The following is a 144179-nucleotide window of genomic DNA, read 5'->3' on the forward strand; positions in this document are numbered from 1 at the left end:
CTCGGATGTTTTGAAGGCGATGAGGAGTGACGTCAAGCTCGGTGAACTCGGCGCCGACGTACGTCAAATAAGACGTACCCGGATGGGCGAGATGATACTCGAGCTGAAGCGGGGCGTCTCGCAAAAGGGCGCCGCCTACAAGAAGTTGGCGGAGGAGGTCCTAGGCGAGACGGTCAAGGTGAGGGCACTCACGACGGAGGTGAATCTAAGGGTTAAAGACCTGGACGAGATCACTGAAGTCGAAGAGCTCGTCACGGCACTGCGGCGACAGTGTGAAGTGGAGACGCCCACCGCAGCCGTTCGGCTACGGAAAGGTCCGGCAGGGACGCAGGTAGCATTGGTTCGGCTATCTGCAGCGGACGCCTCCAAGGTAGTCAAGTTAGGGAGCGTCAAGGTGGGATGGTCGGTATGCCCTGTGCGCATATACGAGCAACCCGAAGTTTGCTTCAAGTGCCTGGAACCGGGGCACAAGCAATGGGACTGCAAAGGCCCTGACAGAAGCAATCTCTGCCGACGCTGCGGATTGGAGGGACATAAGGCACAATGCTGCACGAACCCTCCCAATTGTTTGATTTGTTCCAGCAAAGCTGTGAACAGCAAGCACCCATGGGGGCTCGATGTGCCCGGCGTTTAAGCGTGCTGCAAAATCAAAGTGCAGGTAAAGCAGCTGGCTTGCTCGGCTTCGCCCGAGTGTTTGGTGTGCACAGGTTTAGAGGAAACGGCGGAACACGTGTTGTTCGTGTGCCCACGTTTTCGCGCAATGCGTGACCACATGCTTGCCACATGTGGTCTGGACACTACCGGACAACCTAGTTCGGAGGATGTGTAAAGACGAAGTTGGCTGGAACGCCGTTTTATCGGCTATCGCCCAAATCGTCTCGGAGCTACACAGAAGGTGGCGCGTGGACTCAAGGATGGCTAGTTCAGGCGCAAATAAGAGGTGGTCCAAGGGATCGGAGTCGGCTTCATGGGTCATACCGGTGGTCATGCTCTGTGGTCGAACTCGATCCTTTTATCGAGCAAGTGGCCGCGCGAATAACAACATGGTATCGTCGCTTTCGCGGCGTCGGTCAACAGGGCGGGTTCCGAGCCCGAGGACGGAAAGGGGTCCTCGTCAAGGCTGGGGCAGGCGTAGGCCTCGCGTCGGCAAGTCCCTCTGTGTGCTGGCGAATAGGCCCTATCGCAGAAAGGTCAATTTGGGGTGCACGCGGCATCATCATTCTTGATACCAGTCGTGCAGAGGGAAGCAGGCGCGAAGTCGACCCTGCCCACCTTCCGAGGACATAGGGCGTGGTAAGGCCACCTGGAAAGCCGGCAATGCGCTGGCACGATACCATGGTGTTCTTCTAAAAAGCGAGTCACGATGTTCGATGCTGCAAGGACACGCAGCTAACCTCGAGGGTGCGTCATGCACTGGCCCCCCTTTGAAGCATTACTTTCTGGTTGTACCGAAGGGACGATGGGCTTGGCGGCAATGGAAACGGTTTAGCTGGTCGGGGATGCAGCCCTGCCTCCCTCATTGGAGGTGGCCCCTAACCCAGCACTTCCTGGTCAACCCAGGATGTCTGTTGAGCAGATTCCCCCTCCATTGTTTAGGAAGAAAAAAAAAAAAAAAAAAACCAGTACAAAACAATGCGAAATGTAAAGTGGTATAGTACATATATATACACATCGCCTCCGCGTTTTTAGGTAAAAGACGATGTACATAATTCGTGCGCATGAGCTTCGTATAAGGGGTAAGCCATAGCAGACGTGACTGCACGATATGACGTGATGCAATGTTATTCCTTCGCGTGAGTCTCGTCGCGTACTCGTCACGGGAAGGTAGCCATAGGAGTAGCAATGAAAGGATGGTAGCAATGGACAGTAGGCTAAAGCCCCTTGATGGGATTTTTACACATATTATTCTTTAGGTTACATGAAATTCTAATAGTACGATATGCCCAGCAAGTATTTTATCGACTAGTACATGCCGTCAAATTATTCAAAAATACATAATTTAAAATAAAGTAGTGAGTATTACCACGATAAAGATCAAGAAGACCGCTTCATTTCTCTAACTTGTTATTAGTTAAAATTGACTTGTTGTGATCCAGAATTAAGGGCAAACCTTTCGTTGACACAGTGGTGTAATCTGGTCTCATAAAATAAAGTACAAACATTATTAAAAAACATAATCGAACGGGAAACGTGCTTAGTCATAATACACAATGATTTATTGTTCCTATTGAGTGGCATTAGCATCGAACCAACACAGTTCTTCGCAACTGTTGTAATCGTGCTCTGTAACAAAGTAGAAACACAAAAAAGACAATGAAACATTTCCATGCAAACGCAACTTCCCACCTTCCCAGCAGAAGTATAAACTATCCATCATCTGGGCATGATGCATGACTCATCATAACTCATGTGTGAGCTGGAAGGCATGATGGGCTCATTAATCACCTACTTGCACTTGGTTCTCCATTGTACTACCACGCGGTGGAGGAAGCTCGTTTCTTCTTTCACGTAGTTTACACTTCCACTTAACGAATGAATGGTGGATTGAATGACGCCTCCCAGTGTATTGGTCTTACCCACTGGCAACAACAGCGCCATAAAATCTAACCCACTCAAGTGAATCTTAGACAATAAAATTACATGCACGATATATTATTTGTGTACTGTGAATTATGATTGAGATAAAGGCGAAAATCTACCTGCAATTTATTATCATCCATACATCTTCCTCCCAGCTTGTGCATATATCAGGGCAGAGTTATTAGAGAACACTGTTATTACCTTCATAGGGGCGATTCTCCGAAGGCGGGTTACCTTACTCAAAATCTAAAGTGCCGTCAAGCTATCATTAGTATGGGGAAGCGGTCTAAACAGCATCAATTAGTATTTTTCTCGCAATTTTGAAAACACATGGGAACCCTTTTGAAGCGGAAAGAGGTGGTACCCCAACACACAGGACGCGACTGTCGTTGTCGCTTGGTGACTGCGATTGTCTATCACGTCAGGAACTTGAATGCAGCGACCCAGCGATAGAGTCGTGACGACAGCGACTGTCGCGATGCGTGTGTTTAACGGAGAAACAATTACAAAATTATTATCTGGTTTAATAATCAAGGGATTTAACATTAGGTTATCATTTTCTGTAATAAGGTGTATATTTTTTCGATATGCCTTTATTGAGAACTATTCATTCTATAATACGTGCTTAATGCTTTTATTTCAGTTGGCTGAATCTTTATAATCTATACAAAAATGATAATTATTTTATTTTATTCTTTTATGACAACAGTAGACATCGTTCCCGAAACAGGCCAATGAAAAGGCAATGCTTTTCTCCTTTGACGATTATAAAAATAATAAGTGCTATACTGCCGTGAATCGCATATTTGCCCCATATGAATAGGAAACCCTGCAAAGATAAAGTCTCCTTAATAAAGACATAAAAAAAACCTGCAAAAAGGGGACAGATATGCGATTCAGGGCAGTATAGGTACCTTAACTAGGATTCCCGTAAGTTTCCGTCATCAGTTGTTTCATGTGCTTACATATTATCATTGAGAGAAGTGCTCAAATTTGATAGTTAATAATTACTGCTTTGATTCGCTAAACTTGGCTCATCGCGAAAAACTGTAAAACCGCTAATTATGGGGCAGCCTGGTTTATATTTATGTGGCGCCGAAGAAATGATAATAATATACTTCTGACGGAGGAGTTGAAAAATGCCCTCACGAAGCTGTTATTTAGCAAGATCTGAATCGGTTGAAACAGTAATGGGTTTTTCACTAATGTGCCCTTCAACGTTCCGTTGATTGATCATTGTATAATTTCTCATTGCTTACCTTTCGCAAGAAATGTATTGATAGATTCTATTCTTCTGCTCTATGGTTTCATCATTTATTAAAAAAATGTGTCTAAGAAAAGCACCAAAGCGAATTTCTGATGATTGTGTTTTGTAAAACAATCGATAAATTTTCTTGTTTTTAGGTCTACTAAAGGAACGACTGTTTGATATTATGTTTTGAGAAAGTCTTTGTAATCTCTATGAATTGAGACAATATCATCGACTTCGCATAATCTGGGGGAACTCCTGAATGGCCATTTCATAAATGAGTCAATATAAGTCGTGTGACACACTGACACCTGAAACTTCATGATTGAACAAAACAATGACATTTTCAAAGTTACATTGGATATGGATACACTATGCCCAGGGAGTCAAGAATGTTTCCAACTCGGAAACATGCTGGACCGGACCGAGAATCGAACTCGCCATCTCCGGATTGGCAATCCTACGTCTTCGCATGCAAGGTCAACTGGAGATTGTGTGGTTCCTGGGCTACTCAGTTTCAATCCGGCCACAGTCCAGGGGACTTCCAGAATGACCGTTTCCTAAATTGAGTCAACATAAGTCGAGTGACACCTCAAACTTCATGATTTCACACACCAATGATAAAAACAAATCAAATTCCTTTTCATTGCTTTGTTTTCGTGGGAAGAATATCGGAGCTTTGAAATGAAATCCAGGAGCAGTAACCCTACATGATATACACAGTGTCTAGCCATTTAACCGAATACCATATGGTCGAAAGCTGTTTGGCGGACCTAGGTGGCATTGCGCATCTAGATTCGAATGAAATTCTATTACGACTTTCGATCTCGAAAACGAATTATCTTTCAAGGAGGTACAAGAATAGCGAGATGTTTTGGCATTATGAATACTCGATAGCACACTGGAAAACAACTCAAATCGAATGAAAAACGCTCGTCACCTTTATTACTTTAGAATGAAGCCCTATTTGCAGCTGCAATACGCCTTTTCACCTCGCGGGTAACATCATTATCGCACGTCACTAATGTTCCAATGAAGATTCACAAATTTTTCTACCACTTCAAATTTTTCACTATCCCCCACCATTTCGCTACCATCACCACAAGTGAACCCACGTTTGATTGCCAGCCAGTTTGATTGATCGTTAGTCCAATCCTCACTGTCTTCCTCTTAAAAGGCACAAAAGCCTCTTAAACGGCACGGCGATCAATACCGATAATATCGATATCGTCCGAAAATCCCAGGAGCATACGCGATCTTGTGATAATGGTACCGCTTCTTTGCACACCAGCTCTCCTTATCGCTCCCTCGAACGCGATATTGAACAGTAGATTTGAGAGTGCATCACCCTGCTTTAATCCATCTAAGGTAACAAATGACGTCGATATTTCATCCGCAACCCTTACACTTGATTTCGATCCGTCCAACGTTATACGAACCAGCCGTACCAGTTTCGCCGGAAAACCATGTTCAAATATAATTTGCCATAATTCATTTTGTTTCACTGAATCATACTTTTTACTCACTTATGAATCCTGTACACCTCCGGTGGTGCAAAGGGCCGACTTGAAAGATCTCCATCCTGAGCGTTGCCCAGCTATCGCTTCAACCTGTTGCCAGGTTAGATTTCGGTCGACTTATTTTATTTCTCTATTGAGGCTTCGCCGCCAAGAGCCTCTGGGTCTGCCTCTGCTGCGATGTCCCGCTGGGTTCCAGTCTAATGCTTGTTTACAGATTTCGTTTCCGCCCCTACGTAGAGTGTGGCCGACCCAGCCCCATTTTCGATCCCGAATTTCTGTTGCTATCGGCCTCTGGTGACAACGACGATGAAGCTCGTTGTTTGGGATCCAGTTGTGAGGCCACCAAGCCCGAATTATGTACCGCATGCATCTGTTGATGAACACCTGCAGCCGTTGAGTGTTCTCCACTGATACATACCATGTTTCGCTAGCGTATAACAGCACAGATTTCGCGTTAGAGTTGAAAATTCGTATTTTGCTGCGTTCACTTATCTGCCTGTTTTTCCAGATATTTCTTAAACTCTTAAACTCGCACAGGCAGCCCTTGCTTTCTTGATCCGTGCGCCTATGTCGATCTTGGCACCGCCATCTAACGCTATTTGGCTACCAAGATATTGGAATCTTTCACCATTCTCCACTGGTTGCCCGGAGGCCCTGGTTGTTTACATCCAACGATTTGGTTTTGTTGACGTTGATGACAAAACCTGCCGAAGAGGAGCGCTCGGCAAGGTTGTTGAGCTTATTCTGCATATCTGAGCGCCATTGCGCGAGGAGTGCAACGTCATCAGCCAATTCGAATTCGTTTAGGTGCTCCATGGTTATAGGCTGCCATAACATCCCGCGGTTTGGTTCACGGTCAATCACATCTACCAAAATCTCGTCGATTACGTTGATGAACAGTAGCGGTGATAGAATACATCTATAAGAAATAGCACGTACACCGCTCTTTTAGCAGAACAATAATCACGCAGAGTTTCATTGTCGCACGTTATAAAGCTGCAATTCATTAATCACATTAAAATACATATAAACACTATTAAATAATATTCACTTACATCTTCGGTGTTTCTGATACGGAACCGGACCGTTTTAGAAGTGCTATTGATCGTAACATGTCAACAACGCAGTGAAACAACACTTAGGCGAGCTTGGACACATACACAAGGAATAGATATTATACCAGGGGTTTGCAATACAATTCTTACGTAACAACATCCTAGCCTCACACCAGCTACGACCCGGATAGGGTCGGACAAGACTCCATTGTGCACCACTCTACACGAAAAGGCCTCGTACTGTGCCTCGATGAGGCCGATGATTTTCTCACACACTTAAAATACTATTTTCATCTCGGTAAAATAAATTGACGAACTTGGTCGTGAAAGCTTATGTTTACTGATATCTCGTCAATAAATATGACGTTTACATAAGTTACTGAAACTCGGCAGTCAAGTTTGCCATCGTCATCGGTAGTTTGGAGTTTGACTGAGTTTCGGCAAACCCATCTGTCAAACATTTAAGCTCTAGCGTGCTCTGTAAAAAAACACGTGAAGAAGCAAGAGCAATGGAAAATAGAATTTTCATCTTCGAGTTTTTTGGTAAGTATTCATTCTGATTTCAATTTTCCTGTTCGGGCAGGACACTAAAATCTGTTAAAAATTCACGCAACATTTTACGTCGATTTCAACAATGGAAATAATGAAAGTCATGTCCGTTTTAATTTCAGCTACAGCTGTAATTCTATAAAAAAAAAACAGAGATACTTGCTGTATCTGGATGGATGGATGGAAATTACTTACCCCACATGAAGGAGTCAACAAATAAACACATTAAACATCGTTGGAATAATCAGGAACCTACTGACTTGTTCTGTTCTTTATGGAATCGTGGAACAATAACTTTAAATGGCTGCCAAAAAGTATAGGTTTCATTTAGCATTTTCATATCGTTTTTCATACAAAAATGACCAAAAATAAAATCTACTTTCGTATTGATTAACGCTTTTTATTTCTATTTTGATTCATCTGAAAATAAATGAAAATAATTTATCACTGAGTTTCGGCAAATCTCTTTACCGAATTGATCGGCCTCGTACTACCGAATAGCACGGTAAATTTTGACAGCTGGGTAGTGTCGAACATTTTACGACCAATCGGTAATTCAAACTTCCACCGAGATTTTTACCGAGATATCAGCTGTTGGATTCTCGGCAATTTATTTTGCCGGCCTCGGCGAAAAAAATTAAGTGTGCAGGAACCCGCTTGCGTCTCAGGGCCCCCACATATTCTCGTGATTGAGACGGTCGAAAGCTTTTTCGTAGTCAATGAATACCAAGTAAAGGAACTCTTGGAATTCGTTGACCTTCTCCAGAATGATACGGAGCGTGGCAATATGGTCTACACAGGATCTTCCGACACAGAGTCTGGCCTGCTGCTGCCGCCGGAGAGTCGCATCGATCTTCTCCTGAATCCGAGCTGGGATAATTTTGCATAAAAATTTGAGAACGGTACACAGTAACATAATGCCTCACCAGTTATCGCACATAGTCTGGTCACCCTTTTTGGGCACATTCACTAAGATACCTTGCATCCAGTCGACCGGGAAAGTTGCGGTATCCCAGATTACGGAATAAACGATGCAGTAGTTGAGCGGACGTCATGGGGTCAGCTTTGAGCATCTCGGCTGATATGCTTCGACCCCTGGGGCGTTATTCGATTTCATGCTTTGGATGACTGTTGGAATCTCTAGCAGCGATGGAGCTTCGGTATTGACGCGTGTTATACGTCGGATCCTAGGCAGATCATGCCGAGGTGGTGATGGTCTCGCTGGCACTTGAAAAAGTTGCTCGAAGTGCTCGAACCAGCGTTTCAGCTGGTCAGTTGGATCGGTCAATAACTGATCATTCGCGTCTTTCACAGACATCGTTGCATTCATCTTCGCCCCGCTTAAGCGTCGTGAGATATCGTAGAGGAGGCGTCGCTCTATCGCGGCTTTGGCTTCTCTTAAGAGCAAATTTGCTCCTCTATCTTCCTCCAGGTCTCATCGGTGATCCATTGTTTTCTCTGGATGCGCAGTTCGCCCAGATTGTTCTCGCTGGTGGCGATGAAGGCATTCTTGATGGCGGTCCACTGGTCTTCCACCCCGGGCAGAAGTCATGAACAGAATAACAAAACATGATATGGACTTGATTGATAAAAGAGATAAAAGAACAGGCCACAATATCAAAATTTTGCACCGAAAAATCATTTAAATATCAAGATATGCTATGGATAAAAACAAACTAATGGCACATGATATTGATCACTTATTACAAATAGCATAACTTGATTTCTTCATGATATTTTAGTGCAAAATATTGATATTGTCGTCTGATCTTTTATCTCTTATATCAATCAAGTCCATATCTCATTTTGCTATCTTATTAACATTTGATATTATTGAGCTATTTTCATCTGCTCGGGACGCTGCCACCGGAATATCTGCAGCACGCGTCTCCAGTTCTTCAACGAAGGACCGTTTCACCGTGGCATCTTACAGTCGGCGTGTGTTGAATCGTCGTCCAACTCTTTCCTCCTGCCGACGAATCCGCGCAATGCGCAGGCGTATTTCGCCGATGAGGAGGTGATGATCAGACGCGATATCGGCACTATACGTTTATTCCGTACATCAAGAAGGCTCCGTTTCCATTTTCGGCTGATGCAGATGTGGTCACCAGTCAATAAAAATTTTACAAAAAAAGAAGGCATTTCCTCGTCTTCCTTCCTCGTCTTCCCATATTTTCGACATAATATGGTGCATAACTTCATAAAGCTGCTCACTGCCATGCTTGAGAAGTTTTAGTCAGAAACTGGTCCTTCCCCCACCAGTCTTATTGTTTTTGCAGCTCTTTTACAGCTTTTTAACCTCATCTAGTGTTGGCGACTCCACAACTTGTCCATCATCGCTTCAATAACTATTCTACTTCACCGATGCACCCGTCACTTCCACCTATTCAACAAAGTCTCGAAGTGTTTGCCTTCTACCCTAGCAACCACTTCGGTTTTACCATCTATCAAGCAAATTCCTTTGTTGGTCGTTAATACACTTTGTGACGGGAAATGACGCTGTCTTTCTTCGCACGCCATTGACAGACTCATAAAACCTTAACATATCGTTTCTGCTCCACATTTTTCCTGCGCCTCACTAATAACTTGTTCTTCATATTCTTTCTTCTTCCTTCAACGATCACCCCTATACGGGCTGCAAAAAGCACGGTGCGTCGTTTCCTGTGGGGAACTCCGCGTGTACTTTTGGGTAAATGCGTTAATACTTTTGCCGAAAACACCAAGCACCTAATTAATAAGGGTTCGAAGTTGTAGCTCTGTATCTTGGGTACATGGAAATGGAAGAAAGAATAGAACAGTGGCGGTACCTAGCGTATAAATGCCAATTATCCTAATTCATTGCTCATGGGTCAAATCCCTCTGAATAAATTTGCTGAAGAAATCATGTAAAATATAATGACCATCAAAAGAATAGCATCATTTTCAAAGTGCATCACACTCACATGAAGATTTTACTTAGTTCATAGTAAAAAGTTGTTATTAGTCAAGTCTAATATAAAGACTTTTCATAGTAAAACGTTGTCGAAGACATGTATCATTTTTGTGTTCAAATTTCTCAGCTATAACGAGCGACCTCAATGTTTTACTAATGTGTGAGTTTGCCACGAACATTTCATCACTATGCCGGCAAAAGATTCCGTTTTTCGCATGGTGAACTCTTCGTAAAGCAATAATAAGTCATTTTCAAAATTTCCTAACATGAAAGACTGCACCGAGTCTGTCACCGACCGTCTCGCTGTCGGCAAAGGCGCGCAAAGTATCACCGGAAAATTAATGCACATGCACTTCAGGAATTTTTGAGTTTCTGCATATTAATCTTTTGGCTCTTCTGCTCAGTGACGGACGGTGCAGTGTCGTAGTGTTTGTCAGTGACGTGGCCATGGACCGTGTTTTGGGGAAAACGAAACTTTAGCCTTGGGTTATCGCACATTAACTCGACATTAAAACATTCTGCCGCACTTAATTTATTGATGTATGTACTAATATTTTACAAACGTGAAATAGATTTTAAAACTATCGTAAGCTGTTTTCAAAATGGCACGATCCATGATCCATGAATACAATTTTTAAGCGGAATTCAACCGTGTGGGTTACAAATGCATAGACGGTTCTCCTTTGTTACGAGGAAGTCGTTCGCACTTGAATTGAAACAATTGGTTTGGAAAAAAAGTGTTAGCACTAGTCAATTTTATTCCCGCACTTTAGTAATTTGATTTGAGTCAGCTACACGTCATTTGTAAAGCTCAAGCTTAGCGATAACTACGTAGAGTTACAAAGTGGCGGAATCACTTGCAATTTCATTTACTAGTCTTATGACAAACAAAAATTTGATCTAGCAATTTTGTTTTAATTATGTCGACTGTCAACAATGTACTTTTTGGTGATTACTTGGCGTTTCAGTCTATATTTTAAATGAAAATCGTTTAAAAAATGTTTTATTTCTCCAACGTTTCGATCCTTATTGGACCTTTTTCAAGGATTCGAAATTTCAAAACAACAAAAACAAAGAAAAGAAAAAAACAACCAAAATTTCGAATCCTTGAAAAAAATCCAATAAGGATCGAAACGTTGGAGAAAGAAAACATATAGTTGATTTTCATTCAAAATATAGGCTGAAACGCCAAATAATCACCAAAAAATCTTGCAATTTTGCATATGCCCGTTTGTTATGCAGATTTTTATAGCTTCTTATTATATAATGTATAATTCTTATTATATAACGGCTTGCGAAGCGGCAACGTCCCAGCGAAGAAGAATATAAGGAGTCGATTCTCAAACAAAATTACCACCCCCCGGCACTTACCTTGCCACTGCACTGAGCTGTTCGCCAAAGCAGCAATGATGCTGATGATGATAATTCTTGCCTCTCGGCCAAGAGTGGATAATTTATGACCAACGCCATGTCGCCGCTGGTGAGCTTTTTAGTATCGCAATTAGTGCGCGTCAAAAGAAATGGCGCAACACAAGATTTATCACCCGACCAGATGTAGGTTTTTAACTCCGATGACACTTTTAAGACAGCACTCGGGGCTTCGCCACTGATTCTTTTAGATGTTGTTTTTTGCTGCGTGCATCAACTAATCTTTTTAACGGTTGACGGCACATACCATCGTCATTCATCTCTGTTATCAGTGCTTCAGAATCTTTTTGATGCGCTGTTGAATGCGATCGCAATGTTAAAAGGCGGTGATATTTTGGATGTTATGAAAATAAGATAGGTCTTCCAAGAAAATATTTTATTTTTCCATTCTCTGAAATATTGCAATAGAGTGCCTAGAGTTTGACAAAGTACCATTTTATTACATTAAAATTTTGTTCGACAACAAACATTTCATCGAATAAAAACAATAAATTATTTACAAACTGAACAAAATGTTAAACCATGCACCTTTTCAAGGATGCATATTATTTGACCCGTTTAATCGCGCTCCGTAAAACGAATACGGAGGAAAATACTGCGCCAGCGAAGGATGTGGTGGCATCGGGATACCAGCGAGAGATGCCGGTGACATAGCAGGGGGAAGTAATGGTGGTTTGCCGTAGGGGTGGTAACGGGCAGTGGACATCGGACTAAGAGGAGGGGTGGGGTAGGTTCTTTGGAACAGAGGATGTGTCGGTGGGAGTCCTACTGCAGCTGCCGTCGCAGGGTTGATGAGGGCAAACTCCGACGTAAAACTCCGAAACTCCGGCGGCAATATTTGGGTTCTCAGATCAGTTTGAAACAGTTCTTCGGAAGCGGCGAATCGCTTGCCGCAGTAGGACGAATCGCTACCTATCCAGTTACACACGTAGGGTAACTGAGAAGCTGCCGCCAGGGCGGCTAGTTGAGCATGGGCGTACATGGCTGCTGATGATTGACTAGCGGCGAGGGATGCTGCTGCGGCAGCTTGTGAGAAGGTTTTACTTCCAGGATGATCACATTGAGTACAGCCCGCTGGACAGCTTGACGTTCCAAGCTTTCCTAGCATATGAGAGCTTAAGGCACATCCAGTACAGTAGGGATCACGGCAGACTGGGATCATGGAGTCTGGAGCTCCTGGCATCTTTAGTTTGGAGTAATTGAAATAAGGGTTCATGGCAGCCGCTTTCAACATTTGGTGATGCGTTAGCGCACTTGACGCTAGAAGGTCTATGGGGTAGCTTCCATAACCAGAGTAATATGGAGGCCCGATCGTTGTTGACGATGGGGCAGAAGTTGATGCTCTAATGGAGTTTTCACCACTACTACTTGGGTCCTTGCTTATAGATTCTGTAGATGGTTTTGATAACGTAGCTTCAGTGGAACTATTCATTAACGCATGTAAAGAATCTTTGGATGAGGCACGATTTGGACTGCTTGTACGCTCAAGATGGAGTTGCGAGCTGCTTGGAGTTTTTCGGTGATTACTCGTCGGAGATGCTCGTGATGAAGCAGCACTTTGGTTAGATTCACAACGCCCGTTCAGGATTTGGTGATTTGGCGCATTGACGGACCTCTTTGGGGATTTGTTTCGCACCATGGTACTATGAGTATCGTCCGGAGATTTTGTCTGCTCGCGGTTCACCGTGGATGGTTCATATGGCTTAAAACTTGATTTTGGAGTATCATTTGATGAACCGCTTGAAAGTGTCCCGGGTGACAGTTTATCGCGGCTTCCTTTTGTACTTTTTTCTATGTTTGCCAGTAGCTTTGGATTCGGTGAATCAGACCCTATTGCGCTGCATGTTTGTGCCAGTAAAGCCAACGGGCTCGTTTTGGAATCGAACTGCAAGTAAGAGAAAACAAGAATGTTTTGTTAGTTTGATGTTTAATAATTCCAACTGTTAGAAATATGAAACGTCTACATTATACGATTTCATTCGCGATAAAAATGAGCGAAATAGTTAAGTTAGTTACACCCAAATCTGTTGCTTTGAATTTAGTTCATTTTTTGTAATTTTGAAACTAGACAATAGATACTCATATACATATATAATATTATATAGGACATATTATAAAGGAACAAAAAGAACATTATTCTGCGTTTAACGTCTATTTGTCTGTAACTGCAAGCATACCAGTGATGGAAACGTAAAGCTAAACCGATAATCACCGTCCGTTGAAATAAAACTTGTCAAGCCGTTTGATGTGGCGTGTCCGTCAGCGAGGCGACGTTTCACGTGATACGGGGTTAAGTGAGGCGATAATTTGACTTTTGATCATTCTCCGCCTTGATTGCGGCGGCAGCCTTTCTTTCATTTCATCACATTTGAGACAACCACATAATGACCGCTCCATCAGCATCATAGCATCAGAGGGAGGATTAAAGCGCAAACAGACCAGGGAGACAAATAAAGTTATTTCCATTTCGTTCTCGCTGTTGACCACAAGAAGTAGAAAGACGAGACCAGCAACGTCAGAAAAATTCAGATCTCGGGGACACCCTGATGGACACGAAGGGCGGAAACTGCAAGCTCGAGAGTGTGACGGTGATTTTTTTTTTCGTGCGCAATCTTCACTCTCGACTTCGCAAACAGAGCGCCGACAGTTTGGACAGCTGACGAATGACGGTCGGTTCGTGAAGGCGTGAAATTAAATTGGACAGCAGGGAAAAACAAGGCCTCAAACAAGCCACGCTGTCCAAACCTGCCGTCACTGTCGCATTATGATGGGTTGCAGGAATTGACTCGTGAGTGGGTTTTCTAGTTTAGAAAACCTATTACATGTCGGCACGATGTTTCCTATCTGCAATATATCCTTGTCGAAATTTTGTTAATTGATAGGCGTGTAATAGACTAAGGCCTTTCAAAGTTCGACAGTATCTCGATTTGAATTGCTAATAGATTAATTTTCGAACTAACAAATTTCAATTGTTCATGCTTAGGGAATGTAAAATAACAACATTGTCCTCTCTTGTAAATGTTGGGACAAACTCAACTCACAATAAGCGTTCGTCCCAAACTGCAACAGAATAGGACAGCGTTTCTCAACCTTTTTCTTGAGAGGTACCCCTTCGAATTTTTGCATTAGTTGAGGTACCCCCTCTCGAAATAAGGCTTCAATCCTCTTGAAGAATAATTTCCGAGCCTTTTGAAAGGGCTCCTTTCAGCTTTGAATTCCTTCAAAGTAGGCTTCCGCGCCTCTTAATTAGAGGCTTTGAGCCTCTTGTAGTGAGGCTTCGAGCCTCTTGAAGGCGGTTTCAGACCACTCAAAGGAGTCTTCCTTTGCATCTTAAAAGGACGCTTCCAAGCCTCTTAAAAAATAATTCCGAGCCTCTTGAAAGGAGGCTTCGAACCCTTGAAAAGAAACTTCCAGAGCCTCTTGAAGAGAAGGCTTACGAGGCCTTTGAAGGAGGCAACCCTAACCTCTTGAATGGAGACTTGAGCCTCTGAAAGGAGCCTTCCAGGCCTCTTTAAAGGAGGCTTCTGAGGCCTCTTGAAGGGGCTTCCAGGCCTCTTGAAATAAGGCTTCCAGGCCTCATGAAAGGATCTTGAAAGGAAGCTTCTGGGCCTCTTGAAAGCAGGCTTTTGAGCCTCTAGAAAAGGAGGTTTTGAGGCCTCTAGAAAAGAGGCTTTGGGCTACTTGAAGGAGGCTTCGAGCCTCTTGAAAGAAGGATTTCGAGCCACTTGAAAGGAGCCTTCTGGGCCTCTTGGAAGGGAGCTTTTGAGCCACTTGCAAGGGAGGCTTCTGAGCCTGGAAGAGGGTTTTGACCCATAAAAGGAGTCTTCCTTTGCATCTTAAGGACGCTTCCAAGCCTCTTGCATGAAGAATTCCAGGCCTCTTGAATGGGCTTCCAGACCACTTGAAAGTAGACTTCCGAGGCCTCTTGAAGGAGGCTTCCGAGGAAGCTTCTTGAAGGAGCTTCAGAGCCTCTTGAAAGGGAGCAACCTAACCACTTGAAAGGAGGCTTCCAGACCTCTTGAAAAAAGGAAGCTTCCAGGCCCCTTGAAAGGGGCTTCGAGCCTCTATAAAAATCCTTCCGAAGCTTCTTGAGGAGGAGGCTACCGCGTCTCTTGAAAGGAGGCTTCCGAGTCTCTTAAAGGGGCTTTCAGGCCTCTTAAAGGAGGTTTACGATTCTCTTGAAAGGAGGCTTACGAGCTTTTGAAAGGAAGCTTACAGAGCCTCTTGAAGGAGGCAACCTATCCACCCTGAAAGGGCTTCTGAAGTGCCCAGGAGGATTCAGAGCCTCTTGAAAGGAGGCCTTCGAGCTGCTTGGAAGACGCTTCCGAGATGCGTAGAAGGGTGCTTCTAATCCTCTTGCAACAAGCAATCGAGCACTAGTGAAAAAAATCATTTTGTTCATTCGACGTTTTGCACGTTCGATCTTTTGATCCGCAGCCTTTCATACATTGTGCTGGTTGTAGAGGGCAGAATCCAATTGGAATTTATTGATAGCATTGCATGTTATGTACTACAGTCGCCTCTCCACATCTCGATATTGAAGGGACCATCGAGATAGGGAGATCAAGGAATTGAAGGAAAATAGAAATGGGTACTAGATCGAAAAAAGTTCGTTGCTATGAAAAACGACAACAAAACAAATGTATTTTTTTGTTGTTGATATGTTTGTTATTTTTCAAATCTGGTCTAGTAGCCTAAAAAATTGAACATATCACCATAAAAAGAGTGAATCCTGAACAAAATATGATCAGAACACATCGAGATATAAGGTTATCGAGATGTAGAAATTTAAAATGTATGTAGATTGAAGGGACTGAGTAAACCACCGACATAGGAAAAGATATCGAAATATAGAACATCGAGATGTTATAAGACTCAATTATTTGGCCCCGGAACTGCTCAGTGCCGGAAGGGCACTGTCCTTAACCCCAAGCCGCTGGTCTAGCCACGGCAGCTAAGCAGGGCAGGCACAGAGGCCTCTTTGGCTCCGGGTCTCAGGGCGATCTGGCGTAAAGGAGCTTTCGGAGCGTGAGAACCCTATCGAACGAGAATTGTTGAAATTACCTTTTATTATTCCGAAATGGATGGTTCACAGGGTGGTCGGCATATACCGGCTGGCAGGTGCGGCCGATGAGTACCGTTGAATTGTGGATGACGATGGCGGCTGTTGATTGCGGCCGACGAAGGCCACATCCGATGGCAACTGTTGATGGCGGCCGGCGAATGCGGCTAGTGTGTGGCGGGCGAGTACCACCAGCGATGGAGCCGGTAAAGGCGGACCGAGTGTGGCTCACGAATGCTGCGGACGAGGGTGGCGGGCGATAGTGACCGTGACAGCTAGCCAATACCGATCCAATGTGGCCGGCGATGGCGGGCCAATGATGAATGCGGCACGATTGCCACGGCGAGGGCGGCTGACTAATGCCGGTGGAAGGCGGCTGGCGATTACGATCCAGCAAATGAGGGATGCAGTTGAAACACGGTGCCACGAGGGTGGCCGACGAAGGCGAGCGGCGAAGTGCTTCTCAACAGGTGCTTACGGGCAGCGGGTGTGGCTGGCGTTGGTGGCTCGAAAAGCCAAGGACGATGAAGAATGGCTCGATTGCCACGGCGAGGGCGGCTGACAAATGCCGGTGGAAGGCGGTTGGCGATTACGATCAGCAAATGGGGATGCAGTTAGGCTTGCGAGTGCCACGAGGGTGGCCGACGAAGGCGAGCGGCGAGGGCTTCTCAACAGGTGCTTGCGGGCAACGAGGTGTGGCCGGCGTTGGTGGCTCGAAAAGCCAAGGACGATGAAGAATGCGGCTCGATTGCCGCAGAGTATAATGACAAATGCCGCTGGAAAGCGGCTGGCGGTGCTGCTCGACAAGGAGTTGCTGGTCGCAGATGTGACCACGAGTCCGGCACAAAATCACTCTGGCGATGGCGGTTGTTGATCGCAACCACCGAAACTTTCACGCGATCTCACCGTACAAAATTCACAAAAACGTCTCGCCTCTGCTACAGTTAGTCACCAACCGCCTTCACCTCCAACTTTTCCCGAGACCGGTGGGTGACCACGGTTACTTTCGGCTTTAAACGCACGTTCCTCATTTCCGATGCTCTCTCCGATATCACCCATTGAAGATGAGTGTCCGTCCGACACTGCGTTTTCTAATGTCGACCACCCCATTCAAACTGACCGTTTATCTACTTGTCCCTAATATAATAATAATTAAACTAATTTCTCACGCTCGGTATCAAACAAATCATAACAAATGTTACCATGTGGTAACATATTTCCCTCTGGTTGGGGAGCGAGAAAGCGATTCAATAACAATCATCAAATAACAACATAATTGATAGGAGAAAAACAAAACATCGTTATCTCGAAACCAGTGACTTCTCCACAAAAAGAATTTTATCATTCTATAATCGTCGAACAAAACATATATTATTTAGAGCTTCGTTTCACAAGTATCTAAATTAATCTATCAGTCAAAATCTTCAACCGTTGTGGATTACACGCAACACAAAAGCGATCGGGGCTCATCCGGTGGAGCCTTCCACAATAGCGCCGACTCGAACACTTTCCTTCCCCGTTCTACGTAGGCCCGACAGGTAGCCTTTACGATAACGCGTCGAGTCCATGCGACATGCTGGACGTAAGAGGATTTAAATTGAACTGATTCGAAATTTACAAGCTTTCTCATGATCGAGATAAATGATTGGTCAGCTACTATTGCCACGATCATTACCAACACCAAAGCACATGGTTAAACCAATAGATGTGTACTATACACTGGTTGTTCCATCCATGGTTTATAAGTAATAATGTCGTGTGCTAATATTGATGCGCACCACTATAACAACATTTTGTGATTCAGGTTTTCGTGTAGTTTCCCGAATGGTTACATTGATCTTTTAATTATCGATTCAATTCAGGTCAGGTGCAACTATCCCGTAGTTGACCGATGATCACTGATCGGACAGGATCAGAATTAGCGCGCGACTATTGGAATGACATAACAGACGTTTTTTTTTTTTTCCAAGTGGCTTGTGTTCAGCCTATTTGTGAATCTAAGGATCGCCTGTGATGCTAGGCGGTTCAATTCCTGCCCTGCAGGAAGTAGAAACAAACAATGCCGTGCACCTAGGCCAAAGATTAGAATTGCCAGGTGCATAAAGCTAGAGGTCATTCAAGGTTGTGATGGAACAGTGTATGATTTCATATCAAAATGGGGGTGACATTGGTTAAATTGGTTTCTAATGGCTATGCTAGGCAGGCTTAAGATGATTAGCCGGCCATACGCCTATATTTCGTCCAGTTTGATCGATTAGTTCATATGAAGATGAATCATGTTTCGCGAGCACCTTACAAGGTAAGAATTGTGCACCCAATTTCGCATTATAAAACTCTTGGGCATTGGACAATTTTGTGTTTCTTTTGTAAACAGTGTCTCCGACGGAAAATGGCTTGGCAGGTTGCCGAACCCTTAGATTATAAACACGCGCAGCATCAGAATATGCCTTTTCGAGATTCTTACGCACGACGGTGAACAATTTCAGGTTTTCTTTACAGATACGACTGAGACGTGCTTCGACTGATATTTCATCCTCATTCTCAAAACTCTCGTGCTCGGTACCGTTTAGGACCACTTCCTCTCCTTTCGCGACGCGGAAGGTGTGAATCCGATTGAGAGTGGACTGTCGAGTTTGCTACGACTTCGACATCTGATAATCGTGTGTCCCATTCGCGTTGGTTATCGCGTGCGTATGAGCGAATGGATGTGTTTATGGCACGATTCACCCTTTCGACCAGGTTTGCTTGCAGTGATGACGGGAAGACAACCAATGCTTGATTTTGTAACGTGTCGGTAATGATTTAAAATCGTTGCTAGTAAAGCAAATAACATTGTCAGATAATATTATCGCCCGAGGACTGAGTTTCGGTGAAACCAATGTCAGGATAGTTCGGCGCAAAGCGTTTTGCGCGCTAATTTTCGGGAACGGATGCAGTTGCACTCATTTCGAAAACAAATCCATCGTTACCAGAACGTATTTATTACCGGATTTCGAACGCGGTAACGGGCCAATATAATCAATCGCGATTGTTTGCCAGGGTCGGGTCGGAGTTCGCATGTCGCCGCATAGGGGCGAAGTGGACGCATTTGGGGGTTTTATTTCTTTACAATCCGTGCATTTTTGTATATACGACCGAATTTGACTCACCATTTTGGGCCAATAGTACTGTTGGCGTACTTTGGTCAACGTTTTGTCAGCACCGACGTGCATGAAGTCGTCGTGGAAAGTTTTAATGATCGCGACGCGAGACTCGGGGCTTGGGATGATCTTCCAGTCGTAGCGGTGATCGGAAAGATCGTCATTAAACACGTATTTTTTTAGCAAATCTCCCTCTACTCGAAAATCGGGATAGTCATCAGGTCGATTCAAAACAGACAATTTCATGTCGCTGTACCATGAGGACGAGGATTGTGCAGACACTGCCATCACACTCCCGTGACAGCGCGTCGGGCACAATATTGTCGCTTGCCTCGTCGATGCACCATCGTCATGTCGTATACTTGTAGCGAAAAGGCTCCACCGACTGGTCGCGACGAAATCTTCCACTTCGTACGCATGATGAACGTCAATGCTGATGAGTCGGTGACAAGGACAAAATGACTGCCTTCGACGTACCCACGGAGGTGTTCTATAGAAAGCAAGGCTGCGAGGCCCTCCTTTTCAGTAGCATGATAGGCACGCTCCTGGGTTTGTTAGCTTTTTTGAAAAGTATTCGATAACCCTTTCGTGGTCATCTATTCTCTGTGTGAGAACACCGGCGACAGCGTGATCCTCGCGTCGCTATGAATTATAAACTCCTGATCAAAATCAGGGTTGGAAAGTACCGGAGCCGTAATCAACTTCACTTTTATTGCCTGGAATGCTTCCTCCGCTTCTACAGTCCATCTCACTGCCTTCAGGTTGGTTTTTAGAAGCTCGGAAGAACTGCAGTAGTCTTGCTGTATTCAGGGATAAACCTCCGGTAGTAATTAGACATTCAATAAATCGGCGGAGTTTTGTTATAGTCGTAGGACGTTCGTACTCCACAATGGGCCTTATCTTCTCAGGTTGAATTCTCAAACCATGCGAAGAAAAGTACGTAACCCAAAATGGTATTTCTTTCAGGCAGAAGTGAGATTTCTCGAGCTTAATCGAGAGATTAACCTCCCTCAGGCGCCTCGCCACCTCTTCGAGAAGCCGTAAGTGTTCCTCGAATGTCTCCAGTTACTATGACAATATCGTCCAAGTAAACGAAGACATTCGGTTCCAACACACCATGACCTAGCACTCGGTTCATCAATCTCGCCAGCGTTGCTGGGCTGTTGATTAAACCAAATGGTAGGCGGGTGAACTGGAACATCCTTCCTGCACACTAAATGCGCAATATTTCCGCGATACCCTGGCCAAGGGAATCTGAAGGAATGCCTCAGTAAGATCAATCGTAGACAAATAATTTGCGCGGTAGTCTACCAAGTATTCGGCCAGGGTGGGGAAGGGATGGGCGTCACGTACAGTCCTCTCGTTGAGTTTGCAGCTTGACGTCAAGGCAAAACGGATCGCGCCTGAAAGTCTTCCGTATTGGTACTATATTCAAGGACCATTCAGAATTAGATTCTTCTATTATCCCACGTTCAAGTAACCGATCAACTTCAGCAAACAATCCCGTTTGAATTTTCAGGGGCGATGGGGTACAGGTAGAGCCGAATTGGTTTGTTAGACACACACTCGTCTTTCAGAACGATTTTGTGTTCGCAAAGGTTAGTAGTATCAAGTGCGTTTAAGTTTGCAACTTTAAAAAGCTGCTTCACGTCTTCTAAACGCTTCGTTTGACTCTCAGTGAGATTCAGTTCAGAAGTCTCCCAATTAGATTTCTCTTCTGAGCTACTGGCTTGTGATCGTGGAAATAGCCGGATAAATATTGAAAACTCTCCAGAAATCCATTCCGCAAATACATTCTTTTGGTAAGATTGGGCGCTACCATGATAGGTAAAACCCTTGTCTTACCATTGAATGTAAACAGATGATGATTTCTCCAGTACTTCAACGGAGATCCATCAGCTGTTCGTAATTCCACCAGCTGAGCGGGTTTTCTGATATGCACATTTCCTAATTCTTGTAAAACGGACGAATTAATGAAAGACAGGTTACTTCCACAATCTAGAAGGGCATTGACTGGAAACATCGAAAATTTGCAGTTTCACGTGGGGTCTGTCATCCGTGATATGGTTTTAAAGTTATCTTGTGTATTTGAGGCGGTATTCCTTCGTCATCTTCGTTATCGGACCTTTGCTCATAGAGCTGGAAAAGATCCGGTAACCAAGAGTCCGACGCATGTACTGCCTGCGCATGGGGAAGTCCTTGCGGCTTTAAGGCTTCCCCAAACCGTTTTTTAAACAGTAGGGACAGTTGTCGGTTGTGAACCCTAACAATGCACACCGCTTACAGAACACCCTTCGTGGAACCTGACATTCGGAAAGACTATGATAATCCCTGCAAATGAAACACTGGCCTTCTTCTGGGGGAGAGTAGTTAGAAACTAATTTTAAAAGTGCGCTGGGTTTGCTAGTCCCCGGTTTTGATTCCTTGAATTGACCCTCTGACATATCACTTTTCTCGGTCGGGATACGTTTCGCGTTAGCGAATGACTTGAAATCCAGTTTTGCGTAGTTCGAATTTGGCTTGGATGGTTTTAAGGGATGCGGCGCAGGATTCAATGATTTTGGTTGAAGAATGTCCTACCACTCGACGAGTTTTGTTACCTGATTCAATTGCACAAGTCTCACGTCTTGTGATGCCAAAATACTTTAGTGAAAGCCGAAAGTCTGTGGCATCAAGATCCTTGCCAATGTCAAGTAAGTCTTTTAGTGCAGTGATATTCCTGCCAATTAGTGCTTTACGTCCATCATACCTCATGTTTGTTTTCAAGACCTCTACCTTCTCATTCTCTGACATGGGGTGGTTCATAGCTTGGAACAATTTATTCATTTATAAAAGTAGTACTGTTGAAATGACTCCCTTTTTGTTGGCGAGTCTGGTATAATTTGGTGCGGAGAACTGAATCCAGATCAGGATGTCTGAATTCTCGTTTCAGTTCTTGTACCAACTGTGGCCAACTTTGTAGCATTCGTTGATGCCGACTAGTAGTGTACCAGCTCAAAGCTGAGCCTTCGAAAAAATGTATTGCTGAATCGAACAAGTCAATTTCGGTAGCATGTTCTGATATCGCAAGTTGTTCTACATGGGACAGAAACTCATTAAGACCCACTCCATGATCATTCCCTGAGTATTTACTAACCTTCCACTGGAAATTGGAATCATTTACGCTGTGTCGCTACCAGTGGAACGAACATCGACCCAGGTTGAATTGCTGATTGTTGACAGCATTGCTCTGTGGATTAGGAGATTGGTTGCAGAATTCCTACCCCAAATGGGCTGAAAATAAATCCATCTATCTGTCGATGGAAAGACTCATTAGCATTCGCTCCCTGTTGCAGGGAGGTTAGTGGAGGACATGGAATGTTGCCAGGGGATCGTGGAAGTGGGGATGGTAGTTAACCCTGTTTGTCTTGTATCGACTAATCTACTGCTTCGATGGTTTGTCGTGGTAATAGTATTCGGATACGTCCTTAAGAAAGGATTCGTGCTGTTCAAGGGAGCTGATGAGGGTCTGGGCGGGATCGGAGGTGGGGTGCGTTGCTTACGCAATTCCCCTTCAATCCATTCACCTGCTTGGCTAGCGACTTTATGAGACTACCGATGTCAGTCATCGCGCTGGTAAAATCCGATTTGGTGACAAATTGTGAAGTATTAGGGTGTTTGGGAATGGCTCCAGTGGTAACTGGGGCTGGATTAACTGAAGCTCGATTACCCATAAAGTCCTCTGAACCTCCCGCTGCTTCATCTAATAGGAAAACTGATTCAGGCGTTGATCTTCATCAGTATTGAAAAACTCGTCTTCAGACCAAAGTAATCGGAAAACAATTGGAGCACTTTTGCGAAGTACTCGCTGCTTTGAGTTTTGAGATCACCTATTGCATGGTTCTTGATTACACCAGTCGGTGGCCTAGATGTAATAATCTGGCTCTGCAAAATTGAACGCGCGTTCGTGGTTCTGAAGACAAAATACGATGAAGTTCAAGAAAAATCCTCTTACAAAAATCAAGATCCATTTCAGGTCTTGGTCATAATGAATTATGAACTCATGTCCCTCTAACTCATCCTTCAAAATTTGCCGCAGCCTACGACGTCGTTTGGCGCGCGTCTCATCGTCCCCAATCACCACGTTACGCAGAAGCAGCTCGTAATCAAGTTCTCCGGAATCAAGATGATCTACTCGCATGCTGCGATAGAGTGTTCAAATCCGGTCAGAAATAGATAAGCGTGGCATGATGAAAATTGTGTTACGGAAGAAACAAAGTGTTCAATTCACTCAAAACTAATCGAAATTCTTGCTCTATTAACTGCGGTCTCGCCCGGAACTCTTCCGTGTTTCTGGAATAATCAGCAAACAATTGAAGATGACAAATTCGCCGATCACTTGTGTAACAAAACAATTAACAATTTGTTTTATTATATGGTTTAATTGAACCTTCGCGTAAATTTCAACAAAATAACATTGGTTTCGAGAGAACAATGCAGCCAGGTAAATCTATATATATTTTTAATATTCTATTATAAGAAAACTCCTTTAACGCTCACAAGGAAATATATCTAATGATATATTTCCCTCCTGAATCCTCAAAGGATATTTACGTTGGGCGCCAGTATAAAGACTCAGGTATTTGGCCCCGGAACTGCTCAGTGCCGGAAGGGCACTGTCTTAAACCCCAAGCCGCTGGTCTAGCCACGACAGCTTATCGGGGGCGGGCGCAGAAGGCCTCTTTTAGCTCCGGGTCTCAGGGCAGGCTGGCGTAAAGGGAGCTTTCGGGCGTGAGAACCCTATCGAACGAAATTATTTGAAATTACCTTTTATTATTCCGAAATGGATGGTTCACAGGGTGGTCGGCATATACAGCTGGCAGGGCGGCCGATGAGTACCGTTGAATTGTGGATGACGATGGCGGCTGTTGATTGCGGCCGACGAAGGCCACATCCGATGGCAACTGTTGATGGCGGCCGGCAAATGCGGCTTGAGTGTGGCGGGCGAGTACCACCAGCGATGGAGCCGGTAAAGGCGGACCGAGTGTGGCTCACGAATGCTGCGGACGAGGGTGGCGGGCGATAGTGACCGTGACAGCTAAGCAATACCGATCAATGTGGCCGGCGATGGCGGGCCAATGATGAATACGGCACGATTGCCACGGCGAGGGCGGCTGACTAATGCCGGTGGATGAGCGGCTGGCGATTACGATCAGCAAATGGGGATGCGGTTGGGCTTGCGGGTGCCACGAGGGTGGCCGACGAAGGCGAGCGGCGAGTGCTTCTCAACAGGTGCTTGCGGGCAGCAGGTGTGGCTGGCGTTGGTGGCTCGAAAAGCCAAGGACGATGAAGAATGCGGCTCGATTGCCACGGCGAGGGCGGCTGACAAATGCCGGTGGAAGGCGGTTGGCGATTACGATCAGCAAATGGGGATGCAGTTAGGCTTGCAGGGTGCCACGAGGGTGGCCGACGAAGGCGAGCAGCGAGGGCTTCTCAACAGGTGCTTGCGGGCAACGGGTGTGGCCGGCGTTGGTGGCTCGAAAAGCCAAGGACGATGAAGAATGCGGCTCGATTGCCGCGGAGAGTATGGCTGACAAATGCCGCTGGAGAAAGCGGCTGGCGGTGCTGCTCGACAAGGAGTTGCTGGTCGCGAATGTGACCACGAGTCCGGCACAAAATCACTCTGGCGATGGCGGTTGTTGATCGCAACCACAGAAACTTTCACGCGATCTCACCGTACAAAATTCACAAAAAACGTCTCGCCTCTACTACAGTTAGTCACCAACCGCCTTCACCTCAACTTTTCCCGAGACCGGTGGGTGACCACGGTTACTTTTCGGCTTTAAACGCACGTTCCTCATTTCCGATGCTCTCTCCGATATCACCCATTGAAGATGGGTGTCCGTCCGACACTGCGTTTTCTAATGTCGACCACCCCATTCAAACTGACCGTTTATCTACTTGTCCCTAATATAATAATAATTAAACTAATTTCTCACGCTCGGTATCAAACAAATCATAACAAATGTTACCTTGTGGTAACAATGTAGAGAGTCGACTGTATAATCTTTTGAAATAAAAATACACAATTATCAAAACTGTACCAATGAGTTTTGATTGGAATTGTAATACGTCCGCCATTACGCATTTTTATCCTAGGTACCCCCTAGGGCCAGCGAAGGTACCCCCAGGGGTACATGTACCCCAGGTTGAGAACCGCTGGAATAGGACAATGATTGCCTGTTGCGCGGTTTGTCTTTGTATCCTACTTGGTATTAGGCCATTTGGTCGGATGTCGTTTGGCTTGATACTACAATAGGCTGAAAATTGCAACTATCGGGCTGAATATTACATAGGCTACTTCTTCATTCCTCTAATCTCTCTTCTTTATTGCTATCTTCTACCTCTCTTCTGAACTCTTCATTTTTCCCTCTTTCTTCTCTCTTCTTCTTTGTTTTGTTTACATTCATTTTTTCTCTTCTTCCTTACTTTTTCCCGTTTTTCTTTCTTCCTTTTTCTGATTTCTTCTCCGTTATTCACTCTTCTTCCTTCTAGCTTCTTCTTTTTTCTTCCTCCTTATTTCCCTCTTCCTTCTTCTTACTTATTTTTTTCCTTCGTCCAACTACCTTATTCATTCGCCCTTATTTCTTCTTCCTTATTCTACTAATAAACTTTCTTCTTTTTGTTCTTCCATATTTCTTTAGTCTTTAGACAAAATTTAGTTGAAACCAGTCAAGGGGCTTAGAAAACACACAAATTTGTCATTTTTCTCCCCATACGATCGTCTCCTCATAGAGAAAATGTCTTCCAAATTTGGTTGAAATCGGTCCAGGGAAGGGGGGAGCTACACATTGATTTCTCACTGAACAATGAATTGTCCGTTTCCTGAACAATACACCTCCATGTTAAAGATGTAAGGTCCTTCAGAGGTCCGAACATTGACTTGGAGCACTACCTTGTAGTTGCAAACATTCGGGCGCAACTTTCCAGCGTCACGAATTCACGAAATAACAGAACGATGCGTTTCAATATTCAACGCTTGTCAGTTTGAGGAGTTGCTGAACTGTACCACCAGAAGCTGGACGAGCGGATAGGAGATGTCACCGGATCTGGCGACGTCAACAGATTGTGAGAAAATATCCACGAAGCTGTGGCTACAACAGCGCAGGAAATGTTAGGCACTGCACAGCGAAGCCAACGAATTAGTTGGTTTGATGAGGAGTGCCTGCGAGTCACGGAAGGGCAGAAGAGAAACGAATCCACCGCTGAAAAAAAGGCAACACGAAGAAAGTGTGATAGCTGAGGCGCATGAGAACATGGATAGAAACGATATGCGGAGGTCTTACGCAACTGTCAATGGCGCGCGTCAAAAAAATTGCGCCCGTGCCCCCCATGTGCTATGACCGAGCGGGAATTTGCTGACAGACAAAACTACCCGGGCAGAAGCCATGAACAGAATAACAAAACATGATATAGACTTGATTGATATAAGAGATAAATGATCAGACGACAATATCAAAAATTTGCCCCGAAATATCATTCGAATATCAAGATATGCTATTGATAAGAACAAACTAATGGCACATGATGTTAATCACTTCTTACAAATAGCATAACTTGATCTTCTCGCGGTATTTTGGTGCAAAGGCGATATTGATATTGTCGTCTGATATTTTATCTCTTATATCAATCATGTTCATATCTCTTTTTGCTATCATATCAACATTTGATATTATTGAGCTATTTTCGTCTACTCGGGTATGGTGGCATCCAGGTGAAAAGAGCACTTCGAAGATCTGTTGAACGGTGAAAATGAAGGTGTATTAAGGAGCAGGTTGAACCAAGGAACCACCAACGCTGGACGAGGTAGAGAAGGCTCTACACGAGCTGACAAACAGTAAGGCTGCTGGGAAGGACGAGATCCCGATCGAGCTCTCAAACACGGGAGTGAGCAGCTGCATCAATCAATCCACCACATTATCCAGAAAATATGGGAGGATGAAGAACTTCCTACCGGCTGGTTGGATGGCCTTATATGCCCAATCTATAAGAAAGGGCACGAACTAGAATGTGCGAATTACAGACGGATCACCCTTCTGATCTCGGCGTACAAAATTCTGTCGTGTATCCTGTTTAACAGACTGAGGCCACTTGAATGAGGAGTTCTTCCTCGGCGAATACCAGACAGGTTTTCGTGAGGGCCGATCATCGACGGATCAGATGTTTAGCCTGCGGATAATCATTGATAAATTTCTTACAGTACAACTTGCAGACTCACCATCTGTTCATTGATTTCGTACGATTCAATGAACGAAATGAGCTAATGGCAGAAAATATCCGAACATGGTTTTCCGGCTAAACTGATTAGACAGATACGTGCAACGTTGGATGGCTCGTTATCAAGTATTGGGATTGCAAACGAAGTGTCAACCTCGTTTGTGACCTTAGACGCATTGAAGCATGGTGATGCACTTTCTGAATTTATTATTCAACATTGCACTCGAGGGCGCTATTCGGAGTGGAGAGGAATAGCACTATATCACACGGTCACATATGCTCTAGGGCTTTGCGGATGACATCGACCTCATTGGAATCGATCGCAGAGCAGTAGTGGAGGCTTTTGTCCCACTGAAGAGGGAGAAGGCGATGATAGGCTCAACCATTAACTCTACCAAGGGATTTCCTCCGGGATTTCCCGGGATCCCGGGAAACAAATCTGAACACTTTAATCGACAGAAATGGATGCTAAATTATTATCAAAAACTAAATTTTGGAGCTCAGATTATTACGTCTTATAACTGTTTTGAAGTAGATTTTGCTGCTGCGTGCTCAATGTTGAAATACATACAAAAGTAAAAAGAACTTGTAAATTTATTTTTCATATAACTTAGTCATTCCTTTGTTTTTATTAGAATGAATAACAAAATTATTCAAGTATGCCGTATACTTTATCTCCATTTTGTAGCATACAATTTAGGTATTCCTATCCTTCGATAGATTCGTTTAGAAGTCTGAGAAGACCACAACCAATCGATTTTAGGCACCTTTTGCCCGATTTAGCTGAACATTTTTTGAAAGGCATATCTCATCATGCGAAAGCGATTATGAGCTGACGCGTTGAATCGCAGATATTTTTCGAAACCATGAATACGTCTAATAAAAATGAAAGCTTTGAAATAAAAAATCTAAGAATCAAAACAATGACAAAAAACACAACACATAGACTTGAACGGCTTTCATAGCATAAAATTTGCTTAGAATGAAAATAAGGGCTCACTTTCATTGGATATGACTCCAATTGTTGAACATTCTGAACAATTTTGTCGTCCATATCCAAAAGCTTTTTTTTGCACCTGAGAATTTGGAGATTTCATCTTTATTTTACAAATTCTAGCTCTTGTTAAAGCATGAAGTATGTGCTGTCCTGGTGAAATCTTCTCTTAGGCCCATTGTCACCTTCTGAAGTATGACCTTTTCCCAATCGCTATAGTACTCTGTGATATTGGAAACTTGTCGCTCTGCACAAGCATCTGCGTTTTTAAAAACACCATGCAATTCTTCTGATGCATGACTTCATTTCTTATAAATATGTGGACATAGGGAAATGAAAAGGATTTTGGTTTGTTTATTGGAAGAGGAAAATTCCTCCATCAATTTTAAAAACAAAGTTTTATTAAGAAAACAAAGAGCAAATATTTGTAAAAATATAATAAATCAGTACCTTAGATTTTAACTAATAAGACCAATATTTGTATCAAATAAAAAACCCGTAAAAATATTTTTCAGGAAGTTCGGGAAACTAATGTTCATATCCCGGGAATTGGGTATCCCGGGAAAATCCATTTCCCGGGAAATCCTTCCCGAGAATGAAAGCCCTACTCTGAATTGAACGTTTGCTAAGCAAAACCTCTCCCCTCACATCTCCCGCTTTCCTATTGAGGAGCCTGTAATGCTGGGTATACAACTTTTTGTGGTGCATTACAGAATAAGATCTACCACACTGTGCTCTAGTTCTTACTATTCTTGTTAATACTTATGACTCATAATGATGAGTTACAAACAATAACATTATTGTAAATAACTTGTGAAAAAAGTTATTAACAAATGAGTTCCATGGCATCGGAATGACATTTACCGTAACTGTATGAGTATTGTTCGGAAGAGTATGGAACGACTATAATTTGTTTTTAAATGACTCGCCTTTTGTACCTTCCGGATGGAGTCAATGGAGCCGACGACATAAATCTGCAAGCTCCAGAGCGCTGATTATTTAAGAATTAAAGAGGATATGAAATTGGTGGATCTGCTGAACCCTCTTACTTACTTACTGAACCCTCTGATTGATTATAATCTATAGAGTTCTGTGTAAAGGTGAGATTCCGAAATGCCAAACGCGATGAAATCAGACCTCTGTACAAAAACGAATTCGGAACTCATAAAAAAAAGCAAATAACATGTTTTAACTTCAGTACCGATGCAAAATCAGTACTATCCCACTTATTGTTGAAACCGAAGATGATTGAGGGGCGCGCCTTTGAGATTTGGTATAAGCAGCAGTACCTCAATCTAAGGAGGCCTCACATTAAGTATGAGAAACATCTGCAATAAAAACGACTGCTTCATTTCTTCTCAGTAGAAAAGGTGCAGGAAGGCATGCACTAAACAAATGACACGAATGTACTACAAAAGTACAATGAAATGGACGCAGTGGTTCATCCCGAACAAAAAAAATGATTCCATAAAATCTAATTTTGTATCAATACCGAACACGCTGATAAAATTTGCTTAAGGTCACTCTTTACGGAATTCAAGTTTCAAAAGTGCTCGCGTTTTCAGGGCACACTACTCGACTCTGGAAGCAACGCACAACTGTCATTTTTATAATTTCACGCATGCTGCGACGCACCAAAGCTAAATCAACAAAAACGACAGTTTGTGCACTGCCTCTGTATCGAGCGGTGTCCCGAAAACGCAACACTGAACAATTCCGTGAGTGTCCTTAAACTGCAAAATCGGTTCTTTTCAAGATCACCATTCTACACAAAAAAAACTGCTCCGAGAAGGAATTTCTTCAAAGTACAAAACATAGGGTAAACTGGGGTAATATGCACCCCCGGGGCAAAACGACCTTTTGGCATTTTGGCGGTGTTTCAGACATATTTTCAGGAATTTTTACTGCTGGACTGGCAGTTCGAGATCCGAACTACATGCGCTGTAGCAAATATGCTCGAAAAATTGCTGTAAATGTCCTCAAAAACGTCAAAAGGTCGTTTGCCCGAGTCCCTCATACCATTACTGCAATTTTTACTATGAAACTTCAAGCAATTTAATATAATGTAATGATCTTGAAAAAATTTTACCGTACTGAAACACTCCTCACGAATCAAGTTTCAAAGTGCTCGCGTTTTCAGGGCACACCGCTCGATACAGAGGCAGTGCGATTATCACTATTTGATGACAGCAGCAACTGGTAAACCCTAACTATTTTTGTTATTTGGTACTGATTTGCTCAGCAAATTAAAAACAGGCTATGAAGGATAGTGCAGATCTGAAAGGGAAGTCTTTAGGTCTCCTCGAGATCTATCAGTTTAATACCTGTAATAATCTCAGTAGAAAGGTGCAGGAAGGCATGCACTAAACAAATGACACGAATGTACTACAAAAGTACAATGAAATGGACGCAGTGGTTCATCCCGAACAAAAAAAATGATTCCATAAAATCTAATTTTGTATCAATACCGAACACGCTGATAAAATTTGCTTAAGGTCACTCTTTACGGAATTCAAGTTTCAAAGTGCTCGCGTTTTCGGGGGCACACTACTCGATACGGAAGCAACGCACAACTGTCATTTTTATAATTTCACGCATGCTGCGACGCACCAAAGCTAAATCAACAAAAACGACAGTTGTGCACTGCCTCTGTATCGAGCGGTGTGCCCCCGAAAACGCGAGCACTTTGAAACTTGGATTCCGTGAGGAGTGTCCTTAAACTGCAAAATCGGTTCTTTTCAAGATCACCATTCTACACAAAAAAAACTGCTCCGAGAAGGAATTTCTTCAAAGTACAAAACATAGGGTAAACTGGGGTAAAACGCACCCCCGGGGCAAAACGACCTTTTGGCATTTTTGGCGGTGTTTCAGACATATTTTCAGGAATTTTTACTGCTGGACTGGCAGTTCGAGATCCGAACTACATGCGCTGTAGCAAATATGCTCGAAAAATTGCTGTAAATGTCCTTAAAAACATCAAAAGGTCGTTTTGCCCCGGGGGTGCATATTACCCCAGTTTCCCCTAATTGCTTGGTAACGGCAAAAATATCAATCGCAGCGATGGCCTTACGTTGTCCAACGCCTACTTTGCGGTCGTGTCTTCTACACAACCCTTCTGATTTTTAACCAGGCCCAATTGAAGAAACGCCGGGGCGTTGTACGATACGATAGTAGCTGCTGCTATTCGGTTATCCATGCGTATTATACCGTCCTCGTCCGCAAACGGAGACAACTTCTGTATCCTACTAGTGCGTTCCAGTTTCAGTAAACTTTGTGGATACTGTACTTGTATCTTGGAAAAGTAGCGATCTCATTTGAGAACTCATCACGCTGCCCTCATCGCCAGATGATTTGCCAAGTAACAGTAGTTTTCTTATTTTGTGATATTTGTTTTCAATTTTCAATAAATTAAAAATGGATCGATCAGGTTCGATGAGCAAAACGACAGCTTCGGGGTAGACCCCACACGCACTCGCTGGCTGTTTGCAATCGAGGAAGATGTGCGTGTGGCCGGTGTGCAGGGAGACTGGTGATCGGCGGCTCAATAATGAGCGACCTGTCCTGTAATATGAGATTACATCCGGCTTTGCTTTGGACAACACGAAGTGTACGGCCGTCATAGGTATGAAGATTAAGATACCTAACTCATTGTAATTATAATTGTATTAACAGAAATTAATAATTTTGTTTATTTCTATAAAATGGTTAGACTGATCAATGATACCCCGGCGATCAAAGTTTCCTCGGATTACGGTACTCAATGGGTTTGCTTGTTTTTTTTTCTAATTGCACTCATACAAGCTTTTATGTGGCCCACCAGCGAGTAGCTTACAGTTGATAAATTTAATGTGGAAAATGGAATATGACACAGCATAATCGTTGAAAGCATTTAAATTTTTCCCATGCAAAATGTTTCCCGATTGAAAAATTAGTAATCGCAATTTTTCAAATGCATGAAACGGAGAGATCTGTTGTCAATTAATCCACCTAGCGGCGATGATGCCTTTCTCGTGCATTATAAAATGTATTGAAAAAGTTTCATTAGATAGGCTAAAAAGCACTTTAGTGGAATAGATCGCATGTTTTCTATCATTTTGCATGTTTTTGCATTAGTTAATACGCATTGCCATCATCACTAAAAAAAAAAATCGATTTTGAATTTTTTTTCCAAGGAGGAACATTTGGGAAAAAAAAAACAACGATTTGTCAATAATTCCGAAATATAATGTCCGATTTTCAATAGCAAACAATGAGACCGAATTCCCCGTTGAATGCCACTTTCATTTAATTTAATTTATTTAGTCTACCGGTCCTAAGCACCCGTCTCTCGAATACTCCTGGGATATCACTTTGTAGGCTGCATTAAGGATGGCGATCCTTCGAAAGTTCTCACACTCCAGCTTGTCGCCTTTCTTGTAGATAGGGCATATAACTCCTTCGTTCCACTCCTTCGGTAGCTGTTCAGTTTCCCAGATTCTGACTTTGTGCTGGCAAGTGGCTTGCTTTTCCGGGCTCATCTTGATGAGCTTAGCTTCGATGCCATCCTCACAAGCTGCTTTATTGGTCTTTAGCTGTTGAATGACATGCTTAACTTCCCTCAAGGTGGGGGCTGGTTGGCTTCCATCGTCCGCTGAGCTGACGTAGTCATCTCCTCCGCTGCCTTGGCTTTCACTTCCTGTACTCTGAGCGCCATTCAAATGTTGCTCGTCGTGCTGCTTCAACCTTTCGATCACCACACGTTCGTCCGTAAAGATGTTCCATCCTTATCCCGGCACATTTCGGCTCGCGGCACGAAGCCTTTGCGGGATGCGTTGAGCTTCTGATAGAACTTGCGTGTTTCTTGAGAACGGCACAGTTGTTCCATCTCCTCGCACTCCGCTTCTTAGAGGCGGCGTTTCTTTTCCTGAAAAAGGCGGGTCCGCTTTCTCCGTTCTTTAACGTTCGACGTTCTGCCGGGTACCTTACTGCAGCGCGACCGCCCGCGCTGCGTCCTTCTCCTCCAAAATCTGTCTGCACTATTCGTCAAACCAATAGTTCCGTCGACTTCGTCCCACATACCCGACGTTGTTCTCCGCTGCGTCGTTAATGGCTGCTTTGACTGTATTCCAGCAGTCCTCAAGAGGGGACCCATCGAGCTTACCCTCTTCCGGCAACGCTCCATCGAGATGCTGCGCGTATGCAGTGGTGACATCAGGTTGCTTCAGTCGCTCTAGGTCGTACCGCGGCGGTCGTCGGTACCGACCATTGTTGATGACGGATAGTTTTGGGCGCAGTTTAACCATCACCAGATAGTGGTCAGAGTCGATGTTAGCGCCACGATATGTCCTGATGTCGATAATGTCGAGTCGATCGGTATATACCACTATCGGTCTCCGGGCCTTCTATCAAAAGTGGTTTTTTGGAGAAATCCTATAGCCTTTCGGTACAACATTGTTGTACCAGAAAGGCAAAAACTAAACCTATAGTCAGAGCCGTAGCGTGGACTCCCAGCACCCTTGGCTTATTTATTTTTACACGATCATGTATTTTTAAATAGATTTAGATTTAAAATTACAGCGCGTTCGTTTATTTTTGCGTTTATTTTCAAGCTCCAAATATAGGCCGAAACAAAATAATTATGCCCCCCCCCCTTCCAATTTTTTGCCCCAAAATAATATTTTGAGGGGGCAACAAAATAAAATTCAGATGATTTTGAGAATTTTCAAAACATTTTTTAACAAAACCGAGGAGTATTTTGATTTTTATAAATTTTAATATTTATTTTTTATTGGTTTGGCCCTTGGCGGGGCCATACGCTACGGCGCTGACTATAGTGTACGTTTTATCTATCCTGTTTTGCATTTTCCTATAGTCAAAGCTATGTATTTATCCGCACTTTATTCTTCCAGCTTAAACTGCTTGAATTCGTCTCACTTCCATCGACGAAGCCAAGTAGCAATGTTAGTTAGTTGTTCAATGTAAACACAAATCATTCGAAACAGATATATTTCATTTCTGTTTTTCGGCCCATTTCATCTCACATTATGCGGCTGTCTTTTGGCCTAATATACACACAACAGCCAACGGTCGAGTCGGTGCTGGGGGTAGGCACGGCCGAGCCAGCAGAGCGGGCAGCTGACAGAAGACGGGTTGAAGATAGAAGCGTAAAAAGGCACGATGAGCTGGTGGCGGATGATCAAAGGCTGACTGGGCGAGTAAACAAATGCGATTCATCCGCACTTTCGACTTCCAACCTCGGACTGACTCTTTCATATGACTAAAAGGCTGCCGATGGAGGTGATGGCTTGACTGGGCGTGGGGGTTCAAATCCCATTGCGTGTTCGCATGCACACATGTGTGTATGCGCCTGAGCGACGAGCGCGCGGCCGAGTCCGTATGCAAACCGAATGATGAGTGATGAAGAAAAGGAAAAGCCGCGTACTCTTCGACCACAGACAGACCGCCCGGGAGCTTAAAAGTGCCGCCACTGCCGCCACCATAGTCTACTGTCATCGCCGCACGCATTTCACTTTCAACACCGATAAACCCTTTGCCGCCAAACGGTGCGATTGATATGCGCTCTATAAACATCGTAATACAAACTTGACAGCTACCGTTGATTTCCTTTCAGCTTATCCCGGCCCGAGCCGACCCGGCGTTGAGGAAGATTAATTGGGAACTGATGTATGCATGGATGGTGAAGATGAGCTGCATTGGTTAGAGAAGTGGGTGCTTCAAGCAATTGGGAGGGTGGAATTGGAAATTCAATGACTACCGAAGATGCAAATTATATTTTCTGATTGACTTCGAAAAGACATTTATATTCTTCATGGGAAACAATTTAAAATTATAAGAAAAATTTATTCGTTTTAATTCCACTGTACAGTATAAGTTAGTATCAGCAAAAATGTAATTTGATTTTCACTTGAATACTTAATCATACCAATCAATTAATTTCTCAAGTGACAGATGAAATACGTATCTGTTAAGGACAAGCCTTTTGGAATCCAAAACTAAATGCACTCGCTTCTAGTATTCCAGCATTGATGCATCACAGCATGCGTGGGATAATGAAAATGACAGTTGTGCGTGGCTTCCGTTTCAACATTTCCGGATTGGCAATCCGACGCTTTTGCTCGCAAGGCTAACTGGATACCACTGGAGACTAATACTGTATAGAGGAAGTTAAAAGCAAATAAGGGAAGATATATAAAGTACGTCACGCAGAAAAATCTTAATTTTCAATCCCCACCTTCATCCTTCGTCGCTTTTTTTGTATGAATTTTCTGAAAATTTTGAATGGATCGTCACGTTTCTCAACCCTTCCCCCTACACCCCACAGTGTTTTATTTCGTCATTTTCACGATCGAAATACAAAAACTCGAAAAGTGTTGATTTTGGATATAGGGTTTGTTCACAGAAGTTTCAAGATATTTAGGAGCGCATCTTTCGATAAAAACAGTTTGATGATTAATCCCCCTAAAAGTTAGTTGAGAAAATTATTTTTCAACCAGAATGAGATACAAACGTAGTGTCTTTCGCAAAGTTGTAGTAAATGTTGATACGAGCAACTTTGCTGAACATCCCGAGTTTCTATCTCTTATATATAACAAACTTAAGACGTTTTATGTAAAAACACCATAAAAATCTAATTTTTTATTCTAACTCTTTTCAATGATTTTTCCCATTTTCCGTCTCTTCTACAAAGTTGTTAAACAAACAAAATTACATGTTTTGCTGAACATTGTAACATTCCATCTCACATACAACAAAAGTTATCTTTAAATTATACAAATTCTTAAAGGTATTTCCACTTGTGATTACTCCCTTAATTGCAAAAAGTCGCAAATTTCTTCTTCACGATATGCTGAAAATCGCTTATTTCATTTTTCTACTGACATTGAAAACTTTTGTCGACAAGAGTATTCTCGAATGCTGTGATAAAAACTTGTAAACCTATGAAAAATCATAATATTTGAATAACTTTTGTTTTATAAGAGATAGAAAGTTACAATGTTCAGCAAAAACATGTAATTTTGCTGGTTTGACAACTTTGTAGAAGAGATGGAAAATGTGAAAAATCATTAGAGTTAGTTTAAGTTAAGAGAATGATTTTAAGGGGATTTCCACATGAACCATGTTAAGTTTGTTATATCAAAAATATAGAAACTCATATATATACATATTATTATATTTATATAAGAATTCATAAAAAAATATAATTCAAAGAATTCAAATTTCTGTAAGTATTCGTGTGATGTCGAAAAAAATAATAAATGCACACAGCACAATTTGATTGAAACAGCAGAAACATCTGCTGCAGGTTAATTTTAGGACAAACGAGGAACTGGCGCATTGATTGCTGAGATTGTTGGATCCCGTTGTATCAAAAGCCCGAAGTTGTCCAAGAAGTCGAAGGAAGTTGCTTACAGAAGATACTTAACTATATTTGTGAAAGTGTGAAAGCGATGACAAAGAGAACAACGAATACAAATCCAGTTGAATTTGGAAACAACTTTTCCCTTGGTATTACATATTAAAAAAAAAAAAAATGCATTTCACGTTATAACAAATGCTATTAAAAAAAATGCGGCGATGAAGGCGATGCGGCGAGTTTCTATATTTTTGACATAACAAACTTAACATGGTTTATGTGGAAATCCTCTTAAAATCATTCCCTTAACTTAAACTAACTCTAATGATTTTTAACATTTTCCATCTCTTCTACAAAGTTGTCAAACCAGCAAAATTACATGTTTTTGCTGAACATTGTAACTTTCCATCTCTTATAAATCAAAACTTATTCAAAAATTATGATTTTTCATAGGTTTACAAGTTTTTATCACAGCATTCGAGAAGACTCTTGTCGTCAAAAGTTTTCAATGTCAGTAGAAAAATGAAATAAGCGATTTTCAGCATATCGTGAAGAAATTTGCGACTTTTTGCAATTAAGGGAGTAATCACAAGTGGAAATACCTCTAAGAATTTGTATAATTTAAAGATAACTTTTGTTGTATGTGAGATGGAATGTTACAATGTTCAGCAAAACATGTAATTTTGCTTGTTTAACAACTTTGTAGAAGAGACGGAAAATGGGAAAAATCATTGAAAAGAGTTAGAATGAAAAATTAGATTTTTATGGGGTTTTTACATAAAACGTCTTAAGTTTGTTATATATAAGAGATAGAAACTCGGGATGTTCAGCAAAGTTGCTCGTATTAACATTTGCTACAACTTTGCGGAAGACACTACGTGTCTATCTCATTCTGGTGGAAAAATAATTTTCTCAACTAACTTTTAGGGGGATTAATCATCAAACTGTTTTTATCGAAAGATGCGCTCCTAAATATCTTGAAACTTCTGTGAACAAACCCTATATCCAAAATCAACACTTTTCGAGTTTTTGTATTTCGATCGTGAAAATGACGAAATAAAACACTGTGCACCCTAAGGGTGTGACATTATTTGAGGATGGACCCTAAGGTAGATATCATAAGCAGGCTTAGTATCGGCTACGAAACGGTGAGACAACATCTGGGAAGGAGCGTCAAGCATAGCTCTGGTCATAACTCCCAAGTTCCAATACTCACGCTTCCACGGGTCTGCCGATAACAAACAACCGCCAGCTAAGGGTTGCGTACTTAGCTGGTAGTGTAGCCTGTTGTTATCCTTCTGACATCTGTTAGAGTCTTGTGGGGTCTGCCTAGGATACGGTGGGGTTTGAGAGTGGGCTCTGCATCAGCAAGCAGGCCCTATCAAAGCGACCGTGTGCCGCACGAAGCGCACTTGCATAGTTCTGGTGTTAAGTGGCACTTTAAACAAATTTGACCCGACTGATCGGGCGTCTGTTCACCAAGGAGGTGCAGCTCCAACAACGTCTGTTCTGGCATCCAGAGACTTAGTATGTAATGCTCGGAAGCTATGTCTAAGATGGCAGCACCATTTCGGTAGATAAGGACCTTAGGCCAACAACCTAGTGCTCCCGAAACTTGAGAGAAATCGACAAAGCAAGATCGAGAATGTTTTACGCAAGATAAACTAGCACTACTCGCCAGCGAGGGACAGCACATGAAGCTTGGAATCCAGGCACTGAGTAAAGTCCGTTGGCCAAACTTTAGAGCACAAGTTACCGTCGAGATTGGTATTGTTATATTTTGGTATTCGGTAACGACGTTCCTCGGCACCGAGGAGTTGGCTTCCTGCTTAGCGCCAGCCACAGGCGTCGTCATCAAGTGGGAACCAATTAATGAGAGAATAGTCATTGCCAGGTTCAGAACACGGGTTGGAACCTCACGATAATTGAATATTATGCGCTGACCAAAGTTGTCGAGTTACAGGACAAGGAGAGTTTCTGCAGTAGACGGATGGAAAAAGTTCTGAAAGATAACATCAAGATCTACATGGGTGACTTCAATACAAAGATCGGTTTCGACAACATGGAATGAGTGTGTCATGGGACGTCATGGTCTTGGATAAATAAGCGAAAACGATCAGCTGTTTGCAGAATTCTGTGGCAATAACGACATCGCTCTTTCGCCATCGAGCAGTGCACAAAGTCACGTGAGTCTCTCGTGATGGACAAACTGAAAATCAAATCGATCACATCTGCATCACCCGAAAATAATGTCCGGAATAAACGCAGCGCTGACATAGCGTCTGACCATCACCTTCTAGTGGGTGGGTTACAGATGCAACCTAGTGGAAATTTAGAAGAGAAGCAAAGGCCGCCATAGAGCGGGCAAGAACCAGTGTAGCCAAGTACGAGTCTAGTAAGCGGTATTCGACTCTAGAGAATAGTATGTTAAACGCTCCTGCATACGGGACAAGCGAGCGTGTGTGGACTCTCTGGTCGACGAAGGGAAGAATGTCGCAAGAACTGGCGATATGCGCCTCCTCTACGATTTCACGATGCCTGAGCGGAGCAAGGATGAACCCAAGAATGGCGGTGAAAGACGCGACAGGTCAGTTACTCACCAACTCAACTGAAACGTTTACACTGAAATCATTTTATAGATTTCGGTAAATTTTGCTTCAATTCACCGAAATCTCAACAGCAGAATTGTTCGGTTTTTTTTCTTTTGTTCAACTGTCAACATCACTGAAAATTTTTAAAATTATTTACCGAATAATTTCGTTGTAGAGATTTCGGTAAAATTTTACAGAAATCTACTATTTATTTTAAGTGTGTTTGTTTGAGAACTTCGAACAATTTCTTCAAGTTTCGACGCCCGACCAACCATCAACATCTTGGCATAAGCCGCATAGGGTGCGACGCATATCCCGCGTCAACTCCGAAGTTCCACCATTGCAGAAGATTGGATCAGCCAACAGTATAAAATCCAACAAGGCTCCCGGGATCGATCGCATTTCAGCAAAGATACTCCAAGCTAATCCCGCATACTATCTCCGTAAATGTCGCATATTTTTCTGGCAGACTGGATGCACGGCGTTTAGTGAACGTCCTAAAAAAAGAATCTGACTGTGTGTCACAAGGTTCTGTGCAATGTTATCCTACAACATCGGATACAGAAGCAAATAGACACGACTTTCCGACGGCAGCAAACAGGCTTCCGACGGATGCACATCTGTGGACCACATTATTACAATCCGTAATGTCCAAGAGTACCTCTATTTGGTATTCATTGACTACGAAAAAGCTTTCATTCGTATGAACCACAAAAATCTGTTGGGCGCCTTTAGACACAAAAGGGAGTTCCGGACAAAATCGTCGGCCTCATCAAATCGCAGTATGAAGCTTTTACGTGTAGAGTCCTGCATAACGGAGCTTTGTCTGACCCCAGGCAAAGCATGTATTCTATCTCCGCTACTCATCGTAATCAAAGAGATCATGGTGGGTGCAATTGATCGTGTACTTATCCGTTAGCTGCTCTGGCAGTCTATTACTATGGAGTATCTAAACGACTTCAAACTGACTGATGATATAGCTCCACCAGCGCAACAGCGTTGTGACATGCAGGGTAAGCAGAACGACCTGACCTCGGGTCTCGAAATCAACGTCAACAAGACCAAATCGTTTTATGTCAATACAAACAATTCCTCCAACTTTACGGTAGCCGGAAAAGTAGTGAAAACGGTCGAATATTTTCAATATATTGGCAGCCAGGAGAACGGATCACGTAGGCCATGGCTGCTGAAGTAGTTGACAGGAATCTGACCTGGGCCCAGATCCAGGCTAAAGCAAACAGCCGCCCAGGATGAAGATCTGCTACGTTGGCCCTATGAGACCCTAGGGGTGCTCGGGACACATGAGTGAGCGCATGAGTATCGATCTAGCTAAAGCAAAGAATAACGTCTATCAACAAAAAGGGTCACAAAATTCGTTAGCTGTTTCAAACATAAACCCCAGCTGATATTATTTATCTATTATTTCAATCAAGTCCATATCATATGTTGTTATGCAGTTCATGGCTTCTGCCCGGGGAGTAACCTCGTTACCTAAATGGAAATGCGCCTGATATATCGCAGTCAAAGGATGATGGATCCGTAGACTGATCCCGGTTATGTCAAGTAGATTTGAATAGGGGTAGCGTAGGTCGTTCAGATTAACTTCTAACTCATAAAAGTGTTGTTTAAATCGAAAAAAATATTATTTTTGAGAAATTGCTGAAAGTCTCGATAATAAAGACGTAAAAAAAAGCAATGCATTGGAATAAATTCAAATAAATCGGGACTTATCGGGAACATTGCTTTATCGATTCCGTAGAATGCAACCATTTTACTTCAAAACTAATTCCCTTGTCTGGTAGAGGAAAGCGTATTCTGTCGGATGCATACGGTGGTTTTCTGAGAAAATGTTTGCTTTAGCAGGAATTTGCCTTCCAATGTTTGTTTACAAAACAAGTTACGCCCAAATCACAAATCAGTCCCGAAATGTGAGTATAATGCAATCCATCGCTCTAAAGTGCTATTTTGACCGTTCCAACGGGTGTTTGTTTTTGTTTTCGGTATATTCAAGTATTCCCAATGTCTTCCTTTCGATTATTTTTTTCCATTTCATTTTATATTAGTGTGGCAAAATGTCAATCTTTACGACATTGATCCATCACAACGTTTGATGCAAATTTAGCTGCAACATCGCTTTCAAATCGGCACCCTGCGTAGCACGAAGTGCAATCGGATCTCCATCGTGCCGGGTGCGGTGTGTTCTACATCACACTCGCCCATAACAAACAGCTTGAAGCTCAGAAGCGATAAAAAATTACATCACTTGTTGATAGACGTATGATTAATGTTTTCCTTTCAACCTAATTGTAGCGGCTGAAATCGTTCAGCTGCTCCTCCGGCTCCGACAGTGCAAGTTGTTTATTTCGCCTTCGAATAAATCATAACTGATATTTCACGGTTCACCGGTTTGGTTTCCTTTAATCTATCTTCATGCGAAAACCCCACGCCATGACCGCCCGACGGCCGCCGGGCCGGCCGACCTAACCGATCTTTCCGCGACGCTGCTATATCGCACGTCAATTTCACTTGCTTTTAATGTAGGGTTTCCGTTTCCAGCGCGCGGGTGCATCATCGCGACTGTGTTTACATGACTGCAAAATTCTTATGAATCGAAGCCGCTGGCTGTGTGCACGTCCATCACACATACGCGCAGCCCCCGTAAACCTCGAAATTAACAAGTCATAAATTTTATGCTTATTAATGAAGCACATTCGACCGGAGTTTCTCGGCCTTTTTATTTCTCCATAAAACAGCAGAAAGTTTATGAAATGGTACAATAATCGTTAATGAGTGATTCGTGCTTCGGCTGAGTACAAATGAGGCGAGGAAAGATGAAAGAGGGAAACACCGGCCAAGCGTGGGCGGGTCGTTTGATCTATCGGTTCTAATTACATAAACTAATTAACTTTCATCGAAATAGAACGCCGGAAAGTAGCAGTAGGATTATTGCATGAGGTGGTATGAATGGAACAGCTCAAATTGATGGTATGTTTTGTGTACAAACAATCTCGTTCACGCTGGTTCTAGAAATCTCATGTTGGTGTTGATGGAGCAGGAGTTTGTTTAGCTTTTGTGTCGGCTTAGCGCTTCTCGTATTTTTCAGAGGTCTACTTAATGGTGAAATGTGGTTGTGGTGCGTGCTTGGAATTTAAACCGCTGTGTTTCGATTATCGTTCAAAGGCAGCATAGTGTCTAGTTTATTGTATTCCTGAACAGCAGAAAGATAATGATTGAGTAAACTAGTTGAGATGAATATTCTATAAGGCTCCTTCTACTTCGAGTATCCTCAAAATTGGACACTTTTTCATAAAGACATTTATCAAATATCAACTTGCATTGGGTAAAACTATTGACTGATTTTGGAGGATGCATGATTTCATATTCATGATTATCAAGCAGATTTATTTACGCGAAGAAGAACATATATACCTAGGTAATTGTTCTTTTTTCGGCTTCACTTAGGGTAGGAAAAGAATTTTGCATTACTATAAATTAATTTTACATTTAACAGCATTTTTACATGACATATCGAAAAATTAGAAATGTTTATCAAGTTGCTTTTTAGCCATATTTGTTTTTGCTTTTATATGCATTGAATGGCCATGCGTCTCTATCAAATCAAATGGCCAGTGCAACATCCTGATTCTAGTTATGAAATATTATTTATGTGTTAAAAATCACTATTGAATATGAAAATAGCTGGCCATTTTTTTCAAAAGTTGTTATTAATTGTAAGCTTTTCGATGCCCGCCATTGCATGAGTATGTATCTTGGTGGAAAGTACAATGGATACACAATTCCCCACCCGAAAACATTACTAACTGGACCAAAAATTGAACTCATCACCTCTGGTTTAGAAATCCTATGCCTTTGCTAGCAAGGCTAACAGGAGAGTTCAATTGTTTCGGTCAAATGAAAATCGGCTTAACGTGTTATGCGGCTAATTGGCAATTGAAATGACAGGAAAGGCCGTTTGGCTGAAGGACACAAGGCCGACATTTGATTGGCCGAATAAGTCATTTGGCCGAACAAACCGTCAGGTTGAAACCCGTCTGGCCGAAAATGTCATTTGGACGAAAATGCTCTTTGGCAGAAAGGTCCATTTAGTTGAAAATGTAATTTGGCCAAAACGGACATACGGCTGGAGATGTAGTTGAACTTTTTCTTTTGTTTGAAGGTCATTTGGCAGAAAAAGCTACATTTTGGCTATATTACTCGTTCATCAAATAACATTATCCACCATATAATCCATTCGGCCCAATGAAATTATCGATGAAATGACATGTTCTACCAAATGACCATATCGGCCAAACAACATTTTCGGCCAAATGATCTATTCGGCTGAAAGGCCTGTTAGGGCAAACTAATTTTTCGTACAAATTACCAGTTCGGCCGTATGCCGCTTTCGGTCAAATGACATTCTCGGCAAATCCTTTTTTGATCTAATAACAACCGTTTCAGGTAAACGTTCAATTCGGCCAAATTACTTTCGACTTAATGTATTATTCGGCCAAGTGGCACTCGGCTAACAGGCTTTCCGCCAAATGACTTTCAGCCAAAACAACACTTCCCCTTCTTGAAAGATTTGCCATGCAATTTGCGGAGTCTTTCTTATTGCCAATGCGATGAATTTCCCGTCGAATTCCAAAGAAATTCGACCAGTTCAATCAGTCCGTGAAAATAAAAATAAATACACATAGAAATTAAAAAAAAAATTCCATGAGGATTTCCTGTGGACCTTCCGATGAATTATTCTTGGATATTCAGAACAATTTTGCGTTGAAATCCAAAGAATTCCTTGTGGAATTTCTTGTTTTGAACAATTCGCGGAAATTCCGGAGAACACTCATTGAAAAATAGGAAAAATACTTGTGTTTGTATTGTGCGTATCTTCAATCTAATCCCCACTGTCCGGCAGCGGTATTGTGGAAGAAAACTGTCTGTATTAAAATCAGCTTTAGTCCGGGAGTTAGAAGCTCCAGTAGTGACCCATTTCAGACTGCCTGGTAACTAACGTCCAGCCCGAGGTGACTGCCACTTGCAACAAGCCCCTTATGTTTATCGCCTGTTTATACCATATTCAATTACATAATGGATCCATGAAAGAACTTTTGGATTTTTCAATCCAGCCCGCATCCAGTTTTGAAATCATACGAAAAATATAATGAAACAATCTCATCAATTGATCCAATTCCGGAAAAATAAACTGAGGAAGCGAAGATCACTCCTAGTGTTCATGAACAAATCACTTAACTTTTCCAGGGCTATTTTGTACAATTCGTTATTGATTCTTGTTTTTCTGATTTTATCAAACAGCCACACATATTTTCACCAAAGTCATCCCAGTATACAAACCACACAAAACCGTTTCGCGCACTTAATTAAGAAATACACTTTAGTGAAGGTCACCAAACGCGTAAATTTCAAACTTCAGATCACATAAACTTTTTCCTTCTAGTATACATATGTATGCAAACATCAGCCGAATCTGACTCTTGCAGGAACGAGCAAAAACGTAACAGCAAATTCAAAAGCAACCATCCGTGCGCATGACTTACTGCGATCCATCATTGGAAAATCGCAAGAATACTTGATGAAAACGGAAAATGCTGGGTGAAGCGTACACTCCAAATAATCTAAACGTTGTTTCCACCTGAATTTCCAGGTACATTTTACGTGCACACGTAGCTGCAAATGCTTCAGAAAATTCAGGTGAAACTTACGTGTCCGGTGAATTCTATCCAAAACTCAGGTAGAACTTACCTGATTTTCACGTAGAATGAAATTTCTATCGGAAAATCAGGTAAAAGTTACGTGAATTTCAGGTGGAAAAAATCTACGTATTTTTTCAGGTGGAAAGAACGTACAGATTTTTTTGGGTGTACCATTGGTACTTCGCGCACCTGAAGGAATAAAATAGCTTAGCCTCTTACCCAGCAACTCCTATCCCTACCTCCTCGTGGCGCTGGCCGGGTTACGAGCAACCCACAACTGGTTCGGTTTGAAATGTCCAAAAACGTCAAATTTGAGAAATTGTCAATAAAATTTCCCGAATCGTCGTCATCGCTAATAGTAGCGTATTTGTCTAGCATTCCATTGGTATACAAATGTCGGCATAAGATCAACTACGGCCAAAGTTATAGACCAAAGACAAAGGGTCCCCACAACCGAACCTCCTCCCCTATTATTAAACTTGATTTCGGCTCCGTAACGCTTCACGTCTTCTGAATTAACAAAATATTTAAAAAAATGAACAAGAGAATACGGACCGGAACCATCGGCGAAGAACAAGCGACTTGTTGAAAAATCCCAACGACCTCCCTTGAGCTTGAGCTTGAGCTTGATTGACTGCTCGTAGTTGCTACTCCATTATAACCAGATCAGCTGTTCTTGCACAGAGAACCAACAGATGTTTGCTTGGGACTAGCACACATCTTCAATGTACAAGTACTGGTGATCTCATTTGTTAAGTCATACTGGCGCCTGCCACGTCAGAATGCTAGTCAATGTAGGGAAGGGGGAGGAAATGATGATGCAATCACTCGCCCACTGCAAGCCGAATATACCTCTGCACTTGCCACGAGTTCATGCGGAATTTGTTGGAATTTTTGGGTTAGGTTCGAGAGGCAGAGGTCCGTCTTGGTTAACGAGCTGCCAATGTGATAGATAGGAGAAAGCAACTGATGGAATTTCTAATTGGATGTTTGGAAACGCGCTTTATAGTTCATTTCCAATTCTAGCAGATTACTGTTAGAATATTCAAGTTGAAGGTATAGGAATTGAGATGGAAACGGTATGGAAGTCCATTTCCAATTCTAGCGATTGCTAGAACATGAGAAATATAGAGAAAGATACAAAGTAGGAGAATGGAACGGACCTGGGATTGAACCCACGACCTCCTGCGTATGAGGCAGAAGCAGTAGCCATATGACTACCAAGCCCGCCCAGAAAAATCCCAACGACCTCCCGTGGAAAATCTTGATTAAAATTCCGTGAACATTTAAAAAAATGTACCATAGAAGTTCCGAAGAATTTCCGCCACCATTCAAAATATCAATAAATTACAAATAAATCAATTTCAAACTACTGAAATTCCAAACATTTTAATTTGCCCATTCCAGATAATTTCCCTTACAAATTCAATAATATTTTCTTTCTAACGAGCTTCCCTAGGAAATTCCTAAGAATTGATTTCAAAGTATTTTCCGTAGAAAATCCGAAAAATTCTAAAAGTGTATTTCGGGAAAACGTAGAAGTTCACTGGGGTGGTTCATTACATTTTTCGAATAAGCCCATATCTTTGTCTTTCTCTCGCCGTCGCCGACGATTTTCGAACCGGCGCACGCCTCTAAATCTAGGTTTTATGGAAAAAGTTAGCCTCTGATTGTGCTTTTGTCCATTGCAGTAACCGCCTTGCTACTGGTAGTTGTTGGCAGGCAATCAGTCACTGCCTTTCGTTCACTTTCGCCTTATTGGGAGTTCAGATTTAGATTAAATTGAGCGAGTCGCTTGACTTCAATTCGAATCGAACCTTTGTTCAACTGACTTGAATGAATACAAAAATGAACATTTACAACTTTTGGCAAATGAATTGACTGATTTGTTCAGTTCACTTGCCTATTAAAACGTAGCATTATGAAATTTGTTTTTCAAATTTCGGTTGATGAAACCAACTTTTGACTATTATAGGTAGATTCCAACACTGAATCATGAAGATATGAAACATATTCTACTGCAAGGAGTGAGTGCTAATCAGTATTTAACAACTGCATAATCAATTTCATCAATCATACTCAACAATATAAAGCAGGTGGACAGTCGAGACAAACGAAAATTGTATCTATTGAACCGCACACCACCAAAGTTAGTAACGGTCTGTTACTGCGATGTAATTCTGCCAACAAAGGCGTTTGATTGGAGTTGATTGATTTCCTAATTCCGAGTGTACGAGCCCTGCAAAATCAACCTCCATTGGTCTGGCAAATGTACTACTCAATCTTGCCTCTCCTAATTTGGTGTCAAAGCTGTAATCAATCATACTCACTTTGGCCATCCATTATACACTCCTTCGTTGGCCATCTATAAGTGGGTTCCAGCATGGCTCGAAGCACGAGGCATCTGACGAGCAATTTATGGCCGATTCACCCGTAATAAAACATCACTTGCGCGTATAAACTAGGTGCGCGTCAACGGAAACCGGTCCAAGTCGCTGACTGACTTGGCGGTTCCTCTGATGTCTTATGCTGGGCCACTTGATGGCATCGAAACGTGTTGCCTGTCACATGACTAGAGGCTAATCTTGTGGCAGAATCGCATTTCTTTCAGTTAGCCGTCAATGTAGATTTCATGACGGAGCAGCTTAAAAAATGGCGTTAATGTGTATCGGGGGAGCATTTAGTTTTCTCTTAAATGCAGAAATTTAGGAAACGATGAATATATTGCCACTGCAGCAAAAACCGAAATGCTAATGAGTAATGGGACGCATGGACATGTTGGACAGCCTCGCGATGAAATTGCACATCAACCGCCGACGCTACACTTTTGAATCGACGTTGTGTTCATTTGAATGACAATAAATATAAACTGCATTCGACAATTTAGCATATAGTACAGATGCAGCGAGAAGTGATCTCAATTTCACTTTCCGAAGGATTGTGCGGACAATCATTGCGAGTAAACGATGAAAGTTCACTGTGGTCACAAACGAAAAAATGGCAACATTTTAGAGTTTCATTGGTACAAGGAATATATAATACAGTGAAAAAAATAAAATAAAGGTAGATATATGAAAACACACTATTTCTAAATTCGATTCCAGTCAAAACCTGTTTGATATGTTGCGTTATGTTTATTGTATAGCACTAGCACATTATTTTATCTTAGATACACAGATGCTCGTGAACTTATTCTTCGTACAAACAAATTTAGTAACATATCCAATATACGATAAATATAAATTTATGTTCAGTATTTCTAGCCGGGTACCACAGTGACGCACTAGGGTGGTCAATTATTCATCTGTCCCAGTTGACAAACGTCACTGATCCTGTCGGGGCACCTCTGTGTGATTGTTCTGCGCACCTCTTCCGGAAGCCTCGTCGCCGGCATCGTTTATCCAATAATTTATACGGCACAGATTTCAATAAAATCTATTAATATATTGCAGTTTTCTACCGTTGAATGTGCCACATTAAAAGCTATTATCAATAAATTATGGCCGTATATATTATTTAAATGCGATGTTTTATGGCTTTTGTATGCAAAAGGTTCTCCCGCCGCATTCCCTGGTTCGATCGTTTGGCATATCCCAGCTGGTTGCGCGGTAGAATGGGTGATGTGTGCTTTATGCACTCTCCGCAAGCCAGACAATATCGAGTGGTTAATGTATTGTGTATTATTGATATTGCGCTTTTGTGCGGATTATGTTTCCTCCGTTTGCCGTCACCATCGTCGTGGGTCGGATCGATTTACCTCTTTTTGCACACACTTATCTCTGGCTGCCGATGGTGTCTCTCGTCGGGCTCAATTAATGGCCCATTCCTGACCATCGTAGGATCTGTGTCAGTAACACTCGAGCGGGGTGCAATTTGCAATACAGAGAATGATGAAAAACATGCATAAATAGCCTGTAAACATTGCATAAATCATGCAGCTAATATCGCACCTCTGGAGATCAACTTGTTGCGAATCGTTGTAAAGGATTCGGTATTTCTTGGCTAAATGAATTACATTTTAGATACAAGAAAGGCACAAGACGTTGGTGTCACTTAGATAAAGCATTATTACAGGTTATTGGCCTAATTGGAATCCATACTTGTGGAATTGATGCAGTACCATTTGGCCTAACTTTAAATGCCGGATACATTTTATTTATGGTAGACTGTTGATACTGATTTTATGTTTCTTCAATCTCTTGCATAATAACATTTACACACACAAGAAAAAGTTCCCAAATTCGTGTACCAGTAAAAATACACAATGATTGAACTCACGGATTCGGGAACACCAGTCACGTTTTCCGGGACGTCCCAGAAAACGTGACTGTTATTCCCGAAGCCGTGATTTAAAATACGACCTTATTTTATTAGTTCACGAATTTGCGAAGGCTTTTTTTGCGTGCATGACACGGAGCACCGTAACCCATGTACTAATGTTGTTGCCTTTTTGATTGAAATAATTACCAAAAGTTTTTGATCGCACAAGATGCGAATGTTTCAAACATCCTTCTCAGTAAAATTCAAGTTCCTTTTAGTTAAATGCAAATGACTTTGCATACACGCGGTAGTAAGTACTCAGCATCGAATGAAGTCGTTTTTGTATCCTCAGATTTGGTGTACGATAAGCTCCGCCAGATCTCCAATTAGCCTCACGTTACGAACAAAGGTGTAGGATTGTCAATCCAGGGATTGCGAATTCATTTCTTCTTTTAGTCGATTCTTTAGTCATATGACCATGTGCGAGGCCGGGCGTTAACCAGGATTTAAAGTATCGTTGACCCCAGCGCTGTTACACGACATTGGGGTTGAGAAGAGACATGGCAGATTTGGCTCCAATGGCGGATGAAATGTTTGTCTGAATAATGAAAGGATTGATGCTCAGAATTACGACTCCTGATCTTGCGTGAAAAATTCAACATCGTTGATTTCGCATAACTCCGGTGATAAACATTTAGAACATTAGAACTTAACATTATTTTTTTTTCGTTCTGGTCTGTGGAAGAGGCATGACTGGTTCAAGTTTAGACCCATACCTTGATTGCAAAGTTCAGATGTGAACAAGTGAAGGTGAAGAACTTTTAAAATTCAACAAATTAATTTTGCTTTTCCTATGGTTACGGGGGCAGCAGGGACTATGTCCAAGGGCTTGACGATCCCTCCCCAGGCCATCTGCGAGTTGTAGCGCCTGCCTAGGATGTGGTAGGGTTTGACAGTGGGCCCTGTTAAACCTCTATAAAAAGCTGCATGTATACGCAAGTAGGCTCCGCCAAAACGACCGTGTGCTGCTCAAAGCGCACAAGCCCAAGTCCTGGTGTTAGGTGGGACGCTAAACAGCCCTGACACGATGGCCCTCCGACGAGACAGGAGGTTTGCGCAGACCCAATAAGCCGCCTTTAAAAACAACTATTACGAACGACATAGAAGATAATACGACTCGATACAATCGGCAACGACCTAGGCGACGAATAAAGGATCACGATTGGAAGCTTGGAACATGGAACTGCAAGTCGCTAGGCTTCGCAGGTTGCGACAGGATAATCTACGATGAATTACATCCCCTTCGATGTCGTAGCGCTGCAGGAAATCTATTCGGAAAGAAACAATCTTTGCGAATGTGCCATCAAATATAACTCTTTTGCAATCTAAAAAGCGCAAGAGGTGGAGCCTACGGAAACATCCTTCGATTGCAGTAAAATTGCAATATTGTTGCAAAATACTACAGCGGAAAAAAATAAAATAAAAATATAAAACTGGATTCAATTCATGGATCTTGTGATTGATAGTCCTTCACTCTACCACAGCACCATTCAACACTTAGAAGGGACTGCATGTTTACTCAATATAAAAACAATACGATTATGAAGTTTTGACTCGGGTTTTCTGTTACTTGATTGCACCATCACAGGAAAAAATTGTAAGTTGTCAAAACGTTGAACGATGCTAAATTAAACATGAAGACACATTCAACTTATCTGCAACTTAATTTAAACAAACAATTAAATTTTGAAAGACGCATTGAAGTTACATGGTAAAAAATATGCAACTTAATGATTTTGTTTCGTTTTTGCAACATGAAGTGCAGTATTCTTTGTTTGTTTGTTTCCAAATGTCAAACACGTACTGCATTGCAATTTTAATGAAACATTGATCACAATTCGAATGTTTTTGACATCTTGATGCAACTTTTTCGTGCTTTGATGTTTTTCCAATGCCTTTAATGAAACTGAATAGAAACAAAGTGCTTTTAGGAATATGTTGCGTGTGCTACTTGGGTACCTCGTTGCAGTATGTCTGCGCTCAAAACTCTCGACGGTGATCAACATGCGTCGGAGTCGTCCGCCGCGGCTTAACATTGGGCGGCTGCAAGACGGTAGACTAGCCCAAGATTACGCACAGCAGCTGGAAGTGGCACTCCCAACGGAAGAGCAGCTAGGCGCAGCATCTCTTGAAGATGGCTGGAGAGATATTCGATCCGCCATTGGAAGCACCGCAACCGCTGCACTAGGCACGGTGGCTCCGGATCAGAGAAACGACTGGTATGACGGCGAATGTGAGCAGTTAGTTGAGGAGAAGAATGCAGCATGGGCGAGATTGCTGCAACACCGCACGAGGGCGGCGCCAGCAGGAAGATCGAGACCGTGAGGAGACGGAGGAACTGTACCGCACTAATAACGCACGAAAGTTCTATGAGAAGTTGAACCGTTCACGTAAGGGCCACGTGCCACAGCCCGATATGTGTAAGAACATAGACGGGAACCTTCTTACAAACGAGCGTGAGGTGATCCAAAGGTAGCGGCAGCACTACGAAGAGCACCTGAATGGCGATATGGCAGACAACGGTGGCGGTATGGTAATGAACCTAGGAGTACGCGCACAGGACATGCGACTTCCGGCTCCGAATCTCCAGGAAATCCAGGAGGAGATCGGCCGGCTGAAAATCAACAAAGCCCCTGGAGTTGACCAACTACCAGGAGAGCTGTTTAAACATGGTGGTAAAGCACTGGCTAGAGCGTTGCACTGGGTGATTACCATGGTTTGGGAGGATGAGGTTCTGCCGCAGGAGTGGATGGAAGGTGTCGTGTAACCCATCTACAAAAAGGGCGATAAGCTGGATTGTAGCAACTACCGCGCAATCACATTGCTGAACGCCGCCTACAAGGTACTCTCCCAAATTTTATGCCGCCGACTAACACCAATTGCAAAAGAGTTCGTGGGGCAGTACCAGGCTGGATTTATGGGTGAACGCTCTACCACAGACCAGGTGTTCGCCATACGTCAGGTATTGCAGAAATGCCGAGAATACAACGTGCCCACACATCATCTATTTATCGCCTTTAAAGCCGCATATGATACAATCGATCGGGGCCAGCTATGGCAACTAATGCACGAAAACGGATTTCCGGATAAACTGATACGGTTGATCAAGGCGACGATGGATCGGGTGATGTGCGTAGTTCGAGTTTCAGGGGCATTCTCGAGTCCCTTCGAAACGCGTAGAGGGTTACGGGAAGGTGATGGTCTTTCGTGTCTGCTATTAAACATCGCTTTGGAGGGAGTAATACGAAGGGCAGGGATTGACACGAGTGGTACGATTTTCACGAGGTCCGTCTAGTTATTTGGTTTCGCCGACGACATTGATATCATGGCACGTAACTTTGAGAGGATGGAGGAAGCCTACATCAGACTGAATAGCGAAGCTAAACGGATTGGACTAGTCATCAACACGTCGAAGACGAAGTACATGATAGGAAGAGGCTCAAGAGAGGTCAATGTATGCCACCCACCATGAGTTTCTATCGGTGGTGACGAAATCGAGGTGGTTGAAGAATTCGTGTACTTGGGCTCACTGGTGACCGCAGATAACGATACCAGCAGAGAAATTCGGAGGCGCATAGTGGCTGGAAATCATACGTACTTTGGACTCCGCAAGACGCTCCGATCGAATAGAGTTCGCCGCCGTACCAAACTGACTATCTACAAAAAGCTTATAAGACCGGTAGTTCTCTACGGACACGAGACCTGGAGGATGCTCGTGGAGGACCAATGTGCACTGGGAGTTTTCGAAAGGAAAGTGTTGCGTACCATCTTTGGTGGGGTGCAGATGGCGGATGGTACGTGGAGGATGCGAATGAACCACGAGTTGCATCAGCTGTTGGGAGAACCATCCATCGTTCACACCGCGAAAATCGGAAGACTGCGGTGGGCCGGGCACGTAGCCAGAATGTCGGACAGTAATCCGGTGAAAATGGTTCTCGACAACGATCTGACGGGAACAAGAGGCGAGGTGGATCGATCAGGTGGAGGACGATTTGCGGACCCTCCGAAGACTGCGTGGTTGGCGAAGTGCGGCCATGGACCGAGCTGAATGGAGAAGTCTTTTGTGTGCAGCACAGGCCACTCCGGTCTTAGTCTGATAATAAATAAATGGTTACTGGTTACTTGAGTGTACTTAATGTGGAATCGTCAATCCATCTGTGCGAAGGCATAATCAATCCCGTGACAGATCTTTGGTAAGCATTGTAAAGCCTTTTACATCACAATTTCCGTTATCGACCGTTTTAAACCCCGCAGTTTAGTTTCCGCATATTTACTTGGCGGTACACGTTGCCGGCTGAAAAGGAGCACTATGGGTCTCCGGGCATTATATAAAAAATATTGGAGCGATCATATAGCCTTTCAGTACACTTGGTGTACCTACATGAAAAAAATCATCAACTCTTTCCGGAAAGCTCGCCTGGAGAGAGTCGCGCAGGTTGCCGAACCTATGGAACAGTGGAAAATAATGCCACTGCCCAGGACTGTGACTGATGTTTGACGGGAAGAAGACCTGCCCTGAAGGAAGGTCGCGAACCCTAAAAAGGTGAAAACCAAGCAAACATAAGATCGTATACCATAGCGAATAAGTATACAAAGGTCATATACACAGCAAATATTTTTTTAAATTCAACGAAGGTTAAAATTGCAGCTAGTCCCAACAAACGAATAAATACTCGATGTTCAATTAAATTTGATTGAATTTTGCAATTAAGCACGGCTTAAATTTATTTCGAATTAAAAGCACAGTAAGATCGAATCAATGTTACGTTTATTTGCAGGCTCCAAATATGTGCATGAAAATCCATTTAAAATACATATTTTTATCTGTGTACGCACACTTATTCGCTATCATATGCGACTTTGTGTTGGCTGGAAAGAGCGATAGCGGAATCGAAGGCGCCGGTGGTTAAGAAGGTGAGTGTCCGTAGAGAAAATGACATACTTCTCTCGAGCAACGCATTAAAAGAGTTATTGTGTCATATTAGAGTAGCTGTAACCAAATCTGCCAGAATTGTGCTACTCGGGTCGAATGATCGCAGCAGGAAGGACAGAGGTGAAGCAATTATCGTCAAAGCTCACGGTAGGAGCTACGCCGAAGTCCTGGTGGCTATGTGGGAGATGAAAAGCTCACTGGCCTAGATGAGGATGTCAGCTGCACTTGTAGAACGCAGAATAATCCTCATTCTCATTCCAAGTATATCTGGCAGATTCCAGGAAGATATTGGATAAGGTCAAGTTGAAGATGGGCTGGTCCGTGTGGGCATAAACCAACAACCTCAAGCATGCTTTAAGTGCTTCGGTTTAAGCCACAACTCGTAGGACCATTACATCCTGATCGAAGTAAGCTGTGTCGAAGGTGTGAATCTGAAGGTCACAAAGCCCTGTCAGGATGCACCGATGAGTTTGAACTGCCCCTCCGGTGTACACAACAAACACCCATCCGGTAGACATGCGTATCCGGCCGCGAAACGGGCTTACAACTAGCTCAGTTAAACCTCAACCATTGCGAAGCAGCAAATAGTTGGTCCATGAGAATGGCAGTTGAACTGCGGATAAGTCCAGAACAAGGAATTAGTTTCATCTCCTGATAATGAAGGTTCGCTATAGTATTACTGTAGATACACCCAACCGGTGGTTGTAAGATTTTCTAACAATTCTGTATAAGAATCTACCAAAACCTGTATAAGAATTGGGCATATGCGAAATTGTTAGATTCTTATACAAAAAATGTAAGAAAACCTTACAAAATTGTTAGATTCTTATACAATATTTGTTTAAGAATCTAACAATTTCGCATATGCCCAATTTTTATACAGATTTTGGTAGATTCTTATACAGAATTGTTTGAAAATCTAACAACCGCCGGTTGGGTGTACGATAGAATGAGATAGACTGCGATAGAAACTCTTGTAGCGAGACTAAATGGTTTGAAACCATAAGTTGTAGCAGGTTTCTTCAACGCGTAGGCAGTGGAGTGGGCCTCCCGGTTCACTAATGTTAGGGCTAGAGTCTCTAGCGATACTAAGCGTAGCGATTCTAAACGAGGGCCAAGCGTCAACATTCAGAGGACTGCGTGGTGAGTCATGCGAGATGGACGGTGGAGCCTGAATGTAGGGTTCACGAAGCGTTGTATTGTCAGCTATACCCCTAGCAGAACCACAAGGCGGGTCAGTAAAGCTGATCTAAGATGGCGTACCTCGCAGATAAACCCGGAACTTAGGTGGGAAATTCGGACTCTAGGCTTAGTGTGACGTAACAATCCCCAGGAATACTATGCCAACCGACAATCGCTAACCGGAGTACTGGTGGACGAGCGCGAACGCTGACCTTCACAGAATCTGTCTTATAGCTAAAAGAAGGTTGCGGCGTGCTAAAACCGACGCGGACTGGCTGGAAAGATGCCGGGGCTTCCAAACAGCGAGCAGAGCTCTGAATTTCGCTTTGAAGAGCTGTGAGGGATAACCAACGAAGGTTCGTCGAAGGTTTGCTCCCGAAGCATGACACATCGGACTGGCTAGTGACTAACGATGAGATTATCACCACTGCATTTCTAACCTGGTCCTTGAGCAAAACAATTTTAAATAATGTAGGGCTAAATTGGATTTTTTTCAATATTTTTGTTGGAAATTTGATTTATTTTGCTAGGTTATCCTAACAACAGTTTTTATTGAATTTGTTCTTTGTTTTTCGATTATATCTATCATATTATATATAAAGTTGCTTTCTATGACAAAGTCTACATGCTCAGAAAGTATCATTGAATTCTTAGAGGGTACTGCCAGCTCTGAATATGATTTGGCACGAAATGCGTTAATTGAAAACTATACTACTTATAAGTGTTCCAACTTTTTGATGAAATAAACTCATTTTTGAATTCGAATATCATGAGGCTAACACGATGATACTTTTATGCCAGGGAAGTCGAGACAATTTCCAATCCGAAAATTTTCTAGACCGACCAAGAATCGGTATGGTCTTGTTTTGTAGCCGCGCATATTACCGCACGGCAAGAGGAGGACCTGAAAGGAAATGGTAAATTTTGTTTGTTCCATGACGGCTACTCTTGTTGGCGTTGATTATGGCACAAAAAGAATGAAAAGCGAAAACGAGCAAATTAACATTTCGCGGCGCAAAGTGGCGGGTCCCCATACAAATGCTGAACAAAGTCTAATGTGTTGGTCGAGTTTTGCACCAAAGAACGCTGAATTTATTTTAAGTTTAGAATTGTTGTCCGGCATATGCTATGCTATACAAGTACTCGCGGAAGCCCATGGTAGCAGTAAAAACGTCCAAATTCTAACATTTAAAAAGGTTAATCTCTAGCTTTGGCGCAGCTAGGCGCAATCCACCACACTAACCACCGGAAAGTGGACAAAACTAGAATTTTGTTCATGATACAAGGTCGTTCCGAATCCTTCCCAAAAAAAGTTTAGATAAATTTCATTTTACCATACATATTTATTAGGGAGACGCTTTACAGCATCAACTTCAACAAGCCATCGAAAATTAAACTTACAAGCTACAATCATAAATTTTTTGAACTAGCGGCGTTGGAAAAAGAGTGCAAATAGTTCTTTCATTAGACCTTTTTCTTTCCTACTTCAGAGAAAGATTTTCAGGCTTGACAAAATCAATACAATGTCAACACACTTTGGACAAGATTAAATACTAGTGTTTTGATTTTGTCAAGGCCGAAAAGCCATCTCTGAAGCAATAAATTACGTCGAAAGTAATATTTTTTTCTTTCCCGCAAAACAATTTCTCGGTGGAAATTTACGTGAGTGATCATCCTCTGTCGTAAAACTGGGAATTACGACTCCTGTATTGAGTAACAAACTAATAAGCAATAAGAAATTCCATTTGAATCATTAGCTTACAGACAAATACGATAGCCCATATCAAACATCGATTAATTCGTTTAAACACAATCACCAGTGTTCCATCATCCTGCCTTCTATCTCTGTTCACCATCGGTAGCCATCAACCCCAGTAAGCGCCATTTCCTGTACCAATCCCGTAATAACAACGACGAGCCGAAAGGTTACGCGGTTAAGTTCTCCTTTCAGCTGTCATCGTAAACGTTAATTTATGACTTATGAAAATGAAAATATAATACCAAAAACAAGATTTACGCTGGTCGTGAAACAGCTTGAACATGTGAGATCCCATGTGCAGACATGGAGCGAAACGAATGCGGTGTGTGGTGCAAGTTGCCATGGCGAGACTACGGGTCCGGCCTACTACTAAGTTGGCTTAACTCTGACTGCAGCGGCACCAAAATATGAAGAAAAAAAAACCCGCCTGCTTTGACACGATCTCCTTTGAGTATCGATACTTTCGGTTGCATGTACCAAACCCGTACTCATGGCCCCCGGTGCACTTTGAATCAGCAGGTGGACAAAAGTTCATGTACATATGGTAAACACTTAAGTATACTTTGTATCATACTTATTGCGAATACAAACGGAACGTATTTCATTCCTTACTTTTGAGTTGAGATATACAGATACAGATGCTGTAATTATTTAGTAGACTTTAACAACTACACAACTAACTATTTCTAATTCAATATTATCAGAAAGTGCTTTTGCCAATATTATTGATACGCATTGCGTGTGTTACTTCGACCTCTCTAATGTAATATACGTACACATAATTTTTTTTAATGCGCCAAAAAGGCACCATCGATAAGAAATCATACAACATTTTCATTCGTAGTTCCGAATTGAGAAATGAAACATTTTTTAAACGGAATGGAACTCGGCCCTTATGAAAAATGGGCGTACCTGTTGTTCACACAGTATTCTCCCACAGTGCGACGACACGGCCAACTGAATTGACTTACTGCATCGTATCGTGATCGTGGTTTAAATTGGATGCTAATTAATTCAGCGCTGCGTTGTGTATGGCTGCCCACCAAGTGAAGCATAAACCCTGTTCGACTAACAGCGTTGGTATCAGTATCCACTTATAATGATCATAAAAATCTAGTTACGTTAATTGACACATTTTGATTGATACGTTTCGTGTGTAATTCAATTAATGTGCGGACTAGCAGCTATGCCTTTAGCTTTTTTTTCCTCGCTTTCGGTTCCTAGATCGGCTGTCATTAAATGGCATCCAGGCAATCGAACGAGAAACACACCGAGGCTGTCCATTTCGTGCTTATGTGTGGATATGCTCCGAACGTTGATTGACATCACGTTTCACAAGCTTTATTTTCTAGCTGTGGCTTGTCACTGTCGACTCGACGAACCACTTTCAAGCGGTAGCACACGTATCGCTCATTTATGGCATGTAACTATGATGACGATTATATCGCGCGGCTTGTTTTATACCCTAATTTGCCACTAAGTATCATAAGCGTAATGTGTTTAGCCATAATTCACAGTACGATTCTCGCGAAAAGATTGAATTGCTTTTATATATGGAAAATCGATGAATACAGTGACATGATGTGTGGTGCTTTTGCCAGTAGCTTATAGGTAATACTGTTTAAAAATGTTTATTACATACACTTACATATTTATACCGCTTTAGATAGGGTAATTGTTCTAATTATTCATCTCATAGATATCATATCATTCACATAAATAAATGACAAACAATTTGTTAAACTGATCGTATACAATTGTTAAGCAGCTTGCATTTTTTAATGAAGCATTTCATAACCTTGTATCTTTAATAGAAAGATTCATTAATTACGCAACCCAACCCAAGCCCAAGTCCTGGTGTTAGGTGGGACGCTAAACAGCCCTGACGCGATGGCCCTCCGACGAGACAGGAGGTTTGCGCAGGTCCAATAAGCCGCCTTTAAAAACAACTATTACGAACGACATAGAAGATAATACGACTCGATACAATCGGCAACGACCTAGGCGGCGAATAAAAGATCACGATTGGAAGCTTGGAACATGGAACTGCAAGTCGCTAGGCTTCGCAGGTTGCGACAGGATAATCTACGATGAATTACATCCCCGCAACTTTGAAGTCGTTGCGCTGCAGGAAATCTGCTGGACAGGACAGAAAGTGTGGAAAAGCGGGCATCGAGCGGCTACCTTCTACCAAAGCTGTGGCACCACCAACGAGCTGGGAACCGGCTTCATAGTGCTGGGAAAGATGCGCCAACGCATGATTGGGTGGCAGCCAATCAACGCAAGGATGTGCAAGCTGAGGATAAAAGGCCGTTTCTTCAACTATAGCATCATCAACGTGCACTGCCCACACAAAGGGAGATCCGACGACGAGAAAGAAGCGTTCTATGCGCAGCTGGAGCAGACATACGATGGATGCCCACTGCGGGACGTCAAAATCGTCATCGGTGACATGAACGCTCAGGTAGGAAGGGAGGAAATGTATAGACCGGTCATCGGACCGGATAGTCTACATACCGTATCGAACGACAACGGCCAACGATGCATAAACTTTGCAGCCTCCCGCGGAATGGTAGTCCGAAGCACTTTCTTCCCCCGCAAGAATATTCACAAGGCCACATGGAAATCACCTAATCAAGTAACGGAAAACCAAATCGACCACGTTCTAATCGACGGTAAATTCTTCTCCGACATCACGAACGTACGCACTTACCGCAGTGCGAATATTTAATCCGACCACTACCTCGTTGCAGTATGTCTGCGCTCAAAACTCTCGACGGTGATCAACACGCGTCGGAGTCGTCCGCCGCGGCTAAACATTGAGCGGCTGCAAGACGGTAGACTAGCCCAAGACTACGCGCAGCAGCTTGAAGCGGCACTCCCAACGGAAGAGCAGGCAAAGCATCTCTTGAAGATGGCTGGAGAGATATTCGATCCGCCATTGGAAGCACCGCAACCGCCGCACTAGGCACGGTGGCTCCGGATCAGAGAAACGACTGGTATGACGGCGAATGTGAGCAGTTAGTTGAGGAGAAGAATGCAGCATGGGCGAGATTGCTGCAGCACCGCACGAGGACGAACGAGGCACGATACAAACGGGCGCGGAACAGACAAAACTCGATTTTCCGGAGGAAAAAGCGCCAGCAGGAAGATCGAGACCGTGAAGAGACGGAGGAACTGTACCGCGCTAATAACGCACAAAAGCTCTATGAGAAGTTAAACCGTTCACGCAAGAGCCACGTGCCACAGCCTGATATGTGTAAGGACATAAACGGGAACCTTCTTACGAACGAGCGTGAGGTGATCCAAAGGTGGCGGCAGCACTACGAAGAGCACCTGAATGGCGATGTGGCAGACGAAGATGGCGGTATGGTGATGGACCTGGGAGAACGCGCGCAGGACATAATTCTACCGGCTCCGGATCTCCAGGAAATCCAGGAGGAGATTGGCCGGCTGAAGAACAACAAAGCCCCTGGAGTTGACCAACTACCAGGAGAGCTGTTTAAACACGGTGGTGAAGCACTGGCTAGAGCGCTGCACTGGGTGATTACCAAGGTTTGGGAGGATGAGGTTCTGCCGCAGGAGTGGATGGAAGGTGTGCAGTACCAGGTGGGATTTGTGGGTGAACGGTACGTGGAGGAGGCGAATGAACCACGAGTTGCATCAGCTGTTGGGAGAACCATCCATCGTTCACACCGCGAAAATCGGAAGACTGCCATCCCCGCCTTCTTCTCTTCCACAAACTTGGCAGATTGGAACACCTAGTACTGTATTCATCTTGGCCACGCTCATCTTTACTTGGTAACGCCCATCCCCGACTTGGCGACGCCCTCATAAGATCTACTGAGTCGGTGGTTGGGTAGGGTTAGGTAGGCCATGGAGGTTAGCCTCAAGCTGGCAACTCGCCCCATTGCATATGTTGTTCATGTGTTTAAAATTTAAGCTCTTGCCAGCTGGCTGCCGTACGTGTCTATAGTAATATCTATTCTACAGGGGCGGCTCGAAACCTCACTTTCTATCTGTGCACTGACCCAAAAAATGAAAATTTAGATACCCATTTTGGCAGCCACAATAAAAAATAAAATTATGAGAGTCGTTTAAACTAATCAAAATCTAGTTATTCTATGCATAAACGTACACCAATTTCTTAAATGTAAGTCAGCCGAAACGAAAATTCCGAATCTCCGATCACCGCGGGATACGGTAGCCGGCCGGGTCCAATTTTGGAACATCGGACGCTGCGGGAGGACCACTTTCCACATACTGGAAAATACGCGTCACCAGCCGACCAGGATCGACGTCAAACCACGCGGGAACCACCAACAATCGTAGAAACTTGGGGCGCCGTGGTCGCATCAGGCCTATTTTTACTGAACCTGGTCCCCGACGCACTGGACAAGTTTCACTCGCCGGACACTAAAAAAATGGCAGGTCACTTTTTGATCGAAAGTCCACTAAAACTGACTACCAACCGAATCACCAGCCGAAAATTGAAAAGCACGACAAAAAAGGGAAAAACGTCCGAACTAGAATCTTGCTTGATTTAAACTCCGCTCTACTTAAAGTATTGAAGGCTTAACCAATAAACAGTTCGGGTCCGAAAAAACTATCTATGATCTAAACCGTACTTGCCGTTACAGATGCGGCAAAAATAGCACGTGGGTTGAATAGGCGTTGCGGCAAGAAATAGTACTGATTACGCTCGACGTTAAAATGCATTACACTGTCTGACGTTAAAATGCACTCCCAGACTGTCTGTGCAAGATCCTGGAGCTACTCAGAACCGAATATTGTTGTACGGGACCACCTCTGGTCGATAATCGTTTAAGGTCACAGCGGATGTTCCACAGAAATCAATCCTTGGACCAGTACTGTGGAATATCATGTACGATAGAGTATTACGTCTAAAGCTACCAGCTAGCGTGATCATCAAAATGGGTATGCGAACCACGTAATGCTCGAGGACAATACTCTTGAGGAAATTGACCTCAAATCTTATCTTAATATGTGATCAGAACAGAGGAAAACTGGTAGACGTGCTCGGTGGTCTAGTGGCTACCGCTTCTGCCTTATAAGCAGGAGATCGTGGGTTCAATTCCAGGCTCGTCCCTTTCCTACTTTGTATTTCTATCTTAGTTCTTTCTGTGTTTCACGTTCTACCAGAACGATTCCTACTGTTAAACCTTTAACACTAACAATCCAAAAAAAAACCTCCCGTGGCACCTATGAGAGGTCGTAGAGTTCATTGTTCAGAGTGCATTGCTTCCATCTAAGATATAGCGATTAGTCCCAAATCAATATCTGTGGTAACGGATGAAAGTGTTGCTACTCTCATACAATAGTCTTGGCTTGTACCATCTACGAACTTGTGCGAAATGCTCAATGCTAATGCTAGAACAGAGGAAAACTGGTTCATCTCGAAGAAACTCTCGAAGGCACACGACGAAGATTTTGTGGTACACAACCGGCATGGATTGCAGCAAGCAAAGATCAAATTTAAGACTGGCATTGTCATATGACTTTTGCTTTATTATTGGTTTTCCAATCAAGCACTCAAATGAGTGTTATAATGAATATTATGTTGGAGGCGCCGGTTGTTGAGTGGTTAGCATGACTGCATGGCTTGGTTTTAATCCCAGTCGACAACGTTGGTAATATCTAAGACGAAAAAATGTCTGGTCACGCTTTCTCTCGCATCGGGGAAGGGCCGTTTGGCCAAAATCCATTCGGCCGAGTGCCACTTGGCAGAAGGCTAGGCCAAAACTTGACATGAGTCGATATTGAAGGGACCATCGACTCATGGAAATATTGTGATGTAGAATAAAACATCTTTGGAAAGCTCTTCGAAGGGACGATCACATTCGCTTTTTCCCATCCGATGGTTCACCATCCTGGAAAAAGAAGCGTAAAACGAATAAACGTAGTGTCATCGCGTCTGATAATTATTTCTTCAAATTACGTAGATTTACGCCTGAAAATTAAGAGGATTCGCCGTCAGGAGTAGAGAGTTCAATACATGTTCATTTAAAGAAAAGATCTTTGTTCCCGAAAATTGCATAGACCGGACCGAGAATCGAACCCAGCCGAACTAGTGAAGAATAGAAGGGTGAATAGAATCCAGCACGGCATCGTAGCAGAGGGTGACCCTGAGATTCATGGTGGCGTGGCAAAAAATTTAAGGGATCAATCTATTCAACTTGCAATATATTAAGGCGATAGCAGACTGTCGGCAGTCTTTTAAGTCGACCCTTTCTATGTACAAGATCGAAGGTAAGTCACATTTGCCATTTAATACGTCATCGTTTGAATCACTTATTTGACCTTACTTGCAGAAATCAGATATTGACCGTGCGTCAAAGTGAAACCGCGTTAGCGGGCGAGGGCACTCGAACGCTGACTTAATTAATTTACACAACTAATGAGCAAACACGATCATAAATTGAAGCAACACGACAAAGCCGCGGCATCCGGCGCGACGTTTTTTTTTTTTGGCGAAATGCCGCATTAGCAGCGAAGATGCAATGTTTGACGGTCAATAAATTTTGATTAATCTCCTGCCCAGTCACCAGAGGGTGAGGCAGCTTGGTTACGCCTGTTGCGGTTGATCTGGTTGTTGGTTTCTTTGAAAATGATCTCAGATGTGACCGCACTGATGGGAGATCGCGCGTGTTTGTATGTGAATCGTTTGATGTGCGCCCGGTGGAAAATGCTAGCGTAAATAAATAATGCTAATCCTCTGCCATGCAGCAGTTAACACGTCCGAGAAACGAAAAGCGAAACATTAGGAAAGGTTTAATTCGCCGTTAAATTAAGTCGTGTTTTTGTTGGTAATTTGAAACGCCCAGACTCAACTCAGAGAGGATTTCTCTACCGACACGTAAAAATTAGATGCCTTTCAACGGAAGCGTAACAAATGTCTTTCGAACATTCTACCCGTAACAGTTAATCGTAAATTATTTATGAGCTGTGTGAGTGCCCCGACAATGGGACCATTTTAGAATGGATGGTTGCTTTTGGGTAAGGAGGTGGATAAAATTGGCTGTCGTTGATGAAGTTATAATTAAATTCACCTTCGAGTCCAAACGAAACAGCACAACAAGGAGTGATTATTGATAAATTTCACCAAGCTATTAGGAAACACAGCTGAGAAATACTGCCGCTCGTTTGAAAGTATCTTCTGGGTGAACGCGTCCATTCCACCGTCACCACCATCAAATGAATATAAATGACGAATTAATGGTATAATTTATTCTCGCAGCTCATTTCTGGGTCTGGAAGTGAGCGGTAAAAATGGCAATATTTTTGTAAACAGTCATAAATCATATGATTTATGGTGGCTATTCATTAAAACAAATTGGTTTCGCCACAGATAATGACAGTTGGGTCGTTTATTTTAATTCATGCCGTGGGATACACACAATGGGAAATCGATAACGGGGCCCAACCCTGTTCCCGTCCCGATCTGATGACGGTGGCGGTGGCACAATTGGTCCAATGGCTTTTATGTTCGATAAAGCAGAATAAATCATACAATGTGTATCTGTTTACGACAGGCAGCGCAAATATGGTCGGCCGTGTCACTAAATGATCGAACGAGTGCTGTTTGACGCGGTGTGAAATATGGAGATTGTCCCAATACTAAAGAGTCTAAGCTCAAATTGTAAGAAAATCAGCGAGTATTTAGTTTCTGAATTGTATGGGATTTCAGATAGTTGGGCATAACATTTGAATTGTGTACTACTACTTCAGAGCGATTCCAAGCAACTGCATCAAAATTTAACAAAATTTTTAATTCATGATTTTCTATTGAGTTGAAACTTTGCACAGTTTTTCAATTTCATCTAAATCGTCATTTTCCGATATCAAATCTTTTTATTGAGTCACGACTAACTTTTCAAAAGGGTGTATGTGAAAATGGGTCAAAAATATTCAAAGAGCTGCATAGCAAAAACGGAATGTTCGATTGTTATGATTTTTCAGCAAAGTTAGACATATAAATGGTGATTCTTGAAAAAAATGTACACCGTAAAAAAAATTTTTTTTTTGCTTTAGAAAATATCATTTTTGTCACAAAAACTCAAATATCTCAAAACCCTATCTTTTTACGAACGTAATTTTTTAAAAACAAAAAAGTTGTGACATTTCAAACATTTCACAATTTTCAATCAAAGTGAACAAAAAAATAATTTCCGTGTATTTTTCTTCAAGAATCGCAGTTTGATGCTGATTTTATTGTTAAGGGCCTTGCGTGAGTTAAACAAGTTGTTTTTATGATATTCCATATTTATGTATTCATCGATATTATGTATATTATATGTATAAATATTATATGTATAAATAAATAAAAATGAATTAACAGATCACAAAAATAATCTTAGATTTGACATTTAATATCAGCACCAGAATATTTTTTTTGCAAGGGAATGATCGATGAGTCTCTCTACTCGATCTATCATATTATCCTAATTATTAAATTAAATGTGGCAGTTACACAATGTTGTTATAGAAACTCTAAGAGTTTTGGGTTTGAATTTCGATATGGGTTATGATATCATGAAAACTGTTTATTAATACTTATTTTTTATTTATTTTTATTCAATTTTTTTACAATATCGAACACTTTTGAATTATTATCAGCACAGTTTGAGTATAGTTTTGCTTTAATTTTGTATTTCTATTGATTTTGAACTCATCAATGGCATCCTGAATAGACCACGAACTTGGCAGCATCGACAAAATCAATAATTTTTCTTTCCTTGTCGTGGCTGCATTCGAGAGCCTTTCCTTCATATTTATAATTACCTCATCGTAGTCTGTATTTTCCACATCATCAGGTCCTAATTTGAATAGGTTTCTTCGTACAGCTTCGTTTATTTCACGGTATTTTTTCTCCGGGTAATAAACGTAGTCCATCTTACTCCATTTAATCGGAGTCACTTTTATCCCAGCTATGCCCTCATTAAAGCGTTCGATGTTGACCTTTTGGATACACTCATTTTCCGATTGATTTGTTGAAACAGATTTCGCTGATGGTACGGTGGCAAGGCTCTCAGTACTTAATTTTGGAGCATAACCAGTCGCTTTCAGTTTATCTATGGTGCTTCGTAACTCTTTTGAACACTTTTTTCCATCAAACGGCCTACAACAGTTAAGAAAGCGGCTACTCATGTTGTACGTTATATTCCAACAAACAAAATTACTTTTAAGCTTTTACTGACTAGTTTGGTTTTCGTGAGCATTTTGGTTTTCGTGAGCATTTTGGTCATGGTATGTACCTATTATGCATTTGTTGTTGTTGAAGATACCCGTTTCCTCCCGATCATAAAGTCTATTCTCTAAGAGGTATATTTTTTGCAGGTAAACTATAGACGTATACGTGTATATAAATCTTTGATTTTGCAGCTTTTGTCTTAAAAATAACATTTCTGATATGTTTCTTATTATCAACAGGTTTCAAAACTATTAAAAGAATTTTTCGCCAGTCACGTACAATGCAAATTATGACATTATCAATACTTTTGACCACAACACTGGATCGTGTCTAAGTTTCTTATAGATGCTATGAATAATTAAATCAAAATATCATGATACAACTTGTTTAAATCACGCAAAGCCCTTAACAATAAAATCTGCATCAAACTGCCATTCTCGAAATAACTTACACGGGAAAACAATTTTTTTTACTAAATGTGAAAATTGTGAAATGTTTGAAATGTCATAACTTTTTTGTTTATTAGTTAACCATCACCAAATTTTTATGGTAGATAGCTAATATAATGGACCGTTTTCCCTAAAAAAATTACGTTCGTAAAAAGATAGGGTTTTGGGATAATTGAGTTTTTGTGACAAAAATGATATTTTTAAAGGTAAAATTTTTTTTTTTTTTGATTGTGCACGTTTTCTTAATAACTATCATTTAGTTGTCTAACTTTGCTGAAAAAATCATAACAATCGAACATTCCGTTTTTGCTGTGCAGCTTTTTAAATATTTTTGAACCATTTTCACATACACCCTTTTGAAAAGTTAGCCGTGACTCAATATGAAGATTTGATATTGAAAAATGACGATTTAGATGAAATTGAAAAACTGTGCAAAGTTTCAGATATTTTCGAAATGGTCGCTCAGGATCGACTGGCATGCCTCCGTGGAATGCCTCTTCAATGTTAGAGTCAAAACGCTACGTTGTTCCTCCATCCTAATAAGCTTGTCAAAGGTAATCCGATTGTCAACACGATCGAATAAAAATAGCAACTAGGTGCCTACACAACAAATGCTAGCAGTGATTTTTTCCCTATAGACTTTTTTTAAATAGAGTTACGGATATTTTTATTATTAGAGTTACGGCTATATTTTATTTTTAAATTAGAAACGTGGTTACTATCAAATAGATAGTCAACTATTATTTAAGTTGGGTACATTAGTTGACCAAAATAGCTAAAATTAGGAGCACAATCGCCGTCTAAAAAATAAAGGTCCGAATCAATCTTCCAAAAAGCACTTTGTTTCCATTCTGTTTCATTGAAGGTATTTACGAAACATCAAAGCACCAAAAAGTTGCATGAAGATGTCAAAAATGTTCGAATAGCGATCAATGTTTTATTAACATTGGAATGCAACACGCGTTTGACAGTTGGAAACAAACGACCACAGATTACTGCACTGCATGTTGCATACCCTGGGGCTCTCCTTAGCCGTGCGGTAAGACGCATAGAAGTATCATCGTGTTAGCCTCATGATATACGAATGCAAAAATGGTAACTTGGCTCAGAAACCTCGCAGTTAATAACTGTGGAAGTGCTTAATGAACACTAAGCTGCGAGGCGGCTCTGCCCCAGTGTGGGGATGTAATGCCAAAAAGAAGAAGAAGAAGAAGAAGAATATGTTGCATACATGGAACAAAAACGTAAAGTAGCTTATTATGTACCATGTAACATTAATGCGTCCTGCCAAATTAAATTGTTTGTATACACAAAGTTACAGAAAAGTTGAGAGAATCGGTCAACGTTTTGAAAACTTACAATTAATTCCGGTGATAGTGCAATCAAATTACTGGAAACCCGAGTGCAAAACATCAGAATCATATATGGTTTTTATAGTAAGTTGACATGCAGCCCCTTCGAAGTGTTGAATGGTGCTGTGGTATAGTGGAAGACTATTCAATCTTCCACTTCCGGGAGGAACTTCCAGACGAATTGATGGAGTAACTTCCGGAAAAACTCCTGAAGAAACTTCGAAACGAATTCCAGGAGGAACTTCCGGAGGAAATCCTGGAGGAACTTATAGAGGAATTCTTGGAAGAACTACCGAAGAAATTCCTGGAGGAACTTCTGGAGGAATTCCTGAAGGAACTTCTGGAGGAATTCCTAGAGATACTTCTAAAGGAATGCCTGCAGGAACTTCTGAAGAAATTCCTGGAAGAACTTCCGGAAGAATTCCTGGAAAAACTTCCGGAGGAATTCCTGGAGAAACGTCCGGAGGAATTCCTGAAGTGACTTCTGGGGGAATTCCTGTAGGAACTTCCGGAAAAATTCCTGGAGGAACTTCCGGAAGAATTGTTGGAGGAACTTCCGGAGGAATTTCTGGAGGAAGTTCCAGAGGATTTCATGGAGGATGTTCCGGTCGGATTCCTTAAGGAACTCTTGGAAGAACTTTCGGAAGAATTCCTAGAAGAATTTCCGGAGGAATTCCTGGAGGAACTTTCGGAGCAATTCCTGGAGCAGGTTTCAGGAGATTTCCTGGTGGAATTTACGAAGGAATTTGTTGAAGAATTTCGGAATTTTTTTATTGCTTGAAATAAGTTCACGCCGACCCACGCCGTCACACCGGCGCCGCAGATTGAAAATGATCTATCACGCCGCCACCGACAAATTTTCATTCGGCGCACAGGTCTAGTCGATACCACATCCAGTGTATTTGAAGCATTATTAGATTGCTCAACATTTTGGATTTATGGAAAAATAAAAATAGTAGCATAACACCATTCCTAAATGCCATGTCCAACCTCTTTTAGAACCCATCATTGCCTAGTGCGGTTGTGTAGCTTTTCCGCCAGCGCATGAGTTGATCCCCACACTCGCTCTCATATGTAAGAAAAGGAAAACTCAATCGACTACATTCTAATCGACGGCAAATTCTTATCTGACACTACGAACGTCCACACTTACCGCAGTGCGAATATTGAACCCGACCACTACTTCGTAGCGGTATGCATGCGCTCAAAACTCTCGACGGTGTGCAACACGCGTCGAAACCGAACGCAGCAGCCTAACATTGGGCGGTTACAAGATAGACTAGCCCAAGACTACGCGCAGCAGCTGGAAATAAACGAATCTTATAACTTTTCGATTAACACTTCGACTTTACTTCAGTATTTATTTTTCAAGGCAATATGAATCACACAGCATTTTATTCGGGAGCGGTACATGCAAGTAATCCTCGTACTGAAAGACAGAGAAGGAAGAGTAGAGGAGCCTGTTGCGATTAAAACAGACAAATGCGACATGAGCAAGACACCTATGTCTACAGAAACGTCTAGACAAAGACCCGGGTCTAGCACAGCGACATGCAGGAGAGTATCCAAATGCCGCTGTGGTAATGATGTGGATGATATGCTCGTCAGCCTGGAATCGGAAGAGGAAACAGTGCATACAGCGAAAGAGATATGTTCACCACTGAGGTGGATTTAAGATACGTAACTGGGTTTGTAATTCGCAAGGAGTCCTGAGAGCACTCAACGAACAAGGAGCGAATGGGTACCGCATCTGACATGTTCACCACGACGGCGATCTTTTCTGGATGGTAATAAGAGTCCCACAATGGAAATGCTCGACGCTTATTGATGTTGATATTCGACCTTCTCGGACTTATATCTTACTCCTTTATTGCAGCAGGTAGAGCATTTCGAAGTACAGTGGGAAGAACAAAAATCTGACAGCGCATTCACAAAATGACAGCAGAAGTGGAAGTTTTTACCCTTCGTTAAGAAATTCAAATTCCCAGATATTTCCGAACAGTTTTCCCAAGCCTTAGAAAAATAAATAGAGCTGCACATTTTCGCCGATGCCAGCCAAAGTGGAATGACTGCTATATCGTTTCTGCTTTTCATCAAAAACGTGAACGTCCAGTCGCTGCCTAAACTTTAGTGGCACCCCTTAAATTCGTATCAATCCCACGTCTAGAACTACAGGTTTTCGCAGACGGGGTTAGATTAGCTAGTGCAGTTACCGACGCTCTGTCCTACAATATTACCAGGAAGTTATTCTGGACAGAATCTTGTTGGTACATGTAATTGGTGGCGTTCCGAGTTAGCAAAATCTCGGACCTCAGCGAAGTAAGCGAGTGGCGTTAGGTTCCTTTGAATAGGAACGCTGCAGACCCATACTGCCGTAATCTAAAAACGAGCAATGGGTAATGTTTTCAACATAACCGCGAGTATACGTAGGACTTGTCTAAACGTAGCGTATTTACATTTAACTTCTAACTTTTGGATCTATGGAGTTTGATTATAGTATTGATATTGGAAACGACAACTTCCATGCTGTCACCTGTGTAGAATTATTGGCAATTTGTTTATTCAAAACTTCTGGAAATAAAACTAATAATGAAATACATCATTAGAATTGCTTTGTTTATAACTATTAAGCCCTTATTTACTCAAGCAAATGTAGGGCATTAATAGATTTCTTATTGATGATAGTATTTGAAGTTTAAAAATTCTATTCATAAAATTTTCAAACTTGAGCAAAATGTGCTATTTTGGTGTACAGCACCAATTTCGTTGCTTCTTTTTGCTAACATGCGTACTTACTGCTGAAAAAAATCACAACAATAAGAAACAAGTCAAGGAACAGTAACCCTACTAAAATAGATGAGGTACTGCTAAAATTATTTAATGTTTTGATTCCAAACTCCGAGTCTACGTCAAGTTTAATAATACAATTGCTAAGAAAATGAAAAACAAAGAATAAGATAAAGTTTATTTAAATTTAAATATGATTAATTTCTGGAAATTATTTTTTGCGGACTTTTTTAAAACATCTACATTAAATACAGCGAAATTTTCTAATCTAAAATGGATATTAACACTATCGCTGATTGTGCATCTTTAATGCCTTCTGCAAATAAATGAAAGTAATTATTGTTTTCAAATTTTTATTTTCATCGGTGTAGTTGATCTGTTTGCTGGGGAATCAGAACTGTTATAGTATAACCATATTTTAATGTACGTGTCGTCTAGTACCAAGCACAACTTAATATATGGTCAGTCATATGACATGACTCGTACCCATCTCGGGATCATGTGGATTATGAAACCAATCACCTGGATGAGCAGACTAAATCTCTCTAGTTTTCTTCTTCTTCATTCACCACCACTGCCCTCGCTGCCTCAGTCATCATCGGCCCCTAGCCGTGAACTCCAAGCGATGCGATGGGCGATTGCATCCATCTCAACCGACACCACTGCATCCGACCATCATCAAGCACAGAATGACAAAAAAAATGCGCCCACTTCTCCCATGCATTATCGCACACCCACCGGCAGTTCTACTACTGGTGACTGCATGCTGTCGCTGTGTAGGTAAACAGCGAACGAACGAACGAAACGAAAAATGCGCGAGCGAAAAGAACGTCAGTACGCGCTGCTGTCACAAATTGTAATGACTCGCACACGGCAGGCACTACTTCTTTTATATACAAAGAAAATCTTCTGGTAGACCCGTAGACTTCTGGTAGACGGGCCTCGTGACATACCGCATTCTGATGTCCGTGTTAGGAATGCACGGGATCGGTTACATATTAATTTTTTACTGGCTTTGACAAGAATTGAAATTTTCAAAAGCTCATCCTTAATAATCTTAAGTTTCAATGACATAGGCAAAATGGTGGAGAGTGTCCGAATCGATTGATATATAAATCTTAAAAATCCATCGAAAAATAAAGGCGCTAGTAACGTTCAAAATCTTCCCTTCCAGCGTAACGCTCTCGATTTCGAAAAATCTAAATGACACCCAGTATAGTAAAGAAAGACGTAAGTCCTACGTCAAAAAGTGACCAGCTTTAGCCAATTTCCAAAAATGGTGTTAACGAGTAGTACTCATCGAACTCTTTAACAGAAAAATGAAAAACATGCATGTTGTAAAATGGAGCATACGTCACTTTTTCAGATTACGGCAGCAATGGTTCATTGGACCGGAATTTTTATGGCTACCGGAAGAAGATTGGCCACAACAGCCTTTAAAAAGTAATTCCAAGCAAAATGAGCTTCGTCCAAATATGGTTGGGCATTATTTTTGCATATTATTGATTCCAGCAAATACCTTTTCCCACCAATGATGCAAATATGATCGCGCTGATCCACTCCCTCCAATGCAATGGTGACTGACCTTCCTTCAGCACGGCTCGCAATGATTCTCCACCATTCACGCATGCAGGTCTCGACTTCTTCGGTGAAATAGTACACACGCTGAGCACCGACTGTTGCACAAAGGATATCCGTAGTTTTATTGCACGCCACGGAAGGCCATGTGTGATCTTTAGTGATGGAGGAACCAACTTTATTGGAACGTCCCGCAGTATGAAAGAAGCCGCTGCAATAGTTAACCTACACGACGTGACGTAATAATTTGTTACCGTAGACACAACATAGTCGTTCAACCCTGTCTTTGCTCCACATAAGGGTGGCAAATGGGAGCGACTGATAGACGTCAAACGAAAGCTTTAAACCATCAACCCACCCCGCAACCTGACAGATGAGGTATTGTGCAACCTAATGGCTGAAGATGAAAACATCATCTATTCTTGCCAAATAACTCATGTTCCTATTGATGATGACTGTGTTCCCATGGAACAACCCTTGCTCTTGTTCCTCTAACGTGTTAGAGTGACATAGCTTCTTCTTGTCACATTCATGAGTAGAAGAAAGGACAGAAAAACAACAGCTAAGTCATATCTACACAACACGTTGCAAACAGTGATAGTTGTTCAAGAAACCTATTTGAATGTGAAAATCTAAGAATTATTGTTAGCAATTGCTAATTCTTCCAGGTAATTTGAATTCGCTTTAAATGTGTACCTAAAACTTTTCGTTATTAGTGCCTCTAACTATCGTGTAACTTAATGTTAAAGAGTGCATCTAACGCTTATCTATTCTTCCCCAAAGCTGAATCAGTTCCTGAAAGATAGTGTAATCGCATCGAATCTTAATGCGTCATGCTTACAGTGTTGGGAAAAACTCATTATCAATCGCCTTTGGAAAACAAACGAAAATCGTGCCTATTAGTAGATGAAATTCCTTTTACGTTTCATCGCTTGTAACTCTCACTCACTTTTTGCGAGAATTATCGCCGAACAATTAATAGAAATGGCAGCGGGATTCGATCCCAGAGTATTAACAAAAATAGCGAAGGGATGCACTCACTCTAGTCACATCACCACACAGTCTTCATGTAGGTATGAGGTTATTTGTTCCACATAAGCTACTACCTTTTACATTGATCATGACACGAAAAGGCCTGAATATGAAAAGAAAACGAGCAAACCACGGCAATCGAAGTGAGCGAAAATTGTTATCACTCTCTGGACTGTTTTATTTTTCCAAAAAGCAATTTATTCCTGAAAATCTTCGTGAGGGAGCATTCCTGTGCTCCTGAGATTGAATAAGCATTACGATCCCTGCTTTTTATACGTCATCAATAACAAATGCGATTATTTACAACAGAATTGTAAATCGGATAATACTAATGGATCATGGTCTCATAGCATGGGTCTCGCATTTTTGTACACATACACATACATACAGACATCAGCTGAATTCGTCGAGCTGAGTCGCTTGGTATAAAACATTATGGGTCTTCGAGTCTTCTAACAGTTTTAGTGTGCCCTTCTAATTCAACCAGCATTTTTACATATTTTCGTGTTTCGTAGCTATTTGATGAGCTGAATATTATTACCTTGAAACTATAAGATGGTTTTCTGAATACCTCATGCATTGACAACCATATTGAAGTCAGATTTATGTTGAATGATGATTACCTGGAAATAATAATAAAAAAAAAACAAATGAATATACGACAGACAGCGTTAAGGATAATCGAAGATCTTTATGAGAAATGTAAAATAATTTAGAGCTATACATTTTCTGTGGAATGGTGTGATTAGTAGGTTGTAATGATCAAAGGTGGCGCGGAATGTTTTGCCATTCTTGGTAGCATGCCAGTAACAGATAGATCACATGGTATACAGACAACAAGATAGGCTCGTACGAAAAATGACACATAGGAGTTACGCATATTTTATCGCCACATGTTAGAGCAAGATTTTTTTATGTACTGGGTTGGGGCTATTGACAAGTCAGAACACCCCCAATAAATGCATCCTGTGTTAGAGTATAAAAGTAAGCATGCTGAGACCGTAGAGCATCATCTCGAGATCAATCGGGCAAACGGGATTGAAACCAAAACCATCTGCTCATTAGGCAGATACTATTCTCACTACAGTTGGTAGCGATAAGATGTTACACTTGAAATAATTATTAAAACTTTAATTAGAAAGTATTAAGATTATTAATGTGTTCATTATTATTTCTAGTGTATTATTTTATCGTTGCCCTATATAATGTATAGTAGCAGTATTCCAGTAATTCCAAAATTTCGCGATAAAAAAAATCAAGATTTTATTGTAGATCAAATTTGCTACGGATCATGTGATCTTATCGGAAGAGTGTTGAATTTCTCTACCGCATTTGTAGACCCATTGTTCTATTAAACAATCAAATCAATGCCATTATCATCATCGCAACATTTGATACAATGTGTACAAAACTGGCGGCATGTAGTATCATCACAATTACGCCTTCAGATGCAATTTTCACACAGCCATTTAACCTTTGCTAAACAAGTGAAAAGGCTACAAGTACACGAGTTTCAATTGTGTATTGTAGGCCTCGCTGAGCACTGGCTCAACTCGTCACCCGTCAAAACCATCCGTGATCGCGTTCTGCTTCAACGCGCGCCGCCAACCGTCGGAAATGTGTGCTTCACACCGTGGTCAGATTTGTCAGACCGTTTTTTCTACTACTGCTGGGGCTGTTGCCGGAGTTGTTGTTGTTGTTGCGGCGATTTATTGAAAATAATGCGAATCGATGTTTTTAACGACTGCTATAAACCACATTTCAATTGCACACGAGGTTTTACTAACAGCCTGGTAGTTAGCAGCAATGGTGGGCAGGCAGTAAATGCGGTACGAGCACTTCATCACGCCTCAATGATTGCAGTCAATTAGTGGCGTATGGATGATTAACAACAACTATGAACAACACCGCCGGAGATTCCGTTGCACGGTCGAACATGATTTCGAAGCCGTAAAATAAAAGTTACGATAATAATTCAATCAAATGATGCCTGAAAACGATACAAAGTTTTTAGGACGCAAATTATTTATGCTTCCATAGAGTTTTAGAGCACGGCTATTCGAGTATATCTTTCAATAGATAAAATTTAAATGAATTTTATTTAACCAGCTAGAAAGCAATAAAAGTGCAGCTTAATTTGCAATATCGCTTAATAACTGAATTCAACAAAGCAGTTTAATGCAATTTCAATTTTGTTGTCGTCAGAAAAAACTTCGTATGAATAACACAGATTTTACTAAACTATACATTTCCAACATACCATAAACAACTAATTCAGTATAAATAAAAAGAAGTGTTTACTACAAATTTCTTGTAGTCTGCTCTAGACCAAAGTTACCCAAAGTGGTGGATTGCGACCCCCCGGCCATTTTAAATCTTATGGAAGCGACCCGCCAACTTTGGGAAGTTATGCTCTAGACGATGCTACTCTAATTGAACCTCTATTTTCAAATGCAAAGACGAATCGCTTCACATCTTGTTGATAATTTGCATCTAAAGCATGCTAAGATGCAAGTTGTTAACCAGATTCGAAGCGATTCGTCTTCGCATTTGAAAATAACAGCAACTGGAGATATGCGAAATTGTTAGATTCTTATACAAAAAAAAATGTAAGCTCACAAGCAAATATTGTAAGAAAAGTTTGCAAAATTCTAAGGTCTCATACAATATTTGTATAAGAAATTGGTAGGTTCTTATACAGAATTGTTAGAAAACCTAACAATCACCGGTTGGGTGTATGAGCGATTTCAATATGACGTTCACTACTTTTTGAGATTTCTAGACCCCTCTCCCTACTTTGTCATGATTTTTTGTATACCTGGTATATGCACTGTCACAAAATCTTGAACGAGCCCGTAAATGTGCTAAAGAGTTAGTGAAATAATGATTCGTTTACTGAAAAATTCGTTTTCAATATTTGTTACTAAAAGCATTTTGGGCAAGTTGGTACTACCATACTGTTTACGTCTGAATACGTATCTGTAATGTATCAAAGTAATAAAACGAGCAATGGGTAATGTTTTTAACATAACCGCGAATAGACGTAGTACTCGTATAACTGTAACGTATTTACATTTAACTTCTAGTTTTTGGATCTATGGAGTTTGATTATAGGTATTGATATTGGAAACGACAACTTCCATGCTGTGTAGAGAATTATTAACAATTTGTTTATTCAAAACTTCTGGAAATAAAAACTTATAATTATATACATAATTAGAATTTCTTGGTTTCTAACTATTAAGTCCTTATTTACTCAAGCAAATGTAGGGCATTTATAGATTTTTTATTGATGATAGTATTTGAAGTTTAAAAATTCAAATTAAAAATGTTCAGACTTGGGTAAAATGTGCTACTTTAGGAGAACTGTCCCGTTTTCCAAACAAAGAAGTACAGCACCAATTTCGTTGCTTCTTTTTGCTAACATGCGAGCTTACTGCTGAAAGAAATCACAACAATAAGAAACAAGTCAAGGAGCAGTAACCCTACTAAAATAGAGAAGGTACTGCTAATACGTCAACGAAAAATTATTGAATGTTTTGATTCCAAACTCCGAGTCTACGTCAAGCTTAATGATATAATTTCTTAGAAACAAAGAATAAGAAAATGTTAATTAAAAAATTCTTCTGAAAATTATTTTTTGCGTTTTCAAAACATTTACATGTAATACAGCGAAATTTTCTAATCTAAAATGGATATTAACACTATTGGTGATTGTGCATCTTTGATTGCTTATGCTTTCTGCCAATAAATAAAAATAATAATTTCAATCATTTTTTTATTTTCATCAGAGCAGTTAATTTTTTTTTGCTGGGGAATCAGAACTTTTATAGTATAACCATGTTTTAATGTTTTTAATGTTTCAATGCACGTGTCGTTTAGTACCAAGCACAACTTATCATATGGTCCGTCATATGCCATGACTCGTATCCATCCCGGGATCATGTGGATTATGAAACCAATCACTTTTCGTGGATGAGCAGACCAAATCCCTCTAATGTTATTCTTCTTCATCCACCATCGCTGCCCTCGCTGCCTTAGCCATCATAGGCCTCTAGCTGAGAACTCCGAGCGATGCGACTGGCGCTGGCGACTGCATGCTATGTAGGTAAACATAGCGAACGAACGAACGAAACGAAAAATGCGCGAGCAAAAGACACGTCAGTACGCGCTGCTGTCACACATTGTAATGACTCGCACACAAGTTGGTTCTGGTTTGTTTTTTTGAGGGATATTAACCCAAGAGGGCATTCATCCCTAAAGACTTGCACACGGCAGGCACTGCTTCTTTTATACACAAAGAAAATTTTGCGGTGGACCCGAAGGCCCGCGATATACCGCATTCTGATGTCCGTGTTAGGAATGCACGGGATTGGCTACATATGAAATTTTTGCTGGCTTTGACAAGAATTTAAATTTTCAATAGCTTATCGTTAATAATCTTAAGTTTCAGTGAAATAGGCAAATTGCTGGAGAGTGTCCGAGTCGATTGATATATAAATCTTAAAAATCCATCGAAACATAAAGGCGCTAGTATCGTTTGAAATCTTCCCTTTCAGCGTAACGCTCTCGATTTCCAAAAATCTAAATTATACCCAGTATAGTAAAGAAAGGCGTAAGTCCTACGTCAAAAATAAATGAAATAGTACTAACTCGCCTTATGATAGGTTAAGACGGAACAACCTCTAACATTATTTTATATTTATTAAAAATACCCTACATAGTTTCTCGCGTTTCAAAATCATTGTTAAAGCAACATTTGCGAAATAATAACTAGGAATGAGGAAAGCTCGTTTGACCGAAACTCATTCGGCCGAAAGCCATTTGGCTGAATGCCACTAGGCCGAACAAACCATTAGGCCAAAACTCATCTGGCCGAAACCCATCTGGCGGGATCATTTGGCCGAATGAGTCATTTGGCAGAAAGGGTCATTTGGTCGATAAGGTCATTTGGCCAAATAGGACATTTAGCAGAATAGCACATTCGGCACTGCCGAATCAGCAGAATAGGACATTTGTCCGAATAAGGGTCTTTTCACAAATTACGTAACGCTTCTGGGGGGAGGGGGAGATCCAACTTGCGTTATACTTTGTTACACTAAAAGGTAGGGGGGGAGGTAGGTACTACCAAATGTTACGCATAACGCAAATAAAAATGTATTTGAATGTCTTTTTTTAAATTACTGATTGAAGTAATTGCTTTTTATCGTTATCGTATATTACTCATTATCGAAATCAAGCATGCTGATATGCGTAAAAAATACCAAGCGAATATTGTATTTCTCGACACCACAGTTCCGCAAAACTATGTAAATGTTTATGATCGCAAATTCTATTTTCGTTTCTACTATCCGCATTCTTGATATCTTTGATTTTTGATCATATGCCGTCTCTATTCTAACAGTGTTCAAAAAATACCAAAACCCAAATGCTTCAGAAAAGGATAAAAATTTGCCCTTAAAATTTTCACAGTTACGCGTTATATGGGGGAGGGAGGGGGTACCAAAAATGTTACTTTTTGTTACGAGGGGGAGGGACGGGTTAAAAACTCGGATTTTTGCGTTACGTAATTTGTGAACAGACCCAAGATATTTGGGCGAATAGGGAATTCGACCGAATAGGTAATTTGAAAAGTGAGAAATTAGGAGTGAGAAGTTAGATGTCTCACTACTCATTTCTCATTTCTCACTACTCACTGTAAAAAGTGAGAAACGAGAAATGAGTAGTGAGAAATCTCACTTCTCACTCTTTATTTTCTTTTCTCACTGTAGAAAATGAGAAGCGCGAGGTGAATAGTGAGACGTCTCACTACTCACTTCTCATTTATCTCTTCTCGCTGTAAAAAGTGAGAAACGCGAAGTAAGTAGTGAGACGTCTCACTTCTCACTCCTCATTTCTCACTTCTCACTGTGAAAAGTCAGTAGTGCGAAGTGGGTAGTGAGACGTGTCACTACTCCCTTCACGCTTCTCACTTTTTACAGTGACAAATGAGGAACGAGAATTGAGACGTCTCTCTTCTCACTTCTAATTTCTCCCTTTTCAAATGAACAATTCGGTCAAATGTCCTATTCGGCCAAATGACCCTTTCAGCCAAATGACCCTTTCGGCCAAATGAACCTTTCGGCCAAATGACCCTTTCGGCCAAATGACTCTTTCGGCCAAATGACCCTTTCGGCCTAATGACCCCTTGGGCCAAATGACTCTTTCGGCCAAACGACCCTTTCGGTCAAAAGACCATTTCGGTCAAATGACCCTTTCGATCTAATAGTCTGTTCGGCCGAACGACCCTTTCGGCCAAATGACTTTCAGCCTAATGGTCTGTTCGGCCATATTCGGCCAAACAACTTTCGGCCTAGTGGCATTCGGCCAAATGGCATTTGTTGCAATGTGTTATTCTTATTACTTCTCATATTTCACACGAAAGGCACTAATCCAACCTGGTGGATTATTTGCCTATTTAAATTTTCTTGTTTCTAGTAGTTTGTTTGCTTTTTTTCATTGGACTATAGTAGATGTTCCTGCTGAACACAGCGGATTATATAGGAGTCTTTTCTGTTATCTTTTCATATTCGACTAATATTAATCCACGTCGGTCTTCCTCAAACGGAATTGCTCGAGCTTATGATTTACTACATTTCATGCTTTTGCACCCACTCTATCAGATATTGCACTTGCAGCAGTCATTTATTAGCCCAGGTATCCATGCCTGGAAGCAATCGATATTTCAATCGAGCTTGCCACTTTCTGCGTTGGCAGATGATTATAATTGTTCGTGTGCATTTATGTGGATACCGCAGCAGTTGCTTCGAGTTCCAGAGAGGTACCGCACCAAAAATGGCACTCGCAGTCTTTTCCACATTCTTCAACATGCCGTCGACAACGCGTGGGTCGTTTACTGCTGGTAATTTCGCGCGCAATCGAATGATAGAATGTGGGTATCTTACCGCAATGCAACCAAGCAAAACGGGACGCAAAAGGGAAAATCAATTGAGATAACTATAACTTGTTTAACTGAATGGTGACCAATCGGTAGGCTGTGTTAATTCAATGCTTGTTGTTGAAAAGTTGAAATTCTCACAGTTGCACCGATTATGTTTGGAACATTTACAGCAGTTGATACAATGTTTCTAGCTTTGGAACCGTGCTTCTACGTTTCATCTAATGAATAAGTCACCACAAAATTATTTCAACCTCTTTCCTGCATCAAGGCACAATGATTTAAGTCCGGAAACCCCAACCAATAACTACTGGGCTCCATTAATCAACGAATCATCCCCAACCAATTTTCCGTAAACTGAGCCGACACTGCCTTAAGTGGAAAGGGATTCCAAAGCACCCTCATTATGTTTTCTGGTACAAAATGTTATTGACACAAATTAGCAGTCTTGAGACTATGTCCGTTTCTGTCCGCCTGAGATCCCACAAAAAGGGAGATCAAATCTGGCCGCCACTAAATTATGGCCCATTAGAAACGTCTTTATAGGCACTAAGAGGATTAAATAAATTTTATATTCATAATCAGCGCGCATATATACGACCCATAAATTGCTAGATTTTCAATCGAACGTTCGCCGTGCTCCTACGTGCTACACTGCGTCGTTCGAGACTCGAGCCACGAGTTGAACAAATGTAGGTGCGATTTTTTAAGGAGGTTTACCTGTGGTTCTCATAGTTTTCATTTGAAACTTTGAAAAATGATTTTTGGTTTCACGTATTTAAAATTTTGGATAGTTTTTTTTTCGATAATTAGCATTATCCAAGTTGCATACAACGGAGTATTTAATTTAGTCTATTTTCGCCTTTCGAATGTGTGTTATTACTATGCCCAAAAAAGATACCTTCACCACTAGGTGCATCATTTGGTTGTTTTTACCAAGAAAATGATCGTTTATTGGAATGGAAACCATTTTTTCGTTTCAATTTCAAAAGTACGGTACATGAATGCAATGTAGACGATCTAAATTGCTGTGCTTTGATTCTCAACTACTAATGATTCTCAATGTCTTAACATGTTGTACAAATCAAGTGTTTCTCAACGTTGCTCAAGGGGGATCACTTTTCCAGAAAATTATATGTCTACGACAAAAAAGGGTTTGCATTTTTATAAGAAAAGTTATCAAATCAAAAGATAGGTACAATGGCAACATAGGAAAAAACTCGAATGATGTCGATGCCGAGAGTTAACTAGACCTGGAGAACATCAAATCACTTTTCCAGAGAATTAATATAGGTATACGATAAAAAAGTGTTTGCATTTGGATGAGAACAGTTTTCAAATCAAAAGCTAGGACAAACTCAAATAATGTCGATGCCGAGAGTTAACTAGAACTGGAATACACCAAAACTTTTCTAATCAGAGAGAAAGTAAATTCAGAATAGAACGAATCAAAGCAATCTTCGGTACTCAAAAACATGTATCATTCTGTTTATAAATCTTTTTAAGTACCGAAGCCAAGCTTGAGAACCTCTGCTCAAGGGATTTGCGTCTGCAAAAGGAGAGGCATTTCGGTTCACTTGCTTGCAATCGGATTCGCGTGTAATTAATGACTTGAGCCGACTCAGTGTCTTTTCGACTTATTCCTCCGCTATCCTCACTACGGGCGAGGAGGTGAGTGTTGCGCTCGATTAAGTCTTTGGCTTCGGTTCGACTCAGAGCGCGCGGATTAATTGACGTGTTGATGATGTCGGAGTCGAAGAATTAACGTCCAATCGAACACTAATCGCTGACAGTATTCGGTCACGAGCAATAAATCATGAGACGCGGAGATATTGTGAGGTCGCCGCGGTACGCCACCTTGACTCCGTTTGTCAGGCCAATTAAGTCGGTTGACATTCAACGACGTACTGCTCCGTCGAGTCCATTTATAGAGGGAGCGGTTCAATAATTCAATCATATTTCCCGGTGCAAGCGCAAAATGTGAGAAACCGTTTCTCAATTGACTGTAAAGAGTGATGATATCTTTGTTTGGATTGAGCGCAGCGATCACGCCGAAAGGAAGACATTCATTAAATGCTGAAAATGACATGGAACGTGCAATTTCGAGCCGCGATCGGAGGGGCAACATACCATAAATAACGCAAATAAAATTAATAAATAAATAAATTCAACAAACGAGCTTCACTCGCGATGGAAGCGATGGCGGCGAGGTTTTTACAAGGCGCAACCGAAGGCACGAACATAGTTGAGAAAAAAAATATTATTTATCTATTCACTTTCGGTCCGATTCGACTTGTTTTCTTGATGTTTATAGTTGATTTTTATGTTTTTGTCGATAATTTGACAGACCTTTGTACCGAATGTACATGAAGTAAATGATTTTAATAATTGCATAATGAATTGAACAAATGCGAGCAAATAGTGTAAAAATAAGTTAAGAAATATGTGGAATCGTTGTAATCGTAAGATTTGTTTTGTTCTAAGATATGCCTAACTTTTCTACAATGCTAAAAAAACTCACACTTACGGTGATCGGGTCATATTGACCCGGATTTGACTTATAGCAATATCCTAGGCATTTATTAACAAAATTCATATTTTTATATACCCAAAATAATCGTCAGTTCATAAATTTTCCAAAACTGATCCTCAGATTGTTGATCGGCTACACCTACATCCTGTAATCTCGGGTAGAGGTGAATAACAAACAAATAACATAATAATAACAGATTTTGCTGTGATATAAGATTTTGTTATTCCTATTGTAGGAGATGTATATGATATGTCCACTGTCCACTCATGATCTCGCGATAATAGCTTATTAGATAACGGGAGAGAATTAAATCGCCACTTCGGCTGATCCATCAGTGTGTATGTAACCCGCATGGGCACATCTATCGTGCTACGGTTCATTTCAAGTTAGTTATATCCAAAGTCTCGGTGCCTAATAAAAACGTAAGACTACAGTCATTCCGAAAGTTAAGCTCGCGTGCGATGTTATTTGAACAGTGAATTTCACTCCGCACTACTTGGAAGAAATATCTTTCAAGGGTTACTTGTACTTATCCGCAACTTGTGGCCAAGGTGAGAAAGTTCGTGTGTTTGGCCAAGTGATCTAAAAGGGAAATCCATTCGCGAACCCCAGTGAAACGGTGGGAAAACCAAGAAGTGGATCTAAGTCAGCCACTACTGCTGGCTCTTTGACTGCCATTGCGGCAAAGAAAATGACCTTCGAATGCGGTAACCAAGTCCTGCTACGGCCTCATCATTTAATGGTCCTACGAACTGGATCGATGAATATTCCGTTCATAGGCAAGTTGGTGTCGTGGTAATCTATATCGGCTTTTTGCGCGAGTTGAAGATAGTTCGCCATCATAGAGTTACGCTTTTGTTGGTCAGTGCTATAATCGCCATCTCTGTGATACCGATTCTGTCGGGCGCTGAAGAAGAAAGAAGAAGTGGGATAGATTGGCTTGGTGGTGAACATTTTTCGCAAATTTGAGCGCAAAACGATGCAGAAGAGTTTGTGTGGCTTTGGTGGTTCTAGTACCTCTTAACATTTGAGGAAACTTGTGCTAAGAAAGCTCTTCTGTGGTGGTGGATAACGAGCCTGGATTAAAAACAAAGAGACGCAATACTCCTACCTTTAACAACCTTGTGCTCGATTGGAACAACCGATTTGACAACAAATGCGCTGTTCCAATTTTGACACTTCATCTCTTTGTTATGAGTGCAGCCTCTTTAGTGGTGGACAGTGACTATCAGTTTCGCACCGATTCGCGCGTTCCGGGAAAGATTTCGTCCGCGACGGGAAGGATTTTCACGTTCGCGTTCGCGATGGGAAGGAGAACCTCGTATTCGTTTTTCGCGTTCGTTCACTGAATCGGTTGCGAAATGCCACTAGAGAAAAAGGCAGAAAGACGCTGTTGGTGGCAAGAAAAGCTTAGTTTGTGCACCGTTATTCCGCAGAGTGATTTGTCGGTCAATCCGATGAAGAATGATATTAGTGCCATATTCCCATCCGAATTGAGTCGTAGGATAGGACGGTGTCGACGATCCGGTGGATGATAGATCAAGAGGATTGACATCACTAGAACTTTTAAACTGTCAGAGATTGTGGACTGGACCTGCTTGGCTGCAATTTGAACCTGAAACGTGGCCTATCGGGGCACTTCCCGAAGAATATACACCAGAAGCATCACAGGAAGTTCGGAAACTTCTTTTAGTAGGCATGACATCCGCACAACTCACGTTCCACAATGATTTGTTTTTGAGCTGCTCGCAATTCCTTAAATTTCGACGTTACATCGCATTCCAGTTACATCCAAAGGTTGCGAGATCTTTCCATAAATCAACTGCAAGGCAAGTGGAATTAAAGTCCACCGTAGAGCATATTCCTCCACTAAGCACCGATGAACTTCAATCCGTGGATCAACTATTATGTCGATTGGCTCAACGTGAAAGTTTTCATCAAGAATACAACGATCTTACAAGCGATGAATCGGTTTTCAAATTGAGTGCATTGAAGCATTTGACACCACACCTAGACGAGTACGGACTAATTCGCGTCGGAGGGTGTCTGCATAACGCCGATCTTAATGCATCAATGGAGCACCCCATCGTTCTCAGTACGAAACATCCGTTTTCTAGTATGCTAGCAAACCACTACCATTGTAAATTTCTGCATGCTGGTCCGCAATTAATGATTGCTAGCCTCCGTCAAAAATATTGGATCATTGCTGGAAGAAACTTGCTCAGGCGAATGTACCATCAATGCATCACATGTTTCCGCAGTTATCAAAGTACCGCCGACTTGCCAACATCGAGCGTTACACCGACGCGTCCATTCTCTGTATGCGGAATTGATTATTGTGGATCTTTTTTTTTTGCTAAATCACCTGTCCGGAGTCGCGGCCCAACAAAAGTTTACGTGGTTATTTTTGTGTGTTTTTCAACACCGGTGCATATAGATTTGGTGAGTGACCTTTCAACCGCTGCATTTCTTGCCACCCTTCGGCACATAATTGCTCGCCGAGGAAAGCCACAAGAAATCCATTCAGATAACGCAACTGCGTTCAAGGGTGCATCACATGTACTTCATCGTGTGTTTCAGATGCTGAAGGTAGAAGAAACAGAACGTAACAACATTTTCAACTGGTGCGCCAACAACAAAATACGTTGGAAGTTCATCCCACCTCGTGAAGTATGAAAAACTGCACCTACTGAACGAATTGGTGGCACCAACCTACCATACGAAGACATGCTCACTTTGTAAGCTAAGGTAGAAATGTGCCTCAATTCTCGTCCACTAGTACCGATGTCATCCGACCCGTCTGATCTGGAGGCGCTGACTCCCGGCCACTTTTTGGTCGGAACCAATATGCAAGCTGTTCCTGCGTTGCCTTTGAATGAAGTTCCAGACAATCGGCTGAACCACTGGGAACAAACCCAGAAACACTTCCAACGAATCTGGGCTCGTTGGTATCCAGAATACCTCCAACAACTACAAGCGCGTGCCAACAAAAACTGCAAGCCATCAACCAACATCAAACCCGGAGGACTTGTAGTCGTTAAAGATGACGCCCTTCCGCCAGCGAAATTACCTCTGGCCCGAATCACGAATACGCATCCAGGACGGCATCATTCGAGTCGTGACGCTGAAGACAGCCTTTCCCGAAAACATTGTCAGACCTGTGTCAAGAATTGTCTTGTTGCCAATACCCGATGATGGCCCTGAACAACCTGTTGCTTCAACCCACAATCATTAGAGCAGTACAATACTCGCTCGAGGCATATTCCGTCATTGAAACGATAATTATCTTTCCAATATCATTCCTTGTCTCGAGTGATCTAACTGGTCTTTGTTTTTCATGTGCGGCTGATGACGAGGACTCAACTCTGCACTGCTCAAACTAGTTACGTACATCTGCACTTCCTTTTTTGCCTTTCTCGTATACAAAGTATACGTAAAGGCTATATGTTCGCTCCAAAAACGAACTTTTTATAGGAGTCCCGGAGACCCATAGTGTTATATACCGATCGATTCAGCTCGACGAATTGAAGTGATGTCTGTGTGTATGTGTGTGTATGTGTGTGTGTATGTGTGTGCGCAAAATAATCTCACTCATTTTTCAGGCACTTATCATTAACCGATTTGCTCGCAACAAGTTGCATTCGACGCGGAATCTTGTCCCATTGTTTCGTATTAAAAATTGGCCGAATCGGACTATGGGCTTCGATATTATGGCCAAAATATATTTTTTATAAGAAAAATTCTCACTCACTTTTTAGGCACTTACTCTTAGCTGATTTACTCGCAACAAGTTTCATTCGACGTAGAATATTGTCCAATTGTTTCGTATTGAAAATTGGCCCAATCGGACTATGGGTTTCAAAGTTATGGCCAAAATTCATTTTTTACATAATATTTTTACGTACAAAATTCTCACTCATTTTTCAGGCACTTATCTTTAACGGATTTTCTCGTCATTCGACGTAGAATATTGTCCAATTGCTTCGTATTGAAAATTGGCCCTATCGGACTATGGGTTTCGAAGTTATGGCCAAAATTCATTTTTGCCTTTCTCGTATACAAAGTATACGTAAAGGCTATATTTTCGCTCCAAAAACGAACTTTTTAAACGAGTCCCGGAGACAGTGTTATATACCGGTCGACTCAGCTCGACGAATTGAGGTGATGTCTGTGTATTTTTTTTCTTCCTAAGCAATGGAGGGGGAATCTGCTCAACAGACATCCTGGGTTGTCCAGGAAGTGCGGGGTTAGGGATCACCTCCAATAGCAAACGAGGGAGGCAGCACTACATCCCCGACCCGCTAAACCGTTTCCATTGCCACCAAGCCCATAGTCCCTTCGGTACAACCAGAGAGTAATGCTTCAAAGGGAGGCCAGTGCACAACGCACCCTCGAGGTTAGCTGCGAACTTCGTGACTCGCTTTTTTAGAAGAACACCATGGTATCGTGCCAGCGCATTGCCGGCTTTCCAGGTGGCCTTACCATGCCCTATGTCCTCGGAAGGTGGGAAGGGTCGACTTCGCGCCTGCTTCCCTCTGCACTACTGGTATCAAGAATGATGATGCCGCGTGTACCCCAAATTGACCTTTCTGCGATAGGGCCTATTCGCCAGCACACAGAGGGACTTGCCGACGCGGTGCCTACGCCTGCCCCAGCCTTGACGAGGACCCCTTTCCATCCTCGGGCTCGGAACCCGCCCGGTTGACCGACGCCGCGAAAGCGACGATATCATGTTGTTCTTCGCGCGGCCACTTGTTCGATAAAAGGATCGAGTTCGAACACAGAGCATGACCACCGGTATGACCCATGAAGCCGACTCCGATCCCTTGGACCACCTCTTATTTGCGCCTGAACTAGCCATCCTTGAGGCACGCGCCACCTTCTGTGTAGCTCCGAGACGATTTGCGCGATAGCCGATAAAACGGCGTTCCAGCCAACTTCATCTTTACACATCCTCCGAACTAGGTTATCCGGGGTAGTGTCCAGACCACATGTGGCAAGCATGTGGTCACGCATTGCGCGAAAACGTGAGCACACGAACAACACGTGTTCCGCCGTTTCCTCTAAACCTGCGAACACCAAACACTCGGGCCAGGCGGAGCAAGCCAGCTGCGTTACCTGCACTGCACTGCACTAAACGCCGAGCACATCGCCCCCCCCAGGGGGTGCTTGCTGTGTGTGCGTGTGTGTGTGTGTGTGTATATGTGTGTGCGCAAAAAAAATTCACTTATTTTTCAGGCACTTATCTTTAACCGATTTGCTCGCAACAAGTTGTATTCGACGCATTCGAATCTTGTCCCATTGTTTCGTATTGAAAATTGGACCAATCGGACTATGGGCTTCGGAATTATGGCCAAAATATATTTTTTCATAAGAAAATTCCTCACTCACTTACTTTTAGCTGATTTACTCGCAACAAGATTCATTCGACGTAGAATCTTGTCCAATTGTTGCGTATTGAAAATTGGACAGGTCGGAGTATAGGTTTCGATGTAATGGCAGTCTTCAAGGTGCAACATGTGTGAGATGTTCACGTAAGTTTTTGCACCTAATCAAACATTGCTTGCTATGTTCGAACTTGCACATAGCAATCTGAACACGAACCTGAACTCCGATACACCCAGGCGCAATGTACAATGTTCAAACATCGAGTTTAAACTTGGGTTCAAACATGTGCGCTTGCACACGAGAATGATACGCTTGGGTAAATAAACGGGTTGCAAGGGAAACTATTGTTGATTCCTCACGATTCCCAGCCTTGTTATTCATATCTTGAATAAGAGAAGTTAAACAAACTTCAATGAAGGTATGATTGAAAAATTGAAACATGTTGTGCACATTTGTTGCACTTGCATAACGAAGCGTTTATAGAGGTGAGGTCTTGATTCAGGCCTTTCATTCATGACGTCTTAGGTTCGAATCTGCTCTGGGCGGAACTTTTTGTTCTATTTTCGAGGTTCTGAAAGCAATTCTTCTTAGGATTAAGGGATTAAGGAACCACCAAAAAACTGATTAGTTCATATTTCTAAAATTTTGGGATAAGATTTTTCTGACACGTTTATTCTACTTACTTTGATATTTTTTTCTACTTACTTAATATTCGGTTGTTATGAGCATTGAAAATAATATCTGAAGATTTTATGCAAAATGTTGAATAAAAAATTTTGTGATATTGAGATATCGGACCAAGCGCAAACTGTGGGTAGACGTTTAAGTATCTTATTCAGTTATTTCACCACCTTATAAGGGCTAAAAAGTGACATTTATAAAACTTAAACTATTCATATGCCATTTCTAAAAAAATGCAAAGAAAAGGATTCAAACACTAGTGCCCTGAGTGAACGTCAAACGAGTTTCCACTAGGCCATCACCGCTACTCAAGAAGAGAAACCACTTGACCAATATGAACAGATGAACAGCATGCTGTGTGTAAACTGATGTTTAAACTTCCATGTTCAAACCCGTGTGTTTGAACTTGGGCGCACACTCGTGTTCAAACCGGGTGCGATTTTGGTTCGGTTTATGATGAACTCGGTTTGGATCTAGTATGCATGTTTGAGTGCGAACTTGCACACGGGAAAACTGCACTTGTTTAAACGCGGTTCATGTTTTCGTGAAGACTGTGTAATGGCCAAAATTCATTTTTTACATAAGAAACACATACAAAATTCTCACTCATTTTTCAGACACTTATCTTTAACGGATTTGCTCGCAGCAAGTTGCATTCGATGCAGAATACGGTCCCGTTGTTTTCTGTTGAAAATTGGCTGGATCGGACTATGGGCTCAGAAGTGATGGCCAAAATACTTTTTTTTTCACCAAAAGTGCGTAGAAATTACTCACTCGAAAAAAAAAAACGAGAAAGGCACCATCACCGCTAGGTGGATTAATCTGGGTTTTTTATTTTATTGCTGCTTAGAACACTGAACCGATGTTTACCAAATACAACGATCAGGAGAAACAACGAGGTGCTATCCAGAATGCTGAAACCAACGATCGAGTATCGTAACACCAACTCATCGAACGAACAAAGTGAAGAACTATACATAAACTATATTAGGAACTATATTACATAAACAAACATCAGATTTCGCTATTCTGTTATTCATATATTAATGGTAAAATTTGATTTGATTAATGGTAAAATTTGTTATTCATTCGCTATTTTCTTCTACCCGGGATCGTCGGAGGAAGGATCGTCAGTTGGCCACTTTTAAGCAGACCCCAGACGAGAGATATATTGAAAATACTTTTCGCGTCAAACTTTTCATCAAACTTTTCATCAAACTTTTCTTCAATATTTTCACTGATTAGCCGGCATGGCTACTTGAACTAATACGAATCAAATACGGGATAACGCATAAAACATGCATACACTTAACCGTCATCGATTTCTGTGGGAAAACTGCGGGGAGAGATGAGGGGAAATATTGAAAAGAATATCAAACTTTTCTGATTTCCCTCAATATTTACTCCAATATTTTGTGTTACATGCCCTTAGATACCATGTGCATAGTTTACGATATAGATATGTGCAAAACGCATGTTCCATGATCTCCAAGTCAGTCGGTAGTTCAGACCAATTGATCTACCAAGTCAACTGGGCTCAATACAAAGCCAATAGCAACTAATACAGGCCCTAGAGGTCATGTGCATGATTTGCGATCTAGATATGTCCAAACCGGTTATTCCAAGTTCTCCAAATCACTCTGAAGTTCAGACAAATTAATCTACCATGTCAACTGGGCATAATACAAAGCAAATAGCAACCCCCTGGTGTCTATACAGGCTCTAAGAACCCATTTTCATGATTTACGATTTTGATAAGTCCAAACCAGATGTTTTAAGTTCTCCAAATCATTCACGAGCTCAGACGAATTGGTCTACCAAGTCAAATGGGCTTGATACAATAATAACCCATGGTGTCCATACATGCCCTAAGAGGCCATGCGCATGATTTACGATCTAGATGTGTCTTAACCGGATGTTCTAAGTTCTCCAAATCATTCTTGATATCAGACCAATTGATCTTCCATGTCTCATGGGTTCAATACAAAATCAATAGCAACTCACACAGGCCCTTAGAGGCCATGCGCATGATTTACGAGAACAGAACAGAGAATATTCTGCGTCCGCATATCAATTACGAAAAACTCTTTTCCATACATTATTATTTTTTGAATATTTCTTTTATTTTTTTACAAAATTGGTTGAAACAAAATGGCACGTTTAGGAAAGTTGTCAGAAATATACACAGAGAAACTTTGTCAAAGAAACGACGGATATAACCCTTTAAAAACGGGTAGACAATGAATTTGTTTATTAGCTTGTAATTTAATTAATCTGACAAAAACAGTCTTAATGAATTTGCCAAGATTACATGATATTCAATTTTCTTATTCTGTAAGCGAATTGAGATGCCGACATACCAAAGTCAAACATATGTTCAACCCCTAGTAACACAGTTCAGATCTATTTGGTTGCAGCTACTCCAATGTAACTGGATTTGATCACATATGAGTCACAGTAACTGATACGTGACAAGAGTGCTACTCGGGACGAAAGTAAACAGGCGGATCATTGCACAAATTGGCTGGTTCAATCCATAAAGAGTGCGATGAAAGTTCGGTTGCAACAAAGATAGCTGTTTGAGGATTCCTCCTAAGGTCAAGTAAGCTGCGACAAAAGACATAGGCGTTTGATGTCAGCGTAGAGCAATTTGACAACACATGTAGCTTGCTGCACCTTATACCCGTAATGCTGGGTAGATACCTCTTCGTGGTGTGTTACGGGGTAAGTTCTACCATGGTCACATTGCCAGCTACAGGCACATCCTGACCCAACGAATACCTTCCCAATATCCATCTCCGTGATACTTATTCCTTCTCTCCCTAGTAACGGTACAGACAAGCGTGGCCAGGAATAGTAATTCTAATGCTTTTGTCATTTTTGTCACAGATTGAAATTAAGGATTACACCCACCTTGATTTCTGATAGCAATCTGAACAGAGATTTCAAAGGAAACATGAGTATCACTAGTTTCCAGTCCACGAAATATACCGGAGCAATGTCATGCTTGCGTGTTTTTATATATTCGTAATATATTAATTTTCCATATTTTATTATACTTATTTTTCATATTTCATTATATTTATTTTTCATATTTTTACATTTTATATTTTTAAATTTCTATGTTTTTATAATTTCATATTTTACATTCTATTATTTTTGTGTCTTAAAATTTTCATATTATTATGTTATAATATTATCATAGTTTCATATTTCTTTAAATTTAACATTTCACTTTCAAATTTGATATTTTATGTTTTATATTTTTGTATTTTCATATTTATATAATTTCATGTTATTACACCTTCATATTATAATATTTTTATATTATCATATTTTCCTTACTCTTATATTTTATTCTATTTTTATACTAATGTGTATATTATTATGCCTTTTTTTATGCTTTCACATTTTTTATACTTGTATATGTTCATATTTGTATACTTTTGTATTTTCATATATTTGTATTTTTTTTCATATCATATTTTCATATTGTAGTTTGAAATATTTAATATTCATATTTTAATTTTTTTGCCTTTCTTATATTTTCATACGTTCATGTTGTTATAATTTAATTAGCATATTTACATATTTCTATATTTTTATTATATTATTTTTTATACTTTCATATTTCCATCTTCTATATTTTTGTGTTTTAATAATTTTATATTATCTTATTTTCAGATCTTTATTTTGTCATATTCTCAAAATTTAATACTTTAATATCACATTTTATATTTTAACATTTGCAATATTATCATATTCTCATGTTTTTATGTACTCATATTTTTGTATCTTCATTTTTTATTTTCATGTTATCATATTTTTTAAATTTTCATATAGCAATTTTTATTCTATTATTACACTATATTTTTATGTTTCTTATTTTCATATTAAAAAAATCATATTTTTATGCTTTTATATATTTATATTATTGTATTATGTACCTTCATACTGATTTAACATTTTCATAGCCCACTACAAAACATCCCAGGAAGGAAAGCTTCACAACCTGCCATGTAACCTTTACGTAGACGACTTCCTGGCACATAAACTGCTATCTGATAAATAACATTCTAAATAATAAATAAATTCTTTACAATTTCCAGCTTCTACAAGAGATGTACATCCCGAATCAACTTCGGCTCCTAGTTGACGTTGTACTCTACAAATATATATAAAATTTGATATAATTTCTTATCATAATGTTATTCATTTCACTACATATTTATTTATATACAATTACCAAAATAAGAACTTAAAAAGAACGCGGTGCGTATGGTACGGTATGTCCACGCATCCTTCAACCCCTGTAGATTCGTGATATGTATCATGTTGAAGTGACTACTTGAACACGATACATCTCGAAGAATCATCTCTGCGGCAAACACAACGCAGTGGGCCTGGCCGCTTTGAAGTTTATGTCATACCACTGGTATGCTGTGAGCCTCAATATTGACAAGAAAAATTATTGGGCGTCATCTAACTCAATAGTTTTCCAGGATGCTTTCTTTGTACTGGCTGCGTTTGTGTTCGATTAGATTAGATTAGATTAGACATGTAGCTTGCTGCACCTTACACCTCCGATCAAGGGTTTCGAGGCCAAGTAGTTGACATCTGAGGCCAAGTAGTTGTAAGAACCTTTTCTGTAACCGCTCAATTCCAAAAACCAACAGCAACTAATACAGGCCCTATATCGGTCCAGTCATCGTGTAGTCTACCTTGCTTAATAGCGTAGTATTACAATGCTGATTTGCGAATTTTACCTAAACTTTTCGTAGAATTTCCCATATATATATATATATATATATATATATATATATATATATATATATATATATATATTCCAGAAAAAATCCTCAGGAAGAAATGGAATATCCGCAAAACAAGTCAATCAATGGCATTACCTTGGAAGTGCACAATTTTCTAAAAATAATTGTACTAGACCAACATTTGAAAAGGGCGTAACAGCCAAAAAAATCTTTCTGATTCTTCGTCTACATATATAGCTATATATGTAGACAAAGAATCAGAAGGAATAAATTTTAGCTGTTACGCCCTTTTCAAATATTGGTTGTACGTATTGGTCGTAGTGTTGTCGTACTTTTATCAAAGAAATAATAGTGGCCTTTGGAAGATCCAGAACAATCCTCTAGAACTTATCCTAGAATAGCGCCATCTTTCACTTTTTCGTACAGACAAAGTGTTCTAGTGCAAGTTTTTCGAATAGTAATACATACAACCTTGCTTCGTAATGCTGTATTGAAATTTACATCTTATCACTGGCAGTTTGTGTGTTTCTGCAACAGATTTTGACACTATTTTCATTTTCAGGTGAAGCATCTCAGTTTAAAATGATTGTATGGCATTGATTATCGGATAATGTTAAATTTTGTTCCTAATAATTATGGTACATTCCAATAATGACACAATTCCAATAAACATGAAATTTGTGAAGATGCTGCTAGTTTACTTATAACTTATAGATAATACTCGTATAGTATGGATGTTATGAGGCATAACGCTACAAAGCAAGACCATGCTGAGGGTGGCTGAGTTCGATTCCCGGTGCCGGTCTAGGCAATTTTCGGATTGGAAATTGTCTCGACTGCCCTGGGCATAAAAGCACATCGTGTTAGCCTCATGATATACGAATTCCTCGCAGTTAATAACTGTGGAAGTACTTAATGAACACTAAGCTAGAGGGCCATCAAAAAAAAAGGAAAAAAAAAGAAAAAAAAGCTGCAAGGCGGCTCTGTCCCAGAGGGGGAAGTAATGAAGAAGAAGAAGATAGAATTTGTATGTTTTACTCAGTTTCGCCCTTATTTCGGAGGAAAATGATTTTTTTTTATTGAAATGTTATTTTTAGACTTGTGAAGTTTTAATTTAGTCGTACAAATATTCATTTTTTCTATGTCTTAGCTTCTCCAAAACATACAATTTTTATTTGATGGCTTGACTATTTAAATTATTATAGGAGAAGAACTTATGCACCAGATGACGACTTTGATATCATTCTCCACTAGTCAAAAGAAAGGTACATCCCGAACCAGGTTTCGTCCGCAGGGCACCAATCCTCTGTGTGCAATCATCAAGGTTGACTTTAAAAGAGACCATAAATTAGCAGATTACGGGGTAAAATATGTGAAAGCGTGTTTATAAATTATAATCACAATACCGAGCAGGCACAAAATGAACTCACACGAAAGTCCCGGTCGGTTGGTTGCCCGGCTTGCGGTAGCAAAGCGGCTAGCGGCCAGAAGAAAGCGAAATGAGCGTTCGCTCCGCGCGCACATGCAGAGGACCTTTTAGACTGGGTGGAGATGGGGACCGAAAAATGAACAGATCTTCAATGAGCCCGGACGGAAGCAGCACGACAACAGTAGTTCGCAACTCGAAATGCAAGCCGCTTGCTCTCACGTAACTGTACAGGGTTGAAATTCACGGTCTGGGGGTTCCACAGTTTATAAATGCGCGGTTCATTTCAAGCTACCTGGAAGTTTAGTGAACATATTTTTGCCTTTCTCGAAAACAAAGTTTACGTAAATGCTATACGATAACTCCAAGAAGAAACTTATGATAAAAGGCTTGAAGACCCATAGTTCTTCCTCTTCTTATTGGTATAACATCCCCACACTAAGACATAGCTGCATTGCAGCTTAGTGTTCATTAAGTATTTCCACAGTTATTAACTGTGTGGTTTCTAAGCCAAGTTACCATTTTTGCATTCGTATATCATGAGGCTAACACGATGATACTTTTATGCCCAGAGAAGTCGAAACAATTTCCAATCCGAAAATTGCCTAGACCGGAACCGGGAATAGAATCCAGCCACCCTCAGCATGGTCTGTCTTTGTAGCCGCGGAGACCCATAGTATAGTTTACAAATCTCGACGAACTGAGGTGATGTCTATATGTGTGTATATGTGAGTATGTGAACAAAATTTTGTAGACATTACATCTACTATAGGTTAAATTCAACATTTTTTTTAATACAATAATCAGTAGGCAGCGCCGTAGCGTGTGGTTGGCCAGGTTGGCCCCCGCCAAGGGCGCAACCCTCAGGGGGGCGCCGAAATCAAGAACTGCGGCATGATAAACAGAACCATTTTATTAATTGCAGGGCCAAGTAATGACAAACCGACTGCAAAGTCTAAAGGGCGATATTTTTAGTAATCTAAATCAATCAAAGAATTTTTGTTTACCGTCGTCGGGGTGACAATCTGAGATGCGACAATGGGTCATCGCTCTCACTGAGCTCGAGTCATGGCCTGCTGTTGGCTGATCAATACCCATAAAATTGTCCGTTGGAACTGCGTTGGAAGATTGTTGCATCTGTCATCTAGGCACACACTGTAGGTAAACTGCCTATTTTGCAAAATATTTCTCAAACTTACAGGGTCTTGCAGTACCGTCATCGTGGGTGACAATAAGTCTGGTGGTGTTCATATGGGTCAGCGTCCTCCTCAACAGTTTGAAGGTCAAATAGCAAAATCGTTCAAATAGGTCTCTTATAATTTAGTTTACATGCCCTCAGATACATTTAATCTGTTCTTCAAGTATTCCAAGTAATTGAAACAGTGACCCATTCTTATCTACGTTTTACCCATTTTTACGCCCGACGACGGTGTGGTCTTAGTTTTGACCGCTGCCACTTTCACTGAGATTTCCGGAATTGGTAATTAGGGCCAAGAAAAAGTATCAGAGTCTTTTATTTGTAACTTGTAGATGGGATTATTTTTATTTTGGACACTATTACCCGTTAGTTGACCAAATTTTGAAAGGCTTTTTTGATCTAATGACATATACCGGGTAGGAATAAGGGTTGGAAAGGTAAAGATTTAAGATAAATTTGCTTGTTTCATTCGAAAAAAAACTTCATTGGACCCGGTGGCATTTCGATTTTAGCAAATCATAATCTAATACACGCAAAAAAAGCATTAACGAATTTGTGAAATAGCAAGGTCACGGTGTATTTTGAGTCAAGTTTCCATGATCAACAGTCACGTTTTTAGGAACGTTTTGGGAAACGTGGCTGGTGCTCTCGAATCAGTGTTCGGGAATCACGAATTCGGGAACGCTTTTTTGGCGTGTAGGTACGAGTTCAATGAGAAAAATGGGAAACTGTTGAATATACAAAGGGTAGAATAAAATAACTTACTTATTAAAATAACTACTTTGGTTACTATTTCTCAAGGCTATTAGAAGATTAGCAAAATTTATCCGCAATACAAACGCCTCATTTCACCACGTGGCTCTTCTGCTTCCGATGGCGTTGGACTTCAAAGTTGGATATTATTGACCCAATGAAGTACAACAGTGCCTCCAAACCACTGACAGACCTATTCTAAAATATTATTTTTCTGGATTCGATAAGCTCCGATAGCAATTTAGAACATCAAACGATTCATTTCAGAGTTGAATTTTCTTGACCCAGCAATCATCTGAAATGTGCATAAGATTTGGCAGGATTTTCAAACCCCTTTTCTCCGTGCTTCACTTTCAAGTACGCCGGTTCCTTAAATTGAGTGCTAGGGCATTATGGACAGTATGAGTTGTAGGGAACCATAAGTAAAGAACCCTCAGCATTTTGTATGATCTCCCAGCCTATTCTGGATGTTTTTTCGAACTCTTCAAGGTTCCTTACATATTTTCCTCTATTTCGCAAACACTAAAAAATGTCATAAAATTTCAAAACCTTTTTAGCGGGAAAACCGCCGAGTACTGCATGCTATTTGAAGCACCTTCAATCTTTTTAATCTTACTTTTGGTAAATACTGCATGCCATTTGAAGCACAAGATTAATGGTGCTTACTTTTACTTTCACTTTTGGGTAAGATTCAAATATTGCACTTTTTTTCTCAGTGAAATAGGGGCGCCCAAAACATATTTCGCCAAGGGCGCCGGGAGTCCACGCTACGGCTCTGTCAGTAGGAGTTATTTTAGAGCAGAGACAATTAAATTAGGTCCATTTCAGTAAGTGTCAAAAATGATGTTAATTCAGAATTAAGAAACTCAAGAATCATCAAATAATATATAACAATCTAAAACTCTATTTATCTCACCCGTCATAAGACGAGTCCAATGAAACTGATCTTTACTCTTGACAATGTTTCACCCCTGTACCATGCGAATATCTGTGCATTTCGGCGTAGAATTTAACCTCTTTTCTCTCCACTGAAACAATAATGTCCACAGCGTAACCCAACCCCAGCCATGATTTTCGCAGATAAGTGAAAAGGACTAGTTCAGCCGGACCCATAAAACCACAGGACTAAGTGATATTCCACTGCCATGTGCTTTCCGGTGCTATCCTGTCCGGTATTACACCACATATTTCATATTTTTGTCCACCTTCGGCCAACTGTGGCATGCCGGCCGTTGGTCTGCAATGTGGCAAAAGGTGAACCTCTCCGGCACATTGAGTACAGTTCTGATTACCCCCGGATCGTAGCCTCAGTCATACGAAGTGCAGTCAGTGGTAGCGGCGTTTGACTCTCTGGCAATTCACGTTCATGTTTTTTTTGTGCTTGATACTTTTGTGGTTTCCGCGTCTGTGCCTCGTTGATTATATTAAAATAGTATATTTTATGGGCTTATATTTTACCCAGTAATGGAAACAATCTAATAAAACTCGTTCTTTAGTGCGGCAAATTGGCGATTTATTTAAAGTATTAATGCCATACTGATAGAAGTGGCAAGTGTTTACATTTTACGATGATTATAGAATACATTGTAGGTGAGCGGTCCATTAATTATATTTTATAGAAAATTTGTACACGAAACTCGTCGTTCGTATTAAAGTTTTCTGTTACAGTTGAATGATGTCACTCACTCGATTGGAATGTAAAACAATATTGCTCCACTACCGTATTTTGAAAAAGGGACGTATGCGCCAAATTACAACACATAGGTTTTCTATTTTTCTGTTAAAGAGTACGACAAGTAGAGTCCGTTAACACGTATATTGCAAAATTTCGCATACGTCACTTTATCAAATTACAGCAGCCAAGGGCTTGTTCATATTATGAGGTTTCTTACGTGATTTGGTTTAGGGTCATTTGGCCGAATACTGTTTGACCGAATAGTTGATTTTTTCTTCAAGAAGTCTCTGAAGTGAGATGTTCGAGGTGAGTATGTAGTATGGAGAAGCGAATACTAACAAGTGAGTATTGAGAAGTGAGTAAACAAAATTGAAAAGTGAGTTCTGAGTAGTGAGGTGTGAGTAGTAGCAAGTGAGAAGAGGTTAGTGATAAGTGAGATGTGCTAGGTGAGAAACTAGAAGTGAGCAGTGAGAAAAACAGAAGCAGATGAGAAAGAAGTGACTAGCGAGAGTTAATAATTATTTGCGAGCGTCTTAGGGGAAAATGTTACACGGTTTAAAAAATGTTGTCTTCCTTTTACTTCCACTAATTCGTATTTTGGTGTCTACACAGATACGTATTTCATCCACCACTTGTGGATATCTTCTGTGTGTTGTTTATCGACTGAACACACTGAAGATGTCCTGAAGATGTCTCGCTTAACTTTTCAAAAGGACCTAAGTAACATTTTTTTCATGAATTAATTTGAATACTGCAAACAATAGCTTTCATGTTGTTCTGTTGATTACGCTATTCAAATTAATTCATGAAAAAATGTTACTTAGGTCCTTTTAAAAAGTTAAGCGAGATGTCCACAAGTGGTGGATGGAATACGTATCTGTGTAAGTGAGTAATAAGATGTTAAACAGAAAGAAGATGGAAGACGGAAAAGGAAGAAAGAAAAAGAAAGAAGGAGCAAAAAAGAAGCAATAAGTAAGAGAGAAGAAGGAAGAATGAAGAAAGAAGAAGTAAACAGGAAGAAGGAAAATTAAGAAAAAAGAAGAAGGAAAAAGGAAGATGGAAAAAGGAAGAAGGAAGAAGGAAATTGGAAGAAGGAAGTAGGAATTAGGAAGAAGAAGAAGGAAGAAGAAAGAAAAATGAAGAAGGAAAATGAAAGAAGGAAGAAGGAGAAGGAAGAAGGAAAAAAAAGAGGGAAGAATGAAGTTGAAAGAAAAAGGAAGAAGAAAAAGAAATAAGGAAGAATGGAGAATGAAGAAGAATAAGAAAGAAGAATGAAGGAAGAAAGAAGGAGGAAAATGGAAGAAGGAAGAAAGACGATAGAAGAAAAATGTGGGAAGAAAAAACCATTAGGAAGGAGAAATAATTAACAAGGAATAATGAAGAATAAAGCAGGAAGTATGAAGAAAGAAGAAACAAAAACAAAGAAAAAAGAATAAACAATATTTTTTTAAATTTTTCATTCCCACATTTTACATTTTACATCTCACTTCTTACTTCTCATGTAGAAATTTTACTCCTCATTTCCTATCTTCTTACTCCTTACTTTTTACTCCGAACTTCTCATTTTTCACTTTTTTCTTTTCACTTCGCACTTTACACTTGACGTTTCTCACGTCTCATTGTCAAACCACTTCAATGTCTCGTTTCTCACTTCTAGCTTCACACACGCAATTCTCACTACCTGTTTCTCGCTTTTCGCTACTCGCAATCTGTGGAATTTGGCTAAACAGATGCCTCAACCAATTAAGCTGCAAAGTACCAGTGTAGTTTTCCACAACTTAACGGCTACTGAATGAATTTCCACACAGGGTGCACAATCGAAGCACTTACAATCTATTTCCCAAACTAACGCTTCCACATTGAATCTAGAAGAAGCTGCTAGATTTTTCTTAGCTTAGTTGGTTAGATCACCATTCGACCATCGAAAGAAAGTGATTTCCTCCAATACATTTCTTAAATTAAATCTTCTCAAACCTGTTGTAAATACTCTCGAAAAACTGCCGAAAATGTCCTCAAAAACGTCAAAGGGTCGTTTTGCCCGGGGGTGCATATTACCTCAGTTTCCCCTACTGATATACTGACATAATATTAGACATTGCCGTACTGCCCATGATCGCACTCGCATTTTTGTTCATTTTGTAAAAGCCTGTGAATTGTTCAGATTGTTCAATTTACTGCATCTAATCTCACAACAGTAGAATAGGCTTTACTATCTTGCTTATCTGTAGTAAGCTGTAAATAACTGAGTTTGCGGGAAGGATTGACAAACGATTTATAAAGTTCGATCATGGGCAGCGTACTTTTAAACTAATTGTAATGGGAACATACTGCTTGAGGTCCACCATACAGCACATTTTATAATTTAACTTCTGGAATGAGTTATTGGCTGAATATTAAATGGAAATTAAATGAGAATTTTAATCCCTGATTTATAGCTGTCTTAGCTCATAAAAAATTGTTTTAGAATTCTCGTAACGGAAAAGACAGGGGTGATAATGAATGCTATTTTCACTTTGAATAACTTACAACAAATTTAGAGTTCCGTTTGTAAAAAGTCAAACTGATGCGCTATCAATTTCTCAAAATATTCATATTGCTAAATTCCTTCCCATTTTGTTTCTAAGTAAATGTAGAAAATACTAAGCTGTGCTTTTCAAAGTATTGTACATAAACCTCTATTTCCATACTCTGGGATTACTTTAGAAATCTTCCTCATCACTCGTCCTTGACCATGCTTGGCCTCTAGGGTCATCTTCAAAACTCACTAACCCGCTGATGCGCGTTGAATGCTAATGACTTCAATATTTCACGTTCAGGTCAATGCCTTAGGTCAGAACTTATCAAGAGTGTTTTGAAATTGTTGTTTTTATCCCGCTGTTTGAGTTGTCGAAAGTGCCCGTCTCATAAGGCAGCAGCGTCAAATAAGATTGATTAATGTTTCAAAACAAACGTCAGCAGACGAGGTTAAGCGTTTCGACTATATTTAACGCCTGATAATTAAAAACCCTGACTCCTCTAGTTTGATTGACGAATGTTTCAGCAAACCCAATCGAGCAGTTGTTAGGAAAAATATAGCAATTTTAATCAGCATTTCCTGAGGCACCAATTGCCACCTCAACACACTTCCAGCCCGAGCCGAGAAAGTGAAACTGTTTGGCCCACTCTGCACGCCATTCTCCTGTCGCCTGGTGATGGATGATAACAAACGATCTCGGGAATAAATGTGCTGTAGCGCTCCCATAAATCACTCCGACTGCCATCTGACAGACAGACAGAGTTGCACCACACCGTAGCGGGTTCTCTCGTTGCTGCTGCCAATGACTCTTCATCAACCCGTTTCGCCTCGTGCGCTGGGAAAAGGGGACAACTACCCATCAACTGCGATAATGATTATAACAACAACTGTAAGAGCCGCACAATATGTCATTAAAATATTGCGCTACACTATTTCGGACGAGGATAGATTACGTTTTTGCTAATTAGAATTAATGGAATATTATAGGAGGTGCTGAAACGGACCTAGCTCCCATAGAACCATCAACAATCATCTCCATTGATCCGGATGATGGCTGTTGTGTGTGACAGTTTCAACTTTTAAATTCTTTTTGTTCGATTACAAGATAACTCCTGGATTTCCCGGATTTTTTTTACGATTTTCTGAAACAAATGCATTCATGCCCAAACTCTTGCTTGTTGAATGTACCATCAGTAAAATCCAAACCTAGCGCTTGGTAGACAGCTTGCAATCGTTCATCATCATCTACTAGACGTACATCAATCATATGCTTGTCAGTGAAGGGCAGCTGTTTGTGGTTTATACGAACAAATCATCCGTAAACTGAGGTTGAATGGTGAAATGTTTCTGTAGTTTTTGGTTGTTATCGTATGATGAGGTAGGCGTAATATATTTTTAGATAATAGTTAGTTGAAATGTTCAGTAAAGTGTACCGCGTGAGTGTGCTGAACAAGTGTATTTATTGTTACCATGCTAAATAATTAATTACGTATGTATTACCCTATAGGGTAAACTTATACAATCATATCAGACCTTATATTTTATTTGATTTCATTAATTTTAATCGTGAAAGATTTTAAAGATAGGGTTTTCATATTCTGGTGTAAAAATTATAATTATTTCCAGGTTTCTGAAAGGCTTGACGAAGGAGCAATCGCTTGTAAGACGCGAGTATACTCACTGCACGCGGAAGGAGCCGATCTAGAACTCTAAAAGTTGAGAAACTTGGAGTAATTGGCTCATGTGATGAATTGCTCTACATATAGTTTACTAATGACACATAAATCAGTTCTTTGTTCAGAATGCGGATTTATCTTAAAAATGAAATTAAAAATTTATCACGATTTGATAGTTATGGGCAGTAGACTGGCCCAGATTACTATGGGGGGAAAAAAATGTTGTCGAATTCCACGGGGCACCCCCCAGAATTGTGTCTTTGGGTGAGAAAATCAATCTCTGAAAATTTCAGCTCAATCGCTTGTTGCATAAGCTGGCGCATTTGATTTGAAGTTTGTATGGGGATTTCAGCCAAAATGTATAGGAAAATACACCTCCGTCACTAATTCGATCTGGAAATTGGTTCTGATTGCTCGATTGACCTCAGAATTGCAGAAACGGCAGTTGGTATGCTACAGAACAATTTGACAGAACATTGCATGATGATTAAATGAACTTTTATATAATTTTTGGCTGATTTATTAGGAGCTGATTTGTGTCTTTTTGCCTTTCTTGGCCGCATCGCACCAGCCGAACCCTATATAAAAGTTCATTTAATCATCATACAATGTTCTGTGAAATTGTTCTGTAGCATACCAACTGTCGTTTTTGTAATTCTGAGGTCAATCGAGCAATCAGAACCAATTTCCAGATCAAATGAGTGACGGAAGTGTATTTTCCTATACATTTGGGATGAAATCCCCATACAAACTTCAAATCAAATGCGCCAGCTTATGCAACAAGCGATTGAGCTGAAATTTTCAGAGATTGATTTTCTCACCCAAAGACACAATCCTGGGGGGTGCCCCGTGGAATTAGACAACTTTTTGTTTCCTGGGCCAGTCTTGGGCAGATATAAACACATATTATTTTGTATTAACACAAATTTTGAAACAAAAGTAAATCCTTTTTCTAGCCACCCTTATCACCCACAATTTTGCATTATTTAGGGGAAGGGGGCATTTCAATATGCCCTACACTACTAAAAATCCACACATATTTATTGGCAAAAATCCATAGATTTAACTTATGATATATATCAGCGCATACATCATTCTCCACGCGAACTACTAATAAAATATATATCCAAATAAACTTTATGTGTGGTCTCGAATTAGCAATTATTTAATTTATGTGTGGTTCTATATCGATTATATTAGGGTGGAGCTATTGCAAAAATTTATAACGGTGACACATATATCTTATATAGATATTTTTGGCAGAATTTACATCATTATTGATATTGATGTTATTCTTTTACGTGTTAAATTGAATTTCCCACAATTCAGTATTTCCCTAATAAAATGATCACAACATATGTTCTGCATTATTCAAGAAATCTCTGGAGTAAGACCTGAATCATACAAGCAATCCCTGTAGTAACGCCTTGTGGTTTGCCTGCGTTTCACAAGGTCTATCTCCAAATTCAAATATGGCAAAAGCTCTTTTTATGTGTGATATGTGTAAGGACATAAACGGGAACCTTCTTACGAACGAGCGTGAAATTGCGATGTGGCAGACGAAGATGGCGGTATGGTGATGGACCTGGGAGAACGCGCGCAGGACATAATTGTACCGGCTCCGGATCTCCAGGAAATCCAGAAGGAGATTGGCCGGCTGAAGAACAACAAAGTCCCTGGGGTTGACCAACTACCAGGAGAGCTATTTAAACACGGTGGTGAGGTACTGGCTAGAGCGCTGCACTGGGTCATTATCAAGATTTGGGAGGAGGAAGTTTTGCCGCAGGAGTGGATGGAAGGTGTCGTGTGTCCCATCTACAAAAAGGGCGATAAGCTGGATTGTAGCAACTACCGCGCAATCACATTGCTGAACGCCGCCTACAAGGTACTCTCCCAAATTTTATGCCGTCGTCTAGCACCAACTGCAAGGGAGTTCGTGGGGCAGTATCAGGCGGGTTTTATGGGTGAACGCTCCACCATGGACCAGGTGTTTGCCATTCGCCAAGTACTGCAGAAATGCCGCGAATACAACGTGCTCACACATCATCTATCCATCGACTTCAAAGCCGCATATGATACAATCGATCGGGACCAGCTATGGCAGCTAATGCACGACCACGGTTTTCCGGTTAAACTGACACGGTTGATCAAAGCGACGATGGATCGGGTGATGTGCGTAGTTCGAGTTTCAGGGGCATTCTCGAGTCCCTTCGAAACCCGCAGAGGGTTACGGCAAGGGGATGGTCTTTCGTGTCTGCTACTCAACATCGCGTTGGAAGGGGTAATACGAAGAGCAGGGATTAACACGAGTGGTACAATTTTTAATAAGTCCGTCCAGCTATTTGGCTTCGCCGACGACATAGATATTATGGCACGTAACTTTGACTGAAGAGGGGAGCTAAGCGGATCGGACTAAACATCAACACGTCGAAGACGAAGTACATGATAGGAAGAGGTTCAAGAGAAGACAATGTGAATCACCCACCGCGAGTTTGCATCGGTGGTGACGGAATCGAGGTGGTAGAAGAATTTGTATACTTGGGTTCACTGGTGACTGCCGAAAATGACACCAGCAGAGAAATTCGGAGGCTTCAAAGTCAACATGCGTAACCAGAAGTCTATCAAATTGTTTCAAAATTGGTACATGCCCTTCCTGGTCCGTAGAATAGAATGTGAACTAATATGTTCTGCATTATCCAAGAAATAGAAGTAAGATCTTAAAGTCTACACGCCTAACCAAAGGTTCGACGACTAGGTTGAAAAGCTGCACATGCTCTTTGCGGTCCTTAGAATAGAATTTGATCACTGCATATGTTCTACGTTACCCAAAATATTTCAGAAGTAAGTGGTCCTTTGTGGTTTATTTATTTATTTATTTATTTATTTTCTGGTGTAAGGCCACACTCGAGAATATCTAATCGTACAGTGATTTACGGAACAATTCAAATATATTATGACGATGAACTCCTTAGCCGTGCGGTAAGACGCGCGGCTACAAAGCAAGACCATGCTGAGGGTGGCTGGGTTTGATTCCCGGTGCCGGTCTAGGCAATTTTCGGAAGAAGAAGAAGATGACGATGAACTTAATAGCCTAATGTTACATGTATTATGTCTGATTGTCTGTGGTATAGCCTTAAGGTCAACACGAGTATCCAAAGGTATATCGAATGGTTTCGGTCGGTCTAGTTTTGACACAATGCCTCATATGTGGAATTGTTTTGTAACACGGAAGCGCAAGATCTTGCTACTTCAATTGAAAAAAGACAGAATCACCGTCTTCGACCAGAGATCGCACAGACTGACCACTTAACATCTAGTATGAGACAACGGACAGGACATTCACAACACCATTAAAACACCAGTAAACCAACAATTTTCTTGGAGAATCTGCCTACAAAGGCACAACATATGTAACAAAGTTATTTGTTTTTCACAACAACTTGTAGGGAACATGCAGGGAACTGTTTAATATAAAATGCTGCTCAGTAGAACACAAAGTGTTTTGCCACCGATCATAACCCTTTTGGCAAACAGCAATTAACCAAATAACTATTTTTGCAACTTATTTGATTTGTTTCTGACATGCAACATTCCATGATTATCCAAGAAGTCATTTGCGAGGCATCGTCAAAGGAACGAATATGAAAACTCGTGTATCTCTGAACCTGAAAAGTAACTTTCATGAGATTTGGTGTATTTTTAAAGTATCCAATACAATCTATAAGAAACAAGCGGTTATTTAAAAGATGTTGAGCGTCTTGCCTGGGTTAGAATGGAATGTGTTTTCATCATATGTTCAAGGATGATCAAGAAATCCATGATGTTCAAGAGTTCAAAATTTGCACTCGTAACTGAAGAACTACCAGCTTGCTTCAAATCTGGAAGATTTTCCTTGTGGTACTTGGAACAGAATGTGTTCAGGGATTATTTTCTGATTCGCCCAAGAAATGGCAAGGTTACATTCTGTTCTAACGTGTGTAGACCCTAGGGACTTACTCCAGAGATTTCTTGGATAACGTAGAACATATATTGTGATCGCATTCTATTCTAAGGACTACAAAATCATGCACCACTTTTGATAAAAAAAAAGTCGACACACCTTCGTTTAATCGTGTAGAACTTATGGCCTTTCTCCAGGGATTTCTTATATAACTGAGGCCTTATCCTAGAGATTTCTTGGATAGCACAAATCAGTTTTTATTGTAAAGACCACAAAGAGCATTGATCAGTTTTGAAAACTGTCGATAGACCTCTGGTTACGCGTGTAGACTCTAAGGCCTTACTTCTGAGATTTCTAGGATAACGCAGAACACATGTTGTGATCACATTTTATTTTAAGGACCACAAACAGCATGTTACACTTTTGAAACCATTTGAACCACTTTTGGTTACGCGTATAGATCCTTATTCTTTTCTCCAAGCATTTCTTGTATGATTGAGACCGTATTCGAGGGATTTCTTGGATTGCGTAAAACATATGTGCCACGTTTGAAACCAGTCGATAGACCAATGGTTGCGGATGTAGACTTTAAGGTCTTGGATAACGCAGTACATATGTTGTGATCGTATTATTTTCCAAGGACCACAAAGAGCATGTACCACTTTTGAAACCAATTGACAGACCTTCGGTTACGCGTATAGACCCTATAGCTTTTCTCCATGGATTTCTTGTATGACTGAGGACTTAACCGAGAGATTTCTTGGATAGCGCAGCGTTCTAGAACATATGTAGTGATCACATTCGATTTCAAGGAGCACAAAGGGCATGTACCTGTTCTGAAACAAGTCGATTGACCCATGGTTACGAGTGTAGACCTTAAGGCCTTACTCCAGAGATTTTTTGGATGACTCGGAACACATACTGTGCATTATATGCTAAGTACCACAAAGGGCATGTACCGTATTTGAATTTGGATAATAGGCCTTTGGTTAAGCGAGTAGATCCTAAGGCTTTACTCCAGAGATTTCTCGGATGACTAAGACCTCACTCCAGGGATTTCTTGCATGACCCGAAGCAATACCTTCAATTCTAAGAAGCGCAAAGAGCATGTAGCATATTTGAAATTGGTTGAATGGCCTTTGGTTACGCCTGTAGACTTTTCGGCCTTACTTCAAGAATTTCTTGTATAACCATGAACAAAAGCTATAAACCTTTAGAGCGGACAAAAAGTAATTAGTTTCTGTTTCCAAAACTGTCAAAATTATCTAAATTGGTAAAAATTGTTGAAATTATGAAAATATTAATTTATGGAAACACGGGTACCCTGTCGGCCATCCACGTGTTTTTTTGTTGTTGGCTGCATGAGGGTTAAAAAATACAACTAACTGATGCTTTCTTAAAATTGTTGAAAATCTCAATCATATTGAAAATATGTTATTTAAAAAAAGTGGAGATATTCCGTTGCCAGGAAACTAATGAGGCAAAAACCCTTTTAGCTGACTGCTCCTAGAGAACAATGCACCACGCGTCGGCGAATCAGCTTTCTGGTACAAATAGAGCATAGAGAAATTCCTTTCAAACTCGGACCCGACCCGAACCCGGAATGAAAACTCTTATCAAACCCGAACCCGACCCGTACCCGACAATTTTTGCAGTCTTAAACCCGAGCTGGACCCGAACTTATTTTTTTGGCGAAAAACTCAAACTAGATATTTTATATTTCTCTTCACACCCAAAAGGGTATAGGCCTAAACAACGAACAAGCCTCAAAATTACCAGAAACGAATAAAAAAATATTCAATACTTTATTTCTCAAACTCGTACCCGACCCAGACCCGACATTTTATCATCTCACAAACCCGTACCCGACCAGAACCCGATATTGTCCTAATTTTCCAAACCCGAACCCGACTTGAACCCGTCGGGTTCGGGTTCGGGTCGGGTTTCGAGTTTGAAAACCCGACCATCTCTAGGCGTTGGCAGGCAATATGGAAAATTTCGATACTGTTTTCGCCTAACCTACATAATTTGTAGCATAATCTCGTGTAGCGTCAGTAGCACACGGCGAAAAACGGTAGACAGCGTATGTTAAATTGTTAATTTACAGACAAATATTTTAAGCTCTTTTTAGCTCAACCGTCTAAGACAAGTTTAGTACTCTCCATTTAATTCCACTACGTTTTGATATCTCTGGAGTCGACAAGTCGGGTCAAGTACGAGACACTGAAGACGACCACACAGTTGTGGTCGAAATACGTATCTGCAAAGATAACAAAACGTAATGAAATTAAATGGAGAGTACTAAACTCGTCTTAGTCGTGTTAATTTTTGCTTTGTTATGTGCTCCTAATTGTTCACTATGTTTTAGTTTTCCCTTGAAAAAGACACAATAAATAGGCCGAAACTCCGGGCAATGCAAATGTGAACCCGTTTGAATAATTTTCAGACTGAAAAAGCCAGAAGAAAGGAACAAATATCACAGTCGAACTATAATCCATCAATAAGATGGCTGAATTACATGGTAGCTTTTTCAGTTCAGTTCAAACGAAGCATGGGTTCCTTGTCGCAAACTGAATCCCCCTTTTTACTCAAATCCCGAACTGTTTCATACTCCGAACACCCGTTAAATGAAAAATTATCTGAAACATTTAGTTATTATTGCATAAATAAACTAATTATTTCGGCATACGAACAGACCAAGCGAATCATAATTGTTCAACAATGAGAATTTATGTGCAATGCATTTTGCATTTTAGTGCATTCAATGTGGTTTTCGGAATTGGAGACCGTTTTACTATGTGTGTTTGCCATTTTAAATAAAGTTTGGCAGAATAAAATCACTTATATGAAATTTCTATTCTTCCGCTACCCGATGGATGCCGCAAAGGCCATCGAAGTAAAAAATGTGCTTAAGTGTACGTAATATGCGTTAAAACGGAACCCATTTTCCATCTAACGAAACAAATATTGTGTTGACAGATCAACTCTACGCCACATGCTTGGCGTACGCTCAAATTGAAGCTGAATATGTGTTTCTCCGATTGACCACATCCCATAGAAAGCTTTTGGCAGTCGTACATTGCCATTCTACGCATAATTGTCCCATGTTACCTTTGATGAAAAATATCAAATTTGAGTCAATTTGTCCCAATGAAAAAAATAAGTTGTTGTTTGATGATAATTGAAACTAAAATCCGTTTAAATAAGTAGCGATTCGTTTTATGTCCTGAAATAGTATTGCCTACGCTCATAACAACCCAAAATATTTGTAAATATCAAGATCCAATCGATTCTGAAATTGGTGGGACAAATTGACTCGAGTTTGGATTTTTTCATCAAAGGTAACATGGGACAATTACGCGTAAGACGGCAGTACAATTCACAATGAAGAACCAACAGCAGCGCTGCCAGAAGTCAAATTTAAAGTTTTGCGCCACGACAAATGTTTTGCAATAATTCCTTTTTTGACACGCTCACTCGTTCTCCGCGTGAGCGTTGCCAGCTTTCTCCGTTTCCTCACACCACCCTCCTTCGCATATGCGAAGCAGACACGTCATTATCATCATTATCTTCCTTCCTCCTTCTTCCTTCATCCGTCTTCCTTCATTCTTCTTCCCTTTTCTATTTTTCTTCTTTTCTTCTTCTATCTTTCTTCTTTCTTCCTTCCAACATATTTTTCTTCCTTCATCCTTCTTTCTTCTTCCTTTTTCCTTCTTCCATCTTCCTTCTTTCTTCTTTTTTCATACTTCTTCATTCTTGCTTCTTCTTCCTTCGCTCTTCCTACTTCCTTCTTTCTTCCCTCTTCCTTCTTCCCTCTTCCTTCTTCCCTCTTCCCTCTTCCTTCTTCCTTCTTCCTAGTTCCTTCTTTTTGCTCCTTCTTCCTCCTTCTTCCTTCTTTTCTCTTCTGTCACTCTTCCTCTGTCTTCCATCCTCCTTCTTCCTTCCTCCCTCTTCCTTCTTCCATCTTCCTTATTCCTTCCTTCTTCCCTCTCTTTCTTCCTTTTTCTCTCTCCTTCCTTGGTCCTTTCTTCTTCCTCCTTCCTTCTTCTTCTTATCAATAACTTCGCACTACTCATACTTCTGGCTTCTTGCTTCCCATTACAAACCCCCTCTAATCTCTTTATTCACTACTCACTTTACATACTCAATAAGGAAACACATTTCAACTATTCAGCCAAACAGCATTCGGCCAAATGACCCTAAACCGTACTGACAATTAGTTAAGGAAAATTGCTTTCATAAGAGCAAAATATGTGAGAGTTTAAATATTAGCGGCTATGATTCCGGTCCCCGAATGGTGGGAAGAGTCGATTTGAAACATCTCCATCCTGAGCAATAGCCAACTATTGCCAGCTGGTACCAAGTTAGTTTTCGGACGATTGATGCATACTTTTTAGCAAGATGGTGGAACGGGTCTACCAAAAGTCCACGAGACGCACCGGATGCCCTCACCCTTTCTAAGGCTAATTCAAATATGGATCATAGGCAATATTGCTCTTCCACTTACAGTTTTGTATCATGTTATTTTGCAAGTGGAGAAGAGTTACATATGGATCGCTTTTAACTACCGTAATCCGGAGAAACATTGATCATTTTTAATTGTTTTGTAAATATCTTCTGCGTAAGTGAAGCCGTGTTTTTTTTTTTTTTTCATATTTTTAAATCGAGTACTGCAACATGTAGAACGTATAAGTCAAAAAACTTGAAATTGAAAAAAAGAAATAAAATCGTTTCTCAAAGCGAGTTGATGTAGATGAAAGAATAGAAAAACTAACTGAACTAGACCCATAGTGTTATATACTAATCGACTCAGCTCGACGATATGAGCAAATGTCGGTCTGTTAGTGTACATTTTTACAAGGATGCATTTACGCACGATCTATCACACGTGCTTAGTAGAAACCACATGAAAGTGGTACTGGAGTGTCGGACTTGACCAATGAAGGTAATACCGACTAAACTCCCTTGGGCTCCGTTCATTGTTTCCCCCAGGAACTGCCTGGTGGATAGGCAGTACTTACTGTACTCGATCATCCCGTATGAGGCTTACTTGGGTACTCTAACAAATCCTTTTTTTTTTTTTTTTTTTTTTTTTCTTCCTAAACAATGGAGGGGGAATCTGCTCAACAGACATCCTGGGTTGACCAGGAAGTGCTGGGTTAGGGGCCACCTCCAATGAGGGAGGCAGGGCTGCATCCCCGACCAGCTAAACCGTTTCCATTGCCGCCAAGCCCATCGTCCCTTCGGTACAACCAGAAAGTAATGCTTCAAAGGGGGGCCAGTGCATGACGCACCCTCGAGGTTAGCTGCGTGTCCTTGCAGCATCGAACATCGTGACTCGCTTTTTAGAAGAACACCATGGTATCGTGCCAGCGCATTGCCGGCTTTCCAGGTGGCCTTACCACGCCCTATGTCCTCGGAAGGTGGGCAGGGTCGACTTCGCGCCTGCTTCCCTCTGCACGACTGGTATCAAGAATGATGATGCCGCGTGCACCCCAAATTGACCTTTCTGCGATAGGGCCTATTCGCCAGCACACAGAGGGACTTGCCGACGCGAGGCCTACGCCTGCCCCAGCCTTGACGAGGACCCTTTCCGTCCTCGGGCTCGGAACCCGCCTGGTTGACCGACGCCGCGAAAGCGACGATACCATGTTGTTCTTCGCGCGGCCACTTGTTCGATAAAAGGATCGAGTTCGAGCACAGAGCATGACCACCGGTATGACCCATGAAGCCGACTCCGATCCCTTGGACCACCTCTTATTTGCGCCTGAACTAGCCATCCTTGAGTCCATGCGCCACCTTCTGTGTAGCTCCGAGACGATTTGGGCGATAGCCGATAAAACGGCGTTCCAGCCAACTTCGTCTTTACACATCCTCCGAACTAGGTTGTCCGGGGTAGTGTCCAGACCACATGTGGCAAGCATGTGGTCACGCATTGCGCGAAAACGTGGGCACACGAACAACACGTGTTCCGCCGTTTCCTCTAAACCTGCGCACACCAAACACTCGGGCGAGGCCGAGCAAGCCAGCTGCTTTACCTGCACTTTGATTTTCCAGCACGCTTAAACGCCGGGCACATCGAGCCCCCCATGGGGTGCTTGCTGTTCACAGCTTTGCTGGAACAAATCAAACAATTGGGAGGGTTCGTGCAGCATTGTGCCTTATGTCCCTCCAATCCGCAGCGTCGGCAGAGATTGCTTCTGTCAGGGCCTTTGCAGTCCCATTGCTTGTGCCCCGGTTCCAGGCACTTGAAGCAAACTTCGGGTTGCTCGTATATGCGCACAGGGCATACCGACCATCCCACCTTGACGCTCCCTAACTTGACTACCTTGTAGGCGTCCGCTGCAGATAGCCGAACCAATGCTACCTGCGTCCCTGCCGGACCTTTCCGTAGCCGAACGGCTGCGGTGGGTGTCTCCACTTCACACTGTCGCCGCAGTGCCGTGACGAGCTCTTCGACTTCAGTGATCTCGTCCAGGTCTTTAACCATTAGATTCACCTCCGTCGTGAGTGCCCTCACCTTGACCGTCTCGCCTAGGACCTCCTCCGCCAACTTCTTGTAGGCGGCGCCCTTTTGCGAGACGCCCCGCTTCAGCTCGAGTATCATCTCGCCCATCCGGGTACGTCTTATTCGACGTACGTCGGCGCCGAGTTCACCGAGCTTGACGTCACTCCTCATCGCCTTCAAAACATCCGAGTACTTAGCCTCGTCCGCCGTGATGACTAGGGCATCGCCCCTGGAGCGATTGGCGCCTACCCTAGACTTCTTGCTACCCTCATTCGCCTGGGCCTTCTTTTCGGCTCTTGACGTCTTCGGTTTCCTCTTGTTCTTGACCAGGGTCCAGGAGGCGTCATTCCCCTCTATTTCCCTGGTCTGGTGCGGCTGAGAACTTTCAGCCTGCCGTAACCCCTTACCACTGTCTTGCCTGAGTGGACGGACCTTTCCAGGTCCTTCCTCCCCCGGTTTTGGAGGTACCTGACCGGGGTTCAGCTTCCCAGCCCCACTACCCTTGTTCGGGGTAGTAACCCTCCGCGTTTTGGAGCGGCCACCAGGGAGCTCATCCCCTGGAGACTGTCTCCCCCGTTTTTGTGTCTGCTCCGTTGGAGTAGTCACCCCCGACGTACCCGCAAATACTTGAGCCTCAGTCTGGGTAGACTTTGGCACCACCGTCTTAACTGGCACGCCTTCGGTCGACTCGACCTTGCCCGAGTCCGCGAATCCTTGGGCCTCAGTCTGGGTAGACCTCGACTCCACCGATTTCAAGGGTTTACACTTGGCCGTCCCGACCGCCCTCTCCAGCTTGGCGTCCAGCATCGACTTTCGATGTTTCTGCAAGCTCCTCTTGAGGTCCTTGCTGATATTATGCTTCGATGACGCAAAGTCGATGATGGCGTCCAGCTGTTCCGTCGCCACCTCGAAGGCCGAAAGCCCATCGCGTTTGCGGTTCATCGCCTTCACAAGCCATGGGCCGTCAATAACCCCTTCCGGCGTTTTTATAGCCGAGAGGAAGGTTGAGTGACCCACGCTGGCGCTGCGCACTGAGCTGCCGACTATTGCCTCTGGCCTCCTAGGCGGAGACCTGAACAACCCACCTCTTGCGAAGGGGTTGTCGCCTACACTACTACCACTAATTGAAGAATTGACTTGGTTTTCCATTTTGGTCCCACGAGTTGCTCGGGAAAAGAGGTCCACCACGCCAGAGCCCAGCATAACGCGGTAAGGGACAATTACTGTGGAGGGTGCCCAGGTACCCCACAGGCTCCGTTAAAGGCCTAGCTTATTATTTCACCCCCCTGGCCATGCATCCCCTCGGCACGGGTCGCTTGACGCCTTGGGATTAGGGGTTAGGGACGATGGTCCCGGTCTAACTCGCAGTGGCCATGGGGAGGGGTCGTCAAGCCCTTGGACAAAGTCCCTGCACACCCTCTGACACACCATATGAGTCGTACTGGAATGTTTACCCTGCCATCTGATCCACGCTCTAGCACACCAATTTGAAACTTATTTCGGTGCTCACTTTAGCACACCCTGTGCAATCCATACTCATACGTATCGCTCACTCTTCTGTCATGCTGCGAAGTGGCGACTGCGGTGCGAAACTCTTACCTCGACATGTGCAAACCTCTCATTCACATCCCTGCAGTCAGCCTGTTTTCGCTCTAACTAACAAATCACAAGTTAGTCATGCTTGTCGACTGCTACTCGGCACGCCAAATTATCTGCAAGCTGGCAATCTGAGTGGTTGCAGTCGAAACTGCGTTCCACTTTGCCACCGTTTGGCACATCCTCTGAATAAGGGTATCCGGGGTTGTGTCCCGACCGCAAACGTCTTGCATAGCTCTTCTTTCGACGTCGAAACGAGGACATACGAACAGTATGTGCTCTGCAGTTTCGTCAACACCTGGGCAGTCAGAGCGGACGGGGCCCTCCGCCTGCCCAAACATGTGGAGGTACTGTAGGAAGCAATCATGGTCTGACGGGAATTGTGTCAGATGGAAGTAAACTTCCCCATGGGGTCTCTTCACCCAGCTCGATATGTTAGGATTCAGCCGGTGGGTCCACCTACCTTTGGAAGAGTTATCCCACTCGCGCTGCCATCTGGCAACTGAAGTCACCCTGATGTGTTCGCGGACTCCTCTTCTTGTCATCCCGGATGATCATCCCGACTGGCTGCACCGTGTGATATCGTGAGGTAGGCAGATATCACGCTGAGACACATCAAGCGGTATGTGCTCTTCAGCTTCCGCAGGTAACTGGTTACCCCCAGAGCTCTCGCCCAGAACGGGCCACTACACCTAAGAATAGTAACGGCAACGCCTGCACACAAACCTTGGAACTGTTGGACATCATCCTCGATAATGCCGCAACAGTAGTCGAAGCCCTCTTGCACGCATAGTCGACATGGCTGCCGAAGGTCAGTTTGTTGTCCTAGGAGCTCTAAACCCCGCTTTGATGTAATCGCGACTTCACCCACATGAATCACTGCATTTTGAACCGACTTGCGATTGTTGACGATAACCAGATGTTGAGCGAGCTCCAGGCTTCTTGCGATCCAACACTAACGCACAGTATCGAACTCCTTGCCTTTCTGGTTGGATCGCTACCTCGGCGATCTTTACCACCGAGTTAATAGCGTCCAACGTGGACTTATCCTTACGAAAACCAAACTTGACAGGCCGTCCGTACGCTCTGCGTACGGGGTCAGCCTGTTAATGATGATCCTCTCTAGCAATTTCTGTCTGTCCCATCTTTCGGGGAATCTACACTCATCAAGGCATCTCTGCATATCTGGCCTGAACATGTTCGGGTTCGCTATGATTGTTGCTTTGAGAGCGCTGTATTGCACTCCATCAGGCTCTGGAGCTTTGTTCGTTACCAGGGATTTGGCCGCCGCGAGTAACCTTTCGTTTGTCACCGGAGCCACCAATTCGGCCGCACTCATATTGTCTTGCGGCGCAGGAAGCCAGGGATTTATGGCTCGGGACGCGAAGAGTACCTTGATGTTCCTCGCCAACCTATCCGGGACCGTTCGGGGGGTGAAGAGCCCCCTTTGGTCTTGGCTATCACTATTCTGTAGGCGTCACCCCACGGATGCGCGTTGGCACCTTCGCATATGTCGAAACACAGATGTCACACATGTCGGAATAGGGCTTCACTGTTCCACCATCCGCATGTGGAGAAGCGTTACACATGAGTCGCTTTTTACGCGGGTTTAGACTTACGTGCACTTTGGGTTTACACGATTTTTACGGGGATATTTTAATTTACGCACGGGAGGTGCGTAAAAACCATATACAAATGGATTTCGTTGATGTCGCTTTGTACGCTTTTGAGATCTACGCGGGTTCTGCGCAGATTTTGGAGTTCATGCCGATTACTTTTACGTCAATTTTGGTATTTATTCTTTTTTTTAATGCGAATTTTGGAACGTGACTTAAATATTTGATTATATGTATTTTTATTTTTAACTAGTTGACCCGGCAGACGTTGTCCTGCATAGTAGGCGAAAATGCGCGTTCGGAATAGCCCATGCGAAATTTCCATACGAATCTTTATTTTTGTTTTTCACGACTTACTCAACTTTACACGTGATTTTCGCATGAGGAAATATAATATAAACCCGTCGGAAACGATAATGAACGTTTCCGCTGAAGGAATGAAGAAAATCCATCCAGTCGTTTTCGAGTTATGTGAATACGACCACAGACCATTTCATTTTTATTATATAGAATATTAAACGGCTCTGTCGTTTTGTAGTTAACTTTCGTCTTAAGTTTCAATGTGTTATTAGGTTCACACGTATTATCGGATTTCGCAACCATATTCCGCTTTATTTGACGGCAACTAGAAAAATAAAATATGATATGATGGTTAAACAGATTCTATCGAGATCTATCCACTTTCACTTTTCTGTATAATCTGCGTCTTATTAACTGACATCTGATATATTGCGGTAATTAAAACGTATTTATTATGTACAGTGAACTCTTCCTTAGTTGATATTACACTGGGGTTGATTTTTACACGGTTTGGTTTTGCTTGTTTTTACTTTTAAATTTAATAACACTTTAAAGGGACCCAATAGAAAAAAACACGAAAACTAAAGAAAAATCAGGTGGTATTTAAAAAGTCGTAGAAATTAAGGTGGAAACTCGATTAATTCCAGCCGTGTTAAAAAATTACCCCAGTGTGAGAGAATCAACGAGTAATAAAGCATATATGGTAAAACAGATAATAATGCAAAATTACTACGAAGAAACTGATCAGAGTAATCATAATTTACAACGAATTATAGATCATCCAGTAAGAGTTCATTATATACATAATCTGTATTTTGAAAATCAATCTAGGGAGCCAATTTCAACGATCGAAATTAATTCGCATGCTTCACACCAGTGACGCCCAACACAGGATCAGAACTGTATCCGTGCACCAAAACTGCCAATAAAGGCGCCATAAGCATTACGTACATGAGGATCTTTCTAAGAATGAATGAAATGTATGCGTTGATAAGGATGCAAGAAAACTTACCGTAGTGGGAAGCGGGGATAAATATTCCGGTCGAATGTACTGATTACTTGAGGTCAGCATTGTGGCGGTGGTTATTCCGAGTCGCTTGTTACTTATCAGTCTTTCAATCACTGCATCTACCAACGATAGCAACGGATTGCGCGGTGAAGGTATTTCTTCTCGCCTTCTTATTTGCTAGCAAACATCTGGTTTACAAAACGGTTGTTCCTTACAGTACTGCTTCGGTTGACTGCTTGCGATGACAGTTGTTTGACATGAAATTATAATTAATCCGCTTATCAGATTGGAGCCTCTATAACCACATCAAACCACACAAATAGTCGAAGAATTATCACTGCAATAATGCTGTTTTGTTTTCTGTTACGTTGTTGTTGTTTATTTGTCACTTTTGCTTTCACTTTGCTATTTATTAGCTCGTACTGCATAACGTGTGGCTGCATCAATTACCGCTTCATGATAGGGCGCACATTAAATTGACAGCCCAATATTTTCACCCACAGCGCGATATGATATGCTTGAAGAGAAATAAAAACATGAAATCACGGTGCTCTCTGGCCCGCGGAAAAATACATAAATTTATCCGTAGCAGTAATCACGGCCATAATTTTATTCACACTGCGGAGAGCAATATTTTCCACTGGATGTCGGTTTTTTTCCTCATTGTATTCAGGTCGTTATCCAGCGTGAGTGTAAGAGTAAAGTTACCCCGAAAACAAAGCAAAGCACAGAATAAAAACTACATAAATCACTGAATTATAATCCCCTGAGCTAGATTTATATCCATTTAGACGCAATAAATCCACATTTAGTTGAAGTTATGTAAATTAATCCATTATTTTATTTCGCCTAGATTTTTTTTTCACTGAGCATTTTTCGTATTATATTGCAACTAGGTTGTGAACGGTAATAACTTATGCTTAATTCATTCATAACTATTCTCGTTACTATTTTCCACAGTCGTCTGATATTCAAGCACCGCTTCGTTAGAAGATCCGACAATATGAATGTGCCATAAACTGCTATCCGTGGATGACAATGAATGCAATCAACTCAAATCATCACCAATTGCTTCGAAGGGGGAAGTGCGCTCATAAATTCAGCAAATGAGCCCATAAGAGCCTATGTTACACATCACATTCACACTCGAGTGCGAACAATAACAGTTCAAGAGACAAACCACAGCAATCATAAGGGCTTCATTGTCCACCACTGAGGATTATGCTCTACCATAGCAACCATAGATTCCAGTGGGAACGTAGTTGGCGATGATCGCGCGTCCGAACCCGTCCACCAATGCGAGAGAGAGACAGAGACAGCGAGTGTACGCGCGCAAACTTTGAACCCGCGACTAACCGGAACAAAACCCGACAACTCGACAGACGGAACGAGTTTCGCGAATTGAGTCCAAAACACGTAACGCGACCGGTGAAGCAAGCCAACTTCATGCAAAAGTGATTAATAACATTTGTGCGCTTCTAAACGATCACAATAACTGACAGCGACTAACAAAAACATTCGACTACTAGTTTTTACGCTCTGCCGCTCTCAGATGTTGTTTTTGCTTCTCACTAGTCTACTGGTTCGCTCTCGCCTGTGAGCTAAAGCTGAATCAAACGAAGGGGCCCGAAGATACCCGGCGAAGTGAGTTTCTACAAATACCTACACATATGCTTTCGAGGGGCCTTCGCGTTTCTCTCAGTTGTGCATCACTGTGCTCCATGAAAAAGGCGGTCAAATGGGGTGTGGGGCATAAACAGTCTGGAGCCACCCAAAACTGATTCCCTCCTCCAAGCTCCGCATGTTGTGTTGCCAAGAAAACAGTTGACTGTGAGGATGTGGTCGTATCATAGAAACCCCACTACATGCTCCACAGAGCACATGGCGGACTGCTCTCCAAAGAGAATATGATCAACACTAGCTACATGTGGGACAGTTTGGCTACTCAACCGAGAGCAAAAGAGCTGGTCCTACTCGCCAACGGCGGCAGAAGTGGATCATTTCACAGCTGGTAAGTTTCGATTGGAACATGCGCTTTCACGGTTCGCCATGATTGCAACGTGTTGATGTATGTGACGTCAAATTTATTATGGCCGCTGCTTGTTGGCTGGTATCTCTTTGTTGTTGGCGGTTTTACACCTCGTTCCGTTCATTCACTCAAACAGGCATAACGTGGTCGGTGGGGCGAGACGGCGGCATTGTGGGAATTGTACATTTTTACAAGCGTGCCAGGCCAAGAGGTTAAGTGATGGCTGCCCTTTTGTGTTTCCTATTGTTTTCGATGTTCGTTTAGAGATGAGATGGGTGGTAAAGGTAATACTTTCGAAACGGGAAGTTTATCACCTCTTGAATCAGGGCAAAGAATCTTCCAACTGCAGTCAGTGGTAGGTTCAATCCTAACCAAGTTTGCCACTTATGCTTTACGCAGGTGTATTGGGGTTAAACGACATAATATGTGAAATATGAAATCAGTCTATTTATTGAGTACCGGTAATAGAAAGTACTCTTTTGGTGTCATGAAGCTTTATCTCACCACACAAGTTATGTATATTTGAAATCAAAATGTATCACATGCACATTTTCGTCAAGAAGATGCCCGTTGCTGACTGATTCGATATGTCCAATACGCCATAGAGTTTAGACTTAAAAGATTTTGTAAGCAAGCATCGCCATATTGATTTAGTAGAAAGGTAATGTTTCTCATTAAAACTAATTATTCTGTATGGCAGAAGAAAACCTTTTTGTTTGATTTATACTGTGTTTGTTTCATGAAGTGCTTGTTTTGGTGGGAATTTGATTTTTAAGATTTATAAAATCTTCCAAATCGCAAAATGATCCCAATATCAGTAATGGTAGTGTAGAGGCATAAGAGCTGCTGCATCATGATTTACTAAAGGCTGGTCAAAATGTTTAAAACACCTAAAATATCACTCCTAGTTTCATTTAAATTTTCATCATGCTTTATTTACACTCCCATAGAACAAACCTTACAGTAGAGCGGTTATATAACAAGAAATTTTACCTAAATCTGAACCGTTAATTTTTCCTTTTTCAATTATTTCAACGAACCGATTTCAACAAATTGATAAAAGATTAATCGTTGTTTATGTAAACATACTTAAAAATCGAAGCCCAGTAACTCTAGTGACTGATCTATTCCACGATGTTCACATACAAAATACTGGAATTGACTCATTACCAATGAATCCACAATGTAATAGTAAAATTTACTATAGGATATGTCACCCTACCGCAGCACCTGAAATAGAAAACACCTCATTGTGACACGATGGGAAAAGCTCATGTCACCGGCTAGCTTAACGCTCTGACACCATGTGTTGTTTTGTCAGGTTTTTCCTCCCGCTCACCTCCAAGTGGGCAACTGCTGAGCGATGAGGCGGGGGTCGTCATCAAGCAAGGTAGAATGGGGTGGCTCGAACGCTCAACCCATCTCCGGTGCTGAAGGCCAACACCGTCGAATCGTCGATGCTGACAGGGCATGTGGGAACCGAGGTGCCGTAGAGGAGGAGAAAGTTGTCGTGCGAGAACGAGGACGAGAGGAGAGAAAATGTCAGCAGTAGAGTATCATTTATATTAAGTGACAGTTTTTGCAACGAAAGGCGACACATAAAAAATAGCAATATGTCATGTTAATTTCGTTTATAATGTACACGATCCATTCTTGGTTGGTTTTTTATCATCATGTTGGTTTCCATGCTCGGCTCTCGTAGGAAGGTATACCTACATATAACGAAGCGTGTCGAGTTTGACGACATAAAATATGATCCGTTAGATATACACGTCCGAATTATGCGAACATAAATGAGAAAACATGCTAATTGCATTGGATGTCTTGTGGTGGCTGCCACTGCACATTAGTCTATCAAAAATTAAACCAAGGTTGAATTCATTGTCAACCATTACTATAATTGCTGAAATTTATTTTATTAAAAATTATTAATTACTAGTTTTTTCGGAGCGCTGTTGTACTCCGCAATAGACTTTAAACGTTAATTGCGGCGTAGAACAACGTCCCGAAAAAAACTAGTAATAAATTTTTAATGCTAATTTTGATATGGATAAGATTACCAAAAAAAATCCTAGTTTTTTGTATGATAGAAAAAAGTAATTAAAAACAAAATGACAAGTTAAATATGGGGCCGTACACAAGTTATGTATGTAATTACTCATGGAGAAGCATGGTATCTATTAGCTTTATTTCCTTTCCCGTGTACTAAGTAAACGAAAAGGCTATGGGACCGCTCCGAAACCGGACTTTTAATAGAAGGCTCAGCCATAAAGACTCAGCTCGACTAAGTGGATCATATCTGGGTATTTCACGCTGAGACCGGGCCAATATTTGCACGAGGTTCTTAAAAATACCTAAATTTTTACTCATACGAAAGCTTTCGGCAAGTATATTAAGAATCCGAGTTAAATTCTTCAGAAAGATGAACCCCTCGTTAGTTATACACGAAATTATTTCAATGGACCCCTCGATTTTTGTCTATTTTTGGCTCATCAAAACTGTCATAACTCCAACATTTGTCAACCGATCCACAGTGGGTAAAATGCGACCCAAAAAGGTACCTATTTATTGCGGCTACTTGCTGCGCCGGAAAAATAATTTTCCTAAAGGGAAAATCCACGACAAATCGAATGGTGCTATTTTCACTGCCATTACCCCTAAAAATCAAATTTTTCCTATGACTGCTACAATTTAAAACCGATTGCGGCTAACTATTTCTATGTTTTCTGATGCTAATTAAGTATAAAATACTAGTGGTATCTTTTCCGGCCTTATACCATGACTGGAAGTGGCCGTTTTGCCCCATTTGCCCCTGGAATTTTCTATAACGGCTACAATTTAAAATCATATTTGGCTGACTATTTCTTTGGTTTTTATGCTAGTTTAGTAGAAAATACAAATGGTATAAATTTCAGCCATGAAAAATGACTGGAAGTTGCTATTTTGCCCCATTTACCCACGAAAATCGAAATTTTTCTCAGATAGCTACAATTTAAAATCGATTTCGACTAACTGTTTTGCTCCATTTACCTCTGGAATCATATTTTTTATGACAGCTACCATTTAAAATCGAATGCGGCTGATTATTTCTATGTTTTCGTTGCTAGTTTAGTAGAAAATACGAATGGTTTAAATTCTGGCCTTGGAAAATGACTGGAAGTGGCCATTTTGCCCCATTTACCTTCGATTTTTTTTTCTGGAAGTTGAAATATAAAATTGATTGTGTTTAATTATTTCTATGTTTTCTGATGCTAATTTGAAATAAAATACAATTGTTATACATTCCGGCCTTGGATCATGACTGAAAGTGGCCATTTTGACCCATTAACCTTCGAATTTTTTTTATATCTGTTACAATTTCAAGTCCAATGTGGACAATTATTTCTATGTTTTCTGATGCTAATTTGAAAGAAAATACAATTGTCATATATTTCGGCCTTAAATCATGACTGGAAGTGGCCGTTGGAATATACTGCCGCTAACCGCAAGTCGAGCATATCTGTATATGGGCGTCCATATACAGATGTGCTCGACTTGCGGTTAGCGGCAGTATATATCGTTTGTAGTTCCTATTGAATTTACATTAAGAATCCAGGAAATAATTAGCCAAAATTGATTTTAAGTCTTAGTGATCAGATGATGGGGCAAAACAGCCATTGCTAGTGACAGCCCAAGGCCGGATTATATACAATTTAGACCATTCGTATTTTCTACTAAATACGCATTAGAAAACACAAAAATCGGTAGTCAAAATTGATTTTAAATTGAAGCTGTCATAGAAAAACTACGATTTTCATGGGTTCTTCTTCTTCTTATTGGCATTACATCCCCACACTGGACAGAGCCGCCTCGCAGCTTAGTGTTCATTAAGCACTTCCACAGTTATTAACTGCGAGGTTTCTAAGCCAGGTTACCATTTTTGCATTCGTATATCATGAGGCTAGCACGATGATACGATGCCCAGGGAAGTCGAGACAATTTCCAATCCGAAAATTGCCTAGACCGGCACCGGGAATCGAACCCAGCCACCCTCAGCATGGTCTTGCTTTGTAGCTGCGCGTCTTACCGCACGGCTAAGGAGGGCGGTGAGGGAGGTGAATGAGGCAAATAGGTCACTTCCAATTATGATCCACGCCGGAATTTATACCATTCGTATTTTCTACTAAATTAGCATCAGAAAACATGGAAATAGTCAGCCGCAATTAATTTTAAATTGTAGCTTTCATAGAAAATACGATTTTAGGGGTAACTGGAGCAAAACGGCCACTTCCAGTCATGGTATAAGGTCGGAATAAATACCATTCGTATTTTCTACTGACTAAGCATCCGAAAACATAGAAATAGTTAGCCGAAATCAATTTTAAATTGTAGTTGTCATAAAAAAAACTACGATTTTCGTAAGTAAATGGGGCAAAATAGCCACTTCCAGTCATTTTTCAAGGCCGGAATTCATGCCATGCGTGTTTTATACTGACTAAGCATCAGAAAACATAGAAATAGACAGCCGCAATTGATTTTAAATCGGAGCTGTCATAGAAAAAATACGATTCCGGGGGTAAATGGGGAAAAACAGCCACTTCCAGGCATGGTTTAAGGTCGGAATAGATACCACTCGTATTTTCTACTTAATTAGCATCAGAAAACATAGAAATAGTTAGCCGCAATCGACTTTAAATTGTAGCTGTCATAGAAAAAATATGATTTCAGGAGCAAATGGGGCAAAACGGCCAGTTCCCATAATTTCCGGCGCATGAAAATAGCACCATTCGATTTGTCGTGGATTTAAAGTTATTTTTCCGGCGCAGCAAGTAGCCGCAGTAAATAGGTACCTTTTTGGGTACAAATAGAAGCAGCCATATTGAAATTGGCCGCCATCTTGGATTTCTTTTTGAAAACTATTTTTCTACTAGGTTCGCAACCACCGATTTTGAACATTAATACATCGATGGAAATCTTAGCTTATTTTGTGCATTGTGTCCAAACATCTCAGGTGCATGTTCTTTCTATCAAAAGTTATGTAGGATTTACCAATACCAAAATTCTTGAAGTATTTAATACAAAAACTTGAATACGGCTCCTTTATGCTCAAAACTTTTGAGCCCTTTAAATAAAATACTGTTGTAGATATGCTTTACATTTTCAAAACATATTTGGCGTAGAATAGTGTATGAAATCAAGGAACTGACTTAGTAGTATGATATTAACCACAAAAATAATTTTCGTTGGTCAGATGGACCATCAAAAAATAATTTGGTAAATCCTATACTACTTTTGATAGAAAGAACATATAGCTGAGATTTTTGGACACAATACACGATATAAGCTAAGCTTTCCATCGATGTATTAATATTCAAAATCGGTGGTTGCCAACCAGGCGGAAAAATAGTTTTTAAAAAAAATCCAAGATGCCTACCTCTATTTTGATTATTGCATATGCACTCTTCCTCGTCTTAAAGATATGCTGATCTCTATGATCGGTTGAGAAATGTTGGAGTTATGACAGTTTTGGTGAGTCAAAAATTGAAAAAAAAAATCGTGGGCTCCATTAAAATGATTTCGTGTATAACTAACGAAGGGTTCATCTTTCTAAAGAATTTAACTCGGATCCTTCATATACTCGCCGAAAGCTTTCGAATGAATATAAATTAAGACATTTTTGAGAACCTCGTGCAAATAGTGGCCCGGTCTCAGCGAGAATTACTCATCTGTATGTGCGCATATATGTGAGTGTACAGAAATGTGAGACACACTTTTGAGTACTTAAGGTTCTTTCTAAAACTTTCTAAAAACCCCCACCCTCCCCCTCGTAACACTTTTTGCATGGATCGTAACGCTCGGCTTGACCCCCTCCCTCCCCCTTCAGCGTTACGTAATTTGTGAAAGGCCCCTTAGCATTATCCGATTTGCTTGCAACAAGTTGCATTAGACGCCATTGTTTGCTATTGAAAATTCACCCGATCGGCCTGCTATCCAGAGTTTGACATCTTGAAAAAAAATCACAATAGATTTATTTTCAGAAATTGCTGCATTGCATTCAAATAATCGCAAATGGATATACATTGATGAAAATAGTGAAATCTATCCCCCTAAAGTGCAATTATTACCTGTCTTATATGTTTTTCCCCACCTTGAGGGAAGTTCAGGATGTCATTCAACAGCTAAAGACCAATAAAGCAGCTGGTAAGGATGGTATCGGAGCTGAGCTCATCAAGATGGGCCCGGAAAAGCTGGCCACTTGCCTGCACAAACTGATAGTCAGAATCTGGGAAACCGAACAGCTACCGGAGGAGTGGAAGGAAGGGGTTATATGCCCCATCTACAAGAAAGGCGACAAAGTGGAGTATGAGAACTTTCGAGCGATCACCATCCTTAATGCCGCCTACAAAGTGATATCCCAGATCATCTTCCGTCGTCTGTCACCATTAGTGAATGAGTTCATGGGAAGTAATAAAGCCGGCTTCGTTGATGGCCGCTCGACAACGGACAATATCTTTACTGAATGGCAAATCCTTTAAAAATGCCGTGAATACCAGGTCCCAACGCACCATCTGTTCATTGCTTTCAAGATGCGATACGACAGTATAGACGAGAACAGCTTTCCTGGGAAGCTTACCAGACTGATCAAAGCAACGGTGGATGATGTGCAAAACTGTGTGAAGATTTCGGGCGAACACTCCAGTTCGTTCGAATCGCGCCGGGGACTAAGACAAGGTGATGGACTTTCGTGCCTGTTATTTGTATTTGTATTTGTAATGTAATATTTGTAATTTATTGGTTTCACTGATGACATGGACATTGTCGGTCGAACATTTGCAAAGGTGGCAGAACTGTTCACCCGCCTGAAACGTGAAGCAACAAAAGTTGGACTGGTGGTGAATGCAGACAAATATATGCTTGTGGGCGGAGCCGAGCGCGACAGGGCCTGTCTGGGAAGCAGCGTTACTATAGACGGGGATACCTTCGGGGTGGTCGAGGAATTCGTCTACCTTGGATCCTTGCTAACGGTTGATAACACAGATGTCGTGAAATACGAAGGCGCATCATTTGTGGAAGTCGGGCCTACTACGGGCTCCAGAAGAAACTGCGTTCAAAAAAGATTCGCCACCGCACCAAATGTGTCATGTACAAGACACTAATAAAACCGGATGTCCTCTACGGACATGAAACATGGACAATGCTCGAGGAGGACTTGCAAGCACTCGGAGTATTCGAGAGACGGGTGCTTAGGACCATCTTTGGAGGTGTGCAAGAAGACGGTGTGTGGCGGCGAAGAATGAACCACGAGGTCGCCCAACTCCACGGCGAACCCAGTATCCAGAAGGTAGCTAAAGCCGGAAGGGTACGATGGGCAGGGCATGTTGCAAGAATGCCGGACAGCAACCCTGCAAAGATGGTGTTTGCTTTCGATCAGGCAGGTACGATACGGCGTGGAGCGCAGCAGACCATGTGCAAAACGACTTGGCGAGCGTGGGCGCATTCGAGGATGGAGCGATGCGACCTCGAACAGTGTATTGTGGCGTCAAATTGTTGATTCAGTGTTATCTGTTCAGATGAAAGCTAAAGAAATGAAATGAATGAAATAATAATAGCGGACGTGAATGGCGTCAACTATTATTATTTCAATTATTTCATTTACTTTATCCACAGGGTTTGCAAAAATTGCTCTCAATAGATAGCAAACATCGATAAAAGAAAGCCAAAAACAGTTCCGAATCATAACAAGCCATGATAACAAATTTATCAAACTTGTATGCAATTGCGATAAAACAGAATTGGATAGGCAGTCCCCACACAGAAGTGATGATTTTAGCTATGTTCTCGCTCATTTTGTGTTGGTGACCGCACAGCTGTGTAAAACAAGTTGAAATGCATCATCAGAACCAGTGCTCCCCGCGTTTGGAGTTTCTAAAAGAAATTTATCATGGGCTATAGCCTCCCGAATTAGTTCTTTATCATAATGATTAAATAATAATGATTTGGATGAATCGTTAAGTTGTAGACAAATTCTACATTCTATGTTAAATAAAGGATTAGAGTCTACACAGTGGAGCAGTTCCCAATATTTTTATTGATTACATGTGCGGTGCAATTGGGCATTATATAGTTTTGTCAACATTTTACTGCAATACAAAATTAAGACTAAGAGTACATATTAGCTAGAAAAAGAAAGTTGTACCATTCACGATTGTAAATATCAAAATGCGTAAAGTACCCCAGCAAAGGAGTTGACCCTGTCTTGAAAATCCGCCGTAGGTATCCAGCCGCCTATTCCAGCTCTTTGGCGCGTGAGTATGTTTGGATTTTTTTTGCTTGTTTCGTGGTTGCGACTCGAAGCCGTAGCATGTCACTGTCGTCAGGCGTGTCAAGTCACGCGCGATGTTTGGCATGACATGTGTTCGTTTGCTTGCTATTTATCTAGACAGCATAGCGCAGTGAAGGCCGACAGGGCAGCAAGGAAAATGGATGGGGAGAGAGACACCTACCCAACCCAGCAGTCAGGAGACAGCGAGCAAGAGTATGACGGTGAGTTTCATTTTACTGCTGTCAAGTTGTTTATGCTGTGAACTAACATGCATCTCCAATTTTCCCCCTGCTGGGACCCCCCAACTTTCCGTTACGTACTTTTGTGAGCCATGTATCACAATTTCAATTATCACGTCGTGGAATCTGCTTCATGACTCAACTCCGTGTATGCATTTTGTGGAAATGGAAATATTTTTTCTCATCATTATTCATCTGGTGTCGTGTTGACATTTTTCCAACAGTATTCTTAGCAGAAGAACATTTTTCATACTTTTGGACGTCACGTCGCGTTGTGTGTCAGATACTGGTGAACGGTTTGATTGGCACATGGATGTGACAAATAAAGGAGAAGGCTTCGTATCCGGTGGAGATTGTTTGCGACTGGCAGATTATTATGCTGATGTTGGTTTACGGTTTACAATAAACGTTAACATGTTGACCTGGAATTTTATTTTTTTTATTTTCATAAATTGAAAGAATGTTAGCCAATGAAGCAAATTGAAAAATACATCTGAAAAGATTTAGACCAACAACCACTTATTTCCGAACTACTACTTCGTATTATTCTTTTCTTATTCTTTTCTTATTAAAAATGTACGCCTCTGCGCCTAGGATTAGGGGGTTCCGAGCTGACATTTTTATACATTTTAAGGCCCGCACAATCTGTCAGCCCCGGGCTCCTTTCCGGTTAAATCCGGCCCTACTCCCTTGACTACTCATAGTGTTCTTGGAAATAATTCTTTTATCACTTATTTGTATCATTATTTGAACAGCAGTTATATTTTAACGCACAACAGTTATTTTTAATTTGCTTTACGTTTTATAAGTTACGGTATAGTTCCGCATTTTTGTATAGGAATGCTGAGTGTAAAAATTGTGCATAGTAAGCTAAGCTTACAGCAAACCAAATAAAAAAACTCACAGTGATCGAATTCGTTGAAATTTTGCTACTAAAGTAACTTTCTCGTGCGCCAACCACTTTAGATTGGCTGAATAAAATTACAGAATAGACAGATCCACACTTTCTACAGAAAAATTCTGTTACTCAACTACTTTATTACCATAATACTTAACGTTCTCAGAGATAAAAAATAAGCGTGATGCTCTTAGCTAAATTTTACGCTTTACTCACATGAAATCATTAGATAATTTGATGGACTTGTATTTCTGGTTAGATTATTTACCTAATCTTGCATAATAGAATGAAGACTGCTATCTGCCAAGCTGCCATAAATCTTGGTTTGCTTGTTCTGATAACATTTACAGGACAAAGCGTTAGTTTTTGTTTCTAATTAAACATTTATAATTTCATATAAAAGCCCTGTTTGTCTGTCCGGTGACTAGCCAACTAGACGCAACACGCGGGGAAATTCTCACAAAAAATAAAATATTCGACACTTTAATTCTCTTTTAATATCAGATGGAGAAAACAAAACCAGTGACAACCTTAGACAACCAGACACAGCATCTTATGAAAAAAATCACAGACAACAGAAGTTGAAATTTTTTTTTAATGAAGAAAAGAATCTATCCTTCTTAAAAATTGACAAAAAAAACACTTTCCACGGGCGCTATTGCGTCCACAAATAAACTAGTAATTTTATATTTGTGAAATTTCGAAGCACCAGCAACGCTTTATTTATAGAATGTAATGTCAGCACGAAGCAGAAGCATATGTCTGAAATTTACGTTACTTATATGTACGCTCGACGGGCCCTCCTTAGCCGTGCGGTAAGACGCGCGGCTACAAAGCAAGACCATGCTGAGGGTGGCTGGGTTCGATTCCCGGTGCCGGTCTAGGTAATTTTCGGATTGGAAATTGTCTCGACTTCCCTGGGCATAAAAGTATCATCATGCCAGCCTCATGATATACGAATGCAAAAATGGTAACCTGGCTTAGAAACCTCGCAGTTAATAACTGTGGAAGTGCTTAATGAACACTAAGTTGCGAGACGGCTCTGTCCCAGTATGGGGATGTAATGCCAATAAGAAGAAGAAGAAGATATGTACGCTCACTCATGTTTCACGAAAGTCTAATTTATGGTGTTGATATGACATAGAAATAGATTGCGATAAAATAAATGTATTATGAGATGACAAGCCGGACAGAGCAGCCTGAACACCAAGGACCGTTTCCAGCAGAACTCTCTGTCGGTAAGATCAAATCTACCGGTGCAAGCACCACATATTCCATCCAGCCAGCATGATGGGAGGAAGTACCATGTGATGTGTGAGCGAAAACCCGAAAAAGTAATGTATGGTCCATCCCAGAGAGTATAAAACATAAACGTAAAGATATCCTCCTTTCAGCGGTAAGCATAGAAGATGAATGAGCATCCACTCTTGGTCCAGACTCCCGACACATTCACCTCCACTTAGAACTGGGAAAAAAAGCCCTCGGAAGGCGGCCCAGATCGTGCAAAAACACTGGAGTATTTGTGTATCACTTTATGAATGATTTATTGTATCCTGTCTAACCCTCGTCCTTTCGACAGATTCACTGATTCATCTCGTCGTTTGTTTTGTGTGTTGCTTGTTGGTTAGCAGAATCCCCTCCTCCATCGTCGCCCCTAGCGTAGTGCCTGCACTACATCCACAGCCACTCAGCGGAAGCCATTCGAAAGGATGTCGTAGTGGTTGAAAGCCATGCCAGGAGCAACCCACAACCCTGAACGGCGAGCACTAACAGTGAGAGTTCAGATTCCGTTATTGATACCATGCCGAGCTCAGAAACTTTGTGGGAGTCAAGGGCGAAATATTGTTTGCCACGGAAGGTGAACTTTTTCTGTGCTTTCTGCACACTAAGCGCGGCACTGTGACGACGACGATAGGATAAATGATTTTGCTGATTTCACACAATCTCCGAGGTGTTTCCGAGAATGGATGGCATGAAATTTGTTAGCATGATGATGGCAGACCGGGTGCGGATTCTTCGTTTTAGGAAATGAATGATGCATCGTCATCCACCAGAGCACGGGTTCTCAAACCATTACAGGCAGTGGCCCTTATCGGGGAGTCGTGTCCACGGTCCAGTCGATTGGTGATCATAACCCACTTGATCCTGCTCCTGATGTCAATATGTTTCTGAATGTCTCTTAATATCATCGGTTAATAGAATGTTTATTTTATGTGCTAGAGCAAATGTTGGCACTTTTTTTTCCTCTCTTTTAAGCTATTTTAGGTTAATACATATCTAATGCAACGTACACACCAGTCAAGCAGTTTGACGAACATTGACTCCGCCCCCAAGAAAACGCTTCGGTTGCTGCTTTGTTTGATCGTGTGTGAAGTTGTTCGAACAACCATTTGACAGTTGGCGGCTCGGTTGGAAAAAATTAAAACGGTTTGATTTTGGTTTGAGTTGTCGGGGGTGGAGTCAAGGTTCGCCGATCATGTTTGAGCATTTGTAGTGAAGTTGCACAAACCCCCATATATTTTTTGATAGTTGGTGCTCAAGTTGGCGCTTCGGTCGTTCGTGTGTGATATTGTTGGTCGAATAAATTGATTGTTCGTGCCGCTGTTGGTAAAACTTGGTGGATGTTGGAATAAACGAGAGGTGGAGTCAATGTTGGTCATACTGCTTGACCGTGTGTACGTTCCATAACGTATGTCATCCATTCCATAGAGAAGAAAAGACTAAAAAAAATCTCCTATGTCTCTTATAATCTTATAAAAAATTTAGTAAATTTGGAAACTAGTAATGGACAACTTACCAGTAATTAAAAATTAACAATATAATGGAAAATATCATTGCAACCAACTCATATAAGTTTGTGACATTAGAACCGATAAAACATTAAGAGTGCATTTGTCTCATGTTTCTTGTTGATTATGAAATAATGTGTAGGGGAGAATGGTCCACAATCAACCCCCCCTAATGCTTTTAACGTTTTAACCAATATACCGAACGTGCAGAACAAAATTTACAAAACTAGCTACATATCACAATGAGATCTAACTAAAAATAAACTTGATTTCTTGATTTTGTAAATCATTAAAAATTTGTTTAAAAAATGGGCCTGGTGAAAAACCCATTACAGATAATTTTACATCACTGAGAAACAAAGGGTGGACGCTTGGTTGTTTGTAAACGTTTGAATAATGAATATCTAATGTTGGATTGACAATATGTTGAGCAAATTTATATAAAATTTTCAAATAAAACGTTTACAAGAAGTTTAACATTTCTCAGTTTACCATAAAATTAAAGTTAACATTTGGTTTTATCATTATTTTCATTTTTACAACCGTAGATGGTTGTCGGTTTTACAATTTAGTTTGACGACATGAATTCAAACTGCAGCAATGGCGTTATGCTGATTTGCAGCCCAAGACTAATTTAAAAACTAAAAGGTGCAGCCCAATCGGGTTGTACGCAAAGGTGACGTAGGACTACGTAGCTATACGAAATGGATGGTATTTCCATAATAATTTGTGTCTCTTTATTAACATTGAGCAAACTCGGTGGTCAACTGAATCAAGAAGGCGAATGGTTGCTACCAGTTGGATGGACTTTGAGTCTCTAGCCATGGAATCAACATGACTCAGCGGCCGCATCGCCGCTGAAGTCACTCGACTGGCTTTCAGTGGAGGATATCACAATCCTTGAAGACACCTTCCTCAATGTCCGAAATAAAGTAAGCAGAAATAAGCAGAATCAGAAGTGGCTTGGAACCAAACGCAAATTTCTTTATTTGCAACGATTGGTTTTCGCCCGCGATGGGAAAGTACGTGGCAAAGTGAGGAGAACTTCAAGAATTAATTACTCATAGTTTTTTCAGGTCTCAAACTATTTATCTGTTGGCGTCTTCATCGGCGGAAAGAGAAATTTTCTGGCAAGATTATTTGGTTTTGTTGCTGTTAGTCATTGGAATTGAAATCAGTTTTTTCCGAGCCACCATTTTATACAAAAGAAGGTCAGTTCGAGACAAATTTTCTTCAACGTGCAAAACCGAATCGTTTTGCGACGGCAGAAAGCTACTTTTCGGTAGCAGAATCACAAGCGCTCGATGGAAGGGATGATGCAATAAATTTGTTTGAATGGATGGAATCACTCACAGCAACCAAGCTACCACGCCAAACGCCGATGCCACCAAAACAGACCATTTTTGCAATCAACCCTGAGAAGAACCAATTTTCTTTTCCCAATGCACCTTTCCAATAACTCACTGTATCCAATTGCTTTTCGGAATCTTGCGTTGAAATTGTCCGACCACCACTCGATGATTTTTCGCTAAGCCTCCACCATTTGGAATATATTTTCAGCATTGCCACTGCTACCCACGCCTTTGTGCTACTGTGTCCACTCCGCTGCATCAAATTTCGTCGAAACGCTCTTTACGGAATCCCGATCAAAATGGCTCGCGCGCGTCGGAAATCAGATTTCTTGTATTCAATAAACTAAGCTTTTTGGCACCGCCCCTTTGTGATCTGATATGGGTGTAAATATAATGTCCACTCATAACGATTAATATAGGGGCGGGGCTAATGGAATTACTTCATTAGATATAAGAAAGCCGATTTCCACCGCACGCGAGCCATTTTGATCGGGATTCCGTAAAGAGCGGTTCGACAAAATTTGATGCAGCGGAGCGGACACAGCAGCACGAAGGCGTGGGTAGCAGTGGCAATGCTGAAAATTTATTCCAAATGGTGGAGGCTTAGCGAAAAATCATCGAGTGGTGGTCGGACAATTTCAACGCAAGGTGCTGACAAGCGTTTATATGAAGGCGCATTGCGAAAAGAAAATTGGTTCTTTGCTCTTCCATTTTGATCGGGATTCCACAGACAACGGGCCCGTTCGGAGAATGTAATTTGCCACTGCCTTGCAAGCGGGAGAAAAGGCAACAACAAAAATAAACAAAAGATTTAAAAAAAATAGGTTTTACGTTAAAGAAATCAAAACAAGGCACGTTACATTTTTAAGCGAGTCCTAGTTGGAAAACGCATTATAAGTGATTTTTTTGTTTTGCTCTTTTTTCCCCAAGCAATTTCGTCAAAAATCTAAAAACCAAATATACAAGAAAGGCAAAGCATTCTTCACGCTAATCACGCCATAATCTAACACATGAGATTCAAAATAATTATTACCAATGGGAAAAAGTATATCTTTGTCGTCTTTTTTCAACGAATTATAACTGAAAATCCTTCTTCCACTCGAAACTTACGATCTGTTCGTAAAAAAAACCGTTCTCAAATTGACATTTCAATTTTTATGGCTCAAATTCATCTGGGGGGTTACTAGGTAGCAAATATAGCCACTACATGGGAAATAATAAGTAGAGCTCTTGTTAATAAACAGAAAAACATATAATTTGTTGGTGGCAATATAGTTGCCACTGCCTTATAAATGGTTAAACCGCGCTTTGCGGAATCCCGATCAAAATGGCTCGCGCGCCGGAAAGCAGCTTTCTTGTATTCAATAAATTATTATTATTATTTAATCAGACTAAGGCCGAAGTGGCCTGTGCGGTATATAAGAGTCTTCTCCATTCGGCTCGGTCCATGGCTACACGTCGCCAACCACGCAGTCTACGGAGGGTCCGCAAGTCATCTTCCACCTGATCGATCCCCCTTTTTTTTTTTTTTTTTTTTTTTTTTTTTTTTTTTTATGCCCGCCACTCTCCCCCACACCAAGAAGCTCTGGGACGAGCCCCCTGGAAATGGTCGCAACTAACTCAGCTCAACTGGCAACAAACAAGCAAAAACAAAATAAAACTACATGAATAAGAGCTGAGTGTCAAAAACGCAAATGGAATAACAAGAAAAGAGAGTATATAGTTAACTAGAAAATACGAATCCCAGTGGAGTCTAAACTCCTTTTAAGGGATTCTTAAAATTCTAATTCATTAATGAAATTAACATTAATTAACACTAATAAAGGCCCGCTGTGCACCTCGCCTTCTTGTTCCCGTCGGATCGTTGTCGAGAACCATTTTCACCGACATTCTGGCTACGTGCCCGGCCCACCGCAGTCTTCCGATTTTCGCGGTGTGAACGATGGATGGTTCTCCCAACAGCTGATGCAACTCGTGGTTCATTCGCCTCCTCCATGTACCGTCCGCCATCTGCACCCCACCATAGATGGTACGCAGCACTTTCCTTTCGAAAACTCCAAGTGCGCGTTGGTCCTCCACGAGCATCGTCCAGGTCTCGTGTCCGTAGAGGACTACCGGTCTAATTAGCGTTTTGTAGATTGTCAGTTTGGTACGGCGGCGAACTCTATTCGATCGGAGCGTCTTGCGGAGTCCAAAGTACGTACGATTTCCAGCCACTATGCGTCTCCGAATTTCTCTGCTGGTGTCATTTTCGGCAGTCACCAGTGAGCCCAAGTACACAAATTCTTCTACCACCTCGATTTCGTCACCACCGATGCAAACTCGCGGTGGGTGGCTCAAATTGTCTTCTCTTGAACCTCTTCCTATCATGTACTTCGTCTTCGACGTGTTGATGACTAGTCCGATCCGCTTAGCTTCCCTCTTCAGTCTGATGTAGGCTTCCTCCATCTTCTCAAAGTTACGTGCCATAATATCTATGTCGTCGGCGAAACCAAATAGCTGGACGGACTTATTGAAAATTGTACCACTCGTGTTAATCCCTGCTCTTCGTATTACCCCTTCCAAAGCGATGTTGAATAGCAGACACGAAAGACCATCACCTTGCCGTAACCCTCTGCGGGTTTCGAAGGGACTCGAGAATGCCCCTGAAACTCGAACTACGCACATCACCCGATCCATCGTCGCTTTGATCAACCGTGTCAGTTTATCCGGAAAACCGTGTTCGTGCATTAGCTGCCATAGCTGGTCCCGATCGATTGTATCATATGCGGCTTTGAAGTCGATGAATAGATGATGTGTGGGCACGTTGTATTCGCGGCATTTCTGCAGTACTTGGCGAATGGCGAACACCTGGTCCGTGGTGGAGTGTTCGCCCATAAAACCCGCCTGGTACTGCCCCACGAACTCCCTTGCAGTTGGTGCTAGTCGACGGCATAAAATTTGGGAGAGTACCTTGTAGGCGGCGTTCAGCAATGTGATTGCGCGGTAGTTGCTACAATCCAGCTTATCGCCCTTTTGTAGATGGGACACACGACACCTTCCATCCACTCCTGCGGCAAAACTTCCTCCTCCCAAATCTTGGTAATGACCCAGTGCAGCGCTCTAGCCAGTGCCTCACCACCGTGTTTAAATAGCTCTCCTGGTAGTTGGTCAACCCCAGGGGCTTTGTTGTTCTTCAGCCGGCCAATCTCCTCCTGGATTTCCTGGAGATCCGGAGCCGGTAGAATTATGTCCTGCGCGCGTTCTCCCAGGTCCATCACCATACCGCCATCTTCGTCTGCCACATCGCCATTCAGGTGTTCTTCGTAGTGCTGCCGCCACCTTTGGATCACCTCACGCTCGTTCGTAAGAAGGTTCCCGTTTATGTCCTTACACATATCAGGCTGTGGCACGTGGCCCTTACGTGAACGGTTTAACTTCTCATAGAACTTTTGTGTGTTATTAGCGCGGTACAGTTGCTCCGTTTCTTCACGGTCTCGATCTTCCTGCTGGCGCTTTTTCCTCCGGAAAATCGAGTTTTGTCTGTTCCGCGCCTGTTTATATCGTGCCTCGTTCGCCCTCGTGCGGTGTTGCAGCAATCTCGCCCATGCTGCATTCTTCTCTTCCACTAACTGCTCACATTCGCCGTCATACCAGTCGTTTCTCTGATCCGGGGCACCGTGCCAAGTGCAGCGGTTGCGGTGCTACCAATGGCGGATCGAATATCTCTCCAGCCATCTTCAAGAGACGCTGCGCCTAGCTGCTCTTCCGTTGGAAGTGCCACTTCCAGCTGCTGCGCGTATTCTTGGGCTAGTCTACCATCTTGTAGCCGCCCAATGTTAAGCCGCGGCGTCCGACTCCGACGCGTGTTGTACACCGTCGAGAGTTTTGAGCGCAGGCATACTGCAACGAGGTAGTGGTCGGATTCAATATTCGCACTGCGGTAAGTGCGGACGTTCGTGATGTCGGAGAAGAATTTACCGTCGATTAGAACGTGGTCGATTTGGTTTTCCGTTTCTTGGTTAGGTGATCTCCATGTGGCCTTGTGGATATTTTTGCGGGGAAAGAAGGTGCTTCGGACTACCATTCCGCGGGAGGCTGCGAAGTTTATTCATCGTTGGCCGTTGTCATTCGATACCGTGTGCAGACTATCCGGTCCGATGACCGGTCTATACATTTCCTCCCTTCCTACCTGTGCGTTCATGTCACCGATGACGATTTTGACGTCCCGCAGTGGGCCTCCATCGTATGTCTGCTCCAGCTGTGCGTAGAACGCTTCTTTCTCGTCGTCGGGTCTCCCTTCGTGTGGGCAGTGCACGTTGATGATGCTATAGTTGAAGAAACGGCCTTTAATCCTCAGCTTGCACATCCTTGCGTTGATTGGCTGCCACCCAATCACGCGTTGGCGCAACTTACCCAGCACTATGAAGCCGGTTCCCAGCTCGTTGGTGGTGCCACAGCTTTGGTAGAAGGTAGCCGCTCGATGCCCGCTTTTCCACACTTTCTGTCCTGTCCAGCAAATCTCCTGCAGCGCCACGACGTCGAAGTTGCGGGGATGTAATTCATCGTAGATCATCCTGTCGCAACCTGCGAAACCTAGCGACTTGCAATTCCATGTTCCAAGCTTCCAATCGTGATCCTGTATTCGTCGCCTAGGTCTTTGCTGATTATATCGAGTCGCATTATCTCTTATATTGTTCGTAATGATTGGTTTTCTAGGCGGCTTATTGGGCCAGCGCAAACCTCCTGTTTCGTCGGAGGGCCGTCGTGTCAGGGCTGTTTAGCGTCCCACCTAACACCAGGACTTGGGCTTGTGCGCTTTGAGCGGCACACGGTCGCTTTGGTGGGGCCTACTTGCGGATACATGCAGCTTTTTATAGAGGTTTAACAGGGCCCACTGTCAAACCCCACCACATCCTAGGCAAGCCCCACAACTCGCAGATGGCCTGGGGAGGGATCGTCAAGCCCTTGGACATAGTCCCTGCTGCCCGCAATAAATTAAGCCCGTTAATTTGCATGGATGGAATCACTAACAGAAACCAGGCTTGCACGCCAAACGCCGATGTCACCAAAACAGTTCATTTCCGCAATCATACCTTTCTTTCCAGAAAATGCTGGTCCTGAGAAGAACCAATTTTCTTTCCTCAATGCGCCTTTCCAACAACTAACTGACACCACAATTTGTAATGCGCTGTTTTTATTCAACCCTTTCTTCATATGAAATGCTGCTTCGTTGAGGTTGAATGATCTGCAGCAACACACCGAGGAACACCAACAATGCGATAGATTTCCGTTGAAAATGTTACTAGCACCTCCGTGATGCTGTGTCCGCTTCACGGCAATCGCTTTGATGCGTCCGCTCTGCGTGAAATCTTGTTCAAACTGAGGATTAGATCCAAACCCGCAAGTGATTGATTTTTGATGTCTGTGCTAGTGATGCATGTACGTGATTGGTTGGTTTACCTATTTCTAAACTTTTTTTTTATCAATTATCGATAATAAATATTAAAATCAGTATTTTCATATAAATACAAAGAAGCGTTGACTCATCCTTGATCGAATGGTTCAAAAAAATTGAAAATCCATCGAGAAACGGCTGAGATATTAAAGTTTAAAGTCTATCATATTTTCGTGACGGTCCCCGATTTTCGCAATCGTAAAGTGTTCCCCAATATAGAAGAGGGACGTAGTCCTTCGTCAAAACTTTGAATATAACTTAATCGCGACCTATATGTACACCACGGGTTGCTATTTTTTGTACCGAGTCCAGTTGACTTGGTAGATCAATTGATCTGAACTTCTGGGTGATTTGGAGAACTTAAGATATCCAGTTTGGACATATGTAAATCGTTAATCACATGACCTCTAAGGGCTAGTATGGACACCAGGGAATGCTATTGGCTTTGTATCGAGCCCAGTTGACTTGGTAGACCAATTGGTTCGAGTTCCAGAATGATTTGGAGAACTTAGAACATCCAGTTTGAACATATCTAAATCGCAAATCATGCGCATGGGCCTCTAAGGGCCTGTATAGGCACCATATTGGTTTCGTATCAAGCCTAATTGATTGGGTAGATCAAGGCTCTAAAGTCCAGAATGGTTTGGAGATCCTAGAACATCTGTAGAAATATTGTCTGGATTCATGATTCGTCATCTCTGAAAAAGTATTGGGTACATATTCGTGTGCAATTTTCGTCCACATAAAAGTGGCCAACTAACGACTCCTCTTCGGACGATTACAGGGTGTAGGTGAGGCCGATCATCAATCTGAGGTCAATTTCTGAAAACTTATGAGCTGACAATTATTTTGGGTATGTAAACATATGAATTTGACTGAGAAATGTCTGAGATATTGCTAAGTCAAATCCGGGTCAATATGACCCAAACACCGTTAGTGTGAGTTTTTTTGGGAGCCCTTCAGAAACGTCGTACAAAGTAGGTCAACGTTCAACAACATAGTTTTCCACGAAATAGGAATAGTCAAGAAGTTTCAGACATTCACATTGTTGCGAAAAAGTTATTACAACTTGAAAGTGCAATTTGGGTCATTTTGATTTTTCGATACATATCGAAGAAGCATTACTTTATTTGGAATTTCGTCAGAAGTTTCCGTCGAAAAAATAAAATGCAAAGGCAACACCGACGAAATGTCGGCTTGAGCAAATGACAGACAGTCGTAAATCAAAGATAATAAATCTTCGCCGTTTCAGGCATACGTTTTTTCTTCGTTTTCACAAAATCACTCACCGTTGCAAAACTAATAAAATGTCAGCCATTTGATTTGTGTGTGATGCTCACTGCTGGTATTTGCGGACGGAGAAAATCATTCAAAAAGAGTTGCCTTTTGTTCGGCATCCATTCGTAGGGTGAAATCAAAGAAATTCCCTTTCTTTCGATGCATTTTTTCTCAGAAGGACAAAAGGCGAACCGCTTCTGTCATTTATAACGGTATAATAATACCGTTTCAAATCATACCATACAAAGTGACTACATTGTTTTAAAAACACAAGATTCTTTGAAGTTGATTTAAAACAAGAAAGAGGAGTTTTTTTTTCAGAACTCTCTATATTTGTTTAGAGGACCAAGAGTCTATTAGACTGATGAAACAACAACGCTGATATCCGAATGGTTGGACAAACATTCAACGCGCAACTAAAGAGGAGAGCAGTGCGTCTTAGAGGGGAACATGCACCCCTGGGGCAAAATGGCCTCACTCATAAAATCACTCATATAATCTGTTGTAGGACTTTTATGAACGAATATTATAACCATTATTTCTACATGTAATTGGGCCATTTTACACCACCATTCGGGCGTTTTGCCCCAGGTCTATTTTTACAATATTTTTTAAATGCGTTAGACATGAAAACCTTATTGTTTTGCATAGGAGATCAGTGTGAAATGTAGCTGGTTTTGTAGATTCTTGTTTATATGGGTGAAGACATCGAAAAAGCTTAAGGGGTGCATTTTGGACCGTTCTCCCCTACTAAAAAAAATTAGAAATGCAAATAAATATAGTACACTCTAAAAAATCATCACGTCATATTCACGTGAAAAATCACGTAACTGATCTGTCTTGAACAAACGACGATTGTTACGTGACGTTAGTAATGTTCACCTGAAATTCACGTAACTTGTACTAAAAATCATGGTGAATATGTTTGTATGTACTCGTAAACAATTTAAGTGACATTGTGTTCGTGTAATTGCAGCTTCGGTATTTGTGGAAAAACAGCATTGTAAACAACTTTCACGTCAGATTTAACTGAAAACAAATATGGTTCCCATCCACCATATTTTTCACGTGAAATTGACTTGACACTCACGTACGAATGAATGACACATAACCTAAACATATTTAGGCTTCGCAGAAGTAAGCAACATTTCAGGTGCAACTAGGCGGGGATTTTGAAAAAAATATTAACGGAAGTCGGATGAAATTTATAAGATTCGTAGTGATATGGAAGAAGACGAATCTACATGAAGATAGAAATTACAGTTTTTCCATAGCGTTAGGGTGGACTACTTTTTGAATGCTTTTACAGCGGAAATAGCAGCAATTTCCGAGAAAGAAACTAGTTTCATTATTTCTCAACAAATCTGATAAATTCCATTCGATATTCGTCAGTAACTTTGATTTGTTCTTCAACAGTGTTTTTGCGATAACTTCGAAGCGCAATGGCCGAATGACATCATTCTCTGTCTAATGATAAAAATATCGTTCTGCATCAAATGCATTTCAACACATCGACATGCGAAGAGGTCTCCGTTTACGGCTGCGGGCGTCACTAACTTATTTTGTATTCATTTAAAAAAAACATTTTTGCAATATATTTCAAAGCATGTAGTGGTTGCCTGATTTCATGTAGCTTTCACTAAAAGTTCACGTAACCGGTATGTAGAATTCACGTAAGGTTCACCTGATCAAACACGTAACTACTTTCAAACTTCACGTCATTAGTACTGGAAAATCCAGTCAGATTCACCGGCTAAATCACGTAACTCAACGAAGCTAAGCTTTGTTCAGGTTACATGTCATTCAGGTCACTCTTACGTGACAAGTATGGTGGATGAGAACCACATTTGTTTTCAGGTAAATATGACGTGAAGATTTTTCAGAGTGTACGGTCTCCTTCTGCACGATTTCCTTTTACACAAACTTCTTCTTACAGCACAACGGTTTTTGTAAGGTGCGCATGTGGTCGACATAATCAAGGAATGGTCCAATAGGTACCAATAATGAGCTTAATAAAAGTGTTACCCAATATAAGCTCAAATATCGAAACATTTCAAAGTGCGACCATTTTCACGAGTTTGATTTCTAGTATCCAAAGAGTTCTCACAAATATGCGTAGGGCACATGATCCGGTAGTCTTGGTTGTTCCTATAGTTGCGGAAAATCTAATAATCAAACGCAGCAACCTACACGCCCTATAATAAACTGATATGTCAAAATACAAACCAAGTAAAAACAGCGTTGATTATCTTGATAAACTGTTAAATATCTTCAAAATACCTCACTAAATTTTCGCTTTTCTCCAAAAGTGGTGGTAGTACTCCTATAGTTGCGAGTCGCGTAAGAAAACAATGGGATTCGCAACTATAGAAACACGGTTTAAAAAATACCGCAACTAGGTATTTGAACAATGTATCAATAATTGGAGGTGTCATTTGAGGACGGAATACATGGAATGCCTACGACAGAAACATTTTCCATTAAGGTAAGCGAAATGAGTATTGAAATAATTCTGTGAAAATGAATAGTGTTGGAACGTACTTAGTTCCTCCACTATTGGTTCATTTACCCTATTAGAGTGGAGCGTCATGGTATTTTTTTCAAATCAATGGTTTTTTAAACAACATTATTTTGGACAACCCCAATTTAGTTTCTTAAAAGTAGAATTTCTGGTTAATCAAAGTCTTATTTTTCGATTGGCATGCATCAATGAGAAGATTCCTGCGTTTTAAATTTACAATTTCGTCAAAAACTTATTGTGTGCGTTCTTATATTTCCTCGAAATTTCATCTAAATATCGCTATTTACGCACGGGAAACCAGTAAAACAGATGCTGAGCAATATTATTTTCCTGAAGCCCATGGGGGAATCAGCAGCGGCATTGTTTTTAATTCAGAAATAAGGAAAATGTCCAAAGGAGGGTCCAAAATGTGTAGGGGCACAAATCAAGTTGGTTACCCTACTGCCGTTGTCTGAAAAGTGACATATGCGCCATTTTTCAAAAATGACGTTATCAAATAGTACTCATCGAACAGAAAAACGGAAAACATGTAGGTTGTAAATTACAGCAGGACATCAGTAAACAAGTGATCAAGTTTGTTGGGATTTCAATACTTTTTTTTATCACAGAGAAAAGATATCGCACTTCTCCCCGCGTTGATGAAAACATGAAGTTCCAAAATTACCACAGACATGTGCTATAAATCAAAACACGAATCATTGGTAAAAGACTTGACCCGATAATGCGGACGGCACCGTTTTCGCTTAGCTTATCCACGCCATTATTCTGAAGCGGCTCGGCCCTAA

General features: G+C 41.5%; 1 protein-coding gene across 4 annotated transcripts; it reads right to left on the reverse strand.

Moving 5' to 3' along the window:
* Positions 1-11674: 11674 nt before the first annotated feature.
* LOC134211879 (zinc finger protein Elbow) lies at positions 11675-120066 on the reverse strand. 4 transcript variants are annotated; one of them, XM_062689241.1, is made up of 3 exons: positions 119789-120066; positions 118553-119066; positions 11675-13198 (listed from the first exon to the last, which is right to left on the reverse strand). In XM_062689241.1, the coding sequence occupies exons 2-3, from the start codon at positions 118610-118612 to the stop codon at positions 11846-11848; spliced, it is 1413 nt and encodes a 470-aa protein (XP_062545225.1). In that variant the 5' UTR covers positions 118613-119066; positions 119789-120066; the 3' UTR covers positions 11675-11845. The 4 variants fall into 4 exon arrangements, with proteins under 4 accessions (XP_062545225.1, XP_062545224.1, XP_062545223.1 ...); XM_062689240.1 differs by having other exon boundaries at positions 119780-120066; XM_062689239.1 differs by having other exon boundaries at positions 119730-120066.
* Between the last annotated feature and the right edge of the window lie 24113 nt (positions 120067-144179).

Source organism: Armigeres subalbatus, chromosome 2 (genome assembly GCF_024139115.2).
Source record: "Armigeres subalbatus isolate Guangzhou_Male chromosome 2, GZ_Asu_2, whole genome shotgun sequence".
NCBI lineage: Eukaryota > Metazoa > Arthropoda > Insecta > Diptera > Culicidae > Armigeres > Armigeres subalbatus.

Coding starts and splice junctions, on each gene's coding strand:
- LOC134211879 (XM_062689241.1), bottom strand. CDS start 118,612: ATGCTGACCTCAAGTAATCAGTACATTCGACCGGAATATTTATCCCCG. Junction 13,199..118,552: donor TATCCCCGCTTCCCACTACG/GTAAGTTTTCTT, acceptor TCTTACTTGCAG/TTCGATTCCAAAACGAGCCC.